At 44.5% G+C, this 113,072-nt stretch overlaps 2 protein-coding genes, 1 long non-coding RNA gene and 2 pseudogenes across 13 annotated transcripts; 3 read left to right on the top strand and 2 right to left on the bottom strand.

Annotated features, from left to right (window-relative positions):
- The first annotated feature begins 4,492 nt into the window (after positions 1-4,492).
- LOC123638085 lies at positions 4,493-20,501 on the top strand. Of its 3 annotated transcripts, none has more exons than XR_006735162.1 (4): positions 4,493-4,655; positions 16,441-16,559; positions 18,910-18,997; positions 19,097-20,501. It is a non-coding gene; the product is annotated as an uncharacterized LOC123638085 (long non-coding RNA). The 3 variants fall into 3 exon arrangements; XR_006735163.1 differs by having other exon boundaries at positions 18,910-19,212; positions 19,557-20,501; XR_006735161.1 differs by having other exon boundaries at positions 18,910-20,501.
- A 15,940-nt stretch (positions 20,502-36,441) lies between these two features.
- On the top strand, positions 36,442-36,559 carry LOC123638962 (annotated as a pseudogene).
- A 12,766-nt stretch (positions 36,560-49,325) lies between these two features.
- LOC123638897 (60S ribosomal protein L23a-like) lies at positions 49,326-49,847 on the top strand. Its single transcript, XM_045552703.1, has one exon. The coding sequence runs from the start codon at positions 49,326-49,328 to the stop codon at positions 49,794-49,796; it is 471 nt and encodes a 156-aa protein (XP_045408659.1). The 3' UTR covers positions 49,797-49,847.
- A 9,351-nt stretch (positions 49,848-59,198) lies between these two features.
- Positions 59,199-61,016, bottom strand: LOC123638084 (annotated as a pseudogene). Its single transcript, XR_006735160.1, has one exon. The product of XR_006735160.1 is annotated as an uncharacterized LOC123638084 (transcript).
- CSNK1A1 (casein kinase 1 alpha 1) lies at positions 59,199-103,310 on the bottom strand. 8 transcript variants are annotated; one of them, XR_006735158.1, is made up of 12 exons: positions 102,579-103,310; positions 101,842-101,948; positions 86,051-86,177; positions 81,968-82,066; positions 79,486-79,569; positions 75,161-75,300; positions 73,715-73,793; positions 72,079-72,153; positions 69,594-69,700; positions 68,531-68,643; positions 64,634-66,758; positions 63,204-63,996 (listed from the first exon to the last, which is right to left on the bottom strand). XR_006735158.1 is itself a non-coding variant. In XM_045551402.1 (11 exons), exons 1-11 carry the CDS (start codon positions 102,699-102,701, stop codon positions 61,691-61,693), a joined length of 1,098 nt encoding a protein of 365 aa, XP_045407358.1. In that variant the 5' UTR covers positions 102,702-103,310; the 3' UTR covers positions 59,199-61,690. The 8 variants fall into 8 exon arrangements, 6 of the variants coding, with proteins under 6 accessions (XP_045407358.1, XP_045407362.1, XP_045407363.1 ...); XM_045551402.1 differs by lacking the exons at positions 63,204-63,996; positions 64,634-66,758 and adding an exon at positions 59,199-61,698 and having other exon boundaries at positions 68,495-68,643; XM_045551406.1 differs by lacking the exons at positions 63,204-63,996; positions 64,634-66,758 and adding an exon at positions 59,199-61,698.
- Positions 103,311-113,072: the final 9,762 nt, after the last annotated feature.

The raw sequence follows: 113,072 nt of genomic DNA, 5'->3' as shown, positions 1-113,072 counted from the left end.
TTAGACGTTGGTGGATGCATTAAATTTTCAATTTTGCACACTTGGCACATGTAAGATCTAACACAAAGGAAGTCTCAAGCTCTTGCTGTATGCCTTTTAAAAGTGATAACTGCCTTTTCTTCTGATAGTGAAAAACAATAATGCCCAATAGAAATTTAACAAAATACAGAAAATAATAATGAAGTAAGCCCAAATCACCCAAATTCCTACCGCCCAGAGATAACCTCTGTACTTACTTTGTTGAACATTCTTTCATACATCAAGCAGTGTATTTTGGCACACGTGCAATCGCACGCACACTCACATGGGTTACTGGGGTGTTCCCCTGCACGGTTCAGGGTACAATGATTGTGGCCCAGTTCTTGCTACTCTCACACTCACCCCTCCCCCAATACACACACACACCCACCCACCCCCCCCACACACACACACACCATTTTACGTAAATGGCATATGCCACATATCTTCTTCTATACATATATCCTTTATTTTAAACTTCAATAGTAAATCATGGATAGCTTTCTATGGCATGATGTTTTTGAGAAATTGGTTTGGTTATGAGGCAAGTAGTTATAAGCATTTCATCACTAATTGTCTATGTACTCACCTCCCAGATTCAAACTCCACCAACTAACCAAAAGTTTTATGTTCAGCAAAGAGAACATATGAAGCTTAATGTTTAACTCGGGGGTTATGGCCCTTTCCAATACATAATTATTTCCCAGCTGATCACCCCTCAGCTGTGCCTTTTGGGTAGAATTGGTATGAAGTCAGGCCTAGAGGTTAGGGACAGGTTGGGAGTGAGAACAGGAAGAGTGAGGTAAGTGCATAGGCCCTCGGGGCTAGAAGAGACTTGCCAAGTTGTCATCCAGCCTCTACTTGCATTCCTTTAGTGACAGGGAACTCACCACTTTACCAAGACAGCCCATCAGCCAACTTCATCCTGGGGTAGCTCCACTGACTCAAAAAACCCTTTCCTATAAGGATCTCGACTCTGTCTTCCTGAAGATTCCAATTGTACCAATTCGAGCTCTTCCTTGGTCACCATGTAGAGAAGCAGAGACAGCTGTCCCAGGCCCAGGAGTCCTCTGTCTCCAGTTCCCGTCACCCTTCTGAACACACCCTCTGAGGACACAGAATCACCAGCTCCAACACTCTCTTACCCAGTGCCCACTCCCGCCCCCTTCCGAGAAGCCTGACTCACACGTACTAAGCTGGGGTCTATTGACCTGTCTCCTCTGGGAACGGAGGGGATTTGAAGGCAGCTTCTCCACAGTCTGGAAAGAAAAGCCACTTCTTCACACAGCGGTTCATGAACGTAAAGTACTCATAACTTCTGAGAGATAGGACAGGCAGGAAATAGAAACAGCTTCCAAAATGTTTGAGATAGACTGATGGGGACGGCGTCACGATGGCTGTCAGTTAGGTTTCTAGGATTATTTTGGTGCCAGAACACCTCTCTTCTGAAGTCCTTGGACCTGTCTCCAGGCCTTTTCAATTCCTAGCCTTGACCTCTCGCAGGGGGCTTTCTGCTGCCCAGGCCTGCTGACTCACAGGTGTAGCCCGCTCCGGCCCTCAGCCAGGTACAGAGTTCTTGGGCAATATGGGAATGGTGGGTCTCTCCACTGCTATTTCTTCTGTTTTTCTTTCCTGTCTTTTTTTTTTTTTTTTTTTTTGAGCCCCAGAGGACTCCTGGAACTGGGACAGCTGTCTCTGTTTCTCTACATGGTGACCAAGGAAGAGCTCGAATTGGTACAATTGGAACCTTCAGGAAGACAGAGTCGAGATCCTTATAGGAAAGGGTTTTTTGAGTCAGTGGAGCTACCCCAGGATGAAGTTGGCTGATGGGCTTGCTCTGCGGCCCGGACTAGAGTGCCGTGGCGTCAGCCTAGCTCACAGCAACCTCAAACTCCTGGGCTCAAGCGATCCTCCTGCCTCAGCCTCCCGAGTAGCTGGGACTACAGGCATGCGCCACCGTGCCCGGCTAATTTTATATATATATATTTTTTTTTTTTAGTTGTCCAGCTAATTTCTTTCTATTTTTAGTAGAGACGGGGTCTCGCTCTTGCTCAGGCTGGTCTCGAACTCCTGAGCTCAAACGATCCACCTGCCTCGGCCTCCCAGAGTGCTAGGATCACAGGCGTGAGCCACAGCGCCTGGCCTTCTTTCCTGTCTTGAAGAGCTCTCTGATGTTTATACAGCAGCAGAACTAAGTATAACTAAAGTTGCATGATCTCCAGAGTGGACTTTACATAAATTCGATGGTTCTGTTGGGCTTTCTCTTTACTTTGGGATCTGTCAAACCCGGCCACCATGCAGGGGTGGGGAGTGGGAGTCACAAGCCTTCCCTGCCCGACCCTGTCGTACCTGCACCCAGGGCTGTGCCTGTGAATGGCGCCGCCTTCCTGGTTCGGGGGGGGGAGGGGATGACATGAACACGAGTCTGCCTGTGTCAGGCTCTTTCCTCGTAACACAGAACGACACCTGACACTGACCGAGCTCACTTGGAGGTCGGCGCTGGGCTAAACCCTTCACACGCACGAGCGTCGTCTTCCTTCACCTTCCAGCAGGTGTGAGAGGCGGGTGTTGTGGCTTGCTCCACTCTGCAGAGGACAGAAGTAAGCCAATGTCACCATAGTTAGTTCACAGAATGACCCCAAGGCCCCAGAATGGGGGCGGCAGGGGTGGAGCTGAGCCCGGTGACGCCAGAGTCCTGCTAACACCGTCCGTCCCCAGGATGCACATGCCACCCGCCAGCCTTCACAGCAACGCTGCAAGGCAAGCACTATTCTCCCCATTTTACACAGGAGGAATGTGGGGCTCAAAGTGGCAGTTAAATGACCTGCCCAGACCTCATAGCCAGGAGGTGGCACGGGTGGGACAAGCCCACAGGCCTCCCAACTCCAAGAGAATTCTGTCCTCGGAAAGAATGAGAGGCTTTAGGGAGGTGGAACAAGGAATTTTTTATCCTCCTATTGGACTGGGAGCCTCTTAAGGTCAGGGACTGTGTCCGATTCAGCACCCCCTCCCCGGGACCCCCAACTGGCCCCACACAGGATGTCATGAGGCCCTGTATGCTGGGAGGACCCCGATGCCTGGGTAGGCAGACCACGGTATCCCGCCCAAGGAGGAGAGACGGGGAGCAGTCCCGTCCAGGCTGGGGGTCTGGGGAACCGAATGAGACCACAGGCACAGACCGGGGGTCCAGGCGGCCTGGCTGCAGAAGGGAAGCCCTGTGCAATGGACGGCAGGGACGGGCCGCAGCCCTCGGAGCAGGGCACGGCTGGCGGTTGGGAGGAGCCCTCCTCAGGCCTCAGCGTGGCCGCTCCCAGGCAGGCTGGTGGCTGCTGCCTCATTCACAGGGCCCCTCCGCATGTCCTTTCTGGCCCCCCTTCACAGGCCCTGTAGGAAGCCTGGGGACACAGACTCGCTGGGGGCGTCTCGCTCTCATGGAAGAGCTAGCCAGCAAGAAAGCAAACACGACAGATAAGGGAGCTTGTGCAGTCCAGAGGGGGACGCCAGCGGGCAGTGTGGCCGAGGACACGGGGTGGCCAGGGGAAGGCTCCCCCCGTCTGAGCGGGAAGCAGGAGCAGGAAGGGAGCCCATGAGAAGCTCTGGGCAGAGGCCACTTTGGGCGGTGAGAACCGCAAGTGCAAAGGCCCCGGGGTGTGAAAAGCACCACGGAACCTGTAGGAGGCCAAGGCGGCCAAAGCACAGAGAGAAAGAGGGACCATGGCAAGAGATGGGCATTTGTCAGGACTAGGACGGCAGGGGGAAGAGAGCCCCTGCGTGTCCTAGATTCCAGCCTCTGCCCCATGGCAGCATCGCCATGGCACTGGGCCTCCTTCCCACAGTGGTAGGGGTGGCTTCCCGGGGTCCTCACTTTCCTCCCCCTGGACTCCTATCCCCCACCATTCCCGTCACCCTCTGGATTCCAGGAGCCGCCAGTGGTGTCTTCCCCGTTGGGGGTTCCCAAAAAGCCTCAGAACTCCCATTGCAGTCCTGGGACACAGGGGCTGGCGTCGGGGAAGGAAATTCTCACACAACTCTGTCCCAGGAGTTTGCTCGCGTTCCCAGGCTGACAACTGGCAACCCTCAGGACTCTGTCCCCCCACCCCCTCCCCCTCCTCTTCCTCCTCCTCCTCCTTGCCTGGCCTCCCTCTCGCCCCTGCCCCCCTTCTCGGGCTTAATGACTTCCACATGGGCCTCTGGCAGCTGGAGCCAAGCCTCCCAGCATTGTCTGAAATCTCCAAATTTAGAAGAAATATGAAAATTGTCAACCACTCCTTCCTTAGGGGGTAAAAGCAACATTCGGCACGAGGGCAGGTCAAGGCGCGGCCGTCACGTGGTGGGCGCCCAGGCCAATGGGGGCCCTGGGAGGACGCGGCACCCGCCTCGGCCCGGCACCGGGCTCGCCCTTCAGCTCATATAAGGTAAAAGGCAGAGCGGCCTCTGTGGCCGGGGAGCCGCGGGCAAGGGGCTGAGGGGAGGGGGGCCCAGTGCCAGCCACTTAAAACTGCCCCCGTGGCAGTGAGGGGCACCAGAGGCCGGGTCAAGTTAGTTGAGAAGCAGTGACACCCCCAACCACTCCCCAGACATGCTGGCCCCCATTTCCTGGCCCCAAGGAGCCACACCTGGACCCGGCCCCAGGAAAGGTAAGCGCCCGCTGCAGACCTGGGATCCGTGAGTGGGGGCCTCTGCGGCCCCTCCCCGGCGGGGGGCTGCGTCTGGGGGTCTTGTCCTTGCTCTCTTCCTAACTGGCTCTGTGCCCTTCGCCTCTCTGGGTCTCAGTTTCCCCATCTGTGCAAGGGCTGGATGCGATGATCTCTAAGCGTCCACCCAGCCCTGACCCCCGTTGGCTTATGGCACTCCTTGCTGCTGTGGTGACATGGGGGGACGCAGGGGCAGAGGGAGTGGACAGAACTCATGTCCTGCCGGCCCAAGCTTCTGCACCATGCCCGAGTCGGGGCCAGTCTACCTGGCTCCCATGCAGACGGGGCTTCTTGTGGTCTGAGGGTTTGATTTCGCAGCTCCAAGAGCCTGGGGCTCCTGGCAAGGAAAGCTGTTTTCAAATAATGGTTTCAAGAAACAAAGCTGGGGGAGAAGCAATGCGAGCTCAGGCTTTGGCAGGCGGGAGAGAGCAGGGAAGGCCGGGTGCTGGCTGTGCCTGGAGCAGAGGGAAGCGATGCTGGCGGAGTTGGGGGACCCCGGTTCTAGTCCCAGCTCTGCTCTCCATGCCTGGCCATGTGGCCTTGGGCAGGCACCCTCCTCTCTCGGGCCACAGTTTCCCCATCTGTATGAAGAGGCCCTGGACAAAACAGCATGTGGCTTCTGAGTTGTTTGCACCCAAGGGGCAGCTGGTGTTAAGACGTTTCTCTAAAGCCCAACAGGTGAAGCCCATGGGAGCTTTTGGAGGGAGAGCCTGAAGCGATGGGAGTAGCTGGAGGGTCTGTGACGGCGGGCTTGGCCAGGGGTGTGCCCTGCGGCCTCGGGTGAGCTTGGCCCTGACAACCCAGCCCCTGCTGAAAAGGGGGCTGATCTCTGGACTCAGTGACACAGGAGTACAGGACATCGGAGCGGGATAGGGACAGGAAAGATGGCAGAGGGCTTCAGGAATGTGAAGTGGTGGGGCCAGGGGACCCAGAGGAAGGCAGGAGACTCGTGATGGGCACTGTGGGAGGCAGGGCTGGGTAGGGGCAGGGGCTTAGGATTGGAACTCAAGGACACACAGGCAGCATCCGGTCAGGCTCCTCTGAACTCACTCTCGCAACACCCAGGGCCCAGAATGGAACACAGTCCTCCAGCGCCAGCCTGCCCAGCACCCTGACCTTCCCTTTTCTGGCCACAGAAGCCCCAAGGCCATAGTGGTTGAGAACAGGTGCAGAATCCTACTGCCTGGGTCCAATTCTGCCTTGTTTACTTACTGAACAAGTGACTCTAGGAAAGTCACCTGCCATCTTTGAACCTCGGCTTCCTCCTCTGTCAAATGGGTACAGTTCTGACCTCACAGGGTTGTCATAAGAAGTGAGGGACAGATGCACAAAAGAGCAGGAGAAATGGGGCTGGTACAACGTTGCAGTTGGACCCCGCACCTCTTATAGGGCAAGACGACCTTGGGGAGAAGTGGGAATAAGACCCAGCCAGGGAACACCCAGAGTTGTTGAAGAGACGACAGGCTCTGGAAGGAGGCAGGAAGAATCCAGAAGTCAGAGGTTAAGAGGTACAGAAGAGATATCAGCTTGAGATGCCTGAAGGACTAGGCGGTGTCTCCCCTCCTGCCCTTATAGGGCCTCGTGTGGGCAGCATGTCTCCGCAGTATGGCGTCTGAACACTCATCCGCTGCCTGGGAATCTGCATGACAAGCTCCCCGGGAATTCTCATGCACATGGAAGTTGGGGGAATGCTGGGCTGTAGAGCAGGCTGGGACCCTCACAAACAACCCAGGCAACTAAAGCCACAGAAGGAAAGCACTGCTCTGGGTTACTCAGCAAGCTGATGGCAGAGCTGGAACAAAACCTGCTTCTCTGCCCAGCCAGGGGCTCAGCTGGCGGTGCAAACAAGGAGAATTGGATTGCTCTCGTGGGTGGAGTGCTTACAAGGTCCAGGCACTCCTAAGGTCTTTACATGAACTAATTCATTTAATCCTTACAGTAAGGAAAGTGCCATTATCATCCCCATTGCGCAGATGAGGTACCTGAGGCCCAGAGAGGTTAAGTGGCTTGCCTCAGGTCACACAGCTCGTGAATTGTTAAGCCTGAACACTGCATGTGTGCTAACTGCCCCAGGCTGCTGTGTCCCCCAGAAGCCTCACACCCCCTGCCCTGCCCCTCGGTCACCCTGGAACTGTCTGGGGAGCCTCCAGTGTACCTCGTGGAAGGGAGCCAAGTATGTGTAGAGGAATCTCCAGGAGTCAGACATGGGGCTGAGTCGCTCGCTTTACCCTTTAATCCTCCCAGGATTGCTGGGAGGCAGGAATCGGCATCAGTGCATCACCTCGGTTGGTAGAGAAGGCGGCCACCGCAGCTCACCCGAGGTCATGCAACCAGCAACTAGCAAAGGGGGTTTGAGCCCAGTCTGTGCAAGTCCAGACTGCATGCCCTCGGCCTGCCACCACCCTCAAGGGCAGGGATGGGGACCCCTCTGCAGAGGCGGCTGAGGCAGAGAGGGAGGCCATGTCTAAGCCTAAGCACCAGTCTTCCACTATCACTGCCCCAGAGCAGACAGGAGTTTGTTTGTCACTGGTCCCTTGGGGCCACACTGCAGCTCTTTGGGCAAAACCAGCCCCTTCCAACACCGGCGAGTTCTGGGAAAGAGCCGACACATACAGCCCTGAGGAGTAGAAAGTTCCAACCCCTGTGCCACCACTGCCCCGTGTGGCCGTGTGATTCCCTGTCTGAGCCCGAGGGGCGCAGGGAGGTGACCGCTGAGGCCCTCCCTGCTGGGCTGTGCCTGGGCCCTGCCTGCTCCCGCGATCTCCCAACTACACAGCAGCTGGGGCTTAGGGCCGTAGAGGGTGCAAAGAACCGTGGCAAAGGCTGTTTCAGATTGTTGTCGTTAAGACCACTTTTGTCCACATCTCCAGATAACCCAGAAGCCAGAGTTTCTCTGGGGCATAAACCTAGAGGGGGGTTGCTGGGGCCTGGGCCACAGACCTGTCAACCGTACAGGAGAGCCCACGTTATTTTCCAAAGTGGCTGAACCAAGTTACGCTCCCACCAGCAGTGTATGAGCATCTCCCACTCCTTAACCACACTTGAAACGATCAGATTTCTTGAAGCATATATATGTGCTACACCCTCTATTTTGAATATCAAATTTGTATAATAAAAAACGTAAGGAAGAAATGGAAATAAAAATGCATGGATGTGTCTGCAGGATGCTACATTCCTGTCCACGTGGGTATCTAGAAATCCGCCTACATAGGCCAAGTTGCAGGGCATCCTAGTCGCAGACACGGAAGGCCTTGAGTGGGAGTGGGCACTGCTCATGCAGCCCTCCCCTAGCCCGGCAGCCTGCAGTGGCCGTGGTCCAGTGAGAGGTCACCCGGGGGATGAGCTGCAGGAATTTGGGGGAAAGAGCCCACGGTGGCTGCCGCCTGCTAACGCCTCAGTCTAGACAGGCCCCACAGGGCTTCACCACACATTGCGAGAGTGGTGGCCAGCCCCCTCCCCGCTTGCAAAAGAGGCTGTTGGCAGCCCTGCTTCACCACCAGAAACCTTTTCTCCAATTCAAAACATGCCTTAAGGCACGGTATGAACTACCCGCTCTCGTGGCCCACGAGGCTGGCTCATTCAGACCCCTTTTCGTTTGGATGAGGAAACTGAGGCTGACTCCGAAGACAGGGGGCTTTCAGATGTGGAGGGGATCCCTGTGCCCAGGTGAAGAGGCGACCAGGTGGCTCAGGGGCAGTAGGCTGGCAGTTCAAGGTGCCAAATGGGAGCCAGGCTGCCTGGGTTCAAATCCTGGGTCTGCCTTGTAGCAACAGCGGGACCTTAGGCAACCAACTCAGGCATTCTGGGGTACAGTGGCCTCATCTGTAAAATGGGCATGATAAGAGTACTGTTTCATTAGGTTACTGAGTTGTCTAGATTAACTCATTAAGTGGGGTAAAATTCATGAAGCCCTTAACACAGTGACTGATACATAGTAGGTACTCAGTAAGAAATAACTGCTAAGATATGGTTTATGGAAGGCAACTTCTCCGTGGGGAGGAGATGCTCGACTGGGCTTCAACTTTTCTTTGGACCTTGGGGGATAAACTGCACTGTTCCTTCAGAGATGACACTTGCAGCGGGGTGTGGCGATGTGCACCTGTAGTCCCAGCTACTCGGGAGGCTTGGGAGGATTGCTTGAGTCCAGGAGTTCAAGGCTGCCGTGGAGCTAGGATCGCTCCAGGCTGGGTAACAGAGACTCCGTCTCAAAATAAATAAAAAAATAAATAACACTTGCCGTATATCAAGTCCTCCCAAGTGCCCAGCCCTTTGCCCAGCACTCGGAGGTACCACCTCTGGGCATGAGAGAGGCTCAGAGAGGCTTAGTCAATTGCCCAAAGTCACACAGCTTGTAAGTGGCCAAGCTGGGATTCAAACCCAGGTCTGGCTGACTCTAGAATCACGTGCTTAACTGTCATACTCGAGAAATACCCCAATAGTCCTGTGAACCAAAACTAGCTCTGATTCTGACTTGCCTAGTAGGACCCTGGCAATGGAGAAAGAAGGGCCATTGGAAGCCTGAAGCCCCCTTTTAGATTAGGAATTATTATGATAAGGGAAGAAACAGACTCCCCCTACCCCCACCCCTTCTCAGGGGCAAAAATTCAGACCCAGCAAAACAATCCTTCTCGTCAGTGAGTACCCCTTAGGGTGGGCTGAGTGCCTTGGGGGCCTCATCAGTCTTGGTGTGCCCCTTGCCCTGCACAGCCCACCTGAGATTTGAGGAAGGGGCAGTCAGATAGGCCCCAGGGGAAGCAACTCCACCCTGGCTCCTCCCCAAGAGCCCCTCCTTAAAGACCCCTCCTCCCACCCAAGCTGTGCTTTGGGGGAGATAGGAAAGCTCCGAACTGCTAATCCGCTACTAGCTTCCACCCCACTCTCTCCTCCTTTTCTTCCTCCTCCAGGGAAGCAGGGGTGGGGTGAAGTGTCCAGAGGGAGGCTGCCTGCTGGCCTGGGAATGGCATCCATAGTGGCCTTGACACCACCCCTGGCTGAGCTGTGGTGCTCGGGGGCCCCTGGGTCAGTCTGCCAGCCCTCAGGCATGTGACCCAACGACCCTGTGGAGTCTGAGGGAATCGGTGGGATGAGTGGAACGAGATGGGGAGAAAGAGAGAGAGTCAGGCCAGCACACTTGGGTAAGTGCCCCCGCTCCTCTGGGCCCTTCAGGCCGTGATGTTCCACGGTTTGGGATAAAAGGGGGACAGTTAATCCCACGTGTGACAGTGGACACCCAGACTCTCAGAGAGGGAAGCCCTGTGGAGCAGGGGCACTCTCTGCGGAGACAGGGAAGCAGCAGGCGTTGCAGGTGGAGAGCTCTATGTGCCCAGGTGCACGGAGGCAGGACTGCAAAGGCACGGTCAGAACAGCAGAGGAGCCTGTTTGGCTGGAACCGAGAGCTGGTCCACAAGCTCGGTGAGATTGGAGGCTGGCACAGCAGGGAAGGCCTGGATTGTGCAGTGGCTTTGCAACCAGAAACCAAAGCCTCAGAAGTTGGAGAAAGTCCTCCTTGGCATCTGTCTGTCCCTAGGAGGGACTGTTTGTCCCCTTCCTCAAAATACCATCAGGCCAAGAGCCCCTGTGCAGGGGGGAGACCTGGGAGTCCGGACATTAGGGAACTCCCAGATGTCAGGTGCAGGGATAGACACCTCGTGTGGCATTAGGAGGGGTAGGGAGCCCAAGGGATGCAGTCACATTGTCACTCAAGAGTTTTCTGGGGAACATGGACTTGTTCTGTGCAGCTCCAGAGGACAGGGCATGAAGCCCCAGAGAGGCAGATGGCCGCGGGATATTAGGAAGGAGTCTCCAATAATCTGTCCAAAGAGGGATGAGGTGATTGAGAAGTACAGATGGTCCCGGGCTTAGGATTTTCGACTTTACGAGGGTACAAAAGCTATAAGCATTGAGTACACTTCTCAGCTTATGAGGGGCTACAATGGGGTTATGATGGGGTACGGGGTTATATCCGGATAAAACCATCATAAATTGAATGGTATTTTCAACTTATGATGAGTTTATCCGGAAGTAGATGTTTTCAACTTAATGATGGATTTATCCAGAAGTAACCCCATCATAAGTCAAGGAATAGCTGTAGTGAGCCCCCCGTCACCTGAAGTAGGCGAGCTCAGCAGGGACATAAAGAGGAGTCAAGTATCAGAGGAGGTTGGGCATTATGGCCTTTCCCACCACCAGCCTGGGACTCGACGTGCCAGTCTAGCTGCCTTGGGACAAGCATGGACTGAGCCTCCCTGCTGCCTGCAGGTCAGATTCCCAGCCAGACGTGACATCAGTCCTGCCCTGACTTTGCACAAGGGCCTCTTGGGACCCCCTACCTCCCACTTCCTTCCACCCCACTGCTGCCTTCTGCCTTCCCAGGGGATGCCAGGCCTGACCAGAGAGACTTGGAGCCTGGTTGTTCCCCAGGGAACATTCTGCCTGTGGCCTTCCGCCCGGCAGGAAGGAGACAAAGGGGCCAGGGTCCCTGGGAGCCCTGTTCACACGCTCCAGAGAGTCTACGTGGAAATTCCAGGAGGGTCACAGGGAAGCTTCTAATTTAGGACCATGATGCTTTATTTTTTTCCTTTTTTTTTTTCTTCTGTTCCATCCTTTCCCCCAGTAGTGGGCAGGGGTGTCACAGGAGGCTGGAAAAGGAAAGTGAACCTCCTCTTGGGCTGAGTCACAGAAAGAGTGTGGGGAAACTGGGGGTGCAGGGCAGACTGGGAGGGGGCACCAGCCAGGGCCGGGAGGCGGGGAGACAGCCATGTGGGAAAGGGCGGAGAGAAGGGAGAGGCCGGGGAAACAGGCCTGTGAAGGTCCTGCGGCAGTGGCCGTGAACGCTGACCAGGCCAACAGGCATCCCTAGGCGCTAGGGACCTGAGCTGCCTGAGCCCAGGTTCAAGCTGGAGTCACAGAGTCAGCCCAAGCTTTCCTAGATAGAGACAGAAAGGCCTCAAGATGGGGCTCTCAGGACCTTGGGCAATGGGTGCCCGCCTCACTCTGACTGCAAACCTGCCCGATATTACCATATCTGTCTCATTTGCCCTGGGGACCTTGATAGGTAAACTCCTAAACTCCAAGCATCATAGTCCTTTTAGAGCTGAAAGGACCTTAAAGGCATCAGGGCCTAGCTCCTCAAGTTACAGATGTGGAAATAGAGGCCCAGTGACAGGGAGAGATGTGCCCAAGGTCTCACTGGCAGAGTGGCTGCATCCTTTGCCTCTTCCCTGCCTCCTGGCCAAAGACGGAGACCTCAGTATGCCCCTCACAGCCAAGGGCAGGGGACAGAGGAGAGGCGAATGCCCAGCCAGGACATAACTGTCTCCAAGAGGTAGTTAGAAGATGACAGCCCATCTTGAGTTCTGGCTGCTGTGCACAGGAAGTCCCTTTACATGGCCACGGATGGTCCCCAAAGCTGTCAGCAGCTGCAGCTGGGAGACCTCCTGCAAAAGAAAGAGCCCAAGGCTGGGAAGGGAAGCCCTTGGTTCTATTCCTGGCTCTGCCCCAACTCTTCATATGACCTTGAGCATGACCTTGAGCATGAAGCCCCCTCTGGCCTCAGTGTGTCCAGTGAGGGACTAGACCCAACCAGCTGGACGGCAGGGGGTTCCATGCATAATCTGCCGCCCCCCATCGGTCTTGGTCCGTCTCAGATTTCCCTGCCCAGCTCCACGCAGAAAGTGAGCCAGGCACAGGAGGAAAGCAGCCGCCCACGGGTCCCCTCCATCTGGCAGCAGCATCTTCTATGCCCACGCTTTGCTTTCTAGCTTTGAGATTCCCAGAGAGACAAGAAGCTGGGAAGGCCCTTAAGATCACCCCTGTGCGGGAAGCTGAGACCAGAGAGGGTCAGCTGATTGCTCAGGGTCACACATCAAACCGGGAGTGGGCCGTGGGCCTCCTGCCTCCCGGGCCAGTGCTCTTCCCACTGACCACGCCGCCCTCTAGAACAACGGGCACCTGGGTGTCCTTGTGTGGCCCTGGGCATCGGTTTAGCTTGATGGTTTAAACCCCTACTTGCAGTCTCTCCCCCTGTCCGGGACTCAGTTTCTTCTTCTATAAAACAGAGAGATGGTTGGGTCAGAGCCCTTCCGCCCTAACACCAGGGACCCACCAAGACCCTGGGGCTTCCCTGTGTGGCCCCTGCAGACACCTACCTCAGCCCTTTCTTCCCAGAAGGTGGGGCTGCCCGGGCCAGGAAATCCCAGCAAGTCACCCCCGCCTTGGGCCCTGTTCCACCCCGGACCCCAGCGCTGGGCTTCATCCAGAATGACAGGCTCCCACCCAGCTCCCCCTCTGAGGATCTGGATTTTTTCTTACCATAAAAGGACAAGCGTGCCTCTCTGGGCCCCTGCTGCCAGCCCTGCTGGGGAAAGGGCTGAGATATTTTTAGAAAACTCAAGGGTTTGCTCCTGAACTCAAGATGGAGCTTCTCTGCACCCGCACCCTGGAAGCCCCCTCCCCATCTTCCTTCCCCCTCCTTTCCCATAGCCCTCCGCCTTCCCGTGCTTCCTCTCCGTCTGCTGCTAAGCTGCTCATCAGTCCCTCTTCCCTGCTTCTCCCCCTCTCCTCCCACCTCACATCTCTTGCCTATTCCTTCCCCCTCACTTCTCGCTTCTCCCAGAATCTTTTCATAGTCAGCTTCCCTCCCCCACTTCCCTCCCTCAGATCTCGTTTCTGGTGGTTGGAGAAAGTAACACATCTGCACCCCCACCCCTTCTTAAACTATTTACAACATAAATTCCAAACATCCGCCATCTGGTTCTAGGAAGGGCCAAAAGATATTTGGAGAAGGAAGTCATGGTTATTCCATCTTCAAAGCCAAAGGAACTTAAAGGTTCTCTTCGTTCCCACTTTCCTCTGGGGGCCCTGCGTTGCTCTCTGGCCGACTGTGATCCCTCAGTGAGCAGAAGAGGTCAGGATGTCTGCTGGGATGCCAGCTGGGCCTCTGACCGGCTGCATCACTTTGAGTTTGTTGCTTCTCCTCTCCACGTCTCAGTTTCCCCATCTGAACAATGGGTGCAAGACTAGGTGCTTCCAGCACTGATGTTCCAAGACTTCAAGTCCTGGCGCAGAAAATCCACCCAGGTCGTCACTGGGGCCTGCTTTGGGCTGAGCGATGAGGACTGGGGTGGGGCAGGGCAGTGGAGGCCATGGGGGAGCCCCATCCTCACCACTTGATGCACCAATTCCTCTCTTGCCCCATGGAGATCTGTGCAGACCATTCACCTTCCTTCACACTCACACTCCCACCTGGGGACGGGGTGGGGTCAGACCTAGGAGGACCCTGGACACCACGGAGGCCAGTCTAGTCCACACCACATCATGCACATGGGGGCCCTTGAGGGCCAGAGAGGGGAAGACCCTTGTCCACAGTCACACAGCATGTGTACAGGAGACCTAGAGCCTAGCTGCTCTTCCCATCCAACACATTCCAAAAGAAACCAACATTGATATTACCCAGAAAGCGTTGCGCAGTCCCAGCAAAGGCCCTGCAACCCTGGAGGTCCCCGTTCTTTGCAAAGCAGACAGGACAGAAGGGAGAACGGACCCCATATGGTGTGTGCGGTTTTTTAACAAAGAGCACAAAAGGGAGAAATACCACGGGAAAGAGGCAAAACAACCAAAATGAGAAGCCCCCTTGCTTCTGGTGACACATGGCCTTGGCGGGACTCAGGGTCTCCACTTCTACTGAGAATGCTTTCTCCGTTCACGAGCCCTCTCCACGAGGACCAACACACACCTGGAAGACGCCATGAGATACTGATTCTGGTTGTCACCCCGTAAGAATGATGCCTGGATGAATAGTCTAGGCTTACAGGGGAGCTGGGAAAACACACGTCAGGCTGCCTGGAGCCTATCCTGACCCTGATGCTTACTAGCTATGTGACCTTGTGCGGGGACTGTGACCCCTGGGGCTTCTGTAAAGGGGGGATAAGAAAGGTACCTAGCTTATAAGTGGGGGTCAGATGAGAAGGCCGCTGTGGAATAAAGCACTGAGCCAGTGTGGGGTGCGTCGGTGCCCAAGGATACATTAGCTATTGATACGATGATGACATGTCCCAACCGGCCTGGTATGCAGTAAGACAGGTGACAGCTCTTTCCACTGTCCCTCTCTCCCGGTTCCTGCTCTCACTGGAAGGCCAGGTGATGGGGAGTCCTGGGACCCTGGTCTGCCCCCTGCCCCCCAGACCCCAGGCTATGGGAGGTGAGGCTTCAGATTCGAGGCCAGGCAGGTCTGGGCCCCTTTTCCTCCCCTCTCTTCCCTCTTCCCTGCCTTGCTCTTGTTTCCTCCTCAAACTGCGTTCCCAGGACTTGCTCGGAAGTCCCAGGAGGGACCTTCCCTGGGGAGGAAGTGGGGAGCGTGTGAGGCTGGTGAACTCAGCCGGGGTGTCACGGGGGCGGGAGGGCACTCTGGGAACAGAGGCCCGGGAAGCCGTGCAACAGAGGGGACATGGAAAGGACCCACACGGTGGCCCCCACAGCCTCCACATCTTCTCTGGATGCCTCTTTGGGCCTTTGCCCGTGTCCTCCTTGCTGCTGCTCTGCCTGCCATGGCTAATAATGGAATTTGCAGCCATTTATTGTGGGCTTACTATGTGCCTGGACATGTGCTTGCACTAGACATCTACCTCATTTGACCTGCAAACAAGCCTGTGAGGTCGGAAACAGGCTCAGAGAGGTGAAGACGCTGGCTGTAGATCACACAGCTAGCGAGTGCTAGAGGCAAGATTCAAAGCCAGGTCTGCAGGACTCCAGGGCCTGTGTCTTCTCTTCTTTCCAAGCACATGGCAGGAACCCCCGGGCCCTGGGACCCAAGGAGAGCAGAGGCTGTAATAAGTGCACGGGTGTAAGTGAGCTAAGGAAGGGGGTTGTAGGAGAAGAAGTCCCTCCAGAAAGAACCAGGGGTGAGCATGGGTTTGTGACTTGCTTGGAGCTCTGGCCTCAGCACTGACTCACAGTTGTGGCCCATTCCCAGCCCCTGTTTCCTGGAAATGAGCCAGGCCAGAGAGGACACGGGGGCTTTTGCAATAACCATGGTGATGTGAGCTTTGTCTCCGGGCATCCAGCTGCCCCTGCCCAGACTCTGGGGATAGCCAGACTGAGCATGAACAGCTTGGGTTCAAGTCTGCCTCTGACACGGCCAGCAGATGACCTGGGGCAAATTGCATATCCTCCTTGAATCTCAGCAAGGGAGAGAATTATTCCTACCTCTGGCATGTCTGTGAGTGTTCCTTGAGTTATGAGAGGGAGCGTTTTGCAGGCTGAAAGCCCTGTGCAGCTGGAAGAGGTCACAGGCATGCACTGGCTGTCCCTTTGGGCTTGGTCACCACATTAGCCCAGGTTTTGATCTAACCCTAAATGGCTCCTTTCTTGTCAGGCTGGAGGTTGGGGCCATTGGTCAGAGGTGCCTCTGGGAAATTCCTTCCAGACCAGTTCTGCTGATGGGGCCTGGACATGCGGGGACAGGAAGGTGCCTTCCTCCTTGGTGTTTCTCGGAAGGTCCCCTTAGAAAGCCGGGCAGGCAAAGTGGGATAATGGTGGCCTAGGGCCTGCCGGGAAGGTCATTTGGGGCCTGGAAGCTCTCGGTAGGTTCAGTCTGAGGTTGCTGAGCAGTCAGCAGTGGCCCAGGCCCATCTTCAGTCCCCGGCAGCCGGGTCAGAACCCCTCAAAGGCCAGGGCTGTGGCCGTAGGGCACCTCAGCATCGTCCTACAGGTGGTCCTTTGTTCCTTTCAGGCAAGGGCACTGGCTGGCAGGAGCCTTCCCTACCACCCTGATGGCAGAGAAGCAAGAACCCCAGTGAGGAAGCCTCCTGGGGACACAGGACAGCAAGCGGCAGCCCTGGAGACAGAACTGTGAGCACCTCCCCCCACCATCCCTTGCACCCACACACCGCTCCCCACCCCACCTGCAGGCAGCTCCTGGGGTAACCTGGGTCCCTCAGCTTAAACTCCCCACCCCAACTCTGAGAAGGACCAAGAAGCCAGGCCTTGGTCAAAGGAAGGCCCCGCTGACTGGCGGGAGTGCAGGCACTTCGGGCTGTGAGGTCTGGGTCGCAGGTGAGAAGCAGTGAAACCAAAGAAGAGAAACCCACCAGGAGCCAAGAACGCAGCCCACCCACCCTCCCTGCACACGCCAGTGGGCACCTGTGTGATGTGGTAAACAGGGAACTTGGGGGAAGTGTGGGGAATTGTAACCTTCCCTGGGAAGCTGTAGATAGGGCCAGCTCTAGAAGCAGGAAGACCTGGGCTTGTGTGACCTCAGACGAGTCACTCAGCCTCTGTGAGCCTGCTGGTCAGAGGGCTCTGGGAGGGTTGGTGACATCAGGCCTGTGTGCTGCACAGCACTTGGCACACAGTGAAGCTCAAGATAACAGGAGCAGTTTGTACCATTCATCACGTTCTCCCCACACTTGCCAACTTTCAAAGACACTTCCACGCTCACGGTGCCGCAGGCAGGGTGCAGTAGAGAAACTGAGGCCAGGGAGGTGAAGGAACTCCCTCAGAGTCACACAGTCAGTCGCAAAGGGGAATCTGGCACCAGGTCTCATGTGGATGGAAAAAGTGGAGGACGGTCTAGGGGTGAGCGGAGGGGAAGGGGAAGGAGGCAGGGCTCCAGGAAGGAGCTGACACTCAGGGATGTGGAACAGGGGCCAGGCCTGTCTTACGTAACGAGGCCCACCTGTCCGCCCCTGCACGCCCCACACATGTGTGCAAACGTGCACCTCGGCACAGCGCACACCCGGTCCTTGCTCGCTAGCAAATGAGCCGCGGAGACTGGGGCTAAACAAATTGGATTAGCAGGGCTGCAGGCACCTCCCGCCCCTGACTGTCCAGCTCCGACACTAAGCAGGCCTGCAGAGCTGCCAGCTGCGGTCTCTCGGCCACGCTGACAGTCGGTCCTCAGCCCCCTCACCCCGCCCGCGGGCCCCAGGAAGGGGGCTGGGGTCTGAAAGGATGCCACGATGATGGATGGGGTGAGGGAGGTTCAGCTAGCTTAAGAGCACACAGGATGTTAGTGCTTGTGTGAGGCACATTTCTGAGCCGTTCCCAGCAACCCCCGCCTCCCCTGGCGCCCTCCCCTCCTGCTGCCTCTCCATGGCCACTGCTGCCGGGCTGGGACTTGGGCCCAGCCTGAGGCTCCAACCAGAGCCCGGAGCCCAGCCCCCACCCTTCATCTCTCAGTCCCACAGCTGGGCCGAGCAGGGAGTGTCAGCTCAGGGGACATCAGCCTGGGGATGAGACACAGGTGGGCACGTTAGAGGGAAAAAGGAACTTCTGAACAGAAAGACAATGCCATCCTAAAGGTGGCGTCTCGGTGCTGCCCCACCCTTTGTTCTGTGTCATCCTCAGAACATGCCTGGGAGTTAGAGGATTGTGCCCAGGTGACAGATGCGACTACTGAGGCTTATTCATTCGATGATGCCGCAACACCACTTCCTGAGCCCTGAGCCTTTCTGTGCCTGGCCCTATGTGATGTGGTGGGGACCCCAAGGTGAATGACTTATAGCCCCTACTCCTTTGGGCCGGGTCATTGGGTACTGGGGCACCTTGGCCTTCCAGGGCAGCAGCTCCAGCCGAATCCCTTCCCCATAAGGCACGTGGAACTGATTGAGTATTACCCCCGCGAGGAGCTTTAGCAACCAGCCTGCCCAGAGCACAGGCCCTGGCGTCGGACGGCCCGAGCTCACACCCTGCCCTGTTCCCTTTCGCAAGACAGCTGTGGTCAGATTACGTAGCATCCCGAAGCCTGTTTTCCCTTCTGCAAAATGGCGATGCAAAAGTTCCCACCTCGTAGGGCTGACTGTGAGGATGAATTATTATTTTCCACACCCTCGTTTGACAGCGGGAGAAACAGAGACCCCAAGAGGGAAAGGCTTGGCCAGGGTCACACCGTAAGTGAGGAGCTAAGTTGGGACTCGGTGGACCCTCCTGTCTGGGTGCGCCTCTTCCCTCCCCATCCCTCATCTCAGTGCAAATCCCCCCCATGCAGCCCGGAGGCCAGGACAGGAGACCTGTGCCCTGCCCTGGTCGCTGGGTGGCCAGGGCGGCCCCCGGCCCTGTGAGTGTAGGTGGAGGGTGGGGGAGCGCAGCGGGCTCCCAGCCCAGGGCGGCCAGGCCATATAAGGAAGGAGCCCGGGGAGGCCTCCTGGCTCAGGCCTGGCGAGAAAACCCAGACAGCCACTGTTTATTTTCTCCTCCCCAGCCGCCCCAGAGCTTCCCGACAGAAGACAGAGGTTCCCCGCAGGCCAATGACATTTCCTGAAGACACAGGGAGCGCAGAGGCAGAAACGGTCTGTCTGCCGGGGAGCAGTCCCCAAGCTGCCCGCAGCCAGCACCGAGCCTCCAGGTAAGATTCAGAGACCACCTGGTTCAACTGCCTCCTCTTGCAGAAGAGGACACAGCTGCAGGGAGGAGAAAGCCTGGTGAGAAGTCGAGCCCGCGACTCCAGAGTGGCCTCCTTCGTCTCCTGACCCTAGAGCCCGAGTGTGGAAGAGGCTTTCTCGAGGTGAGTGGAGTAGGAGCACCATAGACCTCTCTCCTCAGGCAGGCCCTCATGTGAAGGGGACAGGGGTTGGGACGAGCATGTCTGCGTGCCCTGCAAGTATGCACCACTGAGAGGAAGAGTTCCTGGGCCCAGAATCCCAGGAGAAGTGCCACCCTCCTCCCAGCTCAGCACACTACCTCCTCCTCCAGGCAGCCTTCTCAGCTCCCCCCAAGGGTGGGAACCTCTTTGTCCTCTAGCATTAGGCTGTCCTTTCTTGGGCTGTCTCTTGTCCCACTTGGATCCACCCCGTGTCTACCCCATCAGGGGCATTTTCCTTCTGCCTCAGCCTGCCCGTGCTCTTCTAGGGCAAGGACAGCATCAGGTCCAGTCGGTCTCCCCTCGGCACATACGAGAGGCACTCGGCTTGCTGAACGAACAGGTGAAATGACTAGGCCTTGTCCCCAAACCGAAGGACCAGCAAGTTGATCAGGAGATGAGACACAGAGGTTAAAGTGAGGGTCCTGGGCTGGCTGCTCTGAGTTAGGAACCCAGCTCGGTTCCTAGCTCTGAGTGCTGGGAAAACTCCCTCTCCATGGATCTTTGGGGATGCACAAGGACCAGCGTGATTAAAACATAGCATAAGTCGCCATTCCCATTGCAGTCATCATCATTATGATTATTCTAGACACAAAAGGAACAGAACGAGGCAGCCTATAGCTAGGGGTGCACCAGACTCAAGGGCCACAGAAGAGGAGCAGGCGTATACCTTCCCCCGTCAAAGGCTGGATCTCAGCCATATCTCTGCATCAGTTTCCCCTGGAGAAGTGTGCCTCCCATCTAGTTCCTGCTTCTAAACCCAGGAGAGATGCTAACTTTGCTGCAATATTCTTAACCCATGGCACGAGATGGAAATGGCCCTTAACTCCCCTGGTTCCTGTTCTGTGGCCCTGGAACAGTCCCCTCTCCTTCCTGGTCCTCCATGTGGAAGCAATGACATTCCCCTGCCTGCCTCCCTAGCTGTCCTGAAGATTAAATGTGAGCAGACATTGTTTCCCAAACTCAGTCATTCAGATGCCCTCTTTTTTTATTTTTGCTGTATCTGCATATAATCATAATATTTTTAAATGTAAGATGAGTCCTTTCTAATACTTAAATAGAAATAGCTACTGTAAATGGGAAACTATAACATTGTCCATACTTAGGAGATAAAGGTAACAATAAATACACTAAAAATGAAACAACAGAGTTACACTTTAACCTCACACTGTGCCGTGCAAGGCCCCGGCTGGGTGATAAGCAGGAGCTAGAAAGGTGTCAGAGACAGAACGGCAGCGACCGGAGGCTTTCTTCCCCGGGCAGGCAGAAGGACTGACAGTAACTGACGGAGAACCACCCGAGACACTCTGTTCCCAGGTGAGTTAGGACTGAGGCCGTGAGCCCCTAAAATTCACTCACCCCACCTGCAGTGCTTGGGAAGCCAAAGGTAGCTTCGGTGGAAGGGCTTTGGAAACAGTCACACGCCACGTGAAGGCAGCGGACACTCCTTATCAGCTCAGCTCCCGGCAGCAACCACGTTTTCAGGATAAGCCTCCCTGGCTTCTTACTGAAGCCGCGTGTGAGCCAGGCTGAGAACTCTCTTTCCCTGGGCCCAGTGGAGAGTGGAGCAGGCAGGCTGTCTGTGACCCCCCAGGGAGTCCCAATGTTGGAGTCACTCCCTAGCCAAGCGCAGACTGAAGAGTCCCTGCAAGAGAATTCCAAGAGGGAGGCAGCTCTTTGGCTAAGGATGCCTCCTCAGGAAGGGGCTGTCCCCTTCTGCAGGCTGTCAGAACTGACCTCCCCTAAGTGACACACCAGAGGAAAACACTCTTTCCACTCTTCCAGGATTGGAGTGTGATTTCAGATTTCTGCCAGCCCTGAGGAAAGGCTGCCTGCCCCCTTCAGATACCCCTGAAAATATATGTCATGTGGCATCAAGGCCACCGCAGCGACCACTGAGCAAAGCGGGAAGGTCCTCTGAGGTTCCCTGAGACCTTGGAGGGGACAGGAGGAGTGGGGGAGGGCCTGTGCCTGCTCACCTGGAAGTTCCCACCCAAGCCAAGCCCAGAGAAGAAAGTGAATTATCTACAAGGTCATTCAGTCAGCCACCAGATGGCATTCCCTGGGGTCCATCATCACATACAAAGCCATCAGCAAGACCCAGCATCCCCCAAATTACCAAGACGAGGGCACTGTCCTCAGGGACCCGGAGATTTAGGCGGGTCAGACCCACACACAGATGATTCTGATGCTAGAGATAATGAGACCAGGGAAGTATGATTCAGCCACCCGACGGATGCTTATTTGTCATCTACACCAGCTGGCCCTGACTTCAGTGGTGAGTATGGTTGACAGGTCCCTTTCCTCATGGCTGGGCCATGCAGTCCACGAGTGGAGGTGTCATCAGTGACAACTACATCGCCAGTGTGGTAAAGGGTTAGAAAGAGGACACAGGATGAGTGAGAACACGGAGCAGGGTGCCCTGATGTCTGCAGAAATCAGAGAGGGCCTCCCAGACTGGTCACTTGAGCAGAGACGTAGAGGAGACTGAGCACTCGAAGAGGAGAGGGGCAGGGTGGTGGGGAGTGGCATAGCTCCTCGGGAGCCTGGGGTGGGTGGCGCAGGGCTCCCTGGAGGGATGGGGGGACATCTATGGGCCAGGACCCATAAGGAAGAGGCCTTGGGGTAGGGGGTAGGCCCCACAGGCCTCAGGCTTCTGAAAGGGCTTCAGAATTTAGCCTGAGGGCAACGGGCAGCCCTTTTGGGATTTTACACTGTGGAAAGATATGATCATACTTACATTTTAAAAAGTCACTCTGGGAGAACAGGTGGGAAGAGGGGAGGAGTGGAAGAAGGGAGCTAGGGACAATTGTTTGAAGATCTAAAAACATCAAGGAGCATGAATGGTGCTGTTTGGCTGGGATGCACCAGGCATGAAGGCAGGGCAGAGGTCAGCGAGGTGGGTCAACACTTTGGCTGATTCCGTTTATTGGAATGTCCAGAATAGGCAGCTCTGTGGAGACAGGAGGCGATCTGCCCAGGCTAGGGGTTGGCTAAGGATAGGGGGCTTCTTTTTTGCGGTGGTAAAATACTCTAAAATTAATTGTGGCAACAGTTGCACAACTTTGTGAATATATTAAAAACCGTTTGAGTGTTCGCATTAGATGGGTGGATTCTATCTAAGTCAAGCTGTTAAAAACAGAAAAGAAAGAAAAGAAGGACAAAGTTTGGTCCCAGAGCGCTCCAATGGCAGGCCACAGACAGGAGACGCAGCTGGGGGCAGTCACCACAGTCTCGGGAGGAGCTGGAGGGGCAGGGCCCAGGTCCCCTCTAACGCCCATCTCCTGCCAGGCCGGAGCTCGCCACCGGCCGCCAGAGCGGAGCCGCGCGGCGCCCTGTCTCCCAGCCTGAGGTGCAGTGCTGCATCTCTGGTCAGTTGGGAGTCTGAGATGAAGCACTGTAGCTCGGGAAGGGAGAAGTTGTTCTGCAGCCGTCATCCTGGAAGCGGTAAGTCGGGGGTGGGCGGTGGGTACCAGGAAACTGGAGGAGTGTTTCCAGAATCCATACTGGCAGCCACTCGTGGTGCTGGGGAAATCCCTGGACTCAAGTCCTCCCCAGGCTGTGACCTGCTTCAAGATTCTGGGCACATCCTGGCTCTGCCGTGCAGCCCGGCGTGTCCATCCTTAACGTGAGGTACTGGACCACTGCCCAGCACCCTGCCTCGCTTTCCCTTTCTGAGCCCCGGGAAGACACTGCTAATCTGTCCAGATGTTCATTCCTGAAGTGTTCAGATGCCGCTTCAGATCCTTCTCCACAGTGAGACCTGGACAGCCACTGATAATGATTCAGAGCTGAGACTCATGCAGCATTTGTGGTTCAGACAATTCCTAAGAATCCTTTCCGCCCTAAAGACAAAAGTCCTAGACTTTGAGTCAGGGTCTTCACTCCCTGTGCTCCTGACCTTGGCTCTGGGCAATTGCCTAAACCAGTTCGGGCATCTCACAAATGTCTGATTTCTCCTGGAGGCTTCAGACAAGCAATGAACAGCAGACGAGAGCCACTGGGATAAGCACAATTTTATTTAACCTCTCAACAAGTTTGGGAGGTGGGCAGTGTTGCAGGCCCACTTTACAGATAAGAAAAACAGAGGCTCAGTTAAGCAGACTGCCCAAGATCACACATTGATTGTGCTGAGTTGGGCTTGTACCCTAATCTACCTGCCTCTAGATCCATGTTCTTACCCATTGCCTGGGGTTGTGGACCCTGGGACAGAGGATTTATTAAGGAGAACTTAAATCCAGCTCTAGTCTTGTCTTTTCATCTCAGGTCACTTTTAGTGAAGACAGACCCAAACACGTGCCATTAATCCTATGGGCTCCCTTCCTCCTACGCTCCTCCCCAAAATCTCATTTATCTTACCTCTCCTACTATTCCATTTTATAGTTAAGGAAAGCCAAGGTTCAGAGATTAAGTGACTTGCTAGAGGCGATTGGCGAGGCAGTTGCCAGGCAGAGACTCGGAACTGGATGGTTGGTTTAAAGTCACCCTCTGGCTAGAGACTCAGGAATACACATGACGCCCCAGCAGCCAGCAGTCCTGAGGGGCCGGGGCACCAGATGGTTTCTGGTTGACAATGTCATCAAAGTCTGGCCTTTGACTACAGAGAAGGGACTTTCCAGGGCACTGGAAGTTCCAGTCACTGCTCCTCCCGGAGCAATGAACCACATCCTGTGATCCGGGGCACCCCATGCCGGGGGACACAGACGGGGCTGGACCCAGAAGAAAACTCCAGCTGGTCCTCAGGGACATGGCAGGCCTTGCTGCTGAAGGCCACTCTCTGCCACCTTGTCCTCACGGTCCAGTTTTCCCAGGAATCCCTTAGATGCTAAGATGGGGATTCCTGGAAATACTGTTCTTGAGGTCATGGTCTAACAGCCGGACTCACCTCCTTCTCACCGGAGTGGCCCCCACGGGCCTCGGCTGCAGGCGGGACTGCGAGGAGGAGGCCGTGCCCTGGAGGTAAGAGGGCTTGTGAAACATGTTTTCGACCTTTACGTTGCTTTTCTTCCCATTGTGTCCATTTCGTAACATCCCTGTGAGGCTTGGATGTGGGAACTTCAGCACTGCCACACTCTTGGGAAATGTCCCCAAAGCCACTCAGCTGAGCAGTGGGGGAACCAGGACACCAGGAGGCACATGTTTCTCATCTCCACCCGCCCCCCAGCCCCACTTCCCAGCCTGGCAACAAGGGCTGCAGTCTGGTACCCACGTTATCGGTAAACTACGAAGCGCACAGGGATTTATTTTAAAAGTGTATTAAATCAGATAAACGAAAAACCATAAGTCTTAGTTTGGGACCATAAGTCACAGCCAGGGAGAAATGGAAAATTTTCGACACGATAAAGACAAAAGCTCAGAGCTCCCTCTTGTGGTGGCTCCGCCCGCCCGGGACCGCCCGGCTCCACCCGGCTCCACCCGCACCTATGAGCGCTCCTCTTGCTGCGAGATGCGGGGCTCAGATGCGGGGCTTCTCGCACATGCACGCACACGCACACCCGCACACACACGCACGCACACGCACACCCGCACACACATGCACGCACACGCACGCGCACACCCGCACACACATGCACGCACACGCACACCCGCACACACACGCACGCGCGCGCGCGCACCCTGAGATTCCCTCCGTCCCATCCCTTTAGGGCCAGCGAGTGCGTGGGACCTCTCCCTTATCACACGCGTCACGTCGCCACTTTTACTTCCATGTCCTACTTCATCCTCAAAGCGCCCCTTTACGTCGGTGAGGTGGGTGAGGCTCCCAGAGGTAAAATGACCAGCCCAAGCTCACCCAGATAGCAAAAGGCACAGCTAGGATGAATTTCAAGTTCAGTGGCCTATGGCAATTTTTTTAACAAAAGTAAAGACTACAAAAATAAGAAATAAAAAAGCCGGCCTCGCTGACTACATGAATGCATAGGGAATGCCTCCTGACTGAATGATGAAAGGCTGAAGTGCTTTTCACGGAGCTGGTGGAGATGGTAGCAAGTGTCGTGGCCCTGGAACCCTCATTCTGGGGTCTGACCCCCACACTGGCAGGGACCAGGCAGTCCCCACAGGTGTCCCAGGCTGTCTTCCTCACGGGCCACATTTAAAACATTTATGAAATGAGACTCCTTCCCTCTCATCCACACGGAGAAAGCAGATTTGCTAATGATAACACTACCGGCTCCACGCGTTGTCTGCGACTCGCCAGGCACCGTGCTACCCCCCCACAAGCACTGCGCCCTCAGTCGTCACAACACCCCAGTGAAGTGGGTTCTGCTGTTCAGCCAAGGCTGGGAGAGGGCAGGAGACTGACCTGAGGCCACACGGGTCGGAAGTGGTGCGGCTGGAATGAAGTCAAGTCTGTGTTTATGTTTTTAGCCATCACGCTGTGCAGCCCTCCACGCCCGCGTGGCCTGGCCTGGCTGGCGGGGCTGCCCCCTGGTGGCTCTCCCTGGGGAAGAGGAAAACAAGCCTTTGGTGACACCCAGGTGGGCTCCCCTGTGCTCTGACTATAATAAAGTGCTGGATCCTTGGCTTCTGTCCTGCTTCTTTCTGGGAACATGGGGTGAGGGGAGGAGAGAGCGCGACAGCCTGGCTGAGGGAAGCCCAAGTGCTCTCATGTCCAGGCACTGCCAGAGGCCACACAGATGGCAGTCGGGACCCACAGCCAGGCAGTCAGAAGCCCCAGAAGCTGCCCTGTCTGGGGACGCTCCCCCGCTGTGGAGGGTTAGGGGAGGGAGAGTGATCTTTGAGGCTCATTGGGGGTGGAGGAGCACTGGGGTCTAGCCGTGTGGCAAGCCCCTCTGTCAGTCCCCAAGGTGTGACTGCCCAGGTCAGATAGGAATGACAGAGCCTGAAATCTGAGGCCAGTCCACACCTCACGCAGGGGTTTGGATTCGTAGTGAACTCTGGACTTTAGCCACGCTCTGCAACACCAGGGTTTCGCCTGGACCACAGGCATCATGGCCAACATGTGAGGACACTTTTAGCATACGTGTCCTGCCTTGGCATGATCCTCCAAACCCTGCCACATGTTGAGAAAAAAACTCACCCACATGCTGATAAACCACCTCTCACATGCAAAGGGCCTTCTGACATCTCTTCTGTGCACCCAGATGGAGCTGAGACAGCGTAGGTGGCCTCACTTCCCTGCTGAGGAGCCTGAGAGTCCACAAAGGCACCGGCCACCTGGGGCCCCAGGAGGGAGTGGAACAGATGGGGGCTGGGTGCTCCACGGCCGTCCACTGTACCCCACTGCGCCAGCCCCCAGCCGACATACCCCGTTCTTTTTCAGCTTTAAAACAGGACCCAGCCAGACACCAGGGCCTTCTCGAAGCTCACTGTCCTTGTCCTTGCCATGGTTCCTTCTAGAACTCCCAGTCCTCACCCCTGGGGAACGATTGCCAGCTCAGATGGGGCTTCTTGACTCCCACACACATTTCTCCACTGCGGTTTGAGAGTCCTGGGGTCTCAGGGTTGGGGGTGGACAGGAATAATGGTAAATATCCAATCAAAGGAGCAACCTCTTTATTCACCTCAATGCAATTCAACAAGCATGTACGGGGTACCTCCCCATGCTGATGCAGCAGAGGCTACAGTAGAGAACAAGATGAGCAGAGAACTCCCGTGCTGTGAGAATAAACTCTATCACATGCACATGAACATGAGATCCCGCACTCCACCTGCAGAAATTCAGGGATGAGACCATTTCTGAACATACCTCTATAAGCAGTAACAATTTCACATACATCCCTAAATGCCACGCCATGGGCCTGTGGAGAGAAGCAAATGGACCGCAGGTGCCAGGACGGAGGCAGGGGTGTGGGGGAGAGAGCTGGGGTCACGTGAGGGGAAAGGCCCAGAGGATGCAATCTGACATGAGGGGGAAGGAAAAGCCAGAAAACAGTGTTCCCCCAGCCTGCCTGGGTCTGGCTTAAGTAAGTGGCAAATTCTGGTGCCTTCTCTGAGGCTGGAAGATTGGAAGACAAAGAGGGTTTGAGGGAGGTGGGGACTGAAACTCAGGAGGGAGAAGTTTCAGACATTTCAAGGTAGAACGTACCAGGTAGGTAGTTGACCTTCACACAGTGGGGGAACGTCAGGTTGAGGACAGGAGCGACCAGGCAGACGGACTACGGAAACCCCATCACCTCCCTGTTTTGAAAACTCAACATCTGTTGACGCAACCCGGGGCTGCAGCTGCGTTACAGAGGTGGCCGTGACTCAGCTTGTAAAATCTAGGTTTCTCCCACCCTACACTTGTGCAACCAATTCTTTGAATGTGAAAGCAAGACTTCTCATCTCCAGCGTAAATTTCAGGATCCCTATGACTAATCTTTCCATATAATTCTGCCTCCAGGCCAAACAGGATAGTGGGCATGGTATGATCCCATTTTCATTGGGTGGAAAAGACTCTGTGTGGGTCTATACCAGTAACTAATCCCTGCAGAGCCAGACATTACACCAAGCTCAGCATACTTTATCTCATTTAATTTTCCCAGCCACGCTGTGAAGAAGGCGCTATCATGATTCCCATCTTCCGGAGAAAGGAAACAGGCTCAGAGAGGTTAAGAAAGTTGCCCACCGTCACCCAGCTAGTGATCATTGGGACAGGACTTGTACCCTGGCAGTCATGGCCTTTGTGTCTATAACCATTACCACTCCCCCATTTCTGCATTTATGTACTTGTGAATATAAATACAAACAAAAAGTGCAAGCATATACCTACAAAGCTGTTACTAGTGGTTAGTTTTGAGAGGGGTGATGGGAGGAAGTGCATTTTATACAGTTCTGACTTGCGTTAAGTTGTCTTCAAGGAACATGCTTCTCTAATTAGTAAATAGACATATGTTTATCCAAAGAAAATTCTGGAAGAATATATACACCAAAATGTCAACAGCGGTTACATCTGGGGAGCATGAACGTGGGAAACTGGCTGCCTCCTATACTGTATAGTTCAGTGTTGTTTGAACTTTACACAATGAGCATGTGCTGCTTTTGTAAGCAGAAAAAAGTCATTAAGTCTTCTTTAAAACAATTAAAAAGGCAGAATAAAGACAATGGCGACTCAGCAGCTCTGCTGGGATCCCCAGCAGCTCCCCATACAGGCTTCACCTTCCTTCATGAGCTCCTTTCTCCCCCCGTTGCACACACCCTAACCAGAAAAACCTGGGCCTGGGCTGCGTCTGTCCTTCCCCGACTCCTCCCAGCCTCTAGACTAGGCCACTGCGGATCCCACAGGGCAATAACATACCCTCACGCTTCGTTAGTGGCTTTGTAGTTTACGGGATGCCCTCCCCTGCCAACTGACGTTTAATCGTCCCAAGACGCCATGAGGTGGATATTCCCATGCCCACTGCACAGATGTGGAAGCTGAGGCTCAGCAGATCTGAGCTCCTTGCCCACGGTCACATAGCAAATCTGCGATTGTGCTCCAAGTCCCAGGCCAGGCCTCTCAAATGCTGTGTCAGCTCAAGCTCATTTCAGGAACTTGAGGTTTGTGGCCTAAAATCGGCCTGTTGAATCTTGTTTAGCCACATAAAAGGGCAGGTGTGTTCCTGTTCTCTAAAGAACCCATCCCTGCAGCCTCCCCCGGCATGCCGGATCACAGCAGGCACCGGAGACCTGCCAGGGGTGGGGGGCCCTGCCCTGCCTTGGCCCTGGGGCCGAGCCTGAGTGACAGAGGAATGGAAGGACCTTGGGCCCAGGCAGAGGAGGTGGGTGAAAGAGAGATCAGAAAGGGGGCGGATGCCCAGCGAGTGCACAGGCAGGGTCAGAATCCTCGATATGACTTTAATCAAATCACTATCGCTGGGCCTCAGTTCTCTTATCTGGAAAATGGGCATGAGCTGGGTGTGGCGGCACATGCCTATAGTCCCATCAGAGGCTGAGGCGGGAGGATAGCTAGGGCCCAGGAGTTGGAGGCTGTAGTGCGCTTCTGTGAATAGCCACTGCTCTCCAGCCTGGGAAACACAGCGAGATTCCACCTCTAAAAAATAAGAAATTTTTAATTTAAAGAAACAAAATGGGCATTACAGTAGTACAACCTTTCATCAAACCAGTTCAGCTCTTTCGGTGAACACTGACTGAGAGCCCACTACGTGCAAGCCTGGGCTAAGCCCTGGGGATATAGCAACAAAACGGATGAAGCTCCTGCCGTCACCTAGCTCACGAGCTATCAGGGGAGGCCAGCCCAGAGGATGGTGACCATTCCTGTAGGCCAGTGTGGAGGAACAGTGGCTGGGATGGATTGCAGCTGTGCGGGGTGGCCTTGAATGCCAGACTAAGCCATCCGGCCCTTTTCTTGTTGGCCTGGGAGCCACGGAAGGTCTTAGAACAGAGGGCAGCTGACCAAGTCATTTCACTTTGAAATAGGATCTTGGTACCTGCAGCTCCTGGGCTCCTGAGTCATCACTGAGGCAGGCACGGTGGGAGAAGCATCAGCCTAAGAGGACAGGGTGCCGGGCCTGTGGGGCCCGGGTGGGGACTCTCAGCTCAGGCAAGGTTTCAGGGTAGACCCGGGGAGGCTGCACACGGAGGTCAGGGAGGGGATTAAGCCCTGGAGGAAGCAGCAGCAGAGGAATCCATTTAGACTCAGGCAAGGGCGGAGTTAACAGGTCTATTTGGGAAGTTGGGCTGACCACCGGGGTTGTATCTCAGGTGATTTTGCTTTCTTTCTGCTCGTCTTTTCTACACTGAGTAACCAGAAGGGAGGGGGCAAGCAATCGCCTTTCGGGAGCCCAGGGATGGGAATCAAGTGGCCCTGTCTCGGCCCGGAGCACAGGAGCGGCGCCCATGCAGCTGGAGAAAGTGTGCAGGACTCACGGGGAGCTGCAGGATTGAGGGAGGGGGGCTTGCACACGCCGCAGCTGCGGCCTTGGGCAACTCCAGCCTCTCTGAACCTTGGTGTCCTCATCTGTCTGGGGGTAACGATGCCGTGGCAGAGGCGGTAGGCGGAGAGAAGGTATCTGGGACACCCACCCACCCTCTGGCTCGCGGGTGTGTCTGTATCCGTGTCATCTTCCTGCCAGGCGTGGGCCAGCTCAGCGCAATCCTGCAGGGCGAGCCTGGGCAACTGCAGAGAGAGGCTGCGTTCCAGCCTCTCACCGCCCAGCCTGACCCAGCTGCCCCAATACCGGGACAGCCAATTTCAGCTGGGGCAGTCCAGTAACCTAGGAAAGTCTGCTCAGGGCGAGCAGGAAAAGGCCAGGATGAAGCCAGGAGGCTTCACCGTTTTCCAGGAGGACCTCAGGCGGACCAAGCCTGGATGCTCGGCCAGCCTCCATTCCAGTCCTGCCTGTGCAAAAAACTCAGAGTTCCCTTCTCTGGGGTTCAGTTTCCTCTCTGATTATTGCCTGAACCAATCCATGCATTCATTTGCCCTTCGTGGGGCATCTACCAAGTTTCAGACGTGCAACAAGCATCAAGGAGGCGGCGAACCCCGATCCTCGCCCTCGGGGAGCGCCCAGCGTGGGCCACCTGCGGCCCTGGGCGCGGCACAAGGCGGGAGGACGCTGCTCTGCAGGGCCGGCGGGCGTGGCTTCGCCGAGCGTCCGCAAGGCGGCAGGTGCCCGGCAGAGGGCAGCAGAGAGCGCGCCGCCAGCCTCCCAGGCTGCAGGCATCCCAGCAACGGGAGCCTCTGACCTCGGCCGTTCCCGAAGGCCAAGGCCAAGGTCTGGGGGTTTTTCAGCCTCACTGTTGTCAGGAAAAGGTTTCACAAGCGCTTCTGGCACGTCAGCATTCTCAGTCCCATCAGTCCCGGCCCCTGGGCGGCCGACACCGCCACACTCTCCAGTCGCAGAGCATCCGGCCCTGGCCCCTGGCTGGGCACGGCCCCTCGGGAGGAGCCTCTCAGGGCTGCCTCCGTCTGCAGCTGGCACTGCAGCTGGCACGGCAGGACGAGGCAGCAACGACCAGCTGTGACCAGCACGGGGAAAGAGAGGGGCATTGAGGACAAAGGAAGGCCGAGGAGGGCCGCCCACGGAGAAGGGACCCCTTCCGTCAGGGCAGGGTCACCGTGACACGGGACATGGGCTCATTCTAGGGCCAGTGAGCACCCGCAGGGACTGTAACGAGGTCAGAACAGGATCTCGGTGTGTTTTCTTTTCTTTTTCTTTTGTCTGAGACAGAGTCTCACTCTGTTGCCTGGGCTAGAGTGCCATGGTGTCAGCCTAGCTCACAGCAACCTCAAACTCCTGGGCTCAAGCGATCCTCCTGCCTCAGCCTTCTGAGTAGCTGGGACTACAGGCATGCACCACCATGCCCAGCTAATTTTTCTATATATATTTTTAACTGTCCATATAATTTCTTTCTATTTTTCGTAGAGACGGGGTCTCGCTCTTGCTCAGGCTGGTCTCGAACCCCTGAGCTCAAACGATCCACCTGCCTCAGCCTCCCAGAGTGCTAGGATTACAGGCATGAGCCACCGCACCCGGCCTCAGTGTGTTTTCTAAAGATGGCTGTGGTGCTTCGGGGAGGACAGGCTCACGTTCACACACTTTCAGACACACACTCATTCTCTTTCTCACACATGCATCCTCAGGCACACTCACACATATTTTCACACAAATCACTCCCGACTCACACTAGGATACACACTGTCACGTACACATACGCACTGACACACATTCATACACTCCCTTTCACACTAACACACTCACACACTAAAGCACACCCATTTCCACACAGCTCACACACACACACTTGTGTACACCAATTCACACACACTCATACTCTCAAACATACGCTAACACACACCCACTTTTCACACAGCTCTCACAAGTGCTCACGTACACACTCTTACATATATTTACACAGTCACACACACTCACACCTCTATACGCTCCTACCCTCATGCCCGCCCCCCCCACACACGTGTACACACACACACACACACACACACACACGGGCCTCCCGGGATGAGCAGGTGGAGCCCAGCAGGGCACCGTCAGCTCTGCTCCCTCCTGCTGGGGTTCCTGATGATCCCAGCCTTCACGCATCTGTCATGTGCCTCCCACCCCCTTCCACAAAGGATTTGAGCTGGTTTGGAAAGCTAAATCCTAAATGATACAGGATAATGAAAAAGAGAAGCAGAGGAGGGTGGGAGCCTGTGAGGACCAAGGGGTCTGTGTTTCAGAGCCCCTGCCCTAGGCTGCCTTTTCCGGACCGTTCACTGCACTCTGGCCCTCACAGGCCTCTCTGTCCCTCTACCTGTCCCAGAGGTGGCTGTGAGAGGGCTGATTCCCCACCAGCATGCCCACGGCTGCCCGGGGGGCTAGGGCAGCCAGGCCTTGGCTCTCCCCCCATCTCCCCGAAGGTGGTTGGGACGTTTGAATGACCACCTGAGAAATGGTGTGTCCCCTCCCCTGTTAGTCAGGCTGCTGAATGGAAACCTTGGCTCTGTCGTCTCTCTTCCCTCACAGTGAGTTCCCAGCCACCGAGAACCCTCCAGTGCCGAAGCAGGGTTCCTCCCCTTACTGTTCTAGGGTCTCAGTCCTGATGCTCCGCTCCACCTGACCCTCCGTCCCAACACCGCCCACCACGGTTTCTCAAGGAGAACCTCATTCAAATAAGACACCAGCGAGGCAGCCTGATATTCCAACACTGCTTGTGTGGATGTTTCAGTCAGCTGTTGCTGAATAACAAACCAACCTAAAACCTAACGGCTTAAAGCAGCAATTTATTATTTCTCATGATTCTGTGGATTGGCTGGGCTCATATGGGAGGTTTTGCTCCATAAGGTACTGGCTGGGACCACTCAGGCAGATGTACTGAGCTGGGAGTTTGGCTGGGCTGGAATGTCCAAGATGGCTTCCTTCATCTGTCTGATGCCTCCGCGGTGGTGGCTGGAACCTCTGGGGCCTGCCCTGCCTCCTGTCTCTCATGGTCTCATGGTCCCTCCAGCAGGGTAGCCAGACTTCTTCACACGGCAGCTCAGGTCTCTAAGAGCAAAAGCAGAAGCTGCTGGGTCTCTTAAGGCCTCTACCTGGAACTGGCACACACAGCATCACCTAAAACACTCTCTTGGTCAAAGCAAGTCATAAAATGAGCCATGATTCATGATTTAGGGGAAGGGAAAATGGATTTCACCTCCAACTAGGAGGCAGCACGAGTGCACAGGGATGAGAGGAATCATTGGCAACCCTTTTTCAGACCCTGTCACGGTGTGTAAGCTCATTAGGAGATGAACAGCAGGTGTATCAGGCACCTGGGATGACTTAGCTCTCCGAATCACAAAATTGCTATCTCCTCTTACAGACAGAATTGCATTTTGGTTTGTGTATTATTTGGAACTATTAATATTTCATTTGCAAGTGATGCAAACCCAGCTCAAACCGGCTTAAGGAAAAAAGAGACTTATTGACTAATATAGTACAAAATTTTTTTTCTTTTTTCTCCCCCCACCCTGCCCCCCCCCTTTTTTTTTTTTGCAAAATTTAAGCATATAACAGCTTTAGGCATGGCTGGATCCAGGGGCCCAATAATGTCATTAGCAATGTGTCACACTCTCCATTCTCTGCTCTGCTGTCCTCTGTGTTGGTTTTTTTCCCTTATTCTCAAGTAAGCTCTTCATTCAAGGTGCAAAGATGGCTATCAGCAACTCCAGATTTGCATCTTATCAGCTTCATGCCCCCAGTGGAAAAGATGTTCTTTCTCCCAGCCCCCAATAATTTCAGCAAAAAGTCCCAGGGCTGTCTCTTAACGGCCCAGACTTGACCATGATGCCATCCCAGATTCAATCACCATGACTGCAACTAGCCAGGCATGAGTATTGTGCCCAACCCCTGGAGGAGAAGAAAGGGTGGGGTCAGCCCCACCAGAACCTCATGGACTGAAAGCTGGGGTGGGGAAGGGAGGGATCCTTAGAAGAAAAGCAGGTGATGTTACCAAAAGGAGGAGGAGGGCATCATGCTAAGAGGGCAAACACAACGGAGGGCCACTGCATTATCTCATGTGTTGGCAGACAAAGAAAATCATATGAGTCAGCTGGAGATGAGCATTTTCCTGATTCTGAATTTCCCAATGAATCCCTTCACACAGGCAATTAAATCCCAGGCATTTCCTGACATAGCAACATAGCTCCACCTTCATTTTTATATAGATACGGAAACATCCTTCAAGTATACATTTCACAAATTGCCCACCTTTGAAAGCCAAGGACAGAACATTTTACTACCCCAAGAGAAGGCAATTTCGCAGGTTGCTTGGCACACATGTTCGTGCTAAGAGGCTTCCAGATATCAGAATGGTGTCCGTCAGCATGGAGAATGGAGAGGCTGTCCCTCTCTAACATCAGCCATCTCTCTGAGCCTTCCCTGCCTTCCCTCAGCAGTCTTCCTGCTCCATGCCACTCAAGTACCTGTGTGGGGCCTAGGGCAAGTGTTCAGACCTCTGCTATAGTGATAGAGGATGGAGAACCACAAACTCATGGACTTTTAAAGCTAAAAGAGCTGAAATATCATCTATGGAAGAGACTGCTGATTGTTCCTCAACATCCATTCTCCTTTTCCACAAAGATGGATTTGTTAGCTGAAACAAATGGCTACCCAGAATAAAGACTACATTTCCCATGCTCCTTTGCCACTAGGCATGGCCATGTGACTAAGTGCTGGCCAATGAGATGAGAGCATATTCATCCCATGGCAACTTCTGAGAGTCTTCCTTTGCCCTTTCCATCTTAGTCCCTCATCCTTTCGACTCTGCCCCTTCTTTCATCCTGCTTCCTGAAATGTGGATATGCCAGCCACCATTTTGGACCATGAGGATGAGGGCCACACCATAGGGAATGTGGGTGTGAGAAAGAAGGGGCATAGGCCCCCACAGATCAGGCAAAGCAGAGCCACCACACCAGCCCTGGACCACCCATTTTGAGACTTTTATGGCAGAAAGAAGGCAGCATCCGTGTTGTGTAGACCATTGCTGTTTGGAGCTTCTGTTTCCTGCAGTCAACTCTAATCCTAATTGATGACACATCATCTGTTCTAACTTTTCCATATCTTTTACCACCATCACCGCCCCCCCCCAAATACACACATCTTCCATCCAAGCCTTGAATCCTCTCCAAACCATTGTGTAAAGGGTAACTAACTGTGTAGTCCACACTACTAGAGTGATGGGTGCTTACCTCTCAAAGTCACTTCATTTTGGAATCGACTTATTAGAAAAGTGTTAGAAAATTCTTCATCATATTCATTCAATCTGCATACAAACCAAGTTCTGTCCCTTCGGAGGGCCACCCAGTCTTGTAGACAGTGCTCAGGGCTCCCAGGGCTTCTCTTTCCTGTTCCCTCAGCCTTTCTGCAGGACCTGCCTACTTTCAGCACATCCCTCATGACATTTCCTAAAGCCACATGGAAAAAAATGCCCAATATTTGCCTCTCTGGCACATGGGTGAGGCTGTAGGTTTGCAAGCTTTTGATTCCATGATGTAATATATTCTATATCGATGCAGCTCCAAGACACTTTGAATATGTGATAAGAATTCCTCACATTGGCATAGCAGCTTACACATTTGAAAGCACTCTCCCACATTTTCATTTTTCACTTGTAAGAGACTCACACAACATCATAATAATAACAGTTAATAATAATAATGTCCCCTTAACAGAAATGTAAAGGAATACATAAAATGTACCATGAAAGTACAGGCTGGGCATGGCAGCTGAAGTCTAATAATCCTAGCACTTTGGGAGGCTAAGGTGGGAAGATCACTTGAGGCCAGGAGTTCCAGACCAGCCTGGGCAACATAACAAGACCCCCATCTCTACAAAAAATAGAAAAATTAGCCGGGCATGGTGGTACCTGCCTGTAGTCCCAGCTACTTGGGAGGCTGAGGCAGGAGGATCGCCCAAGCCCAGGAGTTTGAGGCTACAGTGAGCTATGATATTGCCACTGCCCTGCAGCCTGGGTGACAGAGGGAGACCCTCCCTCAAAATAAATTAATTAATTTAATTAAATTTTAAAAAGTAAAAAATAAAAACAAGAACAAAAGAACAAAGAAAAACAAAGAGAAATGGCTTATAAAATATAACCAGACTAGCAGACAGAAGTCATACCTGCACAGAGCATGACTGGGTACTTCACTGTCATTTACTGAAAGCTTAATCTTCATAAGGCCCTGAAATAAGCAGGGGGTGCCACATAATTAAGTCCTTATGGTATCGCTAATTTAGCTTTGTGCAGTGGCAGTATCGTAGCCAATGAGGTTTATCATAGCGATTATTGCTAATTGAAAACTTTATAAAAATTTTAAAAAATGATATCGCTAATTTGCAGATGATGAAAATGAGACGGGGTGGGTAAGGGCCCTTCCTGAGGTCCCACAGACCGAATGGTGAACAGTCCCTTGACCCCAATATTTGTAACGGACTTTGTACCTCAATCTGTTGGACAGGCTGGGCCCCTCAGCCTGGAACGCTTTTCCCCACCCGTTTTGTGACACTGGTAACATGTCTTCCTCCACCTCTCAATTTAACTGTCACCTGCTGGCCCAGGCTTTCCCTGTGCCCCCATCAGAGCAGGCTCTTCCCTCCCTCTCAACTCTTCAGCGCGCACCGCAGTTCATGATTAGGCATCTGGTCCGTGCCCGTGTCCCTCGCTGAGGACGGGGGCTGCACCTGCCCCGTTTGCTGCTATGTCTGCAACACCTGGGAGGAGCCTGCCACGCCGGGCGCTGAGACCACCGTCAGTGAATGGCGGCCAGTGCTCTAACCACCAGGTGACCCTGCCTTCCTCACTGAGGCTCCGACTCCTGGGCCTGGAGGGCCTCAGAGCACACCTCATCCAAGCCCCCCATAATAGAAAGGGGAACCAGAGGCCACAGCAGGCAAGAGACTGGTCAGGGCCTTGCAGCGGTTAGCTACAGACTGGGGGAAGGGCCCTGCGTCCTGGGTCCTGGCCAACAGCCTGACACCAGTGGATTGTCCCAGCTGTGTCAGGGTTTATATCTGAGGAGGGACAAAATGAGGCAGGAGGGGCCCAGAAATGTAGCTGGCAAGAGAGGCTGCCTAGAACAATTGCAGCCAGCTTGGGGAGGAGGTGGGGAGGCCTGCTGGCTGGCCGGGAAGGGATCCAGCAGGGGCCTTGCTCGGTTTCCTCCAGCACAGGGGAAGTAAACACATTTCTCCACTGCGCAGGCATCCCTGCCTCCAGCTGCCCCGCCAGCTGTCAGAGCCCCGGGCCGGCCAGGCGCCAGCTGCACTCAAGAGGGGAGGGCCCAGAGAGGGGCCATGGCTCACCCGGGGTCACAGAGCAGCACGTGGCCCCTACCCTTTGCCAGTGCGCCTCCTGTCCCAGTGCACAGGGAGGAGAGGACATTAGTGTCTCTCTTTCCTCCAATCTTGGATGGAGCCTTCCAGAGGCCCAGGGAGAGCTGAGCTAGCTCCCAGCCAGGCTGGGCCTCCAAAGACCAGCATCTGGGTCCCCTCCATTGGCCAGGAGAGTGAGGAGGATGGTACCGGGGACCCCTGACAGGGCAGGAACGGCCTGTAGCGAGCACCCGGCCCTGCTGCCCTGCCGAACTGATATGGAACCGAGGCCCAGAGGGCAGGGCCCTGTCCCAGGCTCCACAGCAAGCACGTGGCCAAACCAAGACTAGAACCCAGGTCTCGTGGGCCGTGGCTTCTCATGTCCCTGCTGCCCCCAGCCCACCCCATTCTTCCTGCTGCTCTGCCTGGTCCTCTACTCATGCTGATTCTTCTGCCTGGAATTCCCCCCTTGAACCTTCTCACCCAGGCAAACTCCTACGTGTACTTCAAAACATTTTGCACTTCCCCACCACACAGGCCAGCACAGCCAGGGCGAGGGGCTCCCACAGCAGCAGTAGCTATCCTCAGATGCCAGCACAGGGCTGCAGTCACAGCAGCCAGGAGTGACTCAAAGGGAGTGGGAGGACAGGAAGGTTTAGGTGTCACCCTGTATAAAAAGTCTCAGTGTCATGAAAAAGTGCCTGGGATCTGGCTGGGGAGACCTGGTCCCAACCTGCCTCTTTCCTCCGGCCGTGGGGCCTCGCTGAGCCTCTGTGCACTGGGAGATGTCACCAAGGCTCAGACTTCTGTGTCTGGAGTTAGAACCACAGGGCAATTTTTAACTCTTGTGCCATCGCCAGTTGACTGATAGTAGCTGTCCGGGAGCTGCGTTCAGGAGGATTCTAAGTAAGGGAGCCTCATGTTCAACTGGCCATTTTTTGATACCCCTGAGCTGCAGTGTCTCTCTAGGGGCCTTGCCTGCCCGGGTGGATGTCCCCTTCTGATCCCCTTCTGATCCGAATCAGCAGCGCTCCAAGCTCAGGCAGGGCCCCTGGCCAGGCAACAGGGCTGGGGCCCACCTCCCAGCCCCCCCTCCCTGCCACCACCCACGAGGGAGCCCAGCCTCTCCAGGCAGATAAAGGCCCTTCCCAGGCAACGGGGCCTCTGGCAGCAGGCTCCAGCCCTCTCCCCTGTGTGGGCCCCAGATAAGCATTCTTTCCAGCTTGTTCCAGCCACTGGTTTTCCTCCTAAGCTGCTGCTGCCACTGCTGCTGGCTCGTTCTAGCCAGGTCAGCACAAAACAGACCTCCCCGGAGCATTAGGCTAAGCCGCCTCCTGCCTGCTGCTGGGAAGGGCTGGGGTCCTCAGGGCTGGAGAGAGAGGGGAGGAGGGCTGGAGGCTGAAGTCCAGGCCCTGAGCTGATAAGCAGCCTCGGACATTGCCCTCAGCAGGAATTTCCTGTTGCTACTTCCTCCTCTTGAGCACGGCTCACATCCTTCTCTGGTGCCACAGTGGCTGGTCACGGTTAGGGACACGGAAGCCTTGTGTAGGTCAGAGAGCTGGGTTTGAAGCTAGCTTGCCATGTGGCTTTGGGCTGGTCTGTGCCTCAGTTTTCTCATCTGTTATGTGGGAGAAATTAACAACACCAAATTCATTCTGATGAGGTGATGACTAAGGCATTTGGGGGGATAGTGTCCCCTAAAACTTCATGTCCACCAGAACCTGTGAAGGTGACCTTATTTAGAAACAGGGTTTTGCAGATGTAATCAAGTTAAAATGAAGTCACACTGGAGTAGGGTGGTCCCTAACTCCAACGTGACTGATGTCTTTATAAGAAGAGGGAAATTTGGACACAAAGACAAAACACAGATATGCACAGAGAGAATTCCATGTGACGACAGAGGCGGAGACTGGACTTACTCTGCCACAAGCCAAGGAGTACAGATGCCACCAAATGCTGGAAGAGGCAGGGAAGATTCTCCCCGAGAGCCGCTGGGGGAGTGTGCCGCAGCTGACACCTTGATTTTAAACTTCTGGCCTCTGGAGCTGTGAGAGATACAAATTTACTCTTTAAGCCGGTCAGTACGTGGTGATTTGTCACAGCAGCCCTAGGAAATGAATGCACGAGTGTCCATAAAGCATGGGACTTGGTCCCCAGCACACAATGGGCCTCAACAGCATGGCTGCTGCTGCTGCCCCTAAGGCTGTTATTGTCCCCTGCCTGGCTTCCCTCCTCCATCCCTGCCTCCCCGCAAAACACCCAAGACGCAGTGGTCTTCCTGACCCACAGCCCTAACGCTCCCCTGCTCTTGGCCACTGGCTCACACGCCAGCCATGAAATCCGACAGCGGGACTAGATGTGAGGCAGATGGTGGTCTCCCAAAGGTTGGCTGAGACCAGACACAGAAGAGATCAGTTTCCCCACGGCGTGAAAGACAAACATGCGGCAGGAGCCTTAGTGACCTCTGAATGCTGGACTATAAGCTCCGCAAGGACAGGGGCTGGATCCACTTTGTACCCTGAGCACCGGGCATAGGGGCTGCCATTTAGTAGGATGGGTTATGTGCCAGGTGCCATTCCAAGTGCTTACACTTATCCCTCCCAGCAACACTGGGAGGTGCAGTCATCGCCACCATGCTACAGCCGAGAAAACCGAGGCGCAGTGCGCCCACCTGACTTGCCCAAAGTCACACCACTGGTAAGGGGCAGAGCTAGGATTCAAACCCAGGTGGTCTGGGTCCCGAACCCAGGCTCTTTAAAAATCTGTTCACCATCAATATTTACTGAAGTAACGAAAGGGCCAAACCAGACTACAGCTGTGAGGAATTTATACACATTTTCTTAAGGTCAAATCACCACCCCAAGACAAAGACTGTTATTAGACCCAGCAAATGAAGACAGGTGGCACGGGAAGGATGTCACGCTCTACCCAGACCCTCTGTGGCCCAGGAAACAGACAGAGCACAGGTTCTAACTGAAGTCATCTGTCACCTCCTTGGTGATCTCGCAGGGAGCCCGTGTAGACCTGACACCCACAGCTGGCGTCTGGGGCTGAGCAGGTCCGGAGGGTGGGCCCCACCCCTCAGCACAGGACAAACCCCTTTGGCCAGAAATAGATTCAGCGGGTAAAACACCCTGCATTTCTTCTTACCCTCCCACACCCTCACCCGCGGCAACTCCAGGGAGCTGGCTACGTCAGCTTCGGGAACTGGGAGGTCATCACTCCTGGGTGTATCATCATCTCCACTCTCTCTCCCTCCCTCCATCTTGCTCTCTTTGTCATTTTACAGCTGTTCTTGTTACCAGCTGTTCTACTCTTTGCCTTGAATTCTCATTCCCCAAAAGATCTACTTGATCCAGTTAATTTTCCCATCAGTCTGCCTCAAAGGCTCGTGAATCAAAGACCTGTTACGAGACCTGCTACCTGTAGATGGGTCCCCACCCATGTCCAATCAGCTGGAGAGGGGGTCACATGCCACCAGCCTGGCAGCTTCTGAGAGGGCTGGGGAGTGGCAGGCACACCAAGGCTGGCTCAGAGGGTGCGCAGCCTGAACATCCTGCCTTCAGCTGTCTCCCGCACAGTTCCACCCCCTTTATAAACTGTAGGGCCCCAGTTCTCTCTCCTGGGCTCCCTCTGGCCCACAGACTAGACGGAGGATGTCAGTTGGAGGCATAGGAGTTTGACGCACAAGCAGTGGTGACTCCTTGTTTCCCAGCCATGGCAGCCATTACCAATCGACCGATTCTGGCCACAAATGCAGAATCATTCCCAACAGTGCCCTCCAGGAAGCCACTGCCAAGCGACTCCCGCTGACATGAAAGAACTAGACAGAATGGGGTGATCTCTAAGTTGCTCTGGGCGCTGGTGTGGTCTGAGTGAGTCAGCGCTCTCCACCTGAGCAGAACACGCAGCCAGGGAGGGTCCCGTAACCACCGGTCAGTGTTCTAATTACCTATCACCCTTAGGATATTGGCATCAGCCAGGCTTGTAAGGGGACGCCCAGGCCAAGGGCAAGGCTAGGGGTGAGATGCTGACTCACTGGCCCTGGGTTTGAAGTTTGACACTTGATCTTTTGTCTCTGTCTCTTCTGTGAGTCAAACAGGCAGCTCTCCCTGCCTCCCCCGCCCATTACAGGGGTGCTCCTCAGCCGCCTAATTGACACCTGCCCAGCGCTTTGAGAAAGCACCAAAGCACAGACGCTGGGGAAGCCCCCACGGTATCAAATGGGGACCAGAGAAGTCCTGCTGCTTTAAGAAAGAGCAGGACTTCTCAGAGCCTTAGTACGTTCATGTGGTCTGTGAATCAACAAGAGGAGGACATACCTGCATGGCTTCCTTTGACTTATTTTGACATACGGACTACATAGGAGTGAAAACAACAACAACCACCCACCTGTGGAAGGAGGCAGAGCCCAGAAATGAGAGAAGGGAGGCTGGGGATACAGAAGCCGGTGGTGTAAAGCTGCAGTCCCCGATCCCCGGGCCACAGGCCCGCACAGCAGAAGCCGAGCTTTGCGCGAACCGCCCGCGCCCTCAGCCGCTCCCCACTGCGCCATCACCGCCGAGCCCGCCCCCGTCACGCCCCCGGGGGCATCGGACCCTCACAGGAGCGGCGCCCCCTGCGCGTGCACGTGCGACGGATGCAGGTTGCGCGCTCCCGGTGAGCATCCAACACCTGAGGATCTGAGTGGAGCCCAGGAGGCTACGCGCCCCCCTCGTCCCGGCAGTCAGTGGAAAAACTGTCCTCCATGAAACTGGTCCCTGGTGTCAAAAAGGTTGGGGACCGCTGGTTTAAAGGATCCTGAGAAAGGGCACAGGGCTAAGTCAGGCCAAGGGACTCAGCTCCTGCTGAGTTTTTCTGGGAGCACAGGCCTGGTGCTGCAAATTTTCCAATAAAAGGAAAAAAAATCCAGATTTTTTGAGTCTCACTCTATTGCCCTGAGTGCAGTGGCATCAGCCTAGCTCACAGCAACCTCAAACTCCTGTGCTCAAGCAATCCTCCTGCCTCAGCCTCCCAAGTAGCTGGGACTACAGGCCTCCGCCACCACACCCAGCTAATTTTTTTCTATTTTTAGTTGTCCAGCTAATTTATTTCTATTTTGTAGGAGAGACAGGGTCTCCCTCTTGCTCAGGCTGGTCTTGAACTCCTAAGCTCAAGCGATCCTCCCGCCTCTGCCTCCCAGAGTGCTAGGAGTACAGGCATGAGCCACAGTGCCCGACCAAAAATCCAGATTTTTATGTGACCTGTTTTCATTTTCCCATTTTGACAACTATTTTGAAACATAGGTAGTTCCAAAATGTAGTCCTGAGAGTGCCGAGTGACATCGGGATCCGCATGATGTGCCAGACCCCCTGGGTGGGGCTGTGTCTCGCGTGTGGCCGAGTTGGCGAAGACGGCAGCTTTCCAGCTGGGGGGCAGCAGACCATCACAAGCGGGTGTAAGGTAGCTCAGGCTTCTCATCTGGAAGCCCAGATTGAATCTCTAATTGCTACCTGCCTTCCCCACTTAAGCTACTTCCTCACTCAGCACTTCCTGAAGCTCAAGTTCAAAGTCCTGAATCAAAGACTTGATAATGAGTCTGACCCAACAAGGATACAAAGCTTTAATTATAGTGCTTGTAAAAGGATCCTGATATACGGGTACTTCCTTGCATTTCTTCTGGGTTCTAGTTGCTCCCCTGTGCCCATTTATAAAAGTATTTCGAAAGTTGCAAGAATGGAGGCCTGAGCCAGCAGCCTGGGAGAGGTGTCGAGAGCTGGCCAGGAAATAGCTATGGACTGGTGTGTTGGGCAAAGATCCCATACCTCCTGTTTGGAGGAGTCTGCAGTGGTCTAAGCCACAGTAAAAATAACTTGCATTGTCAAGCGCCTACCACGCTGGAATACCAGCCTCCTGGGTCATTTCACTGAATCTTTACAGCAATACCACATGGTCAATAGTATAATCATACCCACATTTTACAGATGAAGAAAAGAAATGAAGGCTCAGTGAATTGCTCAAGGTCAACTTGCCAAGAAGTGGCGAATGAGCAATTTGAACACAGGCCTGATTCCAGGGCCCAGGCCCTCGCCCACAATGCTGGTCTGTTTCCGTGGGTGCCACAAGGCCCCCAAGGATGGAAGAGAGCAACCAAGTGTCTCTCTGGCCTGTGCATCCACATAAAGCCGGAGACCAGAGAACTGAGTGAGTGGGGGGCCTACCGTGTTCTGTTAGACCTGACAGACTCTCCACTCAAGAAGTGGTGAAGAGGAAAACTATGCAGCGGTAAAGAAGGGTTGGCTCCTGTGACACACAACGTGGGTGAACCTCGCAGACGCAATGTTAGGTAAAAGAAAGCCAGACCCCAAAGAGCACATCCTGTATGATTCCATTTAGGTAAAGTTCTAAGACAGGCAAAGCCAATCCATGGTGGTAAAGTCAGGGAGCTGGTTACCTGTCGGGGAGCCCCTCCAGGCGACCGAAATGGCTCACGGCCTGAATGGGGTGGTGGTTAGCCAGGTGGACAGACATGCAAAAACCCATCAAGCTGTATACTTCATGTTTGTGCCCTTTATCAGCACTAATTTGTACCACAGTCACATTAAAAATGATGTGAAGAAACCAGAAAAGATTCAGTGAAGAGTGATGCTTAGGACAAAAGAGTAAGACTAAGCTTGTTTCAGCAATGGAAGTATGTTTGGGGTAGTGGTGGAGGCGGCGATTGTCCCTGGTAGGTTTAATATCTGAGATCCTGACCCACGATTTGGTCCCTTCTCTCTAACAAGAGTCCACGTGTTGCCCTTTTCAGGACTTGCATAGCTGGGAGGGAACTTCCCTCACTCCCAGGAGAGAACAGTAGCTTCCCATCACTGTCTTAATTAATTAATGTATCACTCGTCTCTCCTTTCAATATTCAAAGATGTTTCTGGGGGCCGGGCACGGTGGCTCACGCCTGTAATCCTAGCACTCTGGGAGGCCGAGGCGGGTGGATCACTTGAGCTCAGGAAGTTCGAGACCAGCCTGAGCAAGAGCAAGACCCCATCTCTACTAAAAATAGAAAGGAATTAGCTGGACAACTAAAAAATATATAGAAAAAATTAGCCGGGCATGGTGGCACATGCCTGTAGTCACAGCTACTCGGGAGGCTGAGGCAGGAGGATCGCTTGAGCCCAGGAGTTTGAGGTCGCTGTGAGCTAGGCTGACGCCACAGCACTCTAGCCTGGGCAACAGAATGAGACTCTGTCTCAAAAAATAAATAAATAAATATTTCTGGGGAGGCCGCTGTGTGCCAGGCCCCATGTTGAACAAAGCAGCAAAAACATCTGCTGTCATGCTGATGTCATCCCAGCTGGGGCTGAGACTATCACTACTTTAAAATAAGTAAAGTATATAGTATGTGAGTTGGAGAAAAATAAACGGGGGCAGGGGTGAGGCGTGAAGGACAGCTTGCACCTTCACACAGAGTGGTCTGGGAAGGCCCACTGAGAAAGTGGCATTTACAAAGATGGGAGGCAGGATCCAGCTGACTGCAGGTACAAATGCCCTGGCGTGGGCCCAGGTCTGCGTGTTGAGAAAGGGAAGAAAGGAGAAGGTCAGGGTGGCTGGAGAGGGTGACAAAGGGACAGCCACGGGGATGACATCTGGGGAGTGACAGAGGGCCAGAGAGAGCAGGGCCTTGTTCTGACCTGGGCCTTGCCCGACTGAGAGGGGGCGTTGATGGGAGGGCTGCTGTGACCTGTTTGCAAAGGATCACTGGTGGCCACTGCGCCGGGGGGAAGCCACGGGAGCGCCACAGCGAAGGGAGAGGAGAGCTCCCAGGCTCACTCACTGCACTGTGCCCGGCTCTCCCACCCTTGCTGTCCGATGCCGTGAGTGGCGAGGACCTCAGCCTGCCAGGGCAGTGGAGGGAAGACAAGGAGGGGCCTCTGCCTTCCACTCTGGAGGCTACCGGGAGGGGCTGGAAGCGGGTGAGGAGCAGCCTAAGCCTCTCTGGACATGGACTAAGCAGCCCTTGCTGAATGCGGCACGTGGGACGGACCCTGTTTCTTTGTGTTTCTTCTGGAGGCTTTCCAAGGAGGCAAAGGATGCCCAGCAAGAAGCTCCTGACTGTAGCCAGCGTGGGGAAGATGAGGCGGAGACCATGAAATCATCTCAGGCAAGGCGGCATCCTCCCCTCCAGGATCTGCTGACCTCACCTCTCCCTGAGCTGGGAGCCGGTCGCTGTGGAAGAAGGGCTCTTGGGCCTGGGACAGGTTCAGAGAGCCTTGTTCTGGCAGGACAGAGCTGTCTTTTACCTGCAGCACAGCCCTTTCTCAGGGGGGCCAGTGGCAGCGATACCCACTCGGTGGGGGGGGGAGGGTGGGGTGAAGGGAGCCCCTGTTGCTGTGGGCCCGCCTCTCCCAGCACCTGCTGTGTGGCTTGTGCAGCTCAGCTGTCACTGTGGGCTGTTCTCCGTGCTGTAAAACAAGGAGCTGGGTTAGAGGCTCCTGCCTTTCCTTCCACTCTACGCCCTGTCCAGAGAGCCCCCTGCATGCCTGGTCTCTGTGCTGGGGCCTTGGCCTCAAGGAGCTCAGTCCAGGGGTCTCCTAGAGCCAAACCTAGGGTCACCTGTTGGCTTCTTACCTCCCCAAGGGATGAAGTGTGAGGCTGTTACCTGCTTGTGGGTGCATCCCAGGTTGGCTGAAGTTTTGCGTTGTCCTCATTGTCCATGTCACCTCCCCAAGGAAATATGTCAAGCCTCACATTTGTTTTTTCATTTTTATTTTATTTAAATTTTTTTTTTTTTTTTTAGAGATAGGCTCTCACTCTGTTCGCCGGGCTGGAGTGCAGTGGCACCACCATAGCTCACTGTAACCTTGAATTACCGGGCTCAAGCAGTCCTCCCACCTCAGCATCCCAAGTAGCTGGGACGTGTGCCACTTTGCCCAGCTAATTTAAAAATTTTTTGTACAGACAGGGTCTCACTATGTTGCGCAGGCTGGTCTCAAACTCCTGGGCTCAAAAGATCCTCCCACCTTGGCCAAAGTGCTGGGATTACAGGTGTGAGCCACTGCGCCCAGCTCCAAGCGTCACATTTGGAAATACAGAGCCCTGAAGTCATCCTCTAACCTCCTGCAGGTGCAGTCACAGGCTCCCTATGACCTAGGAAGTAAAAGTCTCTCTGTATCCGGTATTCGTGACTCCCACAGTCTAGGTCCTTCCTTCCTGCTCCCCCTCTGACCCCCTGCACTCCAGCCCTTGGATCTACTCTTAACCTCCTCAGTCCTAAGGACATCTCTTTTCAGCCTCGAGCCTTTGACTTGCTGTTCCTGGAATGCCCTCTTCGCTCAACTCCACCAGCTAAACGTTTGCATAGTCCTTTAAATTTACCTGTATTTTACAAAAATCACTAAATTCTCATAAAATCCCCGGGAGATAGGAATCCTCCCCTCCTTTAGTGCTGAAAAGTTCAGCAATTTGCCTAAGGTCACACAGCTCGTAGGTGGTGGGGCCAGAATTCACTGAGTTCTCCACCACTCACACTGCCTGTCCCAGCGCCTGCTTAGATGTGGGGTCTCTGTCCTCCAAATGGAGCACAGTCGACTGAAGGTGAGGCCGGAGCCTCCTTGGCCTCCCCAGCGTGGGCCAGCGTTGTCCAGCGCGTGTTCTTTTCCCTGCTCCACTGGACTTCGGCCCATCGTCTGCCTCAGGCCTCCCCAGGCTCGTCTGGCAGCCACCCTCGGGCAGGCCTAGATTTCCCAGGTGGCCCCAGCATTTCCTCCCCAGGGCAGGCAGGGCTAGCTGCTGTGCAGACATGCAGGTACCATGACTCATCCACAGCCTGGGCGCCGCCCTGGCCGCCCCTGGGAAGAGCTGTGGAAACCGGCTGGGCGGGTCCGAGCTGGCAAAGCAGCCCATGCACCACGCTTTTCCTGCCAGCCCAGCCCCAGCAGTGTGGCCCTTGCTTTTCCCACTTGGTCAATGGACTTAAGGAAATAACACTTTAACCCTCTAGTTCTAGCCCACCAATCAGAGATGTGTCTCCCTCCATCAAAACCCACCTAATCCACCACATTCCCTGAGATCATGCTAATGAGCTCCTTGTGAACCGGGCCTCAAATTCTGGGGTATACTTTCCACTTGGATATGAATAATGGCCGTTCACATTCACAGACAGCTAACTGTGCTTGCAACTCTAGTTCTAAACATGACAAAGCTTCTGCCTTAATCCTTGATTGCCAGATAGGAAGATAGGACAGAATGAAAATTTGTACCCAATTGCTTGGACACAAGAACTGAGTCTCAGGGCAAAGAAGGGAGTTAACCTGGGTCATTGTCAGTGTCAAAGTGAAATCTAGTAATTTGGGTTCTGTCTCCACCAGCTTCGGTGCTATTCCAAGGCATCAGGCTGCCCCCCAGGAGGGAAGGAGGTGCTGCTTCTGTTTTAGAGTAAAGGTTAATGCAAAAGAAAGGTACTAATATATGCAGCTTTTGATGTGATTTCACCTTTATCAGAAATGAGAACAATATCAAAAGAGAAGGAAAGAAGACAATTTAAAAAAAGAGAGTGAGAGAAATGGCAACGAGGCAAGGAAAGGGTCCCGGTGAAACCTGAGAAATTAATGTGGTCGGTCAGAAAGAGGCAAGAATCCATTAGATTCAGATACAAAAGCACAGTTAATGGCCTGAACTAAAATGCTAACGGAGGCAAGTTAGAGGCCAGCACCACACAATTTTCCAGAGTGGTTTAGTGAATTGGGTAGAGCCTGCTAGTTCCCTGCATTGTGTAAGAGCTGACAGTAAATGGCTCAAACAGCTGACTCTGAAAGCTTTCAGCAAACTTGTCTTTTTGAAACTGGGAGGTGAATGTGGTAGGCTAGCTTTCCCAGGCCACCTCTGTTGTTGATGTTGTTTTTAAGAGCAGCATTTTAGATCACTGGATTGATTTGCTAATTATATAGGGTGAGTCTTTGTTTCAAAGAGGCAGTCAACTCAGGGGGAGGGTCATTAGGGTAGGAGGCAGAAAACAATCCTGATTTTCAGCTCAAAGAAGTTTCAGGAACCAGATCCAGAGATTCAAAAGTAAAGAGGGAAAAGAATAAGGAGAGCTGGAAGAAAACTATTGTGACCCCTGGATCTGAGGGCAGCCCAGCCCAAGAAGCTCCTACTCTCATGGGCCCCCAACCAGTGGGCATATTGTAAAACCACTCTACTTTATTCTAGAAGCTTGTCTTAGTCCATTTGGGCTGCTATAACCGAATATCTGATTGAGTCATTTATAATGAACAGAAATGTGTTGGCTTATGGTTTTGGAGGCTGGAAAGACCAAGATCGAGGAGCTAAATCTGGTGAGAGCCTTCTGGCTGTGTTATAACATGGCAGAAAGGCATCACATGGCAAAAGAGAGAGTGTGAGACAGTAAGAGGGGATCAAACTCAACTTTCTAACAAACCCACTCCCATGATAATGGCATTAATCCATTCATGAGGGCAGAGTCCTCATTACCTAATCATCTCTTAAAGGCCCCACCTCTTAACACTGTTACAGTGGGGATTAGGTTTCCAACACATGAGCTTTGGGGGGCACATTCAAACCATAACAAAGCTCCTAGGGAAATAGCCTTAGAGAAAAGAGGTTGCCACGATACAACACCAAAGGAGGATCTGATGGAGTTGTTCACTGATTTCTGATAAAAGATCTCCAAGTGATTTTTGGCACATATCTTAGAAAGAATCCATCCAAAGAATTGAGCAACACTGTAATATCAAAACTCCTTCCAGTTCCACATAATTTTGTGAACAAGGCTTCTAACTCATGCATGGATTAAAATTTATAATAGCTTTTCACAAGATGGCGCTGAAAGCGAAGAAAGAAGCTCCTGCCCCTCCCAAAGCTGAAGCCAAAGCAAAGGCTTTGAAGACCAAGAAGGCAGTGCTAAAAGGCGTCCACAGCCACACAAAAAAGAAGATCCGTACATCACCCTCCTTCTGGCGGCCAAAGACACTGAGGCTCCAGAGGCAGCCCAAATATCCTCGGAAGAGCGCCCCCAGGAGAAACAAGCTTGATCACTATGCCATCATCAAGTTCCCCTTGACAACTGAGTCTGCCATGAAGAAGATAGAAGACAACAACACACTTGTGTTCATTGTGGATGTCAAAGCCAATAAGCACCAGATCAAACAGGCTGTGAAGAAGCTCTATGACATTGATGTGGCCAAAGTCAACACCCTGATCAGGCCTGATGGAGAGAAGAAGGCATATGTTCGACTGGCTCCCGATTACGATGCTTTGGACGTTGCCAACAAAATTGGGATCATCTAAACCAAGTCCAACTGGCCAATTCGCCAATTCTAAATATATTATCTTTTCACCTTAAAAAATAAAAAAATAAAATAAAATAAAATAATTTAAAATAGAGATAGTATTGATAGTGACTCATATCCCAATCTAGGAATAAATAACATTTATCAATGTATATATGAACATACATTTAAAAAATCTATCTCAATAAATAAAATGTAATTCTCTATATTCAAATTGTTATCAAATTTGTAATGTACATATGTAGTTTTGATCAATTATGTCTAATGGCAACTGTAGCCAGAAGAAATAACACTACCAGGTTTTTATGGTCACAAGAAATTGAAAATTTAAATTAGAATTTAAGGTATTACATATAAACTATACAACCTCTTTGGAAAGTAGTATAGAGATACCTCAAAGAACTAAAGGTAGAACTACCGTTTGATCCAGCAATCCCACTACTGGGTATTTACCCAAAGGGAAAAAAAGATATTCTATAAAAGAGATATCTGCACTTGAATGTTTATAGCAGCACAATTCACAATTGCAAAGATGTGGAAACAACCCAAGTGCCCATCAATAAAGTGCATTATATATCTTTTTAGGAAAATCTGAAATGTAACTAAGTACATATTTTTGTTACAAAAAAGTACAATATGGCAATCATTAAAAGACAATAAACCATGAAAATGAATTGCATGTATGACTTAATCCTGTGGGGAAAGTGAAATGGAAACAGGAATTCAAGGAGAAAAAAACAACAATGTAAAATTTCTGAAATTTGTCCATGTTTTCCAAGGATGATGGTAAGTAGAGCTACGCCAGGAAGGTGTGGGCTCCAGTTCCTCAATAAGTCCACCAGCCCAAGATAATCACACTCTAGATAGCTTTTATTGACCTTCCTTGGGATATAATTAAAAATAGAAATTTCAAATTTGAATCCTAATGGTGGTCAGAAAAGTCTCACACCCTGTAGAAACCTTCCAACCACATCCTTTGCAACTAAAATTATGAGAAAAAAAGTTGTGGCAAATCACTAGAGCACACAATGTAACCAAAGTAACAAGCCACCCTAAGCATGGGCTCTGGAGTGAGTTATGAAATAGACTGGACTAAGTTTTCAAGTCATCTTCCATGGTCTTTTGGGAAGCAGAAGGATGGTAAGTCCTTGAACAATAGGCAAGCACAAGAAAGCACTTCAGTTTTAAAGTCTGCAGGAAAGGCCAGCATGAATTGGAAAAAGAAAAAGAATTAAAGTTGTCAGATTTAGGCCTGCAACGCTGACCTTTTGAAAACATACTTTAAAAAATAAAACAAGAGCCAAGCAACATGACATGTGCCTGTAGTCCCAGTTACTTTGGGAGGCTGAGGCAGGAGAATCACTTGAGGCCAGGAGTTTGAGGCTGTAGTATGCAATGACTGCACTTGTGAATAGCCACTGCACTGCAGCCTGGGCAACACAGTGAGACTCCTCTCTTAAAAAAAAAAAAAAAAAAAAAAAAAAAAAGCCCTGGATCAAGTATTGGCAATGTTCTTTTTTTACGGTTAGGGAAAGGATTGCGATTCAAGGAGCTGAATCTAGGGGGATTTTGCTGATCCTTTTGGGGGGTGGTACTGACTTAGGGTGGGACCACTTTAAAGCTTTGAATCTAAAATCAGCATGTAGGTAAAACTATATATATATATACATACACACACACACGTATATATATATTCTTTTTTTTTGCGTAAGTCCAAGATAAATGTGGCCTGGGAACAGATCTTGACTAAGAGATAATGCAGGGTTTTAACTGACCACAAATCCAATAAGTCAACAGTCAATAATACTGCTGAAAGAAAGCTAATACTATCCTGTTCTACATTAACATTCAACAGAGGTTTTTACTGATCACCTTCTTGTGCTAGACTCTATGAATACAAGGGAAAAAGGAGATATGGCTTCTGCCTTTAAAAAAAAAAAACAACCTTCCTATTCTAGCAGAGGAGATACATACTGTCTTCTCTTCCTTATTCCTATGTCACCACCACGGAGATATAGCCCCCAAAAGTCAAACAGCTGTTGGTCATTTATGGGAAAGTTGCAATGCTAAACCCTCAACAGATGGGCAGATTATTTCTTGCTATGTTTATACATTTCCTAGCAACAGAGAACTGCATGGCTTGTTTTCCTATGTGACAAGCCCTGAAAGAGAGGCAAGGAGCCAGTGGAGAGTCATCTGAGTTTACCAGCCTTGAGGCTCTGACTTCCTGGAAGATACAGCCTGGGTACCTGAGGGTACAAACAACCAGAGACAGCTCCTCGGACACACCGATTTTCTCTACCATAGTACATGCAAACAATCTGTGACAGAGGACATTAGAACTAACCAAATGCCTATCCCTCTTCCCTTCCCTTAAGCTCCCTCTGCAAATAGATTGGGGCTGACTAGTTCTGGCCAATGGTCTATGAAAAAGTTGTGTCATTTTCCAGCGGAGGCAGTTCATTGCTTGTGTGCCTCCACTGTTTTTTTCCCTGCTGCTTCAACATGGAAGGCCTGGAGTTCCAGATGGTATAGTCAGAAGAGGGAAGGCAGGCTACTTGGCTCACATTAGGGAAAAACACATACTGCATAAAGCCATTATTCAAGAGTTTGTCCCTTGCAGCAATTAACAGTTAAGTGGCTTGACTAATAGTACAGCTTCCTCCTTCACTTCTCCATAAGGCACTGCTGACTTTCTCAATGTCCTTTGTGACTGCTCCCGTTCTTCAGTAATTCAATATTCTTTATCTTTACAACCCTCAGAGGTCTGTTCAACCCTATTCACAGCCAGATCAAAACTCTGTAGCCTAGAATTCACCTAGCTCTGGAGCTTCAACTATCAACTTTGTAATAACAACTGCCAAACCTGCCATCTCTGGCTTTGGGCGCCTCTGACCCCATGCCTGGGGAATGTGGGGCTTCACGGGATTCAGGTATATTTGGCTTTCATAGAAAATGAAGTTCTGTTAAGATATATAAGTTAGATTGCTCCCCTAAATCAAAGGAATTCTACAATCACTCAAGAAATAATTTTAGCTAAAGTCCTGATAGTTACAAACTAGGAAAAAAGAAACTCGAAGAGTTTGTATTCTGGAACCAGTGGTGGGCTGGTAAACCAACTGGGGATGGGAGGAAGATCCTGATTGTAGGGTTTTCCAATTTTCCACTGCAGCTAATTTCAAGCTACCAACATGTCACCAAACAGAGTTGGGAAGAGATGAACAATTTTTGTGAGCTAAGATATTCCTTCAGCTTTCCACTGTCTGGGGCAAGTCTTTACCTACATGGCATAAATGACTTTAAACTACAATCACAACCAACAGCAGAGTGACAATCTGGGGATTATTCCCCTTTTATTATTTATTTCTTATGATGACTTTTTTATAGATGAGGATACTGAAACAAATCATAGGTCTCGCACCAAGCCCCTTCCCAGTTCATTCTGCCTCCTTTCTGCTTTCATTCTCCTTTGCCAGTGGTTCGCAAATTTTATTGTGCCTCAGAATCACCTGGTGGAAGGGAGACAGTCTTCTTAAAACACAGACTGCTGGAATCCACCCCTGGAGTTCCATTCAGTAGGGCTGGGACAGAGCATTAGAATCTGCATTTCTAATGCCCAAATGCTGATGCTGCTGGTCCTGGAACCATACTTAAGAAAACACTGCCCTATGCTTAGAGCAGCAGTTTAGTGGCAAAAGGGCACCACCTGGGTTCTTTCTTGGCCCTGCCACTAAACAGCTCTGTGACCTTAAGGTATTATCCCACAGGAAGATCAGAGCTTCAAGGGTCAATGATCTCATTGTTGACTTTCCATGCATTGCCATTATCTTCTCATTTAACCCCCTTAGCATATCATCATTCCAAACATAGTATCAGGAGACAAAAAAGCACAGGATAGGGTATCTATCTAGATTTCACAAACAGCAAAAGTCCCCCTGAGGCTTAACATTCCCCTGGGTGACAATACACATTTGAATGTGACTTTACAAAAGGCTCCAGGAATCACTCAGAGTAAAATTAATGTACCACATTTTCCTTCCTGATGTCCAATTACAAATAAAGCACACTTTCCTCTCAGGATAGAAATTGAAGATAGATGCATTTAAAAAGACATTAAAATATATTTATCCCATAAAATATATTTATCAGCCTTAAAACCCAAAACTTTCTTCAACATGTAATAGAAACCAGAGTCATTAACCACCAATTTATGAGGTTACTGAAGTAACTGTACCATGAACAGGACTTTTTAGGTTAGACTACTTGGTGTGAGGCCCTGAGGAACATCTGATTCCCTACCAGTGATCAGAAAAACGCCCCATCAATGTTCTACCCTCAGGACTGCTGCCTTCTCTGAAAACCATACTATTTCTCCCCCAACACATTTCCCTAACATTGGGTTTATGCTTGCTGCTTGGCTTTTCTCACACCTTATCATCCTTCTCTGTCCCTAATACTTTAAAGTCACTTATGATCTCATTATTGTCGTTCCCTCCTCCTTCGTGGCAGTGCAAGGATTTGTAGACCAGTAAGACTGTCATTGTATAGGGTCGTGACTGGCTGTGGCTTCCTTTCTATATACTTCCTATTTCAATTTTTGGCAAAAAATTTGTGTATGTATTACAGATGTGCGACCAAGGGCACTCTCATTATTGAATACGTGAACTCCAGCACTCACCTCCTGTGCCAATTATTTGGCTCTGTGCTGAAGGAATGGGTACTCTGCTGGCTACAGTAAGTCGTGTAGTTGTTTTGCCCCCATTCCTCCACAATTAATTTCCTCAAGGTGAAGTCAGTCGTCATTGTCTGGTGAAATCTTACTCATCCTTCCAGATGCAATTCATAGATTACCTTCTCTGGTCTCCACCTGCTCCGCTAGTATTGCATCCGTATATACCTCATATTGGTACACAGGCGTGCATGAACTGTCACCCCCAAGTTTTCAGGGACTAGCAGAGTGCCTGGCACTTATGATTGTCAGTAAATGCTCCTTAATTAATCTGTGAATAAAATTAATCCCTTACTGTTGGTATAGAGTTTGTTCTTTTGTCATAGGCAAGAAAACTCCACAAAACAAAAACAAAAAAAACCATGCATGCCATCATATGAAGCAGTAACTTACACATTCTTCTTTTTTGCAAGGGCAGGGCAGTCAGCAATATTAAAAATTAATAGTTATTAAAAATGTTAAAATTTAAGTTATTTTTAAAATATTAAAAAAATTTGTCCATTTCACAAAGTACACGAAAATACATACTTTCACTTTTTTGTGTGGCACAAAAAGAACTAGAGGATAATTTTATCAGTTTTACTGTCTAAATCTAGACTAACAAACTCTTAATAAAACATTACACTCTTAATAGTCACGTTAGCACAGTGCAAACCAGTTTTGCAACGAAGGAAAACTATTTACTTAGCAACTGTTAGGAGCAGTTCCTGAAAATACCTACCTCCCCCCTTTCTTCCAATGCTAAATATCTAATGCAGCACCAAGATTTGTGCCCCTGTCCACTGGCACACAGAACCAATGGCTGGCTCCCTGAAATGCACAGAAATTGTTTCCAACAGTTATTAAAACTATTTTACCTCTCTGAATTAGTAACACTGTAGACTTAATATGGTAACGCTGAAAGAAGGCTATAATGTATATTTTTTTTTAGAGACTGGGTCTCCCTCTGTTGTCCAGGCTGGAGTGCAGTGGCACCATCATAGCTCACTGCAACCTCAAACTCCTGGGTTCAAGTGATCCTCCTTGCCTCGGCCTCCCAAGTAGTTAGGACCACAGGCATGTGCCATCACATCCAGCTTCATTTTTAAATTTTTTGTAGAGACAGGTTCTTGCTACATTGCCCAGGCTGATCGTGGAACTCCTGGCCTCAAGTGATCCTCCTGCCTCAGTCTCCCAAAGTGCTGGGAATACAGATGTAACCACCATGCCCGGCCGAGAAAAGGCTACACTTTTGTACCCAAGAGAGTCTACTAACATAAATGATAGGCTATAAAGGCACCACAGTACTACAGGAGAAAATACTTTCCATGAATACACTGGTATGTTAGATCTATATAAACCTGAGTGCATGGAAATGCTCCAAAAGTGTAAATAAAATATTATTAATAATTTTAGTCAATAGTTTCAAGCTGATTTATAAAAAACATTATTTCAAATTTTAATAAGATGGCTAAGCAGAAAACTGACATTTTACTTTTTGCCATCAGCAAAGTATTGATAGCCAGGTAAAGGTTGGCTAATAAATGCACTATATAAAGCAATCGCTCTACCTCAGTGCTGCCACTAAGAAATACATATACATTTTAATGTTAAAAACTATTTGGCCTAGGTTCTAGTCTTAGTTGGAGAACTTGACTACATCTGCACATCTTTTGGGGCTTCATTTTGGTTAAATGATCTCCAAGAGACTGAGGAAAAAGAGGTCTAATATTTGGTTCTTATTCTACTGAGACATGAAATTACCAAACAGGTCAGTTGGTAAATTAGTAAAAAGCCTGATTATTTGTCCCTTTCTCTTTTGGACCCTAGATGTTTTCAGTGGATGGATGAGAGGTAAAGAAGTTTAAGGACTCCTTAGGAATGTCAAACCTTTGCTATTTGAAGGCCAGAGGAGCAAGACACCAGCACAGCCTTGTAGAACATACAGAATTACTTTCACAATATAGACAAAGTATTTTCCTGCCTCCTTGACCTCCTAGAGCCATTCCCTCATACTTTTTTCATTAAGGCCCTCACTCCATTCTGCGCAAATCGTTCACATCCCTCTCCCTCCACCTCAATCCCCAACCCTATCATATAGCAGCTTTTTGCACAGTTCCCATCTGGTGGATGTAGTGAATAATTCATGACTAGATTGGAAAATTCCTAAGATTTTTACATAAATTAAAATATTAAGAAAAATACTCTGCCACCTACTAAGATTAACGTATCTAAGTAGTTCAAAGATAGGCTTATTCTGTTGTTAAACCCATTGACACATTTGTTTAAATTAAATAGCTGAGCTGTTATTCTTGCAACTCTTATTTTCTGAAAGACTCAACAATTAAGCAAATTGACATTCTCTAACCTGATGTACATAAACTAATGTTAGAAAATGCTACAAAGAAACAAAGCCAAGTTACCCCAAACATTTTACTTAAGCCTAACATTGCTTTATTACTTTCTGCATGTGGGTTCAGGAAAGCTACTCACCACCCTTGCTTTTTTCTTTTTTAAGAGATGGGGTCTCACTGTTTCTTAGGCTGGACTAGGACTGGGCTCAGGTGTTTTCCCACCTCCTGAACAGGGAAGACTACACAAGCATGCCACTGTGCTCAGCTTGCCCTGGCCTCGTAAAGTGCCTGGATCTCAAGGGTTCAAAAATGCTCCAAGAATCAAGGTATTTCATTGTTTGTGTAAAGTTTAGGACAGATGCAGAAATTATCCACTTGCTCATTATAGATGGGTTCTGCCCTGCCCAAGTTTGAGGGGTAGGGGGTGGAGACAATATAACCACACAATTTTCTAACCTGCAAATTAAGCAGACCCCATTTTCAGCCAATTTAATTTTGACAGAAACATTATAAAACACATCTAAGGTAAAAAAAAAAATTGCAATTTAAGAAATCTGTTGCCCACTCTCCCAGTCTTTAAAAAATAAAGTTTATAAAAAATCCCTAATCTCACCACTTTAGATTTTAATCCTTCTGGACTGCCATCCTATTTATTTATATTTTTTATGCAAGACATATAGACAATATAAATTACTTAAAAAGCTAAAGGTACGATCTTATGAGAATGTAAGGGAATATAATTACCTCCCTCCAACCCTGTGCTTTGGTATCCTCGCATGTAACATGGAGACACAACTCACTTCATGGGAAGGTAAGGATTAGGCGAATACATGTAAAAGTACTTAGTATAGTGCCTAGCATGTAGCATTCGACAAATGATAGCTAATCTTACCTGAGGTTAAGAGGGTGATAAAACAAACAAGAGCACCACAGTTTGGTTTAACAGTATGAAAGCCAAAGGGAGTCAGATTTAGGTCCTGGCTCAACAAAGGTTATCAAGATGCCCCAACTTGGGTCGACATATGTAAGAATTCTGAAAACCGTAGTTTGCAAAATAGTGGTATTTCTTACTCATCATTCCTTTGACCTTTATTAGTTGACATTCTACTTCAAGGATGAGCTTCCCTTCTCCCCATATGGAATCACAGAATCTTATTCAATGAGTTATAATGTTGCTATCAGTTTACTTCAATAATGTAATTGACACTTAGCCTATACCAACCCTTTAAGGTCACATTTATCCACCATTTTTTGAGATTTCCTTTCAGGCACAATAAATAGATGTTCCAGGTTCATCTTCTCTCTCTGCCCTAGCCCTGACATTCCTCCAGGAGCCACGGTTCCTTTCATATTTAGCTCTTCCAATGCTCCACATTTTGAGTACGTTCTCAAAATTGGTCTAATAAATCCTTTTACTTGAACAATATACGGTTTGATGATTAAACACAAAAATGTATGGGCCCAATTAGATCAATTTATGCTTGGCTCAACTTCATCTTTGGCTGTTTATTTCCTTTTTTAAGAGATGGGGTCTCACTATTTTGTGCAGGCTGGTTTCAAACTCCTGGCCTCAAGCAACCGTCCGGCACTGGCCTCCTAAGTGCCAGGATCACAGGTATTAGCCACCGCATCTGGCCCATCTTTGGCTACTTCTGAAGTATACTGTACTTAAAAAAATTGTCATTAAAAATATTACAGAAGTGAAAATATGGAGGGATCTCCAAAATGGTGAGCAATGGTATTGCATTCAAAGTACAGACTAACAGAGTCTCCTCTGAAAGATGATAGCACACCTGGGGCTTATACATATCTGTTTACACTTCTTCATTATACTTTGTACCAGTTTCCTCACATCTTGGTCCCTTGCTTATCACTGTTTAAAAACTGGCAAAGAGAAAACCTAAAATATTGCTACATACCAGCTAGGCACAGAAAGAGTCAAATTATACCAGACTAGCTGAGAAAGGACCACCAGGAGTTCACCTGCATTGAGTACTGCTGAATTTTCAGCTGAAATAAAAACGTCTATGCCAGCCCTTCTTAGAATTCCCGTGGCTCATCATATTATTCTTGTTATTCTACCAAGCTTTAGGGAAAACTACCTCGTTGTCTTGGATTCTAAAATCCTTTTGATATTTTTATTACAATGGAATTCTTATAATTATTACAGTATGCTCTGCTTGAAACATTTTAGCAGTATTGCAAGGACTAGTAGAAACAGGAAAAATCTCAATATTTGTTGATAGAAAATCATAGTAAAAGCAAACCTCCAAATACCCATTTGTAGGCCATAAGAGCATAAGCACAACCATATGGGAGGAGATAACCAGTCTCTCCCTTCATATATATTCTTTTTTATTTCTTGTTATACCTTCCCAAAACAGAGACATTCAACAGTAGTTAGAATGGCCATCTCCCAACATTTAAAAAACTGCACCCCCCAATGGGTGAACAAAGTAAAGAGTAGTAACCTAGAGTTCAGCTGAGTAAGCCACTGTGGAGCCTTAAGTGGTGAGGTCTTCCAATTTCAGAGTGATGTGTCTTCAACTTGTATCATTTTAGTGGAAAAACATAATTTAATTTTGCTGAAATGAGATTCATCTCCCGACAGGATTAGTAACAGCATTCACTGAATTTCACATTCTTCTTTTGTGAAGTGTGAAGAAAATGAATGGTAGCTAGAAGATCAATGGGATTCCAGCTCCAGCTGCAGATGGAATGAAGATATACCAGGACAAAAACACCTCTATTTTGATTTACAAAGCTAACAGCAGTTTTAAACCTGCAACTTAATTACAGACCAACTACACCACAACCTTTTCAAATGGCAAAAATACAAAAAAGTGTTACAAAAATATTTCAGAAAAAGTGCATAGTCTAAGTGCATAGTAAATAAAAGCACTGAAAAATATCTTGCTAGAGGGAGTTCAGCTTGGAAGTTATTACCAAAGCTAAACATTTTTATTTTACACAAACTATACTGAAAAATAGCTTTATGAGACTGATTTCTGGCTAAAAGTATCAAAGGGTTTATTAATCAAGAAACAAATACCTTAACTGACACGGGTGGATAAGAAAGAAACAAAGAAGCTGCCCACCCCAAAATATCAGACTTAGAAGATTTCTTCAGTATTACGGTACTAATATATCCCTTAATGGCAGAATATGGTAATTATGGAATTAATTATTGCTAAAGTAGTTTTCAAATTAAATAAAAAAAGAAAAACAAATTAAACCTGACACAATCTGACCAAACACGTGTCAATTTACAATTTCAAGGTTATTTTACAAAATACCTACATTTACACAATAGGCTCCTGGCAGCATTTCCAGACAAATGTTCTTTTAATTTATCCTGACATGCTATAAATGAATAAATTACACTATTTAAAGAATTATCATCAATAAGTTCCCCTTCTTTTGAGTCGGAGAAAAAGAAAAGAGCGTGCAAATAAGATTGAAAGAAAGCGCACGCATACAGGTAACTTAAAGAGACGCAGGAGGGGTTTAGGGAGGGTCAACAATCCCTGAACCTCACGCAGTGTGATGCTGTCCAAGGAAGAGAGTCAACTGCTCATAGCTGTTTCACAAGTATTTAAAAAAAATGAAAAACGTTTTATAGTCAAACCCTTTAACGCTTTCATTCCTATTCAAAATCAGTCCAGCTGCTAGTCAGCGGGCAGGAGTTACAATACTAAGTTCTGGCAGCTGCAGTACTAGGTATTGTGCCTGCAAGTCATTAAGAAAAGAAAAATAAAAGAATGCCTTTCTCCTTCAGACAAAAAAAAAAATTATTTTTAAAATTAAAAAATTGAAGAAAAGTTATAACACTAACTCTAAACTGACTTGCAAAGGAATATGTAACAAATGGCTTGATGTAGTCTATCAAAAAACTGGGGGAGATTTTTATTTCATAGTGAGTCAGCAAGGCATTTTGTTGTTTAAAAAAAAATCTCATTTCCTTACAGAAACAGTTTTTAGTTTTTAATGAACTTGTAAACAAAAAAGCTCCCATTTCAGAATAAAAACAAAATCCCAGATCATATAGATGTTTACAGTGATTACATTTATCTAAGCAACATACATACATGTTCAGTTGTAAGATGTTAACTAAATTTCTGTGACAAATATGCTTTTTTTTTAATACCAAGAACATTATAGAGTTAATGCAGAGTCCTAAGGATAATCTAGTAGTCACTAAGTTTTTCTTAAATCTTCACTTTAAATGCTGTTATTTCTAGCACAGGTAAGCAGGCAGAGTCTTTCATATGCTCAAACACTGGAATCTTTGGTTGCTACCATCATCAGTTGGCTTGCAAACAAGAAGCCAACCATTTTAAGAATGTTTTAAGTGAACAACTTGCAAACCCCAGGGATGGAAAAACCCTAAGAATGCACAATTGTGAGCATTTACAACCATCACAGCTGTGGCTGAAGACTGTTCATGCCGTTCTTCTGAAATGAGATCTCAAAGCAATATAGTTCAAAATAAAAGGTTTTAACAAAAAATTGGCATATGCACAATTTCTCCACCAATTTGTATGTGTCAACCATTTAGTTAACTTTTCCACTGAAAAAATGCAATAGAAAACCGGACACCATGTTTCACTATCTCAGTTAATATTCACAATTACAGCGGCTACAACTCAGGATACAGCATCATCAATGCTGCCCAGAGTCAGTTTATACTGAAATTAAGTTCTTTACACCAAGTAAATGGTTGTCCACAACCACTGGCTAGTGTACATATGAACTAAAATTTCTAGATTTGGGGAGAAACAAATGCTGTTCCAATCATCTGCTCTGCTTCTTCTGTTCCTCAATTCATGCTTAGAAACCTGGTAAAAAAAAAAAATCAAAACAAAGAAAAGAATGTTAAAATTCCAAGCTAAAAAAGTTTGTTTAAACTACACCCAAAATAGGGAGATTAGATTGGGTGGAACTGGGCCAATAATTACTTTATAGTGGCTCATGTTATTTTCATCTATTTGAAAATCATTAGCTCAACCTTTTAAAACAGAAATACATGAATCTATAATTGAAACATTTTTCTGTTTTGGATGACACTAGGAAGGAGCAGTGTACAGTGAATTAAAGCCTCTCAGCATACAATTCTCAACCTAGAGAATTACTGGTAATTCAAATGAGCATTTCTGATCACACCTGTTATTTTCAGTGCCTAGAACGTATGTTCAAATATTTGTAAAATGAATAATAGATTGCTTTAACAACTTAAGAGTACAGTTTTAATCCTATCAGGAGCACAAACTTTTCTGCATAGTTTCTCATACAAATTAAAAACAGTAACCTTTAATAATAAATGTACTTAAGGCATAATTATGAGTTACTCCACTAAACACAGACTTAAGAAATATATGACTTCTGTACAGAAACTTTAGCTAGACCAGTAAAACTTCTTTACTTCCACAAGCTGCATTTAAAAGATTAAGTTTCACCCCTAATTTGAAAATGTAAACAAATGATGCTCTTTGGGCTCTATGTACTTCTCAAGTCTTCCCATCCTGCATATACTCCCCTCATCCCCTGTAAGTAGACAGACCCCCTAGGGCTTCTACATAAAGGCAAGTTGCAATACAAGAAGGCTTCAGGCTATAGTAACTGCTCGCTTTATCTATGGGTAAAGGCAAAGAGAGTAAATACGCCTATCTCTTAGGAATAGCCTGAAAATCCCATAAGCACCTTCTTCCCCTCAACTACAGCCACTCTTTCTTTGAGGCGCCAATGCCCTTTTGTTCATCTACTTCCAAACCCTTATAGGCCTAATTATAGCTCATTCTAGCCTACTCTGATCTCTCCTCACTTTTCTTTAGCACAAGCCATGTTCTCATCACTCTAACTGCTCCTTTTCTTTTACTTCTCAAACATTTGTTGAGCCATCTCCTATGGGCTTCATGGGATAAATAAAATATTTCTATTATTTACTTTTTATGCACATTTATGCCCTAGTTTTTGAAAATAACCTCAAATATTTATACATTGTTTCTTGGCCAATATTCTCTCACTTGTTAACTAGGAGCTTTTTCATTTGAGGACAGAAACAATCATCTTCATTCATTTATAAATAAATATATTGTGCCAAGCCCTGAGGACAAAAATACGAGTGCCTTTACTTCTTTATCTCTCCATAGTGCCTATCAGAGTAGGTGCATAATAGACCTTTGCCACCTGGATGCTAAGTCCATAAAAAGTAAATGCCAAAAATGAAAGATAATGAAACTTTTGAGAATGTATTTCACCACAGGGAATATTTTCTATTTGATGCATGTTATTAAATAGGATTAGCAAGTTTAACATTAAAAAAGGATGCCAAATAAAACTGCAATTAAATTTAAAAATCTGACTGTATTGTGACCTAATTCCAATGTTGTAATACAGGATAAGAAGCTATGCAGGTTAAGAAACTACGGATTAGCTAAACAGAAATGACCCTTACCCCATCAGGATTTGGTTTCAACTCCTACAATCATTCTTTAACATGACAAAAAGAAATGTGTTTTCTTAACTACTAAAATCACTGGTTTTTCTTTTATCATTGTTTGCTTATGTAATCTCATCATAGTGAATAATTAGATTAAGATGAATATACCAAATGGCCTTCAAAAGGAACACCACCATCATTAACAAACTTAAAAGGAAACATAAGTTACACTGTCAAACTATTAGAAAACTAGCGTCTTTAATAAAAGGGAAGATCTAGATTAAGAATTATCTGTTCATCTTTTAATCTGATATTTGAGGGATTTCTGGGTCAATTAACAATTACAACTGTTTAGCAACTAGTTAAAAGCTAGCCTAACAATATTCCAGGTAGAACAGAGCAGTCAAATCCAGATTTAACTTTTCAGATGGGCCAACGGTAGGATGCTCCACCCAGGGATCAATGTTACTCCAGTGAATCGTCCTAAAGTGTCATTGAAGTTTGTTTAAGAAAAACCTCAAAAGGAACATTCAGCAGGTATTCATTCTTCAATCTTCAAGTACTAAGCATTCTTTTCTCCAATGTGCATCAGTCCTTGGTTTTAATCTTGCTAGTTGAGTGGCTTCTGCCGTCCAAGAGTTCAAAAACCCAACTTCACTGTAACATCAGTTAAAATGAGGGATGGATCCCTTTGTTCCTAAGAAAAAAAAAGGGGGGGGGGTTTACAAAAGGAAAAAAATGTTTATTTTTATATAACAAGATTCTATCCTTTAATCTAAAAAGTATCCGTTCTTATTTATAAATTAACTTCAGATGCCCGTTTTTTTTTTTAATAGAACCAGAAACCAGTTTAAAGGTTTATTAAGTAGTAGTAAGTTTGGCGATGGGCTTTTGGAATTTAAGTTCCTTTCATAGTATAAGAAAGACATAACTTTTTAAAAGTTATTTTGAATACAGTATTCACTACACTATGCCATTTATATTAATTTTTCCTATAAACATGCTAGTGTGCTTCTTTTGGTCACACAGAATTAAGGTTGGAGACTTCTGAATCAGATTGGCAGTATCTAAAGTTAAAGAAAAAAATACCAAAATATGAAATTAAAATAACTTTTCCTTTGACACAGAAACTACAAAGTATTAAATTGAGAAAGATAAAGAAAGTATTTTATTTTTATCACTACAAATGAGATAAATGACAATTTAAGCATAGCAGGTAGGTATCATTCCTAAACTGCATTAAGAAACAGACTGATGATCTGAATTCTTTTGTCTTCCCTATTACAGGAATGCATTCTATTACAGATTTCAGAGGTTATTGAGTTTTAAAATACCTGTTAGAAATGACTCCTTCCCCAACTGTTAGATGGTCTGCATTAAACACCACTGAGTCACAGCAACACTGTATTCTTCTAGGCCTTCTGTATCATCTGTATCATCCAGACAATCTGACAAGTCACAATGTTTAATAAGTCCAGCAAGCCTGGGAGATGTGGGCTCCAGATGGGCACAAATCAACTCTTGCGCTTTTATGTGCATTTCTTGTTGGGTTATTTAGTTTTCTCTCCAGCTTTACTGTCCACAGTGAGAAAAGCTGACAAAAACCCAAGATTTCAGCAAGCAGATGTCGTTCTTTGGTACTTCTTTGGATTGAATATATTCAGAACAGATCAGTCTCTCCAGATTATTTCAAGATCTTCCCCTGTGATTTGGGTTATGTTGCTGAGTGACCAACGTGTTCCTTAGCAGCAATTAGTGAAGTCAGAAAAAGTTAAGCTAGACATAAATGGTAGGTAAAGCCCAGTAAATAAATACTGGAAGGTAATTCAAGGAAGACCATGGATATGGTAGGTTAACGTGACAGAAAATATTTCTAATCTCCTTTAAATGCCAACAATTTGACATCTACCTTTATCATCATGATAAGATTATGGCTTAGCATTGTGGCTGGGGCAGTGAACAGACAGATTAAGTAAGATGTTATAAGAATACAGAAGAGAACTGTATCAGGATCCACTTTTGGCTTCACTACTTTCTGAAATTCTCCCCCACCTCTGCCCTCAACTAAAGAAATGGTGAATTTAACTGGATTTTGAATGTCATAAAAATACTTCCTTTTCTTTGGCTACTTTTTAAGTATCTTGAAAAATACTTTTCTTATAATCACATATAGTGGAAGAAAATCGAATGAAATGGATTTGGAAATGTGTCGGGTGTGGATCTTATATATTTTTCTCTCAAATATGAATAAAAACAATCATAATTTTGTGGTACTTGAGCACTGAAAAAACTAGTACAAATCATAATGGGCATCAGGAGAAAAGCCTTGTTTCTTGGTCTTTTGGATAGGCTTTCGAATGGAGTATTTTAAAAGATCTAAAGAAAAGTAATCAAGACAGAAGTCTGCCAATTACATAATAAGCCCACATTAGCTAAATAAGCCACGCTTTAAGGAATCTTTGGACATTCTTGGCGAATTGCTAAAACAACTTAAAATTTTCCATAAAGAAACCTTAGATACAGATTTTTTCAAAAATAACCATATAAAATACATTAGTGAATGCCACCATTTGGGGGATTTTTCCATAAATGACTATTTCTGCAAGAGATCTACTTGCTGAAGATTTGTGAAACCTAATTTATTGATCTGAAAAGAACAACTTCATGAAGAACAAATGATAAAATGCATTATAAAAAGTACTTTCTAAAATTTCTAACTATAAAAATGTAACATGGTGCTTTCATCATCATTGAAAGGATTTCTTGGGATCAATTTATCACTGAGCTGCATGAGCTCTTCCTTAAGAATCCACTGCAGTGGACCCTAAGATACTATGCTTTTAAACACCCTTATTACTTGGAGACTGAAATCAGGAATAACCTAGAGGAGTTGCTTTCAAACTCCAGACTTGCTAAGATTTCTTAAGGGATGACCCAGATACTGGGCTGGGGGTAGAGGTTGGGGAATAGGCTCCTCATGCTTATTCCATGCCACCCTCAGACCAGGGTCATATTTTCATAGTTTTATATAGAAAGGGTTTTGTGAAAGATTCATTTGGAGCAATAATTTCTGTACCCAAAATAATACAGATGTTTCCAAGAAGTCAAAAGGCAAAAAGGATTATTGTTTGTACTATGTTAAGTGGCACATTTTAATAGCAAGTGATATTTTGCTTGGAGTCAAAATATATTGCCTGGACATATATCTCTGAAAACAGTCAATGATATATGCAGTGTGTTATAAAAAGCCTGATTTTTCAGAATGTTACAAGTCCATGTTTATGAAATAATCTGTATGACCACTGTGTCTAATGATGCTATGAAATTTTATAAGATTTTTAGTTGCTGTTATGAAAAATAGCTCCAATACAAAATAAGGATTAAATTTAAGTTTAATTACAATTTTTTTTTTCAAGAAAACATACTAACTCTGTGGATCCAACTTCTCATCTTTAAGACCTAGATAAGGCAGGACAAAAATTCTCTTATTTATTAAGAGATAAACAGTAAACAACCAATAAAACTAGCTCAAAAAAAGGTAATGCTTTCTGAAGGCTGCTGAATGCCTGAAGTGATGTTCTAGGTCAGATGAGATTTCAATCTAATTTTAGTTCTAGAAATTGCAACTCGTGATGATCCTATTATCCCAGCTAGCTTTACGCAAAAATTGGTTTCATTTTGTAAGAAAACACTATAAACAAGTCCTCAGTTTAGATACTCTACTTGGTCGTACCTAAATGGTAGGACAGTTTCTCAGTGGCATTAGCCATCTACCTCATTAACGAACTTCTTGGCACTATGTTTAGTCATACAATGATTACAACACCGAAAGGGGGCAATTAGGTCCCAACTGAGATGTAGAGGCAGAGCATTAGTATTTGCTATTCTGAGTTTAAATTTCATCATCTGAAAACTCCCATTACAATAAATCTTCAATTTTGAATCTTTCCCAAATACAGAAATATGGAAGGGAAGCATCTTAACTTCATTCCTAACAGATGAGCTGCTGGGATGAGGATGACATCAGTTAATTATATTTCTTGAAAAGTATCCTCAGATTAGAAATTATTTTTGAATCATAATTTTGTTTAAATACAACACTAAAAATATGGAACAAAGATTAATTTGTGAAGGCCAAGTTCAGACTAGAGCAGTCATTCAGAAATTAAAAAATCAGAAACCAAATCTTACCTACCCACTACTTCGAGAAAGTAGGCAGGTATCAGGAGGTAGGCCCCAGAAGGGGGCAAATTAAAACAAACAAAACAACATGAAAAGAGGAGTTGAACTGTATGGCAACAGTGATAAGAAATAAAGCTGTGCCCTAACAGTTCTACTCCTCACAAGCACTAATAGTGTTAGAGAACGATAGAAAGGAAACAGAGCAGTTTCAATGGCATTTGCCCCAGTTATCTTCAATTTGCAAGGCCTAATTAACTGCAGACTTCAACTCCATATCAAACACCTAGAGCCTGATATTTCCAACATTTTCAAAAACAAAGCAAAAACAAAGAAACCATTCTGAAATTAAGTTCATATGTAGTTAAATTGCAAGTATGAGAAATTTATTTTTGTAACTACAAAAGCTGTGCCAATAAACTGTGCAGTTATTTGAGCATTTAAGAAAGTAAATGAGATGCTCTGCAACCAAGAAGATAAGACACTATGAGGGCAATGCCAGACTCACCTCTTGAAATTAGATTTTCTTCACAATTTTCCATTTTAAATGCTAAAGCATTAACATGCAAAAAAATTCTTAACACTGTTAGTCTAAAAGAAAGTCAAAATACCATGGCTAACCAGATTCATTATTAAAAATCAACAAGTGTTAGGTCTAGGATTTTGGATTGATTGAATATATTATATTCCCAACACCAAATGTTTATTTTGGAAAAGGGTTAATGAATGAGTAAAAAAGATGCAGTTGTTAAAAATGACCCAAAATCCCAAGAGAAATGATATAATATACACACATATATGTATATACAAATACATATACATATATATGAACAAGGACATTTGGGTTTAAAGTTAGTAGTCAAATTTTCCAAGGACGTCTTTTTTTTTTTAACAGAGCCGAATTTTTATGTATTTTAAAGCCACCTCCTTGATCTAACACTGTTAGAAATGAATGAGTTACCCAATTTTGTATTCAATTTTTTCCCTGTAACGTCACTTGGTTCTTGGCTACTAACCTTTCATGTTACTCTTGGTTTTGTCAGTTTGCTTGCCTGTGGGGGTTTGGGCCTGCTGACCCTGCCCACTGGAAGAGGCTGCCTGCTGTGCTGCTTTCTGCTTTAACATTGTCCAATCAAATGTGTAGTCATACTGGTGGTTCAGGGTCCTGGAAAATATAAAATTATGTATGTTAATCCTTTAATAAGAGTCTGGTTAAATAACTTGACTTACCATCAGTATTTCCTCTTAAGTGTGGTAACTTCTAAAAATTTCTCTCCCTATAGATGATTTTTTAACACTGTTACATATTACAATTGAGGAAAAATGATGTTACCACTCTATTCTGTTGTACTGTACAAAAATAAGTCCTCTTCCTTTTTAAAATAAAAGCTGACTATAAACTTCCTTGAAAGGGGCAGGTGAGTGGCAATGAAAAGGCAGTGTGAAAAACTAAAGCACCGAGCCAAGCAATCATTTATCTAGGGCGATATTTGCAACAGGAGGTATACTTCTTAGAAGTTATTAAGAGCAAGTATGGAACTGGAAGCCTGTGAGTGAGATGTCTGTGCTGGTGCCTTGGGAAGACATTTTCTGGGCTAAAAGATTACTTCAATTCTTATCCTCTTCCAACTAAGAATTTGACTATATGTGATCTATTTGTTCCCCTTGTTTAACGCTAATCCTGGGTTGTACCCAAAGAACTCTACTTTTGGACTGCTTCCACACTATCGGACTCCATGACTAAGTGGTATCTTAATTGCTTTCTTATTTAGTACTGAATAGTCTTTAGTACCAAAGCTGGAGAGTTCCAGGGGGCACTGACAGCCACTTATTTCTAGTGTGAATTACAATTATTTTAGAAAAGTTAGATCCTGCTTTGAGTTTGATTCAACTGTCTCTCCACTCCAAACTAAAATCATCTCAAGAATATTTGCACTACACGTAGACAAATACCAAATTAGCCAAAAAGAAATCAGTTTCTTAAAACCGTTATTCACATTGGTTAGATCTGCTTTACTTTAGTTTACCACTTATCAGAACAGATATGTTAGATGGATTTAACCAGTTTCCCCTCACTGGAGTTTTACAGTCTTAAAAATACCTTAAAAAACTGACCTGAAAAGAATGCGGAATAGCTGCCTCAGATACATGTAATCCGGGGCTTCCTCAAAGCGCAGTCCACGACAATAGTTTAAGTACATGGCAAATTCTGCAGGAAACCCCTGTAAGTGCAAGGATTAAAACAAAGTAAAAAAAGAATATTTTAAGATAGCAAAATAAATGTATTTAAGCACAAGCAAAAAATGTATTTCAGTAGGGTATTTTGCCACTTTGTAGGAAGATATGAGAGCTAAAATAATTATGACTTGGTTTCCTTATAAATTTAAACAAAATTTCATCATCCTACCCACTCTATTATGAACAATAACTTCTTACATTGGTAGATAAAATACTACATACTATGTTCTTAAATAATTTAGATATCCCACTTGTTGATTTATTATATTATTTTATCAAAGTCTAATAATCCAATGGTGAAATGAATAAATGGGAAACATGGAGGCCAGTAATGATTCTTTGTCAGAACATGATAATGAATATGCACTTTCTACCCACCCTCAGAAGTTAATTACTTTCTTTTTTCACAAAAGTACTCTATAGCCATTAAAAAAAAAAAAAAAAAAAGAATTGCCTAAACTAAAAACTACAAAGCAACCACTATTAACATTTGTGATATGTGTCAATGGACACATTAGGTTTTTCTTTTCTTTTTTGTGTAACTGTTATCCTGTTGCATACATAATATATTCTGCTCAGTTCCATTAACATTATATTGTAAGTATACTTTTATGTTATTTCCCACCTCTTCATAAACATCTGAATGGCTGCATGATATTCTACAAGTAAATACACCCTAATTAACTTGTTCCCTATAATTGAACATTCAGGTGGATTCTAATTTTTCTCTATTATTAACAACAATACTGCTAAGGACATCTGAGGGCATAAAAGTTCTCCACATTTAGTTTCTTAGGAACGATTCTCAAAGATATATAAACATTTTCAGGGCTATAGACATTAGGCACCAAAAGGATTTTGCCATCAGCTGTGTAGAAGTGCAAAGTGCTATTAAAACATAGCACAAACCTCTACATGTCCTCTCCTGCGGTAAATGCAAATGTAGAGAGGTAAGTTAAAGGAGGAAGTCTCTTCCCACCACCTTACAATTTTGAGAAATTTCTCACATTCTGGGGTCATGGCAGGATAAAATGGAAATACCTGCAACATTTTTTATTGATTGCACTGATGTAAATAGATTTAATGTTTACAAAGTACTCTTATGCTTATTTCATTTGTTGGGTGACCAATTGAAACTGAAGTAATTTAGATATGTTATACATTTAAAAAAAAACTCTTAATAAGACTTTTAAATGGTCTGTGTTAATGGGAAAGAGCATAACCATGAGACTGAAAACAATCCCACTACTTTATAATACCTCATACTTCTGTGTTGACTCCATACTGAATCAATCATTTACAGCAAATCCAAAAAGGCACAGTTCACAACTTCTAGATCAAAGAAGCCCACAAGCAGAGAATGTACTAAATCCTCTCCCTTTTCCCTATAAAAATGGCTGGTTTCCAGGGAATCAAATGGATCTTTCTCTTGCATAGAGATAGCACTGCACAGAAATTATGATGTTTTGCTTCCTGAAGGTGTACAGACTTAAAAAAATTACTTGGGCAGAGTATACATATAAACATTTTATTCATTAACCTAAAATATAGTATTTCCTAATTTAAAACAAACCCCAAAGAGTTTCAGAAAAGACCATAGTCTCCCATCCATCCCTCCCTTGTTGCAGATATGTAGAAAAGGGGAAAGCAAATTTGTGGATAAGGAGACACAAAGATATCTCCACTTACCCGTCTTCCACAAAGCACTGTTTTAACACTCACTGATCCCTCCTCCTTTCCATCACTCAACTATTTATTTGTATACTATTTTCTAATTAATTTCAGGTATATAATTCTTTCTTGTCTCAAATTAGAACATATGGCCTTCTTTCTATGGAAGAGATTATAGTTATTACCTCTCCATTCTAAACTCACTTGCCTTTCTATGGAGTTTGAAATTTCAAAGAAATGAGCCTATCTTCTATATTTCTTGTGTATTGTTGGATAACTGCTATTTTTGCTCCAATCTGTCTGCCTATATTCCTATTCCTTCATGTATCAATTGCTAATATCCCTTCTTTTCTGGCACTAGTTTAGGGATAAGGAGAATATTTATTAATTTAATTTTTCTCATCAGTTAATGAGGTTCTACTAGAAATGTTTACCTGCCCTGCTAATTTTCCTCCAATTTTTAACAGATTAGAGAGCCCAATCAAACCAGAAACACAAAACACTTATTTAAAATGACTCACATGCTAAGCCATTGTTAAAGTAAAGATATTTATAATAATCAAAATGTAAATATAAAATGGTGCACAGGTATCTATTACGATGTTTATGTTCCAGGGCTGGCAAGTAAAATGTTTCTTTTTGTTCTTGGATGATATTTATACTTTAAATAGTATTTATCATGCATACTTACCTTACATAAAACTTCAACAGGAGTGGACATCTTCTTTTCACTAATCTTTTCATATTTTTGTTTCTTTGTTGCAGCCTGTGGAATCAAATCATAAAGATCTACTCAGTACTGCTTAGTAGAACCTGCATAGTTCAGCACATTAGGCATATAAACATACACTTGAAATTCAAGAGAAATTTTAACCCAGAATTAAAAAGAAATCCAAGTATAATACATCTAAAAAATTGTTCCCCCATAAACTGTTAGGTAACTTTTGATGAGTATCTACTTCAAGACCATAATTTTAGCTATTAGGAAAGGGTGAGTCTAATAGGATCATCAGGAGGTGAGTTTTTTTTTTTTGGAGACAGAGTCTCAGTCTGTTGCCTGGGCTAGGGTGCTGTGGCATCAGCCTAGCTCACAGCAACCTCAAACTCCTGTGCTCAAGCGATCCTCCTGCCTCAGCCTCCCAAGTAGCTGGAACTATAGGCATGGGCCACCATGCCTGGCTAATTTTTTCTATATATATTTTTAGTTGTCCAGCTAATTTCTTTCTATTTTTTTTTTAGTAGAGGGTCTCGCTCTTGGCCAGGCTGGTCTTGAACTCCTGAACTCAAACGATCCACCCGCCTGGGCCTCCCAGAGCACTAGGATTACAGGTGTGAGCCAGCCAGGAAGTAAGTGAGATTTAAGTAAAAATAGGTGGTGTCGAATTTAGAAAGCATTTTTTATCGTTTTTGTTGTTGCTGTTTTTAGAGACGAGGTCTCATTATGGTGCCCAGGTGGAGTGCAGTGGCTATTCACAGGCCTGATCATAGCCCACTGAGGCCTTCAACTCCTGGCATCGAGTGATTCTCCTGCCTCAGCCTCCCAAGTAGTTGAGACTACAGACGCATGCCACTACACCCAGCTTAAGAACATTTTCTTAATCCACGATCAACACAAAGGCAAAGGCATAAAGCAGACCAATACAAAAAATGTGTTTATTATTTAGTGACATTAATAACTAGAGTTAACTGTAAGTCACCAACAGTTTTCCAATGTAACAATATTGATCTTGGATAAAGCTGCTCACACAAGAACTGAGCACTGTGCCTAGCTTGCAGCCTCTCAATAAATACAGGGAACTTTTCCTTTTAAAGGACCAATAAAGTATAAAAATATGCATTAAATTTTAAGACACAGTGATTTATTATTACACACTTGCAAAAATAATGGTCAAACTCCCACTTAATAGAAACAAACAAAATGTTAGAATAATTGCATAAACAATATAGCTGGTATTGCTGGATAAACAGGTTTTATTGTACATAAAAACATATTTTTAACATAATGGCAACCCATCAAAATAAGAACATTTCTACCTTCCTTAGCCCATGTCAACTTCCATCTAGATAGAGCAAGTGGTTACCAACGGGTACCAGCTTACTGTCTTCAAAACAACTTGTTCTTCAACTATGACTGTGGGCTTCTATTAATGAAGTTCTTACTGAAATGATCAGGTTTTATTTTCCCAAATAAAAGGCAAAAGTAAATTAAAGTTAGTTCAATCTTAGAAAAATCTCAGAATTGGAAGGATCTTAAATGTTATCTTCTACAATGTATATTTCTATTCTTTAAACAAAAACCCCAAACTGGTAATGTAAGTATGATTTACCTTTAGTCCTTGCCATGGCAGGCTGGTTCTATTAAAATACATCAAAACATATCCTAATGATTCCATGTCATCTCGGCGACTAGAAAAGAGAATGTAATTTTATGAAGTAGAACTATTATGCAAAGAATGAAAGAAAGCCAAGTACAGAAGAAATTTTCCCAAATGAGGAGAAAGCTACTTGCTGTCTTATGCAAGAAGGCACTTGTTGAGGTATTTAAAAAGCTCATGTGTTACCACCTCTAAACAAACTTTTCTGAAACTCCAAAATTATGTAAACCAGTAGTCTTACAATTTAATTTTTAAAGAACAAAAAAAGATTTAAATTGTCTAAATGAGGTGAATGAAAAAGAATAAAGTAAACAGAACACTTCAAAGTTTTGCAGAAGCTCATGAAGATAACTTTAGGAATGCTGAAATGAGTCAACATTTTAAAGGTAATTAAACATCTATGTGAATGCATGTATATATGTACACACACATACATACAAATATATATTTAGATAGATATATTTAAGGATAGGTAATATTTTGGCATACAGAAAAAGTGAAATTATAGCTTAACCTAGGGTATTCAGATATTTATGAATGTTTTCTAAGCTTGAAATTCTTCTCCTGAGAAACCAGGAGTGGTATTTCATGCCTGTAATCCCAGCTATTTGGGAGGCTGAGGCAGGAGGATTGCTTGAATGTAGAAGTTCGAGGCTGCAGTGAGTTCTGATCATGCCACTGCACTCCAGCCTCAGCCACAGACGGAGGGTGGGAGGGAAAAGAAAGAATGAAAGAAGTTGTTTTCATGAGGTCCCTTAACCTGTAACCTGGAGACATATCTTGTTATTTCTATGCTTGTTTTAGGAACAAAAAATGATTGGTAAAAGGCATAGGGAACTTGAAATTATAGAACTCACGTGATGAAATAGGAAGAGAGGAGAGATAATGAATTTTTTTTTTTTTTTTTTACTTTAAACTAGATCCCACAAATTTATGTATTTGAGTGAAACAGTGTAACAGGAGATAGTTCAACAACCCCTTTTTGGTTTATTAGGGCCCTCATAACATTTCCCTTATAAAACTAAATAATACATTCTTCCGAAAACTCAATTTGCATCACTAAAATAAAAAGCACAAGATCAGTTTTTAATAAAAAAAGATACTATCTTCAGCTGTAAAAAAAACAAAAAACAAAAAACAAAGTCAAATTTGTATCTATGCTTCTTAACTTTCCATCACGTAATATTTTCTCCCCAAGAGACAATCTTCAACAAAGAAAACAAAAGATCTCATTTAACTGGCTTCTCCGTATTGGCTGAAGCAGCAGATAAAATGATGACTAGGCATCCTTCAAATCCTCAATCCTCAGAAATTGTAAGAAACTAACCGAAATACTTCAAAAACCCATTTATGGCTTCTGCTATGGAAATGGTAAGTACATTCAATTTTCAAACTCACCTCTGCTCAATACCAAGATGTGCATTGATGCTAGCATATCGAGCTGTGCCAGTAAGATTTTTATCTTCTCTGTATGGTATGTGTTGCCTTGTCCTGTTGTCTCTGTACTTTTTGGCCAAACCAAAATCAATAAGGAATAACTTTAGGAGAGAAATAAAGAGACATTAGGTTCCCAAACTTGTTCAATTAAACTGCTTCTTATTCATTAAATGGCATGTATTCTGTATATTCACATATACCAAAATAAAGTATCATAAGTAGAACAGAAAATGCATAGACTTAATACCCCAAAATAAGCTTTTACTAGTCCTCATCAATAAATCAAGTTAAAAAAAATACAGTTAAGTCTAGTAGTTTATCCTTGCCATTTGCAAATTTCACAGGCCCAGTTCACTATACACTCAGGAGCCTGTCTTTACAAAATAAGTGGAGATATGCAGTATACATGTCTGACAGCAGAGCTGACAAGCGTGCTATTTGCCATAATGACACCTGATATCCTGCTATTGGTAAACCAGCATGAGGTTTCAAAATCTAGACATAAGTTATCTGGAACTCTTCCCTCCTACAAAGGCCACTCTTTAGTATGCTAACAGAATGCTTGTTATCTAAAATAGATAACCCTGAAAGTTTGATATAGCCAACAAACCCAAGACTTTTCATTAACAAAAAACACTACTTAGCACTGACATTATGCACGTGATCAGGTTAAAATTTTGAAAAATGTAACAAGCTGATGTAAAAATTCTTAAAAAGGTACTTAACATTTAAATCAAGGTGGTTTACAACAGTTTAAATGAGCTAACTAAAAACAAAAGTAGTATTTTAAAACAAAGTAACATGTAGTACTATCTCGTCTACATGGTACCAAGGAATAAGGCACCCATTTAAAATGTAGTTAATGTTTCTAAGTAATTCAAGTTTTTACTACAGAATTTAAAACTTTAAAAGAAAAAATATTTTCAATGATAAAGAAATACAAAATACATTCACATTTACCTCCCTTTTAAAGTAAAATAATCTTTACTTAAAATTTTGGCTCATCATAAAATCACTTATTAGACTGTGCTGTAATAAAATTATGTCTACAAAGATTATTGAGCTGGGCCCTTAAACAATATAGCCCTAGACTATTGTTCTTTTCTAGGTATGTCTAAATTTTGTAGTTCTTTCCATTAGACTATCAGGTCCCTTCTGCCAGTCTATAATCTACGATGTGCTGGGAAATCCAATCACCTAACCCCTGTGGGTTTGCATCAATATATAAATAAAGCAGTTTACTGATTTAGGTTAAAAAGATCTGACCAAGTACCTCTCTTAGGAGAATGAGTAACATCTATTTCAGACAGTGTAACCTATTCTCAATTATACTTTGGATGGTAAAGACACTGATATTCAAGCTTCTGTCACTATGTCAACAACAAGATACTTATTTTCATTTGATTTACTATAAAAGAATGAAGATTAAATTATTAGTGAATGCAACTGGATAATGAAAGCTCTCTAAAGAGATTAAACCTTCTTCCTAAGCAAGGAAGTAATTTTAGGAAAGTTAGTGTTATAAAACACTAAGAGAAATAAAGCTCACACGGTGTTTCTTTTGATAAGAAAACCAGCTCAGTACATAAATATTGAAATGAGCAAATCACACTTCTGTTAAGCCAAACAAAAACAATGCTTAAGCTCTGTAGATTCACACAGAAAAGAAAACATGGGGAAAATAAATGCAAAGGACACTCAGCTACATGGTATTTTAAAACTATTCCTAAGAAATATGTGTATTTGTATGAGCAGTGATTAGCACATACAATTTCCTCTAGAGAATATTTTCTAGGATGCTTCCCTTACAACTTCAAAATGAAGGAGAAAAAGGGAAGAGCTGTCATGACATGAGTATTTGTCTAATAGTTTCATTCATGTCTAAATCTACATTCAATAGCTCCATTTCCAACTTAATAACCAGACACTTTCTCACAAGCAAAAGACTGCTTTGTAGAAATTCAGTGTTCACTGGAAAGTTCTTTCCTTCTACAAAGCTAGAGGAAGAAACCTTATTTATCAAGAAAACTGAAAATATATATACATTATTTTCTTAAATATCTCAATCTTTAATTTCAGAACAAAAAAGTAAGAAGCAAATGAACCAATTTTTCTCTTCTTATAAAAACTTTAAAGTCAGGGGGAAAATGTCACGGCTGAACAAAGGTATCCTAGTCTCAGCAAACAACTGAAAGGAAAACTACTTAAAGTAAAAATGAAATATCTCTTGGTAGTTCATTACCTTTGGGTACCTAGCAAGCTTCTTTTGTAGCTCTTTGTATACTTTGAACTTAAAAACAAATATAAACACATAATGGAAGTGTTTATAAGCATGTAACACCAAAAGCTGTAATATGTAAAGGCAGAACCAAATGAAAAAAAGTCAGTATCAAGGGAGCATACAATAATGTATTTTTAAATTAATTATTATTTTTTGAGACAGAGTCTTAACTCTGTTGCCCTGGGTAGTGTGCAGTGACGTCATCTTAGCTCACTGAAACCTCACACTTCTGGGCTCAAGGGAGAGCCTCCTGCCTCAGCCTCCCAAGTAGCTGGGATTACAGGCACATGCCACAATGCCCAGCTAATTTTTCCGTTTTTAACAGACATGGGGTCTCACTCTTGCTCAGGCTGGTTGGGAACTCCTGAGCTCAAGCAATCCTCCCACCTCGGCCTCCCAAAGTGCTAGGATTACAGGCGTGAGCCACCATGCCAGGCCAAGACAATGCATTTTTACAGGCTTGTATGTGCTAAGACACAGTCAAATTTCTTTGGTGGGCCAAGCTGCTTTTCTGTGAATTTTTATTAATTACATCTTGTGAGTAAAATTTATGCTTGTTTGAAAAAATGCAGCCTATTCTTCAAAGGCACATGAAAATGAGTTATTATTTGATAAATCAGGGTAAATTCCATTCAATAGAGGTTATACCGTCTTCAAAAACACTATTGCTAGTTTTAGTTTTCAGTACCTGCAGCAATTTATCTAACCAGGGGTCATGTTTACCCTTGCCCTTCCAAAAAATTCACAACCTATCTGACCTGTATATACAAACGATTTAATACAACTTTATACGTAAATTATTAAATGATTGTGCTGTAAAATGTGTGAATGAATGGGTAAAGATGTGGCACTAGAGCTTTAAAAAATTATATTCTTACGTGCCTAATGATCCATCTGCTCTACTTCCCCAACTGAAATTTACTCAAAATAATTGGTACTACTTTGCCTTAATAAAAATAACTTGTGGTCCCTGGAATAAGGCTGGGCAGTATGGAAAAGAATTAAATGATTACCCAGGTGATACATGATGTGGATAATTAACCTATTACCAAGTACATTTTTTCTTTTTTGATTATTCATGCCAACACCTCCTTTTCACCATATACTAAATTGAATGATCAAGATTCATTTGTTCAGGAGTGTCAAAATTTAGGTACATAAATTTCGTGATTAAAAAAGCATTTATTTTCCTTTGTCTTAAAATTCCCATCTTAAAAAGCTATCTAACTGCTATATAAAAGTATAAGAAAATATGAAGAGTTCTGCTTACATTTTCTTTAAAAATTTAGAAAATTACTAGCCTGCCAAAAACTAACTCATCATCAGGTTATGCATTCATTTAACTTATCTTAATGTATTTTAATACTAATGGTAATCTACCATATAGTTTGATAAGTGCTTAGATTATGTTACTGTTATATATTAAGAATGCAATGTCTTCTAGTTCCAGAGCATACAATGCTCTGTAAGTACCCCTTTGGTAGAAGTTGAGAATTCACAGACAAAGCCATTATAGAAACACTAGATCTGAAATCTGATCTACACTTACCTGAAGTTCCATAGGGAAGGGGAAGAGAGGTGAGGTAGAATATATTCATTATACAGTACTGATGCAACTGAATTTAAATATATTTCGTGCATTAAGTTGTGCAACTCCAAATACATTTTTAAAAATTAAACAGTCTATCTCAAGTTTACTATTAGGTAAAGAATTTGAATACTAAACCAACATAATCATTTCCTCATATGGATATCAAACATCTAAACATAATGTCCTATTTTCATTTAGGTTTTCTCTAAACTTTACAAGTTTTAAGCAAAAGCCACAAAGAAACATCTTAGTAATGTTATGTTTGCCAAGTATGTCTGAATAATGCCAACGTAAGAGGTGCTTGAGCAAGATCTACATTCTCCAGAATTAAAACAAAAATAATAAAAATAAAACAATAAAAAAGAAAAGCACATGAATTTGGGATTGAGGTTGGAATAGGAGACAGTTTCAGACCTGGTTTAATCCTGAGAAAGATGGGTCCTGAGAAGTACTAACAGTCATGCTTCTTTTCCTCTTCCCCACTGGAGATTCTAAACACTAAACAGACAATAGAGGGTGGCAGTGCATCAAACAGTATTGCTTACATTGCAACAATGGCCGGCGCAGACAGGCAACACCGAGGCATTAGAGAAAGAACAGGGTAGCCAAATGCCATCCTTCTTCCACCAAGCACTGTAGCTTCTCAGTTTTCCAAATAAGAACCACATGCTCAAGAACATTTGAATTCTGGAAAATACTCAAGTTTTTAATGCCACTATATAGTGTCACTGCCTGAAACAGGGATAGCAATGGTGACATTTGGCTCTTTAATTTTTTCATCAAAAATGGGGAATTTAGATCTGCAATCTTTGGTACCACAATCTGCCCTTCCCCCAAAAAAAGATTGTACAGGGGAAAAAATCTTCAGTAAGGAAGAGGTAGAAGGCATTTAGTCACCTTAAAAAAATTTATTTTTGTAAACATGCAGGGCTGATTACTGGAAGAGATGAGCAAATTCACTAAGATTGGAGTGGCCACTCCTAAATATCAAATTCAGAACAATTCTCCAAGCAAGAAATTTAGCTTTAAAAAATAGACCTCAAAAGCCCCCCAAAACCTTTTTTCCCCATAAATAGAAAACTACTAGAACAAGCTTACCAAAGAATCCAGTTTCGTACAACTGGCATTTTTCAAACTGTAACACAGAAAACACTAAAAACCAACTACATAAACAAAACACTAATCTAAAATGTTGAAGAGCAGCATTTAGTATTTGACTCTTAGTTAAGTAAAACAGTTTGCTTCTACCTCATGGTCTCTCTAAAACTGTTTAACAGCAAGCAGCTTCACAAAATTTTTAATATCTGTAAGGAGGATACAGATCCTAAAAAGGTTTTTTTCACTTTTATTTTTTAACCACCAGGTAACTTAGACTTCCTAACACAACTATGTGATTAACAAGCTATTCTTAAGGAGAAAAAAAAAAAGAGAGTGGTATCTAGGCCATCATTTAAATTTAAGGCAAAAACCATGTACTGCAATGTCAACATGCAGAACAGGGATCACACAGGGATAATGGGTTTTTAGGGTAAGAAAATGGGAAGGAGAGGGCAGGGAAATCGCCAAAAGAAGATTAGAGTCAAACTGACAAAAACTGCCTAAAAACTTAAGATCAGTAATTTTTTTTCAATTAAATTACCAGGCTTTGTAATAACAACTAAGAACCTGGATACATCAAAGAGAAAAACTACACAGTATTTTTTAATGCAATTTGGAAATAACAAAATAAGTTATATGTAGATCTAAATACCTTTCATTATTTAAAGCTCAACAAAAAATTTTGATTTCCTAAAACTTGGTCAGACCAACACCAATATCTCACACATTAACAAATAACACCAGTTCCAATGGTAATGGCTCCAAGTTGGCATTCATACAGGCAAACAAAGGTAAACATTTATAGCTAAACCTAAAAACACCAAACATCCCCTAATCATTTAATAAAACAAATGGGAATCTTCCTTCCAAAAACAAACAAACAAAAAATAATACCACAAAAAACAAAAAAGCCCCCGAGTTGTCCTGAAGTTGAGAATTTCTATCGGAATCATTAGATCATAACATGCTTAGTGCATTGCCAATGCTGCCTGTCTGCCCGAGCTCAACATTGAATTGATAAAGCAATTCACTCAATAAAACTAATCATTGCAGAAAAAATTTCAACACAATTAATTTCTAACTTCAATCATGCGTCACTAGCTACAACCCAATCACCCCATAAGTTGAACCATTCTCAGAGACCCCAATGAACACTAGTTTTGTTGTATAAATGTTCATTTCACGTGTCTATATTTTCCTGTAAAGGAGGGGGGAGGGGTGAAGAACTCACCCAACTTGGCACCCAAGTAAAAATCTGTCGACTACTTTTTAAGCAGGCCCAAAAGTTATCCTTTTTAAAACACAAATCCAAGGACTGAAGAATTCTAATTATCAACCATGCTCAGTCAGGAAATGTTAACGCCATGGTGACAGATGGGTCAGTATTCCCACACTGGCACAAGCACATATATTACAAAAATCCACACTTCAGAGCCAAGGTTAAAATCTGATTTTTAGCATCCAGGAGGAAAAGAATATGGGGATTTTCACTATTTAAGTGAATGAAAAATAGATACAACTGTTCAACAGTTAAATAACAGACGATTACAGTTCATTATAAAGCCCTTGGAATTTTATGTTTCCATATAAGTACCTAACTTTGGTTGGGTAAGTTGGAGAGTACTTCAAGTTACTAAGTTAATAGAGTTAGCTGATTATCCTTCTAGCACAATCTTTTAAAGCAATTATCAACAGCAAATTCAATTTACTATGGCTTTTTAAAGATTCAAAATTTACCAAAGCAATTCTTGTTGATATTATACTCTTTGTTCTTTCATGCAAAGAGCATTTGACTAACCTTATTACAATGACGCCCAATACCCATTAGGAAGTTATCTGGTTTAATGTCTCTGTGTATAAAATTCTTTGTATGCACATATTCGATTCTACTGATCATCTGGAAGAAAAACGGAGAAATAATTGAGATAAGTGATAAATAAAAGCAGCATATTATTTCTCAAGTATTTCAATACCTAAATTATTTATTTAGAGTTCACAAAGACAATGACAGAAAAAAATTTAAATGGAAAAGACATCTAAGCTCTCCATTTATTTCTAGATTGATGGTTATCTATGCATAAACCTGCAGTGTCCTTTTGGCTTGTCTTTCCAGTAATTAACCTGACAAGGTCTAACCTGATAGGAAAACTTGGTGTTTCTGATTTTCAAATTATAAAACTAATACATTTAACATCATTTCAGTTGCCACAATATAGGAAATAAAGTAAAAGCTTTTCACCCTCAATTCTATGCCCTGTGAAGTAACCAGTGCTAAAATGGCCTGGTTTTACCCAGACCTATACTATTTCCATGCTATTCTTACAGAGATACATATACACACATAAACTCAGACATATACATATAGTTGGGAATGGGGGGTGGTGACCAATTGTTAAATATAGCTATTAAGTAGTTGTTACTATTTCAAACTGAGATAGAAGCATTGTGTTCACTTTATTCTTGTTTGCTTGTTTTAACTAAACATATCCCAAACATTCCTGGGAGTTGGTAGCTACAAGATAAGCATATACATGCTCAGGCTTTTTAGACTCCTATGCTTTTTAGACTCCCCCCCGTTTTTCTCTGTGCTTATTATTAATATTAATCCCATTCAAAAGGTGAATATTAAACATGTCATTTTAACAAGCTTTTCTTAACTTCTTGGAAATTATGCCAAGTCAAATGATATAAGATAGTTCTAATATTCTTTGCAATGGCTACAAATATTCTATGGTATAGAAATGTTTTCCCCAATTATTCTCCAACTCACATCATTCTCACCTTGTTTCTAATATTTTCCTCACTATAAATAATGTTACTAATATACTTAGATATGGATCCTTACCTACTGATGCTTTTATTTCTATAGGTTTTAAATCCCATAGAATTACAGGGAGTTGCTGGGTTTAAGGGCACATTTTTCATTTTGTTAAGATAACATCAGGCTGCCTTTCACAACAGGCTGCAACAATTCCTATTTCCACCAGTGGTAAACAAGAGTATTCGTTACCCCCGCCACCCCCCGCCCCAGACAGAGTCTCACTCTGTTGGCCAGGCTAGAGTGCCGTGGCGTCAGCCTAGCTCACAGCAACCTCAAACTCCTGGGCTCAAGCAATCCTACTGCCTCAGCCTCCCCAGTAGCTGGGACTACAGGCATGCACCACCATGCCCGGCTAATTTTTTCTATACATTTTTAGTTGTCCAGCTAATTTCTTTCTATTTTTAGTAGAGACAGGGTCTCACTCTTGCTCAGGCTGGTCTCAAACTTCTGAGCTCAAAGGATCCACCTGCCTCGGCCTCCCAGAGTGCTAGGATTACAGGTGTGAGCCACCACGCCTGGCCTGAGTATTCTCTTATTTTTTTTTTTACGAGTGATTTTAGTTCTTCCCAAATTTTGCCAATTTGACAGGTAAAAATTATTATCTTACTTGTACTTCCCTAACACTTAGCTTGGCCATTTGATCATTTTTACTGGTGATTTGGATTTATTCTTCTATGAACTAGCAAACTATACTCTTTGCCTATTATTCTTTTGGCTTGCCCTTTTCTTGTCAATTTTTAGGGGTTCTCTGCATACAATAGACAACTTTTCATTTGTTATGTAAACAGAGCTGCAATTTTTAAATGTCTTTTTTCATGGCACCTATTGTATACAAGAGAAGTTTTAAAATTTCAAATTATCAAATATGTCTGTCTTTTCCATAGATACCTAGAAGTTATATTTTAAAATGTATTCCATATCCAAAGACTGCCATCATTATCCATCCATATGTTCTTGCTCTTCTCAGTAGTATGTGTCAGAATTCTATTTTTTATTTGTCCCCATTTTCCAGAGCTTTTATTACCACGAATATACAGATTCTAAATTGTGCTCTTCTACATGTTGGCAAATGTCTTTTGAAGGCAGACCAGTAATCTCTGGCTTAAACTACTTATACCCTCAAAGTAGTAAGTGTGTACAATGTATAAATACCACCTTTATGTACAGAAGAAACTTATAAAAGTAAAGCAAAAAATTTAGGTGACATACTTGACCTAGCTAAATAATACCCATCATTAAACTGTGGCTATTAAATCACTGCAGAAAAGTTGAGTAAAAGATAATTAATGGCATCTACTGCAGACTATTTCAAATATTACTGCCTGTATCATTTATAGAGCAAGATGCAGGTGTTAAACACCTTAAACAAAAATGTTCTTGTAACTCTCTCCCTCACAATTACATTCTTTCTTATGTTACCAGTGTACCCAACAGAGACTTCTATCACAGAACATTGCATCTCATTTTTCCATCTTTCTCTACTAGACTGTAAGTTCCTAGAGTGAAGGGACTAGTTCTTACTCTTCTTTGCATCTCCCAAGTGCTAAGTACAAAGATAGGCCCTCAATATATGCTCAATGTATGAATGCTTATGTGTTACCAAGCCTACAAAATATAAGCTATAACTCTTATTAGGATTCACTGACATGTTAGTTAAGACATATGAAAAGCTTTTATCTTCTTAACTCTTGAATTTATAATGTATCACAAATTGAACATTATAATTTGCTAATATTTGCTTCTGCCCCACAGTAGATTTTAGGTTAAGTTAAACTGGGGGATTATCAGGTGCTGATTACAGAAAATGAGCCCTACTTTCTAATTCCTTGAATTTATAGACTTTTAAAATATTTTTTAAAAACCAATCTTTAATAGTTGTATATATTTGGAGGTACATGTGATATTTTGATATATGTATACAATGTGTAATGATTAAATCAGGTTAATCAAGATATCCATCATATCATTCATATTTTCTTCTCTTCCAGCTATTTTGAAATATACAACAAACTACTGTTAACTATAATCTCCCTAACTGTCCTATCAAATACTATAACTCATTCCCTCTATCTAAATGTATTTCTGTACCAACTAGCCAACTTCTCTTCATCCCCCTGATTTTATACTTTCTAAAATTCTGTCTCAACTGCCAGTTTTTTATCATCTCATTTTCCTTTATGACATCCAATTTGTATTTTTAAAAATGTCACTCTTTCAGAGCATTTTTATAAGCACATCGAGTTTAACTTGAAGCATTTCCAATATTTTTCCACCCTTAAGATAACAAATCTTGACCAAAGTTAAAAATTATAAATTCCTTGATCTTCATCTATTGTTTTAATATAATATATTATCTTTCCCCTCAAAGTCTGTTCCTGACCCAATTCCCGCCCCCCCCCCCCCCCGCCAACTTAAAAACGTTTCAAACTAATTCTTTCTCATTTTCCTAAGATCAAAATATCTAAACTTTGACTGAAGAACCTTTTAATATAACCTGTAGCCAGCGCATCAAGTTCATGACATCTCCAAAATTTCCTAGGTCTTGCTTAAATAATACCAGTGGCTAACAATCCATTACTTCAAAGCATATTACTGGTCAAAAATTCTTCCTTGAATTATTTCAGTACCTTATTTGCTTCAAAAAATACAGCTTTTTTGGGGGGGGTGTGTGAAAAAAAAATACAGCTTTCATAAGAGTCCCACACATAAATACATAATATTCAATTTGCTTAATTTATCCAAAATTTCTCTCTCTATATATTTATGTACACACACATACATACACTCTGAACTCTTCCTTCAAACAAGATCTGCTATATTTAACACTAAAACTCTATCTGAAGGTGCAGCCTGAAAACTACTAGTTTACAGATGAGTAATAATTCCAGTTTTGGTCTTACACCCATAGGAAAACATCTACAAGTCATATTATTAAATCTTTTTTTGCTTATCCTAAGGCTAAATAGTGATGATAAGATCATAATACCCTGGTTTAGGAACACTGAAATACAGTCAAACAGACATATTCTTGATTTTTATTCTCATCAAAATGTCACATACCTGGTCAGCTAACATAAGTACAGTTTTCATTGTGAACCTTCTTGAACAGAAATTGAAGAGGTCTTCGAGGCTGGGTCCCAGAAGATCCATGACTAGTACATTGTAGTCTTTTTCCTGACCATACCACCTAATGAAACAAAAGGATAGGGAGGGCATTATCAAAAGCTATCACTACCACTGAATTAATTAATTTTAGGAGACAGGGTCTTACTCTGTCAGCTGGGCTGGAGAGTGCAGTGTTGTAATCATAGCTCTCTGCAACCTCAAACTCCTAGGTTCAAGCAATCTTCCTGTCTCAGCCTCCCGACTAACTGGGACTACAGGTGTATGCCACGACACCTGGCTAATTTTTCTATTTTTTGTAGAGATGGAGTCTCACTCTTGCTCAGGCTGGTCTCGAACTCCTGACCTCAAGCAATCCTCTACACCTTGACCTCCCAAAGTGCTAGGATTATAGGTGAGAGCCACCGCACCCAGCCAGTATCACCAAATTTTTACAATTCATGAACTCTAAGAAGATAGTTTCCCTCTCTGGTTAGGGTTTTATTTAAGCTAAGTTTTCCTCTATTCAGAAGACAAACCCACTGGTCAACTAGATTGCCCAATACAAAACAAGGGTAATGATACTTTTTCCCCCCATCAAGTGACCCCACTCTCCTATAAAGACATGACGTGTATGGCAGCCTTAACAGTCCTCTTTTCAGGGCAGCTGAATTCTATCTATACCCATCTGCCCCTGATGCCTGTAATCTTCAGCAAATTCCTTCACCTCACCTGCATTTACTTCCTAACTGAACAAATGAAGACTATTATGAGTCATTCCAAATGTTGCAGAAAGCAAAGATCCCTTTTATCATAACTCCTGGCCCAATTCCCACCTAACTGCATTTACTCAATTACCTGCCCTTTTTCAAAAAGGAGTCGCATTTTTTCTTAGTTTCAGATTACAGAGAATAACTAGTATTAATACAAGGTGTGATAACATTTATTTGCTTTTGACTGGAATCATATTTTAATTATCCCATGCTGTATTACTGTGGATACATATACAACATGTCCCCAGTAACATAAGAAATACCAACTGCTAATTTCATTTACCCCAAGGAATGGGAATCATTGCAATAAATGATTTCAAATTTCAATGTCTTATGATTCTGGTAAGGGGTACTTTCTTAAAAATTAGCACTACCATTTTTATTTCAAACTTTTCTAGATTACAAATTCTGCTTGGAAAGAAAAAGTTACAAGTAATTTTAAAGCTGAAAATGGAGCCATTTCTTTGTTAACTCCAGTTAACAAGCAATACCAACTATATCTGGAAAGTTTATATGTTTTAAAAATGTTCAAAAAAAAGGGAGCAAAGCTTTTTTTCTTAAAAAATCAAAATCTGTGTCAAAATTGTAACAAGTAAATCAGTCCAGTGGGAAAATTTAGTGCTTTTAGTGCTACTTCTTGCTGTTTTGCTAATATATGCCAATGATTCAAAGAAAACCAGATTAAAACTAGAGTATGAGGATTAATATTTGAGCAATGATATTTTTCCAGAAAATGCAAAATTAACTACATTGCACCAGAGTATACTATTCTGATGTCTCTTCTTTAAGAAAATAGTCTATTCTAACTAGTGGTCCCAAATACCCACTAACATTATCTCCTGATGACATCTACCAAAACTGCAGGAATTTCAGTCATGGTACCCAAGAAGGGAAACAAAATAAATAAGCCTCAAATCAGTTAGTTTTAATTTCAGACCTATCCAGATAAGTCCCATATTCAGATACAATGAATACATTCCCTAGAATGTTATGCTAAGAGTAAAAGATCATAGTAAGTCCAAAAAGTTCAAGTTCTTTCCTATGTTCACCTGTTCTTGAGAACTACTTTTCAAACACGAGACATGTATAACTGCCATTAAACACACATAATAGAATCTATTTTCACATCCTCTTTGCAGAAAAGTAGTAACTGAATAAGGAAAGGGTGTTTGCTTAACTCTCTAGAGGTCTTGCCCACTAGCCTAAAAAGGAAACAGATGTGCCAACGTGACAGTGGTAGAGTTGGTCTGTCCTTTATTGCACCTAAAACTGTGCACCAAAGCTGCTGTTATTTTCCCTCTTCTACTCTATTCTCCATACGGGAATTCAGCACCCTACACATTCATTCAAACATTTACTTGAAAGAAGTTCACAGTGATGTTTTGGGTAACATAACAAATAACAATATTGAAAGGTAAATGGTAAAGCAAATAAGTTGTCTTCTCCTTTCCCTTTTCCTCTTCATTTTATTTTGCCCTTTCCTTTTTCCTCTCCCTTTTATACTACTTAAGTGCAGAGGCAAATCTGTGCTAGAGAGCTGTCAGGAATCTGCCATTATAAATGGTCAACATATTAAGAATTATAGCAGACTTTTAATATAAATCTAATTTACTTAAGTTTTTAAGGAAACACCACCAAATCCAGAAAGAGCTAAGGAAGTGTGGGGAAGGCACAAAAAGTCAAATAGGCAAAAAGGAAAGCATAAAAACGAACTCTCATAAGACTATGTCTCAGCTCTACATAAACAGATTTCTACTATGACTAAGCGACATAAGACTACTTAAAACTACTTATTGTAACAAGCAAATGTTACAACCATCCAAACCCAAATACAAACTGGGATGTGAAAGGCACTAACTCATACCTCATATCTTCAAGCAGTTAACGCCATTTCATAAAGCACTTCTTAAATCATCTGCAAGTAAGCCTCTAGCTCTCTCAATAATTAGAAACTGGGAAGAATTATATGAATTCAGAAATAAACATTTTAAAAAACCAAGTTATTGGACATTCTCCTTAACTGTATGAACATAAGAATATGTCTTTTGTTCTCAGTGTCAAGAGGATGAATACTCCATAAAAAATAGCTAAAATATATACATTTCAAAGGTATTTTTCTCTGTGAGCAAACATGTAGCTCTAAAACAACTAGGTCTCTCTGCTCTACAGAGACTGGCACTGTAACTCCAAACCTAAGAGACAGGTGTTTCTTTCATACTTCCCTTTGGTTTCAAGGAATAATATATAGCTTAATTCTCCAAAGCTAATACCTCACACCTTCCATCTGTGCTTTTCATCTGGACTAAGTCATTCAGACATTATTACACACAGATGAGAAACTAGGAAGTCTTTTGTTTCTTCAAATCCTACCTATTCTTAGTTTCTACCTTCACTCTGTTTCCCACTTGTATTCTGAGCTTCATTCTACTTTCAATCTCAACCTCTTAAAACCCAGATGCCAAAGAAATCTTTCTTATGTCACCTATCCCACACTGATCTCCCATTTCCCAGAATCCCCAAAGTCATTGACTATTATTGCTTGTATCCACAACACACCCCTTAACACAATATTCACATATTATCACTTTGGCATTTCTGACTCTACACCTGGTAAGACTGAGCTTAGTCTTTATAGAACCTGAAAAAATGAACAAGCACTAACCTGATTCTCTGCCATCATTTACCTTTGTAGACAATCTGAAACATACCAACCCAAAAATCTCACTCTTGTTCTCCACTTTCTAGGTGCCTTCAAGCTGGAAACTCAGGCCTTATCTTTAGACATTTTTTTATATTAAGAAGTGTTGCTACTAAGTACACTGTGGTAAAGCGATGTGCATGTTGTAGGTACTCAGATTATCTATGAGACTAAAAAAAGAACTCCAGTTTTTGATTTGGACCTTACCCTTCCTAATAATTTCAAAATATCCAGAAGAACGAAGTAATTTAATGGAGGAAAGTAAAAAAAAATAAATTAAATGTTCAGGGGTCTCCTTTTCCATTTGTTTGGTTCAAATCAATACCTTTAGACTTCAATATTACCTGAAAGTAGGCTGAGTTCACAATTTACACAACCATCATTACTTACTTAGAGCATAAAAAAAGGTACCTAAAGTCTGAAGAAGATGCCAAGAGAAGGCAAAGTCCATCATTCTGTTCTCATCTTTCCCCTAAACACATACCCAAGCTAAATCTAGTCTGGAAATTAAGACATACACAAAAAGCACAAATGTAAAATGATACATGCACTTGTTAATGAAGTTGACAAAAAATGCTAACAGAATTCAGACAAAAGATCAAAGGGAACTAAATCTGTCTAAACAGATATTGTGAAAATGGTCTGCTGCCCATTAGGTCCTAAAGGATGGATATTTTGATAGGGAAGGCAGAAAATGGCATACCAGGCAGGTATAAGAATAAACTATTTTGAACCATGGGCTCCTACAGCGGGAAGAGTCAAAGTGGCATAGTTTGAGACTGTATTATGGATTCTTGAATGCTGAGCTAAAGAGCTTTATATTCTGTAAATAACTGGAGGAATTATCAGTAGGGTTTGTGGCCAAGATACAATTAAAATCAGTATTTTAGCATTAAGTCTTGGTATCAGTATACAACATAGAAATAGAAGAGTAGGGGAAAGAGTGATAATGACATGGGGACCAATTAGTGTTATATTATAGCTGGAGATTTCAAGCTAGGGATTTTCTTTTCTCTGAGAAATCTCTTCATGAAGATGAAAATATCTGAGAAAAGAAATAAAATAACTGAAATGAAATATTTAAGTATTGTATGAGATCTAGGAACTTCCCAGAATAGTAAATCGGTATAATAATTATAATACACAGTTCAGATTAAAGTACCCAAATATGTGTTGGTTCTATCACTATGACTAGGACAAAAATAATAGCAATAGTTTAATTATTTCTTTAATGTAGAGTCCCCCCTTCAGACTATCAGCCTGATAGGGGCAGTCACTGTTTATCTTGTTCATAACCCTGTATTCTCCAGCATTCAATGACTTATACGTAGGAAATTCTAAAAACCTTTGCTGAATGAAAGAACAAAAAGCCGTTAGAGGCTGTAACAGGCTATGGAGTGCTTGATTTGGCAGATGAGGAAAACAAAACAAGGAATGCAAAACACTCCCTGTACTCAAAGAATAAAGTTATCAGGAAGCATCTACTCTACTCATCTTTGATACATGTAAGCCAAATAATTATAAAATTTTAAATGTGACAGTTTTAACAAAGATAAATACAATTCCTATGCTATTTATCTTCTCATCTTTGTTATTAATGTCAGTCTTCAATGAACTAAAAAGTATCAATATTAAATCAGTGCTAAAATACATCCAATTTTCATAGCATCTACAAGACATACTCTTCTCAAGACATTATCTCTCAAACTTAGACTCTTGCCAAATCCATCACCAACCAACCTTCATGTTCCTTTTTATGGGGTTAGAAAATAAGAACTTTGGTCTAGCACAGTCTTGCTAAACTCTAACAACCAGCCCAAATTCACCCTTTAGGATGCTATTGCTAACAGTTGTAGCTACTCTGCTTCCTTTTCTCTGAATTCCTTTTAATGTTCCTATACATTAATACTTCTGTGTGCCATTCTTAACAGTATTTGCCACTCATTATAGAGATATATTCTCAAAATCATAGATACCTTTTCTTCCCACATATCCCTTCTCAGAATGTTTTAAATGCACAAAATAAAATACACATCATAAAGGAAACCAATTATAGTGAAATTCATCTAACATAAAATTACTTTCAAAAAATCTATTTTGGGATATAGTATCTTAATATGCATATTCTCCTTATTAATGCATTAAATAATATGATACAGGGATAGGTTTTAAGTGCTACAGTTTGGAAGTACTAATGAGTATAAACCACATTTTAAGATATTGGCAACAATAATGTGATGTAAAAATATCTGTGATTTCTATTGGTAACAAAGTGCAGGTTCTGCTAAAACTAATGGAGGTTTTTGCTTACACTTATAAAAAAAAATGCCAGATTTTAGAGGTTCGTGAAAATAAAGATGTAATTTTTTTTACCTGTCCAAGTTCACAGATCTCATGAGAGGTGGGGTAGGGGGGATATCGCTGGACCAAGTTAAGACCTCCTTCTCTAAACTAACTTTTGAGGTAAACACACCTAAAATTTGAAAATTATGTGGATGATTTTTAAAATAGCTTTATTGAGATAATTTACCTACATGAAGCTTGACCTGTTTAAAGTGTACAATTTGGTTTTTGGTATATGTACAGAGTTTTGCAACCTGTTCTGTTGCCCAGGTAGAGTGCAGTGGCATCAGCCTAGCTCACAGCAACCTCAAACTCCTGGGCTCAAGTGATCCTCTTGCCTCAGCCTCCCGAGTAGCTCAGACTACAGGTGTACACCACCACACCTGGAAAATTTTTACTATTTTTAGTAGAGACAGCCTCTTACTCTTGCTCAGGCTGGTCTGGAACTCCTGAGCTCAAGCAATCCTCCCACCTCAGCCTCCCAGAATGCTAGGATTATAGGCGTAAGCCACCTCACCTGGCCAGAAGGACCTCTTGAGCCCAGGAGTCTGAGGCTGCAGTGAGCTATGATCCTGCCACTGTACTCTAGCCTAGGCTACCTCTAAAAATAAAAAAACAAACAAACAAGTAAAATAAAAAGTGGTCAAGGAAACCAGCAGTTGGGTTTAAGAACAAGAAACCAGCTAAGTTGACAGTATGTATATGTAATAGTACCAAGAATACTGGATCAGCAGCCAGAAAGGATTCTAGTTCTGGCTTTGTCATTTTCTTGCTTTATGACTGTGTAAGTTGTCACTGGTCAAAGATTTTTTTTTTCTTTTCTTTTGAGACAGGGTCTTGTTCTGTTGCCCAAGCTAGAGTTCAGTGGTGTCATTATAGCTCACTGCAACCTCAAACTCCTAGGCTCCAGTGATACGCCTGCATCAGCCTCTCCTGTAGCTGAGACTACAGGTGCATGACACCATGCCTGGCTAACTTGTTTTCTGTTTTTTCAGAGAGAAGATCATATTTTGTTGCCCAGGCTGGTCTTGAACTCCTGGCCTTAAGCGATCCTCCCGCTTTGGCCTCCCAAAGTGCTGTGATTGATTACAAGCATGAGCCACTTCACCTAGCCAAAGATTTTTATTAACCGTCTCTACCTATCAAGAGGTGGTGTGGTAATTATGAGATAAGTCTATGTAAAAACATTTGGTAAATTACAAAGCATTACACAAATGAGGGATTATTACTTTTACTACAAAAAGCAGTAGCGCAATAATTATAAAATGTCAACCAGCAAGACAATAGCATTTCCTAAAATAGCCACAGCAATCTCAGCAAAATTCACTCACTACCATCAATAGCTCAATACAATGGAGTACCAAAACCTTAGCACAGAATTCCTCAAAGTGTGGTTCTCTGGTCTTTAGCAGAAATTACTTTGTGTACTTGTAAAAAATACAGCTCTTGGGCCCCATTCCAGAACTGGTCAAATGGAAATCTAGGGGTAAGGTGGTGTAACCTGCATTTTTAACAAGCTCTGTAGGTACTTATTATACATGGTCAAAGTTTCAAAAATGCTGACTTTGCAGGGTTCACATGAATAGGGCCTTAATGGGGTACTAGTTGACCTGACAAATCAAGGCAATCTCTGAATGCTTTGAGGTACTATTTGAGGTTCATACTCAGTACACTATCCCCTTGATGTTAAAGGAAACATTCATGTCCTTGTAAAAGTTGAGACTTAGATATCTTTCCTCCTAATTTTCCGAAAGAGACAAATTTCCAGCTATATGCCATGCTCATGGCAGATGCTCAAAAAGAAACTAAACCTCACAAAATTTTTGTCTGTTCACTGAAATGTAACAGTATCTTAAACTTTGCCTGGCACAAAGAAATGCTTGTTATCCTCTACAAGGTACCATACAAAGTGTTATGAAGTATGTTAAGATGTTAAGACAAGTCTCAAACCATCAGACCTTTCATTTGAAGAATAGAAACTAACAACATCCACTTCTATAAGAGAGATACAAAGTATTAATATTATGGAGGTTCACAAGTAGAACACTAGGATTTCAGTAAGTGGAGCTTGGTCAAATTTCAATCAAGGGAGAACAGCAAAACACAAAACAAAACCCAATCTGAATAGTAAAGATCATAGTGAAAAAAATGAAAAAGGAAAAAAACGATAGTCCCCTAAAAGTATGAACTTTAATTAGAAGAATTTCATTATTTCAGTTGTTACTAAGGACAATGTATTAGACATCTCTAATACAATTAAGACTTCGAAAATATGGGACTTAAAATCTATAAAAATTTCATCCTACTACTTTCCAACAAAGTAGCTTTAAATCCGATCTCATACTCCCCTTTTCATAAAAGCCACCAAGAAAGAGGGCAGAATGCTTTGACAGTATAGGGAAATGTAATAGGTAAGTACAGTACTTAGAGCAGGTTTCAGAGGAGCTGAAATACAGGACAACTTCAATTTCAGAAGGTTTATACGCAAATCTCTCCACTGTACATTTAATGATGGCACAAGTGAAACATGGATGATTTACACTATGTATACTTGATTTATACTATGTTTACTTCAGCCACTGTCACTCTCATCATCTTCTCTTTAAAAAAATCCCTCTTCAGTACAACAGTTGCTGTAAGAAGCAACTTCCTGATGTTCCTGAAATAGAATCAAAAAAATTCCAAATGGCCAACACCATTAATGGATGCTAACAGATACTTAAGCTGATGAACATCCACAATAGTAAGCCTTTACTGTGAAGTTAATGGACATTAGCTTTTAATGATAAATTATTATCTTTACACTGGCATTCAAAGCTAAATGAACTAGTGCAGCCCGGTTTCCATTTGTAAATTGGTGGCCAGCTAGTGGGTTCAGTGATACTTAAAACAGTAAGTACCACAAGAGATGGTGAATACTCACACTGTGAACTAAAGAACTGAACCATACATGCTCAGGTACTTCTAAAATTCAATAAAAATGTATAGTAACCATAACCTTCTGCAGGATTTCATTAAAAAAAGTAAATGTATATAGATACAATAAAAGCAGAATTTCATTATTCAGTGCCTTCTTTATACCCAGTACTATGGTAAGGAACACAAAGATGCCTCTGTCAGCAAGACAGTTCTTTCCCTCAAGGACTTTCCAGAATGCATTCTTGTAGGTATGCACCTTAAACATATGAAGAGGTAAATTGTTTCACCTATCGATTTAGATACTTTTCAGAAATCAAAGAATTTGATTGTACAGGATTACAGTGCACTTTCCAGTACCATGCTGCCTAATACAGGATTTCTTGAATTAACCTCCTAATTCATAGGAGGAAGTGTGTAAATTAAGAATACAGCTTTATCACAGTTGTAGTTCTAGGAAAAGATGGAGGTTGATGGGGGTGGGCAGGGAGGCAACAATTATTAATCCCCAAAATATGATATAGTACAATGGTTCCTGAACTTTGCTGCACATCAGAATCATCTGGGAAGCTTTTAAAAATCATGATATCTAGGTTGTACCCCAAACTAGTTAAATCAAAATATATGAGGTTAGCAGTTACGTGTCATATTGCTCTAAAGATTCCCATGTTGGCTGGACACGGTGGATCACGTTTATGATCCCAGCACTTTGGGAGGATTGCTTGAAGTCAGGAGTTCCACACCAGCCTGGGCAATACAATAGGACCCCACCTCTACAAAAAATAATTTTAAAAAATTAGCCAGGCATGGTGGCATGCACCTGTACTCCTTGCTACTCACAAGGCTGAGCCAGGAGGATCTCTCGAGCCTGGGAGTTGGAGGTTGCAGTGAGTTGTGATCACACCACTGCACTCCAGCCAGGGCGACAAAACAAAATATCCCCATGTCATTCCACTGTGCGGCAGAAGTTGGGAACTATTGGTAGAGTTGAAAGACATAGTAAGATCTGTTCAAATCACACATCAGCTGTGTGACATCAGGCAAATTAACCATTTCAACTCACACACTTTACATGAAACTCCACCTTATAGGATTGTTGTAATTGAAACTGAGTACAATGCCTAGGTAATACCAGACTCTTGCATGCAGAGGGGAAAACGTTTAGTCAATTGTTCCCTTGTTTCAATAGTAGTTGTCAATGTTATGAATAAATAAAAGGCAATTACACCTTAAAGTTATAAAAGGCAATTACACCTTAAAGTTAGAACAAATTACTGCATCAGAGAAAAGAGGCATCCTTTATCCTACTGATTCTATCAATTTATACAATGCATGTAAAAACTCTTAAGACCTAGTTGATCTTACAGAAGCCTTTTATAAATGAAAATTAGCGTTACAAATTGTAGAATTCATTCTAGGTTCAAATCTAGATGGCATTACAGGCAGAACCCTAACTCTGTCAATACAATGCTTTTTCCATTTCCCTTTATATTGAGGATCAGAATGTACTCTCTTCAGTTAAACCTTTTTATACAGCACTTCCAAAGTCCCCATTAAAACAGCCACAACATAACCCCCAACTGACCTCTCACAGACAGGAAAAAGCAGTACTCTAGTTCTTCGAAGGAGAATAACGTAAAGATACCACCACCACCTGATTATTTTGTCAGGTATATTCCATAGTGCACTTCATGGTGATAAACAGACTATTAACTTGTAGTCTTGCATATGGGTAAATCAACATTAAATTCAGAAGAAATGTGTAACTATGATCCAAAAGACTAACTTTTTAAAAAATAAAACTAATTTCCTGATCCTCAGAAAGTGTGAGATAATAAATATTTATTGTTCTAAACCATGAAAAAAATAAAAAAATAACAGATAAAAAAATAAAACTAATGTCACAGAATGTAGCATACTAAGAATTAGCAGTGTCTGTGTGTATATAAATAAAAATCAACTATCTCAATGGGGTGTGGGCTACACCTTTGTATGCATCTGTCAAAACTGTTCCAACCACACATTAAGGTCTGTGCCATTTCACTGTATGAAAATTACACTTCAGTTTTTAAAAATCCTATTAAGACATGCATTAATTAGTTCATGCTATGTTAATACTGGTCATTCAAAATTTAAGAGCCATCTGAGATTGCATTAGAAACAGAAACGGTAACCAAAAAAATCATCATTTTAACAAGGTTCTCATTCATTGAAAGCTGTAAAGGCATTCAAATAACCTCATAAAAACTTCCGTTAAACTCAAGGACTAATTTTAGAACATTTGCTCCAAATTCTAGTTTTTTAAAAATAGAATTCTTGATGGTAAAGTTATTTACTAAACATTAACAGATCGTGAGAAAACCAAGACTTAATGATATTTAGGTACAGCTTAAATATGCTTTGGAACCAAATGATGTAGCTCTAAAAATGTCTAAAGCCAAACACATAAAACCCATATACTTTACATGGGCTCACAAGTACTTACTCCAAATTAATAATTTCCAACAAAAGTTTTTATATTGCAATCCACGGATTCAAAAAGAATAACAACGTGAATTATAAGCATCTAGTTAAATACACAAATAATAGATTACTTACACTTATAAAAAAGCTTTTCAGCTTCTCTAAGGCCAAGTGAGGGGGCAAAGGATAGCTCTCCAACATCAAATGGAAAAGGTACGATTTGACCTTGACATAAATATGATAATGGCTCTCAGGAGGACCGGGAGTCAGGAGACTCTAGTAACTCCTGAGATTTAAACATTCTAATTTGTATGATTGCCTCTATTAGGTTTCATCCAGCTCAAACATGCTAACTAGCATTATTCCATTAGCCAATATAAAGCATCTCTAGTATACCATGGAGTCAGTTACCCTTTGAGTTAAAAATCACATTTCTCTAGGAGTAATCTGTTAAGTTATCTTAATGAAGATATACCTAGCGCCGCTATCACCTTTGTTCTCTGACAACAGCCATTACAATCTTATTCACAGGATATTCACTCAGTGCCAAAAAGATTAATATTTAAGCTGCTTTTAACAGTGAAGAGTAAGGATTAACTAGTACTTTATAAATATCTTCTAGAATATTTGACAGAGAGCAAAAAAAGCGATTAAAAAAAATTAGCCAACTGTGGTGGCCCTGTGTTCCCAGCTGCGTGGGAGGCTGAGGCAGGGGGATGGCCTGAGCCCAGGAGTTTGAGGCTACAATGTACTATGATCACACCATGAATAGCCACTCCACTCCAGCCTGGGCAACAGAGGGCAACCTGGTCTCTTCAAAATTTCCTTGCCCTCTTCTCACTTTCTTTATACATGATTTCCCTTTCTTCTGATTTGTCACTCTATAGTTTACCTGAAAGAGATGACATTTCTAGGTCTTCTGTGGTACTTCATTCCTAAAATAACATTCAAAGGTAAGATCTAGCCATATCATCGAAATGATGAAATGCTTTCTACCTACTATCCTCGGTGACTTTAGTAGTGAACCCTTGTTCAAACAAAAGCCTACCCAAATGCTCAGCATGCAAAAGCAAATGGAAATGAATATTTTTCTGGTAAAAGGGTAGGAAGCCCTAAATCTTTCTGTTCAGCACTCTCCTTTCCTATCCCAACCAAGTTAGAAAATTAACTTATTAAAATCTTCTTTTTATTTTATAGATGAGGAAACTGACAGACCCATAGAGGTTAAGGGGCTGAGTGACTCTACATCACCCAGTCAATATCACATAGCAGATCTAGAACTCAAACCTCTAACATCTTACTGTCTACTTAAGAACTTTTCAGTATATCATAATTGTTTCTTTAGAGAACACGTTAATTCAATCCAGAGTGGCACAAAGACAAGGAGGGTTGTAACAGAAACAGTACAGTTGACCCCTGAGCAACACAAGTTTCAACTGTGCAGGTCTACTTACATATGGATTTTCTTCTACCTCTCCCACCCCTCAAACAGCAAGACCAATCCCTCTTCCTCAGCCTATTCAATGTGAAGATAATGAGGATGAAGACCTTTATGATGATCTATTGCCACTTACTTAATACTAAATATATTTTTTCTTCCTTACAATTTTCTTAGTAACATTTTCTTTTCTCTAGCTTACTTTATTGTAAGAATACAGTATATAATACCTACAGTATACTAAATATATGTTAATCTATTGTTTATGTTATCAGTAAGGCTTCTGGTCCGTCAACAGTAGGCTATTAGTAGTTAAGTTTTGGGGCAGCCAAAAGTTATACATGAATTTTCAACTGGGTAGATGTCAGTTGGTGCCTCAATCCCTCGTTGTTTAAGCATCAATCATAATTTTAAGTGAGCTCTCAGATGTCAATTCACAAGGTTCAAGGATTTAGTTTCTCAAAATATCAAGAGGCTGGATGCCATTCTCCCATTCTTGCTTTTTACACTGGATGCTATGCTCCTACTTAATAGGTAAGGAACTGATTAGGCAGGTCAGCTATGTAGGCCAGGTAATTTTCAGCCCTTGTTTTAGGATACCCCGAAGTATCTTAAAGCAAATTCTTTACAGAGTTTCCTAATAGGAACTTTGAATTTGAGAAGGGGCAGAGAGGAAATGTGTGTATGAAGGGTAAATGCCGCAAAATCTAAATTTTTAAAATTAGTGCCAACACTTCTAAACAATGGATAACACATAAACTGTATTATTTAATCTAGGTAAAACTAAACAGCCAACCTAATTCAATATTTACCAAGTAAATATTAAGTATATACTACGTATAAGTGATATAGAAATAGTGGGGAACTGAGAGGATGGGAAGATGTTGCCACCCAAATAAAGAACACTTATGTTAATCTGTCTTATCCTTTAAACTTCAGTGGAAAAATCTTTTTTCCACACTTTACTCTAAAAACCAACAAACCACTTTTGTTTCTATGTACCTGAACCTACCATTCCTAAAACAAATTTACCCTTTCCTCACCCTCATTCAATTACTATATTCTGCCTTAGAGACTACTCCCCAAAGCCACACTCTATTCTTGGATGCCCTCCCCAACCAGTTCACCAAGCTTTTTCCCTAGAGCCAGATCCTGAAATCCCATCTCCTCTCCCAGGAAGCCTTAATTTGAAAGCCAGGTTAATCTCTTTAGCCCCACCCAGACAGTTTATAACTACCATAACTCTCTCTGCATTCAGTATCTTATAATAGGCACCTATTATGCTACCTACCTCCAAGTTAATTTCATTTATTCATGTGCTTATTCAGTACATTACTCATCGCCCTTATTGGTGTGTATCAGGTCTTCAATAAAAGCCACCAGATAAAAGGGCATGTACTTAACTTGGGTTTAACACTGAAAATGGCAGATGCTTAATGCTTTTTGGAAATGATCTCAAATACATTAAATTCAACCTGATTTGTGAAATCTATAAAATCTCCCAACATGGATGAATCTCAAAAACATTATGCTAAGAGAGATGCCAGACACAAATGACTCCATAGTGTACGATTCCATTATATGAAATTCTAGGAAAAATGACAGTGATGGAAACCAAATCCACACACAGTAGGGTTTTTTTTAAGGGATGGGAATCATTTGAAATCCCAAATCTGGATCTTCCCAGATTTCACATTAATCTTTACTTCATAAATTTGGAATTTTCTTCCAAAACATTTACTTGATCACTTATGACCAATAGTACATTTTATCATTCCATTTCTCCACTAAAAATGTCCACCAACATTGGAATTTTCTTAAAAGATAGTTTTATTTTGACTGTTTCCACATCAGAACTAATGTATGCAATCCAGTTCTTAATTCAAGACTTGAAAATTACAAACTGTAGTAGAAAAAGAACCTACAATAAATGCCATTCAATTCTTAACTATTCTGAATCTTTTTTGCAAATGTTATTTCTGGAAAATGGCTGGGTTTTAAACTATATCTTAGTCTCTGTGCTAAGAAGCTCTTTAATCTCAGAAATCAAAAAATTAAAAAGTCAACCATTTGAGAGAACATAATGTCCTTATCTGGTCATCTTTTATCCTGATTACTATTACTACTTGCATTTACCAATATCCCATTTCAAAAGAGGCTCTAATTTCCCTGATGTTAAGTTTTACTGACAAAAAAACTCAACAGGTTAAAATTACTTACGAAACTGTGGTTAAGTGATTAAGCCTTCTTTTAACACAACTGGTACTGAGTAAATTTCAACACAGTTGGTGCTACTCAAACTGCCTTTGTCATTACCTATAAAAATTTAGTACAGACCGAACTGTACCAAACATTACAAATAATAAAAGCTTAGAGTAATCAACACCTTTAAGAGGAACAGGAAAGATTTTCCATAGTATAACAATTTCGTGTCGCATCTGGTGCAGAGATCACAAACATATTGTCATCATGCTATCTCCTTCCTAGAACCCCACCGCCTCCTGCAGCTTTATTCTTGGGTTTTCAAAGGTATAATCCATTCAGAGTTACTAAAGGAGAATCAAGGAAGCATAATTTCTGAACCCTGAGAAAAGGGCAGGAATATGGGGTTGAGTCACGTCGTTCCGCCATTTTCTAAGCGGAGGAGGAAGACATGTTGGAACAAAAACACAACAAAAGAGCAGCCATTTCCCAAGCCAGCTCCAATAGCAACCCGAACTGGCTCAGCCCGGTCACTTCGGTACCCGCAAATCCACTTCACTGGACAAACCTAAAAACATCAGAGGTGCCGCCGTAAGGAAAACAGCAGCCAACCTTTCCGCGTAGGGACCAAAGATGACCTGCATACCTTACTGCAAAGGAAAGCCTCGGGAAGAGGAAGAATGACGGAAGCTAAATGGAGCAGAGTGTAATAAACTGAAATTGTAAACTAAGCTGGTAAACTAAAATTTCCTCAGCGATCGCAGTAACTTACGGTTCACAGTAAACCAGCAGTTACAGGGAACCCAGGGAACTCAAATACCAAGACCCGGATCCAGCAAGTCCCACTACCTGCCTCTACCCATTTCCCCATTCCATTCTTCCCTCAGCGGATTGCTACATGCTTATGGGTTCTTACCGTATGTGGGGGATGCCAACCCCACCTTGAAGAATCTTATAGAGTTTGCTCTCGTACAGCAACTGGGGATGCCTGGCCTTCTGAGATTCTAGCTTCACTGCCACTTCCTGCAGGGGAAAGAGGGGATGATGGCATCAACATCCCTATGGATTCAATGTCACTTGGGAAAGGAGGGAGACATTAACAAAGCTCCAGGTCGCGACTGCAAGAAGAGAAAGGCTGGGAAGAAGAAGCTGTCTTTGTAATTATAAAAACGAGACAAACAGCCTCAAAGGCCTCTTCAGGGGGTAGTGACGAAATCGGTACGTCCAAAGTGCAGGAAAATTATTCACCCAAAGAAAAGAAACCACCTCTGAATGTAATGAGAAGTTTTGAAGGAACTAGGTGATCGGAAACTGCTCTAATTGGAACAAGAACCCCAGTGGAATTAAGTATTAGAAAAGCAAAAACATGGGAAATCACAGAAATATGATTTTGCTGTTTCCACCTTAAACAACAGTTAAAAAAAAGTTCGACCAAGGGACATGTTTAACAAGCTGGGAAACGAGTACACCCAACCTTTCTATCGAGTTCTTTCCCTTTTAGGGCAAGAGAGCGGGGGAGGTTCCCAAGCCAGGCAACCCGGCTCTCCGCGCTCCCCGGTGCGTGCGTGCGGTGGGAACAGGCCCGAGCAGTCTGGGGGTTGGGGGTGAGGACAGGCGCAACGTTATGGGGAACCCCCCCACCCCGGTGGTTACCTCGCCGTTGGTGATGTTGATCGCCAGATAAATGTCCCCGAAGGAGCCAGACCCGATCTTCCGTACCAGTTTATATTTCCCTCCGACAATGAATTCGGCCTTGGAGCCGCTGCTGCTCGCCATCCTGAGAGACGAAGATGGAGGCCGGGGCCGAGCCCCGACACCTCTGAGGGGAGGATGGAGGCCTCTGGGGCTCGTCCACGGGGCAAGGCTGCGGAGCGCGGCAGGAGACGGAACACGGAGGCCTTCCCCGGCGCTATAGTGCCAGAGTCAGTCAAGGGGAAACTGATCACAACCGCTCAGTCGGGTTTCTTTTCGCCAGGCCGCAGTTTGTGAGGCGTTCTCGCGGTCACCAGGCCAGGCCACTTGTTTCTGGGCGGCCGCCGCTGCCTCGCCCTCGCGGCGACGTTGCGGGCTGGAAAAGGGGCGCGGTGAGTTAGGGCGGCGATACAGTTGCCACCACTGCCGCCGGCTCCGGCCCGGAGGGACCTCTGTCACTCCGCTGACGCCGCCGCCATCTTGTTACTCCCGCTCCAGCCAACACAAAATGCCCCCAGTCCCCGGGAGCCGCTTCTTCACGGCGCAGAGCACTCTGGGAAAAGGATCTCGAGCGCCGGCCGGGAAGGATCGGCAGCAGGAGGGAGGGCGGAACCGGATCCGTGAGAGCGGCGGCCCACGCTGCGACCGACACCTCGTCACCGCCCGGCTGCGCATGAGCGTTGCCACCCCTTGCTGACTGCGCAGGCGTGCCTCGGCCTGTCCTCGCCCCGCCCCGGGCTCTCTTCCACTTCCGGTCGGCAGGGGTTCGGCTGACGCTTTACACACCTCAAACCTGCCCAGTCTCCGTGTGACTGAACGGCCCCGGGGCCTCGAAAGCCTGTTAGAGAGGAGTCACCTTCATTTTTCGTGGCAGATGGAAGCTTCAGGCTTCCTTGGGTGTTGGGTATTGACCTTTGCTCTCTGTTTGAGGTGGTTTTTAACCTTTGATGTTTTTTCAGGCCACTCCCCGGGACCGGCCTATTCCAGCTCAGTTTCTGTTTGGAAAGAGCCTGTCGCCTCTGGTGGAAAGGAAGAGAAAAGCAGCCTAGGACCGGCTGGATTTGAGGGACCTGTTCAGGCCTCTCGGTTTTAGCAGAGCCTAGAAGATTTCTGCCCCCTACAGAGTGGTGGAGATCCTCTCTTGTACAGGAGGAGGGAGAAGGGGAAAGCAAGAATTACTCCCTTGCCCTCTGTCTTTGCGTTGTTGCCCCACACATACATTGGATATTCAAGAAGAAACTTAATATCTGATTCATAATGCATATTAGTAATAGGTGGAATCACCAGAAAATAAAGTTGACAACAGTGAAAAAACTGCACATAGTAAAAGTTGTTACAGCTCCCCGCAAAAACCGACGAACAATCATATTTTGGTCACGTTGAAAGCCGCAGTATTGATCCAAACAGGGTAGAAGTAACTTACAAAACAAAATTAACAACGTTTAAAACTTTACACGGTAAATTTTCTTTTTGCTAAAAATTGATGAAAGAATCAAATCTTTACCACATTTTATTTTACAGAATTTGACCTGGGAAAGTTGGGCTCAGTAAGAATGTTCACAAAAGAAAACTCTATGGTTGATGCTATCATCTGTAATTTGAGTCAAACCTCAGTTGTAAAAATTTGAACAAAATCCACCCTAAATAAGTTCATTAAAATAGAAATAGAAAAACTGTGAAGAGTTTTAACTGCAACTTTGAAAGTTGATCAAGCAATTTGTAATAGGGTTCGTTCTGGAAGATACCTTGACTGAACACAGGGAAAGAGACTTTCTCTAAGGTTTAGTACAAAGTTTTTTGAGGCACAACCAGAATCCAGGGAACCTAACTCTCAAATCAGCGCTATTGGACATCATTCTCCTTTGATGACTCTAAGGCATGTTTTGGTCAACTTAAAAGCCTCTGCTGTTAGATTCTGGTCTACAATTTTTTTTTAAAGCCAAGTTTAAGCATCTTGAGTTTTCCAGGCATTGCTACCATTCTGCTGATTTCCTCTCGCAGTCACCCTAAATTTAATGGATTCCTCATCTTGAGGAGTTCCCCATAAGTGGGTGGGGTATACCTTTAAAGGGATTTTTGGGTGTAGTAATACGAAAGCCTAATTGTGGAGGTGGGTAGGGGTGGACATGTAGTGAACTAAATCAGTGATTCGCAAAAGCCTGTGTAGGGATTGGTGCAAGTCTCTAACATAGTTTTCCATAAAGAAGTTAAAAAAATAAGGCGGGGCGTGGTGGCTCACGCTTGCAATTCTAGCACTCTAGGAGACTGAGGCCGGAAGATCGCTTGAGGTCAGGACTTAGAGACCCCATCTCTACTAAAAATAGAAAAAATTAGCTGAGCATGGTAGTGTGAGCCTGTAGTCCCAGCTTATTGGAAGGCTGAGGCAGGAGGATTGCTTGAGCCCAGGAGTTTGAGGTTGCTGTGAGCTAGGCTGATGCCACGGCATTCTAGCTCAGGCGACAGAGTGACTCTGTCTCAAAAAAAAGAAAAAAAAGAAAGAAAAAGAAGAGAAAAGGAAAGAAATAATAGGACTCTGGGAGGCCAAGGTGGGAACATCACTGGAGGTCAGGAGTTCGAGACCAACCTGAGCAAGAGCGAGACCTTGTCTCTACTAAAAAAAAAAATAGAAAGAAATGATCTGGACAGCTAAAAATATATAGAAAAAATTAGCTGGGCATGGTGGTGCATGCCTGTAGTCCCAGCTACTCGGGAGGCTGAGGCAGGAGGATTGCTTAAGCCCAGGAGTTTGAGGTTGCTGTGAGCTGGGCTGACGCCATGGCACTCTAGCATGGGCAACAGAGTGAGACTCTGTCTCAAAAAAAAAAAAAGAAAGAAAGAAAAGAAATAAGAGCAATATAATGCATTTTTCATTTATATATCTGATTTCACATTGTATTTTATTCTGAGATTTTAACTTCCTACATATATCATTAAAATGCCCTTTAATAAAATGGTGCTGATGGTAGATGGTTATTCTGTTTTTTAGTATAGCATCTGTATTTGGCAAAATAAAAAATTGACACTTCTATGTCTGACTCCCTCACCCCCTTTATTTTAGAACTTTCGTAAATCCATGAAATCCCCCACTCTGGGACTCACTTGTCTAAATGACTTTTAGAAACCCTCCAACTCTGAGATTCTATGATTTTATGTATATATTTGGTGTGAGTCCTTATTTGTTTCGTGCCTGTGGTAGTCACTATTCTAGCATTGACAATGTCCAGCAAAATGTACTAAAATGGTATATGAACAGCTATAGCCTTTTCAAATGTGATTTCACTTGGATCCATCTTGAGATTTAAGTTTATTAGATTTAAGAAGAGCACATTTTTTAAATGTAGAAAATGAAAATTTTAGATGTTGCCTATGACTCAGTCTTCTCCTTAAAGTCAAATATCATTTGCAGTAACTTATAGCCTAAGCGATTGAAGAATAATCCATTTTTGGTGCTGCTATTTTAGAATTACAAATCATTTGGTACTTACTGAATCAGCAGCAGCTTTGGTGTAATGGAAGGAGTCTTTTCAATGTACCAAATAGCAATTCCTGGCTCCTAGACCAGAGGAATTCACTAAAAACATATCAGAAGTATAGAATAAAAATTTGAGACCTTGAGGGAAATAGATCATCTGGTTCAATAATCATTATTTTTTTTAATGCTATGCAATTTACAGAGTGCTTTCACGCCCATTATTTGTGCCCCAGTAAGACAAAGTGGCTTGCCCAAGATTATACGGATATTAGTGGCAAAGACAGGACTAGAATTCCAACTACCTAACCAAATGAAAGAGAAAAAGGAAGCCCAAGAATTCAAGGCTGCAGTGAGCTATGATTGTACCACTGCACTCTAGCCTGGGCAACAGAGCAAGACCTGTCTCTTAAAAAAAAAGGAGAGAGAGAAAGAAAGGAAATGGTAAAACACAAATTGGGACAATGAATGGGACAGTCATGTCCCATGATTACTTCTGTGTTCATAAAGAGTTCAAGATAAATTGAAAGACTTTTTTTTTTAAGGCCATAGAATTTACTCAAGGAAAGGTCACTGGTAGCCAGAGTGTGTTTTGAATAAAATGATAAAAGACAAGGACAAGAAGTATAGATGGATGCTAAAAACACAAGGGTAGTCTGCCCATATCTGGAGTTGTTTGATACCAATAAGTAGAAAAACGTAATGCCTTAGAAAATGTTAAACAGTGTTTCAGGTGGTGTTTAACTGTTACACGGTCTTGTGCATAACCAGTATTAGATAAGTAGGTTAATGCAGTGATTGAAAACATGAAGACATTAGAAATGTACAGTTGGGTCAGAGGAATAATCCATTCAGTCTGTTTTCTAGTCTTTGACAGTGACAGCAATTTCTATGTCCCTTTCTTTTCCCTCACCTAGCCTAAATAATCTTCTAAAACATAATTTTTAATGTCTGTATGTTAAGCATGTATCGTATTGATGGAACAACGTTTAACCAATCTCAAGTGAATATTCTGATTGTTTCCAGACTTGCTAGTATAAACAATGCTGTAATGAATATTCCTATAGGTAAATCTTTGCTCGAATCCAAATTGGTTAGGATATAGTTCTAGAAATGCTACTGGTCTTAAAACTCTTCATATCATAAACAAAAACTTCCACTTCTATTTTGGTACAGTTTATGGTGATTAAACCCATATTTATGGGCTATCCAATCTTCTCACTTAAATCTATCTTTACGGACTTAAATCCTAATCCTTTCATTCTATCCCCAAAAGAGCTTGTTAGATTTTCTTTTCTGACCAGCCTACTGCTATAAAATGTAATAAATTCAATTTTGCAATTCCCCTATTCTCTCCCTCACCCCAATTTCAATGTCTCAAGAATTTTGCAAGTCTGTGGTTTGCAAGAATGTGCTCAGGCTATTAAAAATGTCCCTTTTATGACACAGCTAACAAAATACATTCTTTGGCCCATTAGTGAAGCAACTGAGTTCAACAGATACTTAGGTTTAGTTGAAGGAGGGGGAAAATGAGTTTCCTGGAAAAGAGAATGGAGGTCAAAGGGCCTCAAAATCAAGAAAACAGTTAACCAAGTATGAAAAAAAAAGAGTAATCTCATATGTGTTTAAGTCTCCCATATTTTGCATAAAGTCACAGAAATAAATATGCAAGGTCTTAGAGATGGGAAAAAATTCAATTTGTCATTGCTCCAAAATGAGATCAACCCAGACCTTACCACAGAAATCTGTTAAATGCTTGAGTTAGGCATTTCAGTGCAATGTACTTTGTTAAATGAGAAAGTACCCTTTTGGCTTATGTGAGGAAAACATTGTCATCTACGTTTAGAATATGTAAGATAGGGAAGTTTTCCAAACTTTAAGCAAGAGCCCATGGAAACAGTATTAAAGTAGTGGAAATTTATTTTATTCTTAAAAACTAGTTTGGGTGGGAGAACAGAAACCAAATTATTCCTTTAGTTGGGTATTTAATGGGTAGGTTAAATAGTAGAAGGAAATGTATCCCAACTATAGTCAGGAAATCTAAATTTAGTTGTGACTCTACCTTAAATATTTTCCAGGGCTTCAATGTTGTAATCTTTTAAAAGAAAAGTTAGATTCTAAGGTTCTTTCTAGCTTTAAAAATATTGTGCTGTTCACTAAAGATGACTTCTATATTTTGAAGTAAAAGGAGGAAACTAACATACTCTTTTCCTTTTACAGCTTCTTAAAATTCAGATGAAGTGTAAAATTCTGACGGTCAGATCCTTACCTGTGCTCCTTAATACTAAACTGTCAGGAAAATCAGATTCCCTTTTTTTTTTTTTTTTGAGATAGAGTCTTGCTCTGTTGCCCGGTAGAGTGCTGTGGCATCAGCTTAGCTCACAGCAACGTTAAACTCCTGGGCTAAAGCGATGATCCTTCTGCCTCAGCCTCCCAAGTGGCTGGGACTATAGGCGTGTGCCACTACGCCCAGCTAATTTTTTTAAAATATATTTTTAGTTGCCCAGCCAAATTTCTTTCTATTTTTTAGTAGAGACGGGGGTCTCACTCTTGCTCAGGCTGGTCTTGAACTCCTGAGCTCAAGCGATCCTCCTGCCTCAGCCTCCCAGAGTGCTAGGATTAGAGGTGTGAGCCATCGCACCCAGCCAGGAAAATCAGATTCTCTAACAGTGAAATATAGCAATAGATAGAAATTAGAAGACTTCCAAATTAGAGGGGATTGGGAAGTAGTTTCCTTTGTAAAATATTTAAGAAAGGCAATAATTATAGCTTAGTTTTCGGTATGGCTTTCCCTGGGGGTAGGGGAGGGGCATCACTTAAATGACCTCTGTAGAGCCTTTCAGTCTAAAAAATCCTTGCTTAGATATTCAGAGAGGGAAAGCAGGAAGTGACTTTTGCTCTTCATCACAGTCTTACTCTTGGAAAGGAGTGAAATTCACTAGCCTTCCCACTCCCTCAGAGTTACTCTGCAGTAGTGCCTCAGGCTTTAACATATTTGTCTGCAGTGAACATTCTGCAGTGCCAGAGATATGTCCTGACAAGGAGGCAATTCAAATCACTGATGTTCCATCTGCTCATTGAAAACCTTACTAATAAGGCCAGGACTTGAAAGGCACACTAAAAGATGAAATGCTGCATTTAGCCTGCATCCTCTATCCCACTCCCATCATCTTATTCTCATCAGTCTGACTAGGCAAGATTTAAATAATGAAATTATATTTTAAATGTTCTATTTTAATCACACAAACCATTAATTCCTGGAAATGTGCTATCATGCATGGCATTTTGAGATATTTGTGTTAACTATTTTTATTTGGAAGAATTTTATTAGCATTTTGGGGTTTCTGCGATTTCTAAGCCCCTTTCTCTTCTCAGCCCCTGTTCTCTTCCTCTGCATTGTTCATTAGCAAGGGCATGAAACTGCTCCCTGTGACTCATTATTGCTCACTATAGTAATCTACTCTTCTTTGTGAGACTAAATTTGGAAGATGCTTGAGTTGCCATTCTGGAGGAGAGCTGGTCCTAAGAACACATCCTGTTAACTCTCAACTTTCCATGCTAATGCCGGGAAGCACTGATACTTATCACAGAAACTGGAATAACTGCTCCATATGATCCTGGCTAAGCCCGGCACCACTGCAAAAAGACTTTCTGCAGTGAACAGTCAGGGTCCTGGTTGGGCAAAAAACAAGCTTTGGATCATAGGGCCCTAATCCACAAAGCATAAAAAGTCAAATTATACTAATATAGCCCTTTATAGCTCATAGAGTATTTTGTGATGCACTAATTGGTGCTTTTCCTGACCATTATAAGAGGTAGGTAAAGCATCTATTGTTTTGTCCATCTTATGTGTGAGGAAGCTGAAGCTCTGGAGGGGGGTGGCAACTCACCCAAGAACAACAGTTTTTGAGAAGAACTCCCAACGGTCCACATCACTGTTCTATAACGTATGCCTGTTCACCTTCACAGGGAGCATGCCCTGTCCAGAGCCCCGCTGCCTGTTCTAGATCTGGATTGGGAGCAAATTAGCTGTTATGACCTAAGAAGGCCTACATTTGACTTAAATAATCCCCCACTCGGCTTGTTTACCCAGCCCATCGGTAGCTCAGTTGATCTCTACAGTCTAAGTTCTGTAACTTAGTGCTCCATCAGGGTCTGACTTCCAGCTGTGCCGGAACTTCCACACTTTTGAGAGCCAATCCCCATCTCCTTTTTGTCTGAATCTCAAACCCGGAAGTCCCTGGCTCTTTATCTGGTCCCTTGATCCTGGCTACCTGATCTCACTCATTCACCTCTATCCTCCTGTCCCCAGCTTCAGTTTTTCCCAGACAATGCTGCTTACTCTTGTCTCCTCAGTGTTGATTTCTTCTACCTCTCCTCTCTCAGATTCGAAAGCCAACTTACTTATCTATATTTTAGCTACTTGCCAGCCTTTCTAAACCCTCCTCACTTCCCCCTGGACTCTGAACCCGATCTGAATTCCTAAAACTGCTTCTTATTGTGCTCTCTAGGCCAGAGAAATGATACTTGAGACTCTATCTATCTTCTAGCCCCCACTAACCTATATGGAACCCATGTTTTGATATTTTATTTTTTTGATTAGAATTTCGAATTCTGTTTTCCTTCTTAGCCTATATTTTCTTGTTCTTCACTGTATCATTGATTGCCATAGCATCTGCCAGAGTTGGTACAGGATAAATGAAAGCACTTTGTTTAGGCCATAAACCTCGTAGAAATATACCCTGCTATTGTTAGCATTAGATAATTCGAGCCAAAGGTGACTTTCTCTAACATTTCTGGTGGGCGGAGACCAGCTGTCATCTGAAAGAGAAACTTCACATTTATTGTCCAAAGCTGAAAATAAGCAACATGTAACAACTATGATATTACCACAACTGATTTCTTTATGTAGAGGATTCCTTTTGACAAGGTCATCACCATAGGCTTTCAGATGTGTCACAGGAAACAAAAATCAAAATTTCTAGTTTGTTGTAAAAGTCTCAGAACCTTTCTTTTAATCAATGTGAAGATACTGAGTTTTCATGTAGCATCACCATCCTGATTGATTTTCCCATGCACAGATGATAATTACTTTCAATATTTTTACACTTTATACAATGTTATACTTACTTATATTATCTTATGTCATAAAAAATATTTCATTGGGAAAGTAATTTCATTGTTTTAAATTTTAGATAGGGCAACTTAGGCCCAGAAACTGAACTTACCCAAGTACACTAAATGAGTTAGGGGTGCATTTTGTACTTGAACTCAGGTTTTTCTGACTGCAGAGAACCTGTTTTCTTATTTCTCCAGTGCATGCATCTCAGGACTGTAAAACACCATGGACAAGAAACTGCTCATCTATTTCAATAGTAACAGAAGATATAAAAGCAGACATCCTCTTAATAGATCCCAGAATATGCCACAGAAGGATGTGTTTAAGAACCTATGCCATAGGCTGGGCACAGTGGCTCATGCCTGCAATACAGACACTTTGGGAGGCTGAGAATCGCTTGAGGCCAGGATTTCAAGAGCATCCTGGGCAACATAGCAAAAAAAAAAAAAATCTTAAAAAATTAGCTGGGCGTGGTGGTCTGCAGCTGTAATCCCAGTTACTTAAGAGCTGAGGCGGGAGGATTGCTTGGGCCCAGAAGTTTGAGGTTGCAGTGAGTTAGGATTGTGCCACTGCACTCCAGCCTGGGTGACAGAGACCCTGTCGCTAAACAACAACAACAACAAAAACTGACGAAAAAGAACGCATGCACCATCATTGTTTACAATGATTATACGATGCTGCCATCTTGTGGATATGATGACTCTGTTACTCTAGCCAGCCTTCCTTGGCTGAGCATGTGCGGCTGGGAAAATTACCTAGCTGGATCTGAGCAGTCAAATGTTAAATAAGCAGGAAGGGGCTGTAGTCAAGGAGGTTAAAAGAATATTTGAGGAGCTAGGCAAGTGTCAGGAGCTTGAGTAGACCCATGGTGCTTTCAGAGCAAGGTGAACAAAAAGGACCAAATCAGAGGACAATCCAATCACCTATGCAGGATAAGGAAAAGGGGCCTTGTATGTCCTCCCAAAGCTCCCTGTTCTTCCTTCTAGTACAGTGCTGTCACGCTGTATTGCAGTCACTGTGAACTGGTTTCTCTCTCCCAGCAGACCATGAGCTATGAGAGCAGAGAACAAGTCCTGTTATAGTTGTATCTGCATTGTAACCCTGGCGCTAGCACACTGGTAAGTATCCAGTAAATATTTTGTGACTTAATGAATGACAGGCATAGACTGTAGAGGACAAAGTCAAAGTCATGACAGAGCCAGTTTTCCAGATTCCCAGATCAGTACTCTATCCACTATAATACATATGTTTATGATTGGCATAATCAAAATGGCAAAAACTATTAAAAGAAATTGAAATATTCCTAACCAATTAGGGGGCCACCAGGAAGGGTAGTGCTGCAGCATGTCTCTGGGGCCATGAGCACTGGGCTTATTTATTGAGGACCACTTTGGACCAGTCACTGCACTAAGTTCTTTTTTTTTTTTTTGGAGACAGAGTCTCACTCTGTTGCCCGGGCTAGAGTGAGTGCCGTGGCGTCAGCCTAGCTCATAGCAACCTCAAACTCCTGGGCTTAAGCGATCCTACTGCCTCAGCCTCCCGAGTAGCTGGGACTACAGACATGCGCCACCATGCCCGGCTAATTTTTTGTATATATATTTTTAGTTGGCCAGATAATTTCTTTCTATTTTTAGTAGAGACAGGGTCTCACTCTTGCTCAGGCTGGTCGCGAACTCCTGACCTCGAGCGATCCACGCGGTTCGGCCTCCCAGAGTGCTAGGATTACAGGCGTGAGCCACCGCACCTGGCCTGCACTAAGTTCTGGGGCTGTGATGAAGAACAAGAAAGAGATAGCCCTTGCCTTGATGAGGTGTACAGTCTAGATCTAGAGACTATACTACCAATCAAATAGGGCCTTTCACGGGGT

The sequence above is a fragment of the Lemur catta genome, chromosome 5, assembly GCF_020740605.2.
Source record: "Lemur catta isolate mLemCat1 chromosome 5, mLemCat1.pri, whole genome shotgun sequence".
Classification (NCBI taxonomy): Eukaryota; Metazoa; Chordata; class Mammalia; order Primates; family Lemuridae; genus Lemur; species Lemur catta.
This window is presented reverse-complemented; position numbering and strand designations above follow the sequence as displayed.

Coding starts and splice junctions, on each gene's coding strand:
- LOC123638897 (XM_045552703.1), top strand. CDS start 49,326: ATGGCGCTGAAAGCGAAGAAAGAAGCTCCTGCCCCTCCCAAAGCTGAA.
- CSNK1A1 (XM_045551402.1), bottom strand. CDS start 102,701: ATGGCGAGCAGCAGCGGCTCCAAGGCCGAATTCATTGTCGGAGGGAAA. Junction 101,949..102,578: donor TCAACATCACCAACGGCGAG/GTAACCACCGGG, acceptor TTTCCCCTGCAG/GAAGTGGCAGTGAAGCTAGA. Junction 69,701..72,078: donor CTGTTGAAGTTTTATGTAAG/GTAAGTATGCAT, acceptor TTGCACTTACAG/GGGTTTCCTGCAGAATTTGC.